We start from the raw sequence: 139,323 nt of genomic DNA on the forward strand, positions 1-139,323 counted from the left end.
CACATTAATGACAAACTTGAAACTTAATGACAAAATAAATAAAAAAACAACCAAATAATATAACACAACCAAAGAGTGAACTCAGTTTGTTTTTGTCTGTATGCATTTTACATAGGCTATAGCCTAATGGAGAGCACATAATGAAACATTCTTTCTGTAATTAAATTCATTCACTAATCAGAGAACACAGTGGCCAGACTGCACACAGTTTTCATGCTGCCCAAGATTTAACTAAGAGAAAAAAACTGTCTTGCCAACCAGGATCTTTCAGACTGAACCAAGCAAACCAACCACTGCTTTCGCCAATGGAAATGTGATGAATCACCAAAAAGCTTAAGAATCAGCCAGGCGGTGGCCAGACTTTGAGGAACCTTCAGTCATTCTTTTCTCCTCATCTACGGAAAGGAACTCCATATTTCTGCATGTGCTTAACCTTAGTGTAAAGACCACACTGGAAACAATCACAAAGACCATACTGGAACCAATTATACATTCAACAAGAACATATAGCAGTTAAGCACAAATGCGGGCATGCGGACCATCCAATTAATGTACTCCAACAATGAAAATTCCAGCGGGGGCAGAGAAGGCCAAATAAAGATTATCGAGCGACATCTTTTTATCTGAATTAAATATGAGAATGTTTAAAAACTGTACAATTGTGTACAGAGCTATTGACTGCCGTTCTGAAGCTCGGATGGCATTAGCACGTTGCTAAATCAATGTTGTGAAATAACTAGAAGTTTCCGGATGTCACAAGAAACAAACAGGCTGTTCTTCAGCTGTCTGTGGAATTTTATGAAGAATAAACAAGGCGCATTGGGGCTCTGGGTTTTAAAATAACACGTGGCTTGGATTTTTATCCGTCATGTCCTGTAATTTTCCTGTGTCAAATTAAAAACTGATGACCGAGTGCGATGCATTACATCATTAAATATAACTAATTATACTTGGATTGGCGCTGTTTGCTTCATTTGCTTGCATACACGCTCTAAGTTTTCTACCAGCCTCTGTTATTATGTTAAATTTGTGTTTGAGGGACCACTAGTGGTCAGAGATGAAACTAAATCTAACACTTTAGAATACAAGACCCAGTTTGTAGACCCTGTGCGTTTAAATCAAATTCATAAAAAAACATCAAATGAATATTCGCAGGTCGCAGGTTCGATTCCCGGCTAAGGACACTGCCGTTGTACCCTTGAGCAAGGTACTTAACCTGCATTGCTTCAGTATATATCCAGCTGTATAAATGGATACAATGTAAAATGCTATGTAAAAAAAAGTTGTGTAAGTCGCTCTGGATAAGAGCGTCTGCTAAATGCCTGTAATGTAATGTAATGTAATATGGGCAGGTTTTGACATAACATGCATTCCCATCATGAAACGTGCTTATGTAAATGAAATAAACACATATCAAAGACCAACTAGGTAAATAATCATTTTAAAACAAAGAATTATTGTGCTCAACATGCTCCTGTGGAAACAGCACATAATAAAAAATATTTTAAAATCATGGTAAATGTGCATTTATGAAGTGCATTTTCCAGCAACTACTGCACAAAGTGCAATGAATACCTCTCATTCACCCATTCACACACACACACACTCACAATGGTAAAAAGCAGACACACAAGGTGCCAACCAGCTTGTCGGGACCAATCGAGCCTTGGCACTTTGACATGCCCAGAAGGCTGGGGCAGACAACCGCTCCACAACAGCTAAAGTCACCCCTCATGCAGTATTTACAAAATAGCTACATGTCAACAAACAAACACCAAGAAGAGATGTTAAAAAAGTACAAACATTCAATCTTGTGTACCTGTTACCAGTATTGATCATATCTGACAGTGATAGATGTCAGTTTTACTCAGAAAGCTATTTACATTCTAGCGTGTGTCCCAGGTAAATCCACTCTGCCATGCAGGTGAAACATCTATCAAGCGTCTAGATTTATTATGAGACCAGACTTAGAGGATGGTCTGTGCAAAAAGAAAAAATATATATTTTGTTCCATTGCTGTAGTGGATTCTGAATTTTAGCTGTCAAAATCTATTTTGTGAAAAGCAGTTATGCAATTGTCACTTCTCCTAACATATCTGTAAAACTGTTTCTATGAGGGCTACAGCTACAGAGAAGGTGTTTTGGGGAAAATATTGTTAATTTTAAGCTTTTAATGACAGATACACAATATTCCTGTTAATTTTTTGTTAATTGAGGCGAACCCTTAATTAGCAAAAAAATAATTAATTGAACTAATTGAATGCCCAATCCCAACTTGTTGGAGAAGCAAACATTTACAGTATTTATTACACAGACAAATTGTGTATTAGCTTTATAATACACAAAACGCATCTTCAACAATAAACTGTTCACAAACTATTTATTTACTTAAAAAAATAGAGATATCAAAGAAAATGAACAGCTTAATCAAACCTACACTGCTGAAATAGTCTATCTGTTCCTGTATTTATATTTGTAGTGGTAGGTACTTCAGAATTTTTGTGCAGTCAGTTCAACCAAAAGAAACTGACTGAAGACATCGAATCTTTAAAAAAAAAAAATAATAATAATAATAATTATAATAATAATTATAATAATAGGAAGCATTTTATACGTTCTGCCAAAACTTTGCCCTGTAAATTACAACATGCCCTGACCAAAATAGGGCCTTCGGTGTACTTATAACTTCAGTCGTAGAAATATGCACTGTGGGACTTACAGTTTCAGCTACAAAAGACCCCCAGTGGAATATTAAATACAGTGTCCTTATAAAACTCCAACTCCCAGAATGCAATAGTTAAGTTTTATGCGCAGAATCGTATTAGGTGTGCCGACCTCAAGTAAAAAAAATCCAATACATTGAAATTGATTTTGTATCCATAACTATTTCAGCAGTGCATGAGTTTGAATTTGCATCTTGATAATACATAATACCAACCCAAAACCTGGAATCAAATTGAATTTACTAGAAGAACAAGTGCTCCGATCAATTGTTGTCAATGTTTTCCCGTAACCTGGACAGAAACTTAGCAAGCTAGCGCTGTATATTGCACCGGCTAACTAGCAACTAGCTAACCGTTCGGTAGTTAGCAATAGCTAGCGCTGCATGTTTCTGGTCGCTGTTTTTCATTTACAGTCGAGCGAGCGGTCAATGTGGAGGCCGGAGCTGAATCTTTCCTTAAGTGAAAGGTATGCGTTTACAAGTGTTTTCTTCGTAGCTGTCTTGCTTGTACACATGCTTCCAAGATATCGTTACTACCCAGCAAGATTAATCGGCTATATGGATCATGGCGTTAGTGTTTATCTTTTTGAACCTCGACACAAAATAATTGCGTCTAAAGTAAGCTAACGGAAGCCTCCAATCTGCTATTACCAGTTGGCTAACATGCTATGTGGCCTTAGCAAGCTAATGGGGGTATTGATCTTTAGGGGGAAAAAATATATAGCTAAATGTGTGACGGTTCACTGAAGATTTTCCATTAATTTGCAGCCAGTGAACTTCAAAGTGTAGGTGGATAGCTGCACTTAATGCTGTAGAATTGCAAAGGTACACTGGGACTTAGCCTATGTTAGCTTGCTAACGTTTAGTGTGCATATTCATTGACACTTTTGACAACCGCATACACCGTGTCCATATTCTGAGTGACTGTGACCTCGCAAGTCACCCTGTGTGTAGTAAAGTGTGTAAAGCTAAGTGACGTTAGCCAACAAGTCTGTTATATTTGTCCCTCGCTTTGGGGAGTTAAGTTGGTTAGCTAAATTAACTAGATTGTTTGGTCGCTACTATTATAGTTGTAACGTTATTTGAGGTTATTGTCTTGCGTCACCCACCCTTCGCAGCCAGCGATCTGGAAATGAAATACTTCTCCGAACGACCATAACCCGACTCTTAAATAACTGCATTTGCTTCAAAATGGGCTACAACATTGTAACACGCGAATATATCGAATTCAGTAACACTAGCTAAGTTAGTTGAGCAATTCGTCATCGATTTATAAGACAAGTTTTCTCGATTGTACTTAGCTACGTACGGTTCACTGCCATGTCAATGCTCCATGATCGTATTTACTCAGTAGATGACCAGTAAACGGGCGTCTGACGGTTGTTTTAACGTTAGATGTAGCAGGCAGCTATTTTAGATAACTTATTTTATTATACCCCCACGTGTCTGAGTTCAGTTTTAACACCTTCAACCTTGGCACAGTCTTGCTCGAGGTGTTCATAGGCTGTACTACACTACTGCTGAACTCCATTATACATATATGTCTACGGGTGTTTACACAGTGTGTGTGTGTGTATATATATATATATATATATGGGGGGGGGGGGAGGAAGAGAGATAAAATGAAATAAATCTTAGCTATCAAGCAGTATTTTAGAAGGCACAAATATATTGCAGAGCTAGCTAGCCTTACATTTTAAGGAGCCAGTGTAACCAATTGCCTGTACACTGGAGTAACTAAACAACAAGCACCCATTTATAAATGTCAAGTGTCAGAATGAGGTCTGTTTCCCGTGATGCGGTTCTGGCCGGATGATGTATCTACTTGAAATAGCGTGGGCTGTATAGAATACGGGTCCCGTGCCAGGAGTTATTTTTATAAGAGCAAAGGGAAGTTCTGTGCTTTGCTGTGGTGGTGTGGAAATCCTACCCAGGTCTAGCGCTCTTCCTTTCTAGGTTTGAACTGCAAAGCCGGTACGCCGGTTGATGTTGCGACGCTCATTTTGTATATGAATCGGCCGGTCGCTGCGTCCTTCTTGGTGCGTTTCCACTGCTCCCGCTTTGATGCCCATTTATGCTTTGATACTGTGAATTGCTATGCAAATGTAGGGCACGCGCGGAGCTGGGCTTTGGAACGTAACGCTCGTACTGCTTTTTAGGTTCTGTCAGCGACGGACATAGGAAGCGCGGCTGTGCCGCTCTCGTGCCAGGTCATCCAAGGTGAATGCAGCTGACTTGACTGGACTGAGGTCAGTGGTGATAAGTCTTTTTCCCATAATTGGCTTGATCTTGGCAGTACTTCATCTTCACTGCATTTTTAATGTAAGCTGCGAAATACTTTTGCATTAGCCTGCATTACAGTATATCAAGTGACAAGACTGGATGGGATCAATGTCCTGTTCTCATTCGTAAATATTATACCTGTTTGGGAGAATGTACTTTTTTCCCCCCTCACCCCTGTGGTTGACTGTCCTGGAGTGTCACAATGCTCCCCAATTCACAATGTCTTATATCATTCTCGTTGACTGTGAAAAATCTTTCCAATTGCAATCCAGCGACACTTTTAAAGTCTCTAAATGAACAGTGATGTCTCTTTGGTGGCCAGTATGAGGAATTTAAGGATGAAAAAACTGCTAAAGTCTGAATAAGACAGGCTTAACACCATAGTATTTGTTTTCTTTGGTTCTTTTATACAGAATATAACTATTATTGTTTGGCTCTCCAGAACTGGTGTGGAACGTGCTGGGTGCTGTTGCTGTTGTAATCATTGTGTTGGACAGCCGTTTGTTCAACCAGTTCAGATTTAGGATCTTTCTTTGAACTGTCGCTGCCTAGATTGAATTTCCATGCCTACCCTGACAGATCGCTATGGCGATTTATTTTTTTATTTTTAAAGGTCAGCCCCACTCCATAGCACAGTAGTGGCCTTCCGAAGCCCTAGCGTTTGCTGTGCGAGTCGTTTTCCCTGCTGCACTTTTCACTTAGCGCAAATTAACAAAAGAGATGGAAACCGTGGCTGCAGACTGGATCAATTGTGTATCAGGTCCCTGGCATGTTTGCTCCGTACACATAGAGGAGCAGGAGGTGGAGTGGGGTCTCTCTCCCCCACACATCTTTTCAGTCTCTCTCTCTCTCTCTCACACACACACACACACACACACACTCTTTCACACTCCTTCTCTTTTTTATATTCTTTCTGTTTCTCTCACACACACATACTCCTTTTCACACTCCTTCTGTTTCTCTTTCTCACACACGCATACATACACACACATACGTATACTCTGTTTTTCTCTCTGCACATGTAGCCTGCTGATATTGAAACAGGAGGTGGGGTGGTGCTTCTCACGCACACTCCTCTCTGTCTGTTTCTGTCTCACACACACACACATGCTCTCTCCTCCCTGTCTGTTTCTCTGTCTCACACACACACTCTCTCTCCTCTCTGTCTGTTTCTCTCTCTCACACACACACACTCTCTCTCCTCTCTGTCTGTTTCTCTCTCTCACACACATATATACACATTCTTTCTCTCTCTGTCTGTTTTACTCACACACACATACACACATGCTTTCTTTGTTTCTCTTTCTTTCGCATATACACACGCACATGCACAGATTAAAAAAAAACTTGATACACTTTAGATCAGTGACCTTCAAAGCTGTGTGTCAGACAGGTGTAGTGAGGACTTCATGCTGAGAGAGGTAGTGTGTGTCAGACAGGTGTAGTGAGGACTCCATGCTGAGACAGCTAGTGTGTGTCAGACAGGTGTAATGAGGACTGTGTGCTGAGACAGGTAGGGTGTGTCAGACAGGTGCAGTGAGGACTTCATACTGAGAGAGGTAGTGTGTGTCAGACAGGTGTAGTGAGGACTTCATGCTGAGAGAGGTAGTGTGTGTCAGACAGGTGTAGTGAGGACTCCATGCTGAGACAGCTAGTGTGTGTCAGACAGGTGTAATGAGGACTCTGTGCTGAGACAGGTAGTGTGTGTCAGACAGGTGCAGTGAGGACTTCATACTGAGACAGGTAGTGTGTGTCAGACAGGTACAGTGAGGACTTCAGTTCTGCTTCCTGCTGCTCATCTGATGAAATGTTCTCTGGTTTCCATGGTGCTGTGCCGTTATCTATAAGGCCAGAAATGACCTTGGATTGCCTTTGCTCTTGGTTTCATTAATCACAGTAATAATAATAATCATTAAATATGTACATATACACACAGGCATTGACAGATAAATAGCTCAATGAAAAACAAGTCACTCAGTGTTTCTCAGTGGAGTACAGAAGACTACAATGAACTGTCAATCGCCGACTCTCACGCAATCGACCTTTCTGTCCACGGCAAAACGCAATGGCTGCTTATCTTAAGTGAGCTTATGACAGCTCCTCCCGTTTTGGCGCCGGCCGTGCCGTAGTGGCGATTCGGCTGCTAAGGGACCAATCGTAGAGCCCCGAGCCGTGAGGCTTCACCCGTCTATTTTCAGAGTTCCCGGCGACATTACAAGCACGTTCCTTCCCTCAGCCAATCCGCTGAAGCCTCGTGTTTGAAATCAAACCGTGCGACAAATCGATTGGGCGAGGACGCAAAACTCTTTTCGTGATTGGAAGTTGCGCTCTTGTTGGCCCCACCCTACCCGGGAGAACGACACGAATCTGCCTTTTGGGAAACCGTAACGTATTTGGCCTGGGTCACCCTCGTGCCCTCTGGAGTTTCCAACGGAGCAGAGATAACGGGGTGGTGTCTCTTAAAATACCGCCTGCGTTGAGATAATGCGGAGCGTGAGAGAGCGCGGAGGGCTGGGCTGGGCCGGGCCGGGGTGGGGGGAGTCAGAGGTGACGCCGCGGCTCTTAATCCCCCCGTTCTTTCCGGAACGTTCTTTCTTCTCCAGGGTCGGGGGACGCACGGAGGGGTGCGGCATGCTGGCGGGCGGCCGGGCGCGCGCGGCGTGACTGACCGAGACCAGCGGCCGCGGCGGGAGGCGGGCGGCGGACGGCGGGAAGCGGGCAGAGGCGGCGGCGATGTCGCGGTGGACGGTGCACCTGGAGGGGGGGCCGCGGCGGGTCAACCACGCGGCCGTCGCCGTGGGACACCGGGTCTACTCCTTCGGGGGCTACTGCTCGGGCGAGGACTACGAGACCTTGCGGCAGATCGACGTCCACGTCTTCAACGCAGGTGAGGGGCCGCCGCTCGCTGGATTGGCTTTGACCCGGGGGTGTCGAGACTCCTGGCGGACCGCGGTGTTCCCGCTGGGTTTTGGCATTTTTCAGCACTTCTCTTAAATTTGTATGATGGTACATTTTGGGTAGAAATGTAGGAGAAAAGTATTTTTTTCTTAATTCTCCAGGAATTGTTTTGAAGATTGCCAGCATGCATGTTCTCCGCAGGGGCGCAGATCCATTTCAGTCCTCAAGTTCTTCTTTCCTGTGGCATCTTCTTTTCTTTTGTGTTCGTTTTGGTAGAGAGACACTTTTCCTAGAAAATTCTCTCAAATGTGCTTAATGTGTTTTCAGATTTTGCAATTCATTGATTGGCTGAATTGACTAGTTCAAATGCCTTGTTTCCAAGGCCTAAATTGGTAGCTGACTGAAAGGAACAAAGAAGTGTGCACCCAACCCCCCCCCCCCCCCCAAAAAAAAAACAAAAAAAAAACTGGAGTTTCTCCCCCCTCTACTTGTAGGTGTAGCAGCCATCTGTATGAAAATGAGTGCAGATGCCGAAGCAGGTTTTTTATGACTTCTGTGCAGAAATAACTGGTTTTACTTCTAAACCTGTTTTTGCATCTGCAACTTGTCGTGTGTGAACAAACTGAAACACACATTCATTCATCTCAGAAGTGTTTTTGAGTTTTTAAGTTATTTTTTTTCTGCATGAAGCGTGCTATCTTCCACAAAGCAACGGCCTGCTCTCTTGAGTAATGTCTTGCTTTGTGGGAGATTCAGTGTAGAACGAACTTAAAAGCTTAGAACTTAAGCTTCTTAAAAGACAACTGAGCCTGGTGGTGGTCGGCTGCGTTTTCCAGTAATGGGAAGAAACGGACAGGCTACTCGCGCAATTATGCGGTTGTCCTGGGATGTCCCTTACTTGTGAATGAACCGTTGTTATGTTTGCGGCCAAGCGGAGTTTACAAGGTCGTGGTGTGTAGACCGCTTGTGCAGTGACACGTCGCCTCGGACGTAACGCACTGTGAGTTTAACGTGACCCATTTAGCCGCTGACCTTCAGAGGTTTCGCAAGGCTAGCCGTAATTGCGAAATTCAGACTCTGACGTTGACTTTCTTCGGGCTCTCGATCTGTTCGGTTTCTCTGTTGGAAAGCGACGCGTTAACGGCTTCACTGTGGCTTCGCTGTTATAGCGCGTGACGTCCATTTAAATTATTTCCTCGCGTGCTACGCCGCACTTTTGGAGGAGACGGTGCCTCTGACGCCGTGTCAGGTTTTATAACGCGGTTGATGCGGACGTAGAAGTAATTTAGCTAATTATTTAACTAGCATTCTCAGGCGCCACACTTCCTTCTTGTAGGAGGTGAGTAACGCTCAGTCGTTCCGTTGCTTGTAACCGTAGCAACTCCATAATGACGAAGGCATCGGGTGTAGGCAGGGCATGGTACCGGTTATAAAGCTCCGCTATATTTCCTGAATTGAAATGGAATAGAAAGAGCACAAAGGAAAGATTTATGATTGGGGAAAGAGGGGTTTCTTTTGTTGCCATAGATACAGCATTGTTTTCTCCTGGACAACATTTAGTGGTGGAGGAAGTGCCACAGTGGCTAAGCAGTGGCGGTGTGAAGTAGTGAACCGTGGTATTCCCATGGTGTAGCCTACACCTGACCTGGTGTGGACATGGCTACGTGATGCCAGTTTTGTGAATCAGCGCATGTTTACTGAACGTCTAACATGTTGGAGAGTGATTTTGAGTGTGAGGCTTTATTGATGTTTCTCTGATGTTTGTGGGGGCGTGCATTAATTCAGCGCTGTGCCTCCGCTGTTAACTCCCGGGGGATACCCTGTAGAGTCTTCCGCGGTGTCTTCTCACGCGTACGAAGCTTGAAATTCAGAGTGAAACTTAGCACACATAGCGCTGTTTATACTGAAAAATAGCAGGGACAGAGGTGGTGTTGAATGGTGTATGTGTGTGTGCCCTGTACACACCCGTCCAGGGTGTATTCCCTCCTCTCGCCCCAATGCATGCTGGGATAGGCTCCCGGCTCCCTCGCGACCCTGACCAGGAATGAGCGAGTGGCACGATGGATGGATGGATGGATGGATGGATGGATGGATGGATGGAGAAGTGGATCTGACTCAACCCTGACCCTGCCACAGTACGTGCGCAGCGGTGTTCTGTATGTCCGGGCGCTAAGTCGCGGTCTTCCCGACCGCGGTGTCCCTCCTGTCCGTGGATGTCCGGTGGCTAATTCGCGGTCTTTCTTTCCCCCGACCGCAGTGTCGCTGTCCTGGATGAAGCTGCCCCCGGTCAGGACGAGCGGCCGGGAGCAGGCCCGGGAGGTGCCCTACATGCGCTACGGTCACACCGCGGTCCTGATGGACGACACCGTCTACATCTGGGGCGGGCGGAACGACACCGAGGGGGCCTGCAACGTGCTCTACGCGTTCGACATCGGTGAGTGAACGCCAAAACTGGACTTTTGACTCGGAGGTTGCAAGTTCAAATCCCAAGCTGGGCACCATACATAATATGCAGCTCTATAAATGGTGGGATAGTGGAAATTCAAGCGCTGTTTGTCAGTCTGGATAAAGGTGGGAAAATGTATACGTGTGTTTTCTCAGGCTAAACGCTTTGTTTTGTCCTTGGAGTAACCTTGACTGTGCTTTTTCCAAACAGTCTGCAGATTTAGCCTTAAAGTTTTTGGCTATTTAAGGAAGCACATTTTTCACCTTATTGACCGTCGCAACCCTTCTGAGCCACTAAATATTAAACACATTTGATTTTGTCGGAACGGTCAAGACGAAAAAAGGCTATCAGAAACTCAGTTGGAGCCGACCTAATACGATTTCACACATCTCACACGGGGGCACACACCCACTGAGGTGAGACGGGCAAGATTTTACTACTACTCCTAAGACTGTCAAATCGCTTAAAATATCGTCTAGTCTAAGACCAGCATGACTCAAGTTTTCAGTTCTTGCCGGTCTCTGGCTTGTGTAGATAAGATTTTACCCAGACACATTTGCAGTATTTAAAAAAAAAACAGCCCAGTTTGTCCTACTCTACCTTATCAAAGTTGTGATACATTACAAACATTACAAGTTCACATCCGCGGTTTCGCAACTAAGATCCGCGGTCCTGAGTACGTCATATCGGTACTGTTATTAAAGCTAATCATCCTAATAACTCTCGTACTCTTGCACGTACCCAGCCCTTGGTAAACAGCCCAGCCTTCAGGTAACTGTTAGGTCACTTATTGGCTGTTATTCATTATTGAAGAGGTATTTGGGCTGTTGAATTTCCGAAGAGGCGTGGTCACCACTGTGTACTGCATTTCTATAAAAATAAAATTAAAATGTTCTACTTTCAGTTGGAGCTGTGAGGATCCTGCCTGCTCACGTTCCTCATTTTAGTAATCGTGCGACATGGGGGGACTTTACCTGCTGTTTTTGTGGTTGAAGTTGTTTCCTCTTTCGGTACACTGACCCTGACCTGTTACGAGGTGACGGGGGAAGAGCTGCTTTTTGCAGATATGGCTCTGGGTGTTTTTGTGAAAGAGAATGTTTTACAGTACGTCAGTGGGACTGCCTGGTTAAATTAAGGCCATGTAAACGGAGGGAAATCTCAGTTCAGTTCAGCTTTATATGTGTAGCGCTTTTTTGCAGAGACTCAGTCACAAAGGCGCTTTACAGTATCGTTTCACCACGTGCAGATGCATTATTTCGAAGGCCTCTTTTGAGCAGCCTTGGTTTGCTGCTTGCTGATTGGCCAGAACGGTTTGCTGCTAGCCGATTGGTCAGAACAGTTTTCTGCTTGCCGATTGGTCAGAACGGTTTGCATGCTGAAGGAGGCTTGTCCTCCAGTCCTTAAAACCGTTCTCTGGCCCCACCCCTTGAAGGACTGCCTCATAGAGACCCTGTTGTATCTCCTCTCCGCTCTGCGTTGGCATTCTTCTCCGCTCACTGTCCTGTGCACGATGCCCCCCCCCCCAAACCCCCCAAGGCCATCTCAGGCCAGTCGTCCGTCAGACGTGCCCTGAATTCGAGAAGAAGGCAGTGGCCTGTTCAGCCCCCTTTGAAAAAACCCCTGCCCTGTCCTCCAGCCAATCAGGAGTGGGGAACGGGCTGCTTGATGCGTTAATTTTAACACGTTTGGCCATAAGATCCCTGTATGACCCCTGTGATACTCCACACCCCCCCCCCCCCCCCCCCCCCCCCCAAGCAGAGAACATGCCTTTCACTGGAAACCATGCGGACCAACTCACTGAGACATACCTGCATTTTCCTTAGCAGGTGCTCTTATCCAGGCCAAGATCCACAGCTTGCATTCCGACACCCTGTCCATTCACACAGCTGAATGTTTTCTGACGTGGTTCAGGTTGAGTACCGTCGCTCAGGGGTACAATGGCTGTGCCCCCTACCTGGATTTGAACCTGCAGACCCTTCTTTCGCAGCGGGTCCTCGTTAACACCCGTCCTCTTTGTCTCACCCCCAGGCACCCACAAGTGGTTCACGCCCGCCGTGTCCGGGATGGTCCCGGGTGCGAGGGACGGGCACTCGGCCTGCGTGCTGGGCAAGACCATGTACATCTTCGGGGGGTACGAACAGCTGGTGAGCACGTTTTCCAAGCCTTGTCGTTATTTAACCCTCCTGTGATGTGAACCTCGTTTCCTATTGGCTGCTGAACGAGAGGAATCCAAGCTCGTACATCCAACAGGTAACACAGGAGATAAAAACTGTGCGGGGAGGGAAAAACGAAAACTCTAAATCGGCGATTTATTACCCAGCATTACCCTGTATCTGCACCTCCGCTCTGTGTGTTTGTATTGGGCTGCAGACAGATCGCTCTGTATTTGTTACTCTGGGCCAAAGCCGGTGTGGATCCGGGCTCATATTATCACATTAGGGAACATTATAGCATTAGAGAACATCATGGCAGCAGTCGTCCGGAATGCCAGGGCAGTGGCCCTGGAGAAGAACACATCTCTGCCGAAACCATCCGCTCTCAGGCTGGGAGTTTTTACTGCGCACCCAGGCAGTCGTTATTAGCGTTGTTTATTTCCTCTGGCTAATATGTTCTTCCAGAGTGATAATCATACCATGCAAATGGCATGTGCGCTTATGCAAGTACATGTACGTAAGCGTCTGCTAGTATGTATAGCCAGCGAGAGGTTGGTTTCGCCCTGTTCCTGGAGGGTGCTGCTTTTGTGACTGCCTGTTTAACAGCCCCTGGGGAGATCAAGTGGCATTAAAGTGGATTGAATTGAACGTCTGTACGAGTGTTATAAAGTGCTTTGGCTGTAAAAGTAAACGTGTGTGTGTGCGTGTGTGTGTGTGTGCGCGTGCTTGTGTGTGTCTGTATGTGTGTTTGTGTGTATGTGTGAGCGTGTGTGCGTGTGTGTGGTATTTGCGTGGTGTGTGTGTGTGTGTGTGTGTGTGTGTGTGTGTGTGTGTGTGTGTGTGAGAGAGAGCATGTATGTGTGTGCATACATGTACGTGTGCGTGTGTGTGCGGTATGTGGTATGTGTAAGTGGTGTTTGTGTGTGAGCGTGTGTGTGTATGTGATATGTGTGCGCTGTAGCAGTGATAGTACAGCTTTTGTTTGCAGTCCTGTGTGCAGGATGCTAAATGGAAGGCCTGATGCTAAATTCAGGTGCATTAGTAAAGGGGTGAATAAGGCATTGGAGCGCCTCTGGCAAACGCAAAGCAGGTGAATAAGTGAAGGAGAAGACAGGCATTAGACGAGATCGACTGCTGCCTCCAGGGTTCCCGCCAATCTTGACATTTTCATCCTGGAAAGTAATGGACAAAGCAGGGAGAGCCATCATTTGTTCCGCTGTTCTCAGAAAGGTCAGGTGTATTCTGTGCAAATATGAAGAATGTGTATCTCTTTACACAGAGAGATAGAGATGTGTGCAGCAGGCTCCCCCCGCTCATGCAGGGGAGGTGGAGGTCCACAGGGTGTTCAATCACAGCCTGGCCACAGTGCTGGATGCTCTCTGGCCTGTGGGTCAACAAGAAGCCTAGATGGGCTGAATGGCCTGTTCTCCTCATTATGTATTCTTATGTTCTAGATTTGCTGAATGGCCTGTTCTCCACATTCTGTATTCTTATGTTCTCATGATCTAGATGGGCTGAATGGCCTGTTCTCCTCATTATGTATTCGTATGTTCTTATGTTGTGTATGGACTGAATGGCCTGTTCTCCTCATTGTGTATTCTGATGTTCTTATGTTCTAGAAGGGTTGAATGGCCTCTTCTCCTCATTGTGTATTCTGATGTTCTTATGTTCTAGAAGGGTTGAATGGCCTGTTCTCCTCATTGTGTATTCATATGTTCTTTATGTTCGGGGTGGACTGAATAACCTGTCGCTGTAATCTGTCACTGTGCATTCATTACGTTTACCTTTCTCCTCTGCTTCCAGGCCGACTGCTTCTCCAACGATATCCACAGGCTGGACACCACCACCATGGCCTGGTCTTTAGTCAACGCGCGGGTGAGCGGAGCCCGCCGGCCTTTCGCGGGCTTGACCCGCCGTTGCCGTGGCGACGTCACCCGGCTTAACGGGCTTCCTGCGGAGCCCCGCCTCAGAACCGTTCAAAAATAGAAGCGCTGAACTCCGCGCGAGCCGCTCTGCTCACCAGCCTCTCTGAGGAGAGCGCGGCTTCGGCTAAAATGGCGACACAGGGGCGGAAGAGGAGAGCGCGGTGGAAGTGGTTCATGGGTTATTAATAATTAGTCGCTGAAAGCAGGGAGAGGAGATGGTTAGAGGTGTTAACCCTTTAAAGAATTTTAACCCTGTGAGATCTCAAGTAGTATTTTGTCCACCCAGACTGTTCATGGTCTGGACGTTTTCAGGTCTGGTTACAGTACGTATTACAATCTGATAAGTATTTACTTACACGGGTGTTTTTTTTTTGTCCATGATACCTTTCTCTCAGGGCATTAGAGGACTGTATTCTAGCTGTTAAGGTCTATTATGTTATATGTGCTGCTAAGTTCTAGTGAGCTGTATAGATGCAGTCCAGGCTTCCAGCCAGATCCAGCTCCAGAATGTTTGCGTGGGATTCCGTCTTCTGGCCGATTCTCCTGTTTGTTTTGCTTTACAAACGGAGGCCAGCCCCACGCTGCCCCGTCCTTTCTCTGGGCGGTTCGCGCTGGAACAGTCCAGCCCCCTTTTTGCTCCAATGCCGTTTGTTTCAGTCTCTTGTTCGGTGGTTTTTCAGCGTCGACTGTTGCCGGGGTAACCTGGTTGCGTGGACAGGCCGGAGGGTTTTTTTTATGTTGTTTTTTCCTTTTGGCCAATCACATGATGCCTTTGTGCACGGTGCGTCTTTTCCCATTTAATGTCGAAATCAGGAAGATATTTTTATATATTTTAGCGGCCTGTTCACGGCGGTGGCGGTTGGTCGGTCCCAGGTTCCTAGGGGGTTCCCGGGTGGGGGGGTTCCCCCGCCAGGCCTCTGGGGGTTTTTAGTGTCAGACCTACTGTTTGCTCTCCAGCTGAGCGCTTGGGGACAATTAGGCCGAGCAGTTAGTCAAACACCCTTCTATTTCTGCAGCCTGAATAGCTGTGCTGGCTGCCAGGCCCTTTGTGACAGAACTGTGTGTTTGGGAGCACAGTTGCATTTATTTATATGAAGTTAAACCTCTGCTTCAGCTTCATTTGCTTGCTCTGTTCCTCTTATTGATTAATCCAGTACCTGCTCGTATTTGGGGTAATTAAATAACTGGTGAATCCAAGGGGACCTACAGGGCTGTCAAATCCCTTCTCGGGGTCTGCTGAGACCTTGTGCAGTTTGTTAAAACTAGCAGGAAATGGAAACTGCGTGTGTGTCCTCAGGCCTGGGTTTCCGAAATGCTTGTTCTTCAGTTTTCTTCTTCTCTACATCCTGCTCTTTGCAAAGACCGATTTTTTTGTTTCTGAAAAGATCCTGGGATTCCACCCCTTTCAAATCCTTTAATCGCTTTTTAATGATGCTCGATGCGTAGCCTAAATATCGATGGACGCCTCTGGAGTGCTTTTGAAAATTCACTTTGCGCTTGGGAAACTGAAAGCACTTTACTAAATGACTACAGCAGTTATTGATCTTTTTTTCCCTGTTTTAACATGACATTGTAAAAACAGTGAACTGTCTTTACTTTCTGTCTCTAACCACATTGCATTAATGTTTTATAGGCCAGAAAAAATCTGGGCCCTTTTTGATGGTTGCGGCTTGTAGCGTACATTTCTGCCACCGGGGGGCACTGTGTACACAGCTTATTCGTTTCTGTTCTTCTCATGAAGCAGATACAGTTTGACAGGGTGCTGTTCACTGAAGGCTTTAATGTGGATTTCTGTTTCATCTTACCAGCTGGATAATTTTTGACATGAGCTTTTGTGTATTTTCTGTCTTTCATATCATATTGAGCTTGATTGCGCAGGGAATAGTTTAGTATTACACATTTGAATGATTTCCACAGCAACACTTCCACAAGCGCTATGTTTTATTATTTGCAACACTGGGCCACGTTTGTCTCAAAGCTTATTGTGTCATTTTGTCTTCTAGAATTTAATTTTTTTTATTTAGAGGGTGGAGGGTGGAATTCTCTCAAAATATCCCCATCTACAAATTCTGAGCAGTCATTAAAATGGCTCTTAATTTGCTTGAAGGGTTGCCAGTCTGGGGAATAGTCTTCTGCTTTATGGCTCAAGCTGCTCTTTCGGTGAGCTCTGAAGCGACCCGTGCCCCTCGTCTCTCCAGGGTACCCCGGCTCGGTGGAGAGACTTCCACTCGGCCACCATCATCGGGACGAAGATGTTTGTTTTCGGAGGCAGGGCGGACCGGTTCGGGCCCTTCCACTCCAACAACGAGATCTACTGCAACAAGATCCAGGTGTTCGACACGCAGACCAACTCCTGGCTGGACTGCCCCTCCACTCAGATACTGCCTGAAGGCAGGAGGAGCCACTCTGCCTGTGAGTCTCTCTCTCTCTCTCTCTCTCTCTCACACACACACACACACACACACCTAAATGCGCACACACACACACACTGACATGCATACACACACACGCGCGCGCATATACACACACATGCGCGCCACACACACACACACACACCCACACACACACACGTACGTGCACACACACTCCCACACACACACACACACACACACGTACGTGCACACACACTCCCACACACACACACACACACACGTACGTGCACACACACACACACACACTCGCACACACACACGCACTCCCACACACACACACGCACTCCCACACACACACACACACTCTCTCTCTCTCTCTCACTTAGCGTAATGGTGGCGACGGGCCGCTGGCTCGCTCCGCTCTGAGATTTACGATCGGGGCTCCTGACGGTTTCGCCGCTGCGGGCCAGCGGTGCGTCCAGCAGGAAGCCCCAGGCAGGGAGGTTCCCTTCGCGGTTTCTCCCCTCCCTGCTAACGGCCTCGCCGTATTTAAAAAGGAAAACGGGAGAAAAAAAGGAGAATGGCTTTAAGGAGGTTCCAAGGGCTCGTCGGAGAGCCAGGTTTGGGGGAGGAGAGGCTGGGGTGTGACCCCCCCCTGCCCCCAGGAACAGGAGAGGTGTTTAACAGACCCATACGTCCCCCGCTGATACTCACACAAATGTCACCCTCGTTTTCAGTGACTGGGGGCTGGAAAACGTCTCTGACGACTTTGAGCGATTGCCTGAAATATTTCAGTAAGGGAAGTTTGGGGAGGCATCGGCATGGAAACGGCAATAAAGGCCAGCCGACCGCGCGTGGGGCCTCTGTATAGAGACCCGGGGTGTCGAGACCCCCCCCCCCCCCCCATCCCGCCCGTTTGGGGTAACAGCTCGTCAATGAAGTGCAAATAGGATAATCGCCTTAAATATTATAATATTTATTATAGCATTAGTTTTAATCTGACGTCTTTAGCACTATCGCTAAATGGGTTCCTGTCCTCCAGGGAAGGTTTATTATTGTGATTTCTAATGTGTTTGCCCCCCCCCTCTTATTCTGCCTTGTCCCCCCCCCCCCCCCCCCAGTTGCCTTTAACGGGGAGCTGTACATTTTTGGTGGCTACAACGCGCGCCTGGATCGCCACTACAACGACCTCTGGAAATTCAACCCCGGTAAGCAATCTACTAAAGAGAGATCACAATCAACATTGTCAGTATTAATTGTCTCCACCAGATGGCGCAACATGCTTTGCTTCTCTGTAGAACAGGGGTTCACAAACTGGGAGCCAAGGAGTCCCAGGAAGTCCTCAGTAAAATGGAAAAAAATTTTCTCTCTAGTAGGCTATTTTATTTTTACATTAGTATTCTATAATTTGACACTTTCAGATGGAACAACCCTGGTGACAAAAAGGTGTGATTGGTAATATGATCATTGTCATTTCTGCCACATGTATGTTGTACTGAATGCATGACTGAAGCTGGTCCATAGTATGAGGTGTGAAGTTTCAGACATACTCCCATGTACCAGTGTGTTAAATAGCATCAGCATTTTACCCTGTAGTTTGCGTCGGATGAAAATGTAGCCATTTTATTGAGACTAGGGTCCTGGAGCCAGAGTGAGCATATTAGAGGTCCTTCGGGAGTTAAGGGTTCTTAGGAACCTTAACTTTATACATCTGTGTGGAATGCAAACACACACACACACACACACACACAGGCAAACATACTCACACACTCACACATACTCATATATACACATACATGTATACGACATACCCCAGAATCTGTGAAAGACATTTTGAAAGTGGATTTACCGTCTAGGGACCCTCTGTGAATGACTGTATAGTATTTCTCTGTCCCGTCCTGTTTATGCTAAAAACCTGTGCAGCAGCAGTTCCTCCCAAACTGAAGCTTCCAGCTGATTTGACTTTTAAAGCGACGCCTACCTGAGGCTGTTATCAAATCACACCTATACTTCAAAGCCATATTATTACATTGTTATTCTTTCTGAAGTTTGTTTGGATCTAATTAAAACTTTTCTGGGGGAAAAAATGTAATCAGTGTTATCCATAGGGAAATGGTTTGATTTGATACAACAAGCATACACCAACTGAGTCTGGTCCATTTTTGAATCATATTAGATTGATCTTGTACCTTCTTCTAACTGGAATCTTTTTTTGCTGTTTTCGAGAAACGGAAAGTATATTTTACGTGCCAATTCATGATTCCAAGCGCAAAATGCATTTCTTTAAATGTGTTTAACCTGCACAATTTTTTTTAGTAAAAATATGAATTTAAGAAATAAACGTCAAGCTGTGTTGTGCAGATGGTGAGTTTTCAGGGGTGGTTGTGGAGCCCGTGGTCTGGTGTCGGTTCTGGTTTGCGATGGCGGCCGCCGCGGCTCGCGGTCGACAGCTCGCGGCCTCGTAGTGGACCGCGTAATTGGCGGTAAGGCCGTCTGCAGAACTTTTCAGTCCCAAAATGGCGGCCTCCTGTCCGGCTGGCTGAACGGGCCCGACTCGTCATCCCTCTGCGGATGAGCCTGACCCGGTTCCCCGGGAAACCATTCGCCCTGACGTCCTGCGACGGCTCCGTCTGCAGGGGCGAGCGAACGTCCCGTCCTGCTGCCGCTGTCCTGCTCCGAGAACCCGCCAGCAGCAGCCTACACTTTTTACTTCATAGATTTAAAAAGTATATATCTTTTTTTACCTGTATTTCACATTACAGTACAGCTATTTTGCAGATGCTCTTATCCAGAGCGACATAGAATTTACACTGCATCCATTTATACAGCTGGATATGTACTGAAGCAATGCAGGTTAAGCACCTTGCTCAAGGGTACGAGAGCAATGTCCTACCTGGGAAGACCAGATCCTTACTCATTATAATACACTGCCACTCCCTGAAAGCACAAGGCAAGCTTCTGTTTCTTGGTTTGCCACTGCAAGGCAGAGTAGGTGTTTTTATGCATAACCTCTACTCTTAGCAAGTTATCAGAGGTTTGGAGGTTTACGCAAACAGGTTCTGCTCAAGAGTTAAAATTAGAGTGAAGTAGTTTCGTTTCACCAGTAGGTGGCAGCAGCTGCAACACCCTTCTGTATCTCCGCTGCCCACCTCCCCCTTCTCTCAGCAGGGTTAGAAAATCGCTTGTTGTCATAGAAACGGATGATGCTGCGATGCCATCATTAATGAGCATTCTAGCATGGTGTGTCTGACCACTCCATATATGGATGGTCCGTTGGGCAGCTCACAAACATTGCCATATCAGAGCAAGGATTGAGATTCTGCCGTCGAAGTCCGGATTCTTTTAATAGTTAATACGTGAATGACCAAAGAAGTCAAATAAATCCCGTGTTATTCAGTTGACATTTTAAATTACATTTACATTTTTGTTTCATGGTGAAAACAACAGGGGCATTTTATTTCTCTTCTCAGGGCGGTTTGTTATTGGTCTTGGGGACCACGTTTCTTGCTTTGGTGACGTGACTCACATTTTTGCCGATTAGCAGGGCGTCTTCTTAGTGGGCTGTCACTTAGAAGTGAGCTTGAATTGAATCTCCATTAGTGAACGGGCACACCATGTGGTACTTTACACCAGAAGGGCATTTTATTTTTTTTGGGTGCTAATATATTTGCGAAAGGTAAGCATGTCGCGCTTTCTCTCTATGGTCTTTGCACTCCTCTTCTTTCAGATGCAAAGACCACTGAATTGGCTGAACTTGGAATAAACAGTTCAAGTCGGTACAAATAATGTGAAGCCTGTGTTTGAGATGGGCCTGTGCTTGTGCTTTTTGCTGCAGAGAGCTTCTCCTGGAAGAAGGTGGACCCCCGGGGGAAGGGCCCCTGCCCCCGCCGGAGGCAGTGCTGCTGCATGGTGGGAGACAAAATCATCCTGTTCGGAGGAACCAGGTATGCCTGCTCACTGCTTCACCTGCGGTGGGACTGTGTGGGCCCGCTGTGCGAGGCTGTAAAGCTTCCTGTCGTCCCGCCCCCGCCCCCGCCCCCACCCCCGCCCCCACCCCCGCCCCCGCCCCCGTCGGTTCCATCAGGGTCCCCTCCCCGGTTTCATCCGGGTGGATTCGGTTTGGTCCCAAAATTAGAGACTGAGCGGAGCCGTCCCTCCTGACGGGAGGGGTTTCCACTCGGCTGCTTTTCCTGGGTAAATGGAGCGCGTGATCAGCGTTTTCTCGACGCACGTGCAGCACCAGCGGTTCCCTGCAGGGCCCCTTGCAACATTACCCGTCATTCCAAACGGGGCGTCGGGCAGCATGAGAGAATGAGGTGAAATTTAGCCATCAAGCTCATTCCGGGGCAGGTGCTAACTGTCCACTGTCCCTTTCAAATAAACAAATAAATACGAGTGAGGAATTTTCGGATTCATCCGCCCGCCCGGCTTTGGGTCACATAAAAAAAGGAAAGTATTTTAGGCCAAATACCCAGTTCTGCAGTGTCTGTTCTGCCTGTGTTTAACTGACAAGAATTATTGAACCTGTATATTTCTGCCTATTTCAGTGTTTGAGAGGATGGGAATTAAAGAATAAAATAAGTTCACTCATGTTGTTACCTGAGTTGAGGGTCAGTTACGTAATAATTTTGCTAAGGATTGACGTTAATTTCGTTAATTGAAAAATCCTGGTAGAAATGCCATCATGGGTGTTTCTTTCAGTTCATGAATTGAATTGGAGTTCATTTCCTGGATTGATTGAGCGGAAATGGACTGGATGTATTACATCCAGACTCGCCGTAAAAACCGTTCTGTTCTGGGTGGAATTTTCGCTCTGTTCCGGGGTGGGTCTGGGCGGATCCGTAAGTGCGTTGTCATACAGAACAAAGTGTTCAAACCTTACAGGCCGTTAATCTGGCTCCTAACGGGAATCTTAAACGTCTGTTCTGCTTCCACAGCGGACGGGGGTTCGAGCGAACGCGTCTCCAAGGTTGAAAGTCTTCGGCTGTAATTACCGGGGATATAAATTCCTCTTGCTTCGCCGAGGACAGTTCTATTATGGCTATAAATAAAATAGGCAGGCGGTGCGCCGCGTGTATTCTTCTGAAAGACCCTGAACTGAATGGGTTTTATAGGGAAAAGAAAATGGAAAAGAAGAGCCTTTTCTCCAGTTTGGCCTCCTTTCAGTTCCAGAGCTTAAAAGCGCTGGTCGGTTGCTAAGGAAGTGAGGTCGTCTAACCAGAGTCTTCACCTCGGTAGGGCTGAGAAGGAAAGAACGAGCCATTGCTCAAAATGTCCACATATCCAAGCAGATTTCTCTGTAGCTGTGCTAAAAATGTCCACATATCCAAGCAGATTTCGCTGTAGCTGTGCTCAAAATGTCCACATATCCAAGCAGTTTTCGCTGTAGCTGTGCTCAAAATGTCCACATATCCAAGCACATATCAGTGTAACTGTGCTGAAATTGTGTATATCCAAATACATAGCACTGTAGCTTTGCTCTTAGTGTCTGTATTTCCAAGCAGATGTCACCGTAGCTGTGCTCAAAACGTCTTTGTGTATCTAAGCACATAGTACTGTAACTTTGCTCAAAGTGTCTGTTTATCCAAGCAGACGATCCCATTGCGAACAGGTTTTTGCCGGGCTGTGGCGGGTGTGCTTGCCTGTCTGTGTGAAGTGTCCAGTTGCTGCTCTAATGAGGACAGGAGGTGTACCAGCCTTGTGAGGACCTATCTCTCAGAGGGCCCAAAGGCTTGTGTGATTTTTCTTTTTTGACCGTTTTTAATTTTAATTTGGACGTGACCGTGCTCACCGCCACAGCTTTTCACGCCGCAGTCCGCTAGTTAGCCTCACACTGACACCGAGTCAGAAGGAGGACCCGATTGAGTAGCATGTGCGGGCAGGCCGCAGGAACCTGACCGACCAGAGGGGGCGCTAGTGAGCTATGTGACCTGGACGTAACCACTGACTCGAATCCCACCAATCCCGCTAATGCTGCCCCTGCCCCGCCCTGTGGGGCCTGTCAGTCACGGGTGGGGTAGGCCAGTGTGCGTTTGTAAATAAGAAACCCCAACTGACCTTTAACCTTGCCTCTAGACCATTAAACACCGCTATTCATGTCTGAACTCTCGCTTGTGGAGAATGCGAATAGCACATGATGACTTTCATTAAATTGGCTGCAACTGCCTGGATTTCTCAAGGCATCCGTGTTGTGCAGGCTAAATAAGCCATTTTCCTCGTTTTGGCTGCCTTTTGTGGTAGAGAAACTGTAATGTATTCAAATTGTGATTCAGATGTTGTTTTTCCCTAAAATTATAAATGATTCTATTGTTGGAGTTCATGAAAAATGTTTCTAGCCAAGCGAAAGGAAACGACAATTTGGGCAGGCCGACATCTAATGGTTGATGAAACTATTTATTTTTCTGCGAAATTAAATTCGAAAATGTTAAATTGGAACGCGGTCAAAGCTGTTCCGACTTTTAATGAAGTTTAGCGAAGTTTTGCGGAGCGTCCAGATGGGCGCGTGGAAAAACATTTGCTTTTTTTTTGTCGCTTGATGCTTCTTTTCTAACGCAGTCCAAAGAATGAAATTGACAAATGTCTGCAGTCTAATTAGTTTCTCTCTCCTGCGGGACACCTTGCTTTTGCAGCTCTTTTTATTTTCCCAGAGAACCTGCCAAGGACAGAGTTAGAGGTTCGTTCGGCCATTTTGTTTCCTGAGAGCGTAATTTTTCCGATTGATCAAAGACGGACACCATCAATATTTTCTCACGCTTTATGATATTTTCTTAAGGGGAGGAATTTGCTCGAGTGAACATCAATAGAAGTGCTTAGCACTGTGGGACCCACTGTGTTTAAAGGGGTCATCTTTAGAAGGAGGGCTCAGTAGGACTGTGGAATTCCTGGGGGGGGGGGGGGGGGGGGGAGTACTGTTAAGAGCATCTGGGCAATATAAACTATAGGATAATTATCATCTATAATCTCCTACAGTGTCAGCCGAAGTGTGCAAGAGCATGCCAGTCGTGCTGCTTCTACTGAAACACTGCATTTCAACAACAGTGTTAGAGGAAAAACAAGCTTTCAAAACTACTTGCGTATTGATTATATATACAATAATGAAATAAGGAATTATGTGCCAAATCGTGGATTGAACTTCATTCATTACAACGTTTTGAAATAATACAATCTGATTTTGGTTTTGTTAATAATAAACTGATCTATCCATTCTGCTGTGAAGCAATTTGGGCTGCTTGTTTCTTCATATTAAAGGGCATTTTACATATAAATTTTATTATTATTTATTTATTGTTTTAAAGCTATCGATAAATACAGGTGATTCTTCACCTTCTAAACAGTATAATTTACACCTGTAAAGCAGGCTACACCTCCACCATTTTGACTGGTTTATAGGTGCGTGTATTTGTGAGGTGTTGATTAGTTAATTGTTGCATGTGTTTGGGAGGTGTGTGTTTTTGGTGAGTTAATGCTTGCGTGTGTTTGGGAGGTGTGTGTTCTTGATGAATTAATACTTGAGTGCGTTTTGTAACAGGATATTATTAAGTGTGTTTCTGCGTGTCCTGGTGTGTGCGGGGGGGTGGTCTGATTGGCTGAGCGTTAACGGCCGGGCGTTCACGCTCACTTACCGGAGTGTCAACGAGCCTGCTGGGCAGGGGGGGACCCCAGATTTATCACCTCGGGGACACCCCCACCCCCACACTCGGCCCGAAACCCGATCTGCCTGTCCCGGCTCTGCAGAACTCATTTAGGGCTCCGCACCGCGGGGAGGGGGGGGGGCCCGTACGCGACGACCGCGACCGCGGTACGCACCCGCCACTCGGGAGCCGCCGCGAATCTCGCCGGAACCCGGCTTCTTTAAGAGGGAGGGGGCTGAGTCTGTAACGAGACTGGATTTATCTAACGGCTTCGCTGGGAGTAACCGTCCTGGGGTTGGTGTAGTTTAGAGTTACTGTAGTGAAACTGGTCTCTATTAAAGTGCCTGTAATGAGACTGGGCTTTTTAGTGGCTTCACTGAGAGTAACCGTCCTGGGATTGGTGTAGTTTGGAGTTATAGTAGTGAAACTGGTCTCTTTAAAGTGCCTGTAATGAGACTGGGCTTTTTAGTGGCTTCACTGAGAGTAACCGTCCTGGGATTGGTGTAGTTTAGAGTTACTGCAGTGAGTCTGGTCTCTTTGAAAGACCGAGAGTTTCTGTGTTTAGTGGCTTAGTTGAGATTGACCGTATCTGGACTGGCTTCATTTGACGTTGCTCTCTTTTGAGAGTGATTGAGGCTGTTTTCATTGAGAATGACCATATACTGAGATCGGTTTCATTTAGTTGTAGGCCTGTGCTGAGACAGGCCTCTTTGAAATTGACCGTACCGAGACAGGCATCATTTAGTGCGACCGGGCCTGGAAGCAGTCGTCACAGGAGCGACCGCACACTGCTCCTACAGTGTCTGCGTTCTGAAGGTTATCAGATGGAGATGTCACAGCGAGTCTCCCAGTGCTGAAGGTTAAAGGTTAGATAAGGTCAGGATTGGTACACTGGTGACCTTTCGAGTGACTTTCCAGACGCTCCACACAGGTGGGCGCACGCGCACACACACACACGCACACACACGCACTGAGACAGTCTAGACAGGACCTAAGTATAAACTCGGCTTTGTCACCTGCTCATATTCTCCACTTGCGTGAGCAGTCTGGCTGTTATTCTGCTTATTGGATTCAAATTGCATATAATGTAGTGTTTAGTCAGGTTACAGTGCTGTTACTGCATTGTGAGAGGGGAAGGAGCTGGTTGTAATGAACAAATTAAAGTGTGATATAACCATAATCAGACTAATATTATTATTAATAATGAAGTGTTTATTTGAAGGAGAAAGAGCCACTGCCAAGCCCTTCTGCAGAGATTAGAGAATGATATGAAGGAAGGATGAGGTCATGGGCAGCCTCTTGCATCGTCCTGCGCGAGCGCGTGTTTTCTGTGATGTCATCGCCGCGTGGCCGGCGGCCCCACGCGGCGACCAATGGGTGGGCGGCGGGGTCGCGGGGCCGGGTCGGGTACGGAGCGTTCTCCCGAGCGGCAGGAAGCGAGCCGGAACGCGGCAGATCGGCATGCTGGGAGCCGACAGCTGGCGTTTCGGCCGCTCCTAAAAAAAAAAAAAAAGAAAAAAGAAAAAAAAGAACCCCCCGGAAAATGGCGGTACTTGTGCCCATAAAGCGCCGTTTTTGGGACACGCAGGGGAGAGACGGGGGTGTTGGCAGTACCCACTGTCCTGGTAACCGCGGCGTTGTTGGAACGTCCCATCATCCTTTGCCCGACTTCTCTCCTCCCCCCCGTCCTCCTGAAGAGCAGACGAATGTGTGGCTAGATCACTCCCATTCATCAGTGCACAGACCCATCGACAGTCTCATCTACACACCCAAGAGCACTGCTGCTAGCAGGCTAATTTTATAATTGCACAGGGGCCAGCTGGTCAACCGAGAGCTGTGTACCCATTATACAGGTAAAACGGATACAATATTTGTTTTTCTTCATCTTCCTTTTAACAGCCTGTTTTGGGGGCAGGGGTCGCTAATTAGCAAGTAGCATAGGCGCCCAAACCACTGCATTTGACCCATGCTGTTGATTACAGGCGGAAATTAGTGTACTCTACAACATCCCCGTCAAATGAAGGCATAAAGGTCAGTTGGTAAATCGGCAGAGGGTATATGTAAATGAGTGGGCACGCTCTGACCTCCTCCGTACGGGATGCCGCGCGTTCCCTGCTGAATAAAACATGGGGGGTAATAACCTTTTTGGATTCTGCTTTTGGAAAAGCTGTTTGCGGAGCGGTTGGTCTTCCTGTGCGTTAAGCTGCAGTGACCTTTCCAGAAAAAGAGGGAGCGTCGTCCTCTCGGTCCGACGTTCCCTGCAGCTGGGTTTTACTGTAACCCCATCGCTATAGAAACGAGAAGCGAATCCGTGAAAGTGGCCGTGGAAACAAATCACAATGGGCAACTGTACAGTACATCTGTGTGTGTGTGTGTGTGCATGCGTGTGTGTGGAAACAAATCACAATTGGCAACTGTACAGTACATCGGTGTGTCTGTGTACGTGTGTGTGTGCCAGAAACAAACCACAATAGGCAACTATCTGTGTGCGTGCATGTGCATGATCGTGCATACATGCGCGCGCGCACGTGTGTGTGTGTGTGTGTCGCTGAGGAGACAAATAGAGGAGTAGCAAATGAAAGCTATCAGCTGTAGCTGTGCAAATAACAGCTGGCTAGTAGTAGTTAGCTTTATGTGGGCGTGTGTAAGAGGCCAGCTGTGATCAGTGTGGGAACATCATAACAAGCCGATATCACTAGACGCATTTAAATAAATTTGGTTTCTGAAAATGGGTACAGAAGGCTCCATATCATCATCAGCCATCTGCACACTTCCCAGCATTCTGAGTTTTCAGAGCGCTTGTGTAGAACGGTGCGCAATTCCATTTTCAGTGACCGTTTACAGTCTTAAAAGTGTCTCTACAGAAGTAGTACCCAGAAAATAGGGGGTCTATATCAGTTACTGTAAAGTTTAACCCTGTGAAGAGTGGGCTTTTTGTTTGGAAGGTTCTAGAACTCTTATTGCTTTCTGTCACCAGCGGTGATTGTTACATCAGCATTACATAAGCTTCAGTTAAGGACATTCTAATCACATATTTGTGACCTTACACCTTTAACCCTTTCACCAAAGGGTTAATGTACTGAAAGCATTTGTCTATTATTGATCTTCTTTTCATGTCCCTGTGGTTTTATTGGCTGTTTAACAATAGTGAGCACAGTGACAGGATGGCAGGGCAGTCAGCTGGTGTGTGGGTCATGTCCTGCTGGCTCTTTTTTTTTTTTTTGGAAGGTGCATGGTTTCTGAGGTTTTTTGGAGACCGTGAGCCCTACGAGCCCCGCGTTCCTGCTGCCAGGTGCTCAGGGTGCTGTCCGGGCTGTGAGTCACCGCACACCGGTGTTCAGGCGCGGGTAACCCTTTCCTCGCTGCCTCTCGGCCAATCACACGGCCCTTCGGCAGGAGGGAACCACTCGCTACGTGTCCGACACTGACGTTTTTGGACTTGTCGTTTTTCGAACGTTTGTGTGGCCGCTACTTGTTCTAATAGCCTGCAATATGGTTTTATTCTGATTATTTATTATGGTTTTAGCCGTTTCTCGTCACCCCCATCACAGGTCTTGTGCTGACTTGTGATGGGTGTGAGCTGTGACTGTTGAGGATTTTTATTCTTGATTGTTCGTGCTTAGCCCAGTTAATTTGCACTAGTGCTTTAGCAATGCTACATACACACTCACTGGTCTGAGAACGTTAGCCAGGGATGGCGCTATTGCTGGTATTAATCAGATGGATACACTTGCAGGTGTCCCACTCTGTAAATCTCTCTGTGAACAAGAGCATAATGTAAGTCAGTATAATGTGATATATTAAAGAGCGGTTTTAACATTTTTAGCAGCAGAAAAACCACTCACCGCGTCTCGGGGCCAGAGGGCATGGGCTCAGCCTGCTGTGAAAGCGTACCCTTGGTGACACAGTGTCGCAGGAGGTTGAGCTCTGTGCGTGGATTAGAGACGGCGTGGGCGTTTCCCCGTCTCTCTGATGGGCGGTGTTTTTTTGTGCTGGTGTATTTGCGGAGCGCTCGCCTCTGGGTGGGTGGGTGGGTCAGGACGGGGCGCTAAAGGTCAGGTCCGGGTCGGGAACTCAAAGCGAAGTGGCTTCACCCCGCGAGACGAGGACCCCCCGCTCTTAATTTGACGCATTGGCCTGCTGTTTTCTTTAGCGGCTAACTTAAGGGCTAAAGCGTTTAAGTGCGACTTAAGGGCATACCTGCCACAGTCCCCTACCACCGCCATTCACAATATTTACTTTATAGGAGCGGAGTTAAACAAAATGAAGTCCGTTCGGTAACAGTGTCTTAGTTTTTAGCTTTTCTTAATTTCATGGCTCTGTGCGTTAGATTTAGGCAGGTTTACTATTCTTGTTTTCCTGTAATTGTTCTCCACTATTTTCCTGGAGATCAACTTCCTTCCTTTTAATGTCCTTGAAGCTGTTAAGGAGCTTCATAATTGTTCCCACGTTTGCTTAAATAGGTTTTATTTGTTTTTGTTATTGTTATTTAAGTTTCTATTGTAATACTTTCTCTCCACTTTGCAAGTGATTTGTGGCAACCTAATTATAAACGGTACTACGCAGAATAAAGACTCATTAAGACCGATTGTTTGATGACACAACGTATTTATGAGGTCATGACCTCACTCTAGTTTAGTTACGGATTTCGCAGTCTGCTTGCATGATTTAAGCTTGTGTTGTGTTTTTGTTAACTGCACACCCTGCATTTTGTGTTCACTGAAATGTTACACTTTTACACAAAAACGGGAAGATCATAACACGTGCTTAATTCTGCGTGTTAAGCCTAAATTTGAACCTTGGGACCCCGATAGTATTTTAATGATTTAGCACCGTCCGGTTATTTGCTTATGTGGGATTTCACTGCGTTTCCCTTCCCTTCACCAAACACATTCATCAGAATCTGAATCCTAAGCCAGTCTAACTGGCTGCATCAGGAGCGGGAACTTCTATTGGCTTTTAAGAGCAGGGATTTAGACGCGTTTGGATTATGGAGTAGGAAACGCTCTGTCGAGGCTTCAGCCGCAATCCGATCTCGTCCTTATTTGCGTTGCCAAGCGGAGGACCGCACCTTTATTACGCCGCAGATCTCACCGCGCTCTTAGCCTAACCCAACAAAAACATCACCTTCCTAACCTCTCCTCCGCCTGTGCATCGCTCACGGTGGAAAAAGAGCACATCTGTCTCTCTCTCTCCGCCGAAATGTTTAGAAATTGATTTATCCAAATTCTCGGAACTTTCAGTGTTTCATTTGTGCTCACCGCGAGCGCGCGGTCCCCGAGAATCGGTCCGGTGGCGGTGCCGTAGCGTTAGGACGTAAGATGGCGGTAGTTGGTCGTTTGTGTTGTCGTGGAGGTAAGGGTTCTCCAGGTTGTGTGATTGACAGGTTCGGGCCTGCGGATGAGAGGTTGTGAGGCAGGCGTTTGTCACACGGACGGCGCGCACATGTGACCCTGCAGATAAGCAGTTTTCACACAGGAAGTTGTTGTTCGTGATGATTTCCTCTCAGTGCAGCACCTACAGGTCAACAGGAAGTGGGCAGATGAACAGGAAGTAGATAATAAAGAACAGATTCAGAGGAATTGAAACATTAAGTAAAGAAAATATCTGCCTGGCCATCAGGGGTGACCAGAGTAGGATTTTACGTATGTTTGTCGTTTTGAGTTTTACCGTTTGTTAAAAAATGTATCTCATAACATTTCAAGCGGCTTAGTATTACAACTCAGTATACGGACAGACCAGCAAGAGGACATCAAGCACTTTTTCAGGAATCTGTTGCATCTAGCGACTGTTACAATCGGCGAATCTGTCACAATCAGCAACATAAATGTAGAAACACTGTGGGACTCATTATTGCATACCAGAGCATGGGAGGTTGTGCATGTCGTTGTAGCATTAGCTCTTTGGTTAGCCGTGCTAACTGGGCCTCCTTTCAGCCGGTGTGTCTCGGTCACACCTGAGGGAACAATGCCCGTTTTCCCATACCCCTCCCGGTTTTAGCACTGTACTGTTCAGGCTCCGAGCGCGAGGGCCTGGGGGGGGGGAGGGGGGGGAGGGGGCGGGGCTAATGAGGCGGGAAAACGCCCTGCAATCGGAAGTCCCGATTAGACGCCCTCGGCCAGCGCGGGGCGTAAAACGGCAAGCACCGGGGCCCCCCCCCCCGGGGAGGTTTACGAGCCCCGACTGCGGCTCCTGCTTCTCACGGCGAACCCCTGCTGAGGCGCTAGACTCTCTCGCTCACTCGCTCGCCCTGATTTACCACGACCGAACGAACGCCTTGGACTGCGCGTACAACTACGGGCTTTCTTATCTTACTTATTTATTTATTTTAAAGGAATTTAAATTAATGTTCGTTACACTATATTTGCCTATATCTTTTAGATAGATCTTTTAGACTAACTTGCTTTGTTACTTAGAAGTTATTAGAAGTGCTTAGCACACCTGCAAAGAAAAAAAAGGGGGGGGGATGCCCTATAAGTGCTACATAAATAAAATAAATAAATAAAGTTGTTACCTCGGTGGGGGGCGAATTTGCGCGTCGTGATACTTTGCTGCTCGTATAACCCAACGGCCTGTCTGAAACCCTTCCCTGTTTCTCAGGGTGGGGGGGGGGCATTAATGTTCTGCTCAATTTCGTCCCCTTTTACTGTGATGCCTCTGTCAGCCCCCCTACCCCCCCCACCCACCCATTCCGGAGGTTCTCAGTCTCAGCCAGGATTTCCCACAGAAACCCCTGCAGAGATTAACAGTCATAATAATGAAATTGCTTGGCACTCTAAATTTTTCTCAGTGACATTATGGATATTTATCCATAAATAATTTTTTAAAAACTTTTTCTTTTTCAAAATGTGATTTACACCTCAGCATTCATTACAGAAATGGATTTTATTTCTTATTTATTGGATTCAGTGGATTCTTTTGAGAATATATTTGCTTCGGCACCTTGCGGTGTCTGGCAATAATCGCTATATTTGCCCGTGTGGTGTTGAGTGTTGATTGGTTTACAGTTCTTTCATTTGGCAGGTGCTTTTAACCAAAGTGACTTGCAAATAAATAAGTCTACTGAATTTGATCGGCTGCCCAAACGAATGATCGGGCCTTGGTATGATGTGTATGTGATAATATATGCCCATATATATATATATATGTGTGTGTGTGTATATATATGTATATATATTATCATGCCCATCAAGCGCACCACTAAAAATTGAACTGAACTCCCTCTCTGTGAAAAACAGAATTGAGTTTTGTTTCAGCATTTTCTGCAGTGGGGGGGTGATGACACCTTACAGCGTTTAATGAGTTCAGAGGGCGCGTTTGATTAACACTTGCCCCCCTGCCCCTGCCCCCCCCGCCCCCCCCGTCCCCAGCTCAGAACAAACAAACGGCCTGGTTTCTGTAATGGCTGGATGTGACCCTACAGGCCCGCAGTCCCCTGACAGTGGAACACACTGCCCAGGCTCCCAATCGGCCCAGGGTGCGAGCGTCCTCTCTAGGCCGGGGTGACCCCCTGGGGTGGAGTGGGGGTGTGTGTAATGAGTTCCCCAGCTGCCCCCCCCCCCCACCTCTCCGGGGACCCCCGTACTCGTGCTCCCAGCTCCGACAAGCGGCTTTAACCCCCCCCCTGGGTTTGTTTAGGAAAGATTAGCGACGTTAAGCCCCTTACAACATCCTGCGCGCATCCAGGAAGAAGAAAAACAACAACAAAAAAAACGGTTTAGGGTTCAGGGAGGGAGGACAGAGCTTCTCCAGCGCAGGTCTCCGGAGGGTTTCCCTGGAAAAACATCGGGCAGATGTTTGTAGGAGTAGTTTAGAGGGCGCTACAAGTGTGACAGAAGATTGAAGAGCAGATAATTCACTGTGGTCAGAACAGGCGTCGGTTTTGTTGGTTTGTTTTTTTTATTTTTTATTATCCGTCCAACACCGTGAAAGTTACCTTCTTTAGGTATTTAAGACATTAGGACTGAGGCTAAAACTTTGGTCTATTTTTTAGGTTTTTGTTTGGTCTATTTTTGTTTTGGTTCTATAAATCTCTGCTGTATAAATCTTTGACCCGTGGATATAGTGCTTTATAGTGATAGAGTGTTTTTAGCCAACGTGCAACGGAAAACTGAGGCACAGCATGTCTGCTTCATGTCACATTCATAGAGCCAACTCTCTTATCCAGAGCAACTTACAATGTGGGAGAACTTGGTGAAGAGTTGTATAGAGCCAGACCTGGCAAACAACATTCCCAGACCAGTGAGTATGTATGTTACATCACAAAGCCACTAATGCAAGTTACCTGTACCAACCTGTTGACCCCGGGATTGAAGCCACAAATACGTGCCAATAACATCCTTAACGAGCCATAAAAACAATTAAAATGCCCTTAATTAATTACATCAGGCGGGAGTACTCGAGGGAGGGAATTGGACAAGATGCCGTCTGAAGAGGCGGGGTTTCGGTCCGCGTCGGAAGATGGCCCTTAACCCTTCCCAGCATGCACCGCGGTCCTGCCCCGCAAAACAAAAAACAAGACCGCGAGCTGTCCGTGCGTAAAAACATCTGCTTGGTCTCCCGGACCGCGAGGCTTCTGAAGACGGCTTTGTAGTCATAACACGCAACGTACACCTGTCTGAACCCTCTACCTGCTGGAGCGGTCGTATAAAATGACCTTTTACGGGCGTGTTTTCTTGTGTTTTTATCGCTCTGATCTGGCGACGTTCACCTGCGGGGTGGGGGGGGGGGGCGGGCAACGGGTGAAAGTTAGCCGCGTTGCTAAATCCGGTAGGGTACGCTGACGCAGTCGCTTGTATTTGGATGCCGTGCGTTTTCCCTTTTAGCTCGATTAAATTAAGCAATGTAAATATGTGTAGCATACGTATTGAAGCATTCTGAATTAATTTGGCTCGCTCTGTGTACATAATGTGATTAGCAGTATGGCTGTGACCCTTTAGAACAAGGTTATATTTGATGGATTGTTTGATTGGTGGAGGGAGGCAGTTGCTTTGGAGTGTGGATACCTGGGCCTGTATTCACAAAGCATCTCTGAGTTGGAGGACTTATCTAGGTTCAGGTTCCCCCTGTCCGTGTCCTAACCTCACCCCATTGTGAGCTGATAGTTAAAGGTCTCCTTGATCAGGGCTTGTATTCACAAAGCACCCCTTAGGGTACTGACACTGATCCAGAATCAGTTTTACCCAGCCTAGCTTCCTCGTGCATCGTGTGCTTGGGCTGTGCACAGGAAGAGCCATTGGAATGATGTCAGTCTGAAGTAAAATGGCTGCATCATATGCTGACAATCAATTCATCCTCCTCCTCTTCATTTTCACACTGGATCCAGAATGCGGGTTGCATGTTTAAAAAGTCTGCCTCGGAGTGCTACCGCCCCTTAACAGCTGTAGCTTTGTAAATCAATTATGCAAATATTGCGTAGCGTATGTAAACGAGGAAGGCATCCGCTCGAGTGCAGCGGTTTCGTCGGCGAATAGTCCGCCAGCGCTAGGCGATGATGGAAGCAGATCGTTTGCATTCCCAGCGCGAGCTGCAATTACTCGCCGTTCTGCGCCTTGTCAGAGACCAGTGATCTCGGCGGCTCTGATTGGCCGAGAGGTGCCCGCCTCAAATTGGACTCGCCGTCTGCTGACGCAGATGTTCCGTTCGCTGGCCAGATATTCTGCTCCGTGTCATCAGCGTCAAAAGGTGCTGTCTCCACTGTCCTGAAGTTCAGCCCGCTATTAGTACTTATGAAGATGGAACTAGAAGACTGGACATCCGTAGCTAGCGCTAGCATAGCGGCGCAGACAGCGCCAAAGCCTCTTAGGTTCCTAGCTCAAGAAGAGCTACACCCTAACTCCATGCTGTTGTATTCTATTGATCCCTGAACCGTTGGGAGGTTTACCAAAAATATATACCATTTCTGTTGTCAAGATAGCTTTTTTTTAAGCCAGGATGGGAAATTTAGCTGACTTACAGGGGTCTGCTTCTGTGTGTGTGTGTGTGTGTGTGTGTGCGTGCATGCGTGCGTGTGTATGCATGTGCGTGCGTGCGTGCATGCGTGTGTATGTGTGCGTGCGTGTGTGCGCGCGCGTATGTGTGTGTGTGTGTGAGAGAGAGAGAGAGACGGAGGCGCAGGTAGAGCGCTTGTGTACGTTTTGGCAGAAACAGCATGGCGGCCGTGACTCACTCATCCTCTCGCTGAGCCGACGCTTCGGCCGCTGGGCTCTGATTGGCTGCTCCACTTGGGCAGAGATTGCGGTGACTTCATCGGTCCCGGAATAGAAGAGCGGGAGAGCGGCCTCTCCTCGGTCTGGACTGCGTACTGACGCCCAGCGGAACTGCGTACTGACGCCCAGCGCGCCTCCTGTTTCTCCCTCCTCTCTGCCTGATCACCAGTAGACCTCCTGTTTCTCTCTCCCCTCTGCCTGATCTCCAGTAGACCTCCTGTTTCTCCCTCCCCTCTGCCTGAACACCAGTGGGCCTCCTGTTTCTCCCTCCCCTCTGCCTGATCACCAGTGGGCCTCCTGTTTCTCCCTCCCCTCTGCCTGAACACCAGTGGGCCTCCTGTTTCTCTCTCCCCTCTGCCTGATCACCAGTGGGCCTCCTGTTTCTCCCTCCCCTCTGCCTGAACACCAGTGGGCCTCCTGTTTCTCCCTCCCCTCTGCCTGATCACCAGTGGGCCTCCTGTTTCTCTCTCCCCTCTGCCTGGTCACCAGTGGGCCTCCTGTTTCTCCCTCCCCTCTGCCTGATCTCCAGTAGACCTCCTGTTTCTCCCTCCCCTCTGCCTGATCTCCAGTAGACCTCCTGTTTCTCCCTCCCCTCTGCCTGATCTCCAGTAGACCTCCTGTTTCTCCCTCCCCTCTGCCTGAACACCAGTGGGCCTCCTGTTTCTCCCTCCCCTCTGCCTGAACACCAGTGGGCCTCCTGTTTCTCCCTCCCCTCTGCCTGATCACCAGTAGACCTCCTGTTTCTCCCTCCCCTCTGCCTGATCACCAGTGGGCCTCCTGTTTCTCCTTCCCCTCTGCCTGATCTCCAGTAGACCTCCTGTTTCTCCTTCCCCTCTGCCTGATCTCCAGTGGGCCTCCTGTTTCTCCCTCCCCTCTGCCTGATCACCAGTGGGCCTCCTGTTTCTCCCTCCTCTCTGCCTGATCACCATGTGATGGGATGTGACCTCATTCATCATGGAGAACAGAGAGAGACTCACCTTGTGTGTTCTTTTTTCCCTCCAGCCCGTGTCCAGAGCAGGGAATGGGAGATGAGTTCAATCTTATGGATCACTCTGACCTGTACATCTTAGATTTCTGTGAGTATATCTTTGATTTATTTGTGTATGTCTTTGATTTCTGTGAGTGTAACTTAGATTTCTGTGAGCATAGCTTTTATATATTAGACCATCTGATTTCTGTGAGTACGGCTTTGATTTATGTGAGTATATCTTTGATTTCTGTTGTTCAGCTTTGATTTCTGTGAGTATATTTTTGGTTTATGTGAGCAAATTTTTTTTTTTTTTTGAGGACGCTGGATTAAGTTCAGCTTTGCATATTCCCATTGGTATTAGAGTTCAGTTTTCTGAGTCCAAGTTTGAGGTAAACTGCTGCAGCATTTTAAAAAAAAGGAAACGAATGAAGCGTTTTCACACTGGCCGTCCAGTGGCCACGCCCCCGAGCGGAACACCCTGACAGCGCGCCCGCCCCCGCCGGCACGGGTACGGGGTGCGGTGAGTCACCAGCCGACGTCGCGTCCTGCCGGCGGGGGTTGGGGGTGCGGGGGGGTGCGGGGGGGTTGGGGTCTGGAAAGGCATTGGATCCCAGTGCCGCGGCGCGCCTAAAATAAACGGCTGCAAACGTGCGTGCTGGCGCGGGCCGGGCCCTCTCCCGCCAGCGGCCATGCCAGGCCCCCATATGCCCGCCGACCCCGTTCAACTCAGCTGTGCGTAACCAGGGCTACCGTCGCCACGGGATACGGGGGGGCGGAGGGAAGGCCGTGTCCCCAAACGCACGCTGAGGGAACGCGGGACTTTGGCCCCGTCACTGAAGAGTGTGTGTGGGAGTGTGTGTGTGTGTGTGTGTGTGTGTGTGAGTAACTGTATGTACATGTACATGTGCTTGTGTGTGTGGCTGTATACGTGTATGTGCCTCCGTGTTTGTGTGTGTATGCGAGTATCTGTGTGTGCTTAACTTGTATTGAATTTAGGAGAAACAATTATTTTATTGCTACCAGTAGCTTTTCTGACTGTTAAGCTCTTGTATTACGAATTGAGTAGCATACGGGTAGCATTATAAAATCAGTTGATGAGCTTTCATTTTTAGTCTCCTCTAAACTGGGGGGACAAAGGCCCTCAGGACCAGGTAGAACTCTGGATCTGGCGCCCGTGTGCGACGGCTTTGTTCTTGGCGGGATTTATCCGCGCAGATCATGAAATCGAGGGAACCTGCCGCAGCACCGCCGCTGACGCAGGAGAGCGGGATGTGATTTTTTGGAAACGGAGGCTCAAAGGCAAACCGGGCAGGTGTTTGTGCCTTGTGTCCCCCGCAGGCCCCGACCTGAAGACGTTATGCAAGCTGGCGGTAATTCAGTACCGACTGGAGCAGTCCGGCCTGCCCCATGACATCAGGTAACCGGCGACGACCGCCCCGCCGTACAGTTCGGAACAACAACAGAGCAGCCCTGCATACATTCACTACATTTACCATGAAATAGGCATCGGAAATGTGCTGTCTGTTTAAAATGGCAACCCTGTTTGGCTTCAGGTAACCTGCACTGCCCGCTCGATGTACAGTACAGAACAATAACAGAAAAACCCTGCATACGTTTACCATGAAATAGGCATCAGAAATGTGCTGTTTGTTTAAAGTGGCAACCCTGCTTGGCATCAGGTAACCTGCACAATATAATCAGCGTATAGCATATAGAACCAAAACAACATAAATGTATACTTAAGAAGTCATCAAAAATGTGCTGTCTTTTTTAAAGTGGCAACTCTGCTTGGGAACACAATCCACTCCGCATATAGTGCCAAAACAAACAAACGAAACAAATCCCTACATACATCTGTCCTTACGAAGTCATTAAAACGTGCCGTCTTCTTAAATTGGCAACCCCTGGGCCTGCCCTACGCGAATAAGAAAATAAATATATTTATTGTTCTCTTCTGTGTGGACGGCTTCGCCTGGCGTGGAAGATAAATGGCTTTGTTTTGTCCCGGGTGGCAGTTTGAAAGGGAAGCTGAAGCTATCACAAGCAGAGAGGTCGCGTGGCTAATTCAGCGATCTGGCCCTTGCCCAGAGAGGTTTTTAAGAGGGGGTCAGGGTTCTGGGGTGAAAGCGCTGTACCCAGCCTTGGGGGGGAGGGGGGTGGACCGTGCTGAGGGGTCCTGTCCACCACTCTGCTGACCAGAGAGAGGGAGAGAGGGCGTGAAACTGGAGTCACAGATAACAATCTGACCTTGTGACCTCTGACCTCTCCTCAGACCAGCACGAGACCCCGTCAGCAGCCCCACGGACTTCTGGGTATCAGGTTGCAGGGACACTCACGCGCACTCCCTGAGAGAGAAAGGGAAGGGGGGGGGGGGGGAGAGAGAGAATGAGAGAGAGAGAGAGAGGGAGATGTGTCATCCAGAAGAAAAACAGAAATGCTAATGGGGCAGTTATCCTAATTTTGACCGTCTCCATGATGTCCAGGGGACAGCCGGTTAAGAGCGGCGCTTGCCAGATTGTGTGCGAGCGCGGCGTGTCTCATTTGAGCTGATGAGAAATGACATTCGGCCATCAGCGGACGGTAATGAGCTGGAAGAGCACTAAAGTGTGTTCAGGCCCGTTTTAAAGTCTTTGGGAGCTCAGCGCACTGCAACGCATTCAGTACATAGGGTATCAGAGATATGTGTGTGTGTGTATTTGTGTGTGTGTGTGTGTGTTGGTCACGTGCTGAAAAGGTTAATGTCCTACTGTGTTCTTGGTTGATTAGTATCACCCTCTAATAATAAAATCTATATAAAATACATAGTGATGAGAACAGGCCATTCAGCCCATCTAGATCATAAGATCATAAGAATACAGAATGAGGAGAACAGGCCATTCAGCAAATCTAGAACATAAGAACATAAGAATACATAATGAGGAGAACAGGCCATTCAGCCCATCTAGAACACAGGAACATAGTGCTCTACTCTGTGACCTGACCAGCTGTTTCACACATTGACAACTCTGTGAGAATAAATGAAAATGAAAATAAGTACTTACTGATTACAGGTACATTTCACAAAGCAGTGAGAAATTTTACTTGAGATAATTTGCACCTGTTTTAATGTCAGAACACAACCTGGGAACTGTTTTGTGCTTCGCTGTTAATCCCGTTTAAGAATTCAGGAATCGGTCAAATCTGTCTTTTTTTCAGATTTTCAGTTCACACTGCTTTTTTTTTTTTTTTAAACGTTTTTCTGTAGGTGGGAGCTGACGGCCATGACCACCAACAGCAATATCAGCAGACCCATCTTCAGCTCTCACGGCTGAACCGAGCCCTCGCCAGAACCAGAACCGGAAACCGGAACCAGAACCAGAACCGAAATGTGACCGGGCTGCCAGCCGGGGCCACTTTTTTTTTCCTGTTCCCGTTTGAGGAACTTCAGCGCGCGTGACGGACATTGGAAGTGTTTTCGTCGTGGCTCGGGGGCGAACCCGTCTGCCGCGGCGGAGCGCGAGCCGGAGCCTTCGGCGGCCTCCTCCTCCTCTTCCTCCTCCCCGCGGACGCTGCGTGATCGCGACGACGCTACGGAAGCGGCGCTGGTCCCGGGATGGCATTCACGCCGTTGCGTTTGGCTTTAGTTGCCGGGGGAGACCGGCTTGAGTACTTTTTAAATCGCCGCAGAGGCGCCGCGCGGCATTTAGGAACGCGGGTGCTTCTCCCGACTCTCGGGTAAGAAGAACCGCGACAAGCTTTTGCGCTTTTTTTTTTTTTTTTCTCAACTTGCATCAACTAGCATAATCAGACACGCAATCCGCACACAAATAAAAGCAATCCCCCCCCCCCCAGAACGGGACAGGGGGAGATAATCAACGTTTTCTCCGTCTCAAACGAACAGAAGCGGGGGGCCTCCCTCGCCCCTTTGTGGACAGACCGGTTCTGCCGGCGGCAAGGGGGGGTGGGGGGGGGGGCGGGGGGGCGAGCTCCGTAAAGCGTCTTCCAGACCGATCGGCTCAGAAGCCGGGAGACTGCCGGCTCAGAAGACGCTTCTGATCCGCACCCAACTCGTTCACCATCACATTATCGCTTCCCTTCCGACCGCAGCCTGGTTTCCCCGCATCGGTCGCTGATCACAGTGCATTATGGGTGTTTGAGGGAGTGTTAACGCTGGCTGAGGTTTGGAGGAACACCATCTCTCTCTGTCTCTCACTCTCTCTCCTCTCTCATTCACTTTCTCACTTTCTCTCTCTCGGTGTGTCAGGTACACACTGTACTTTAGACTCTGTTGCCACATATGTACATGCCTGCTTTGCATGGATCTGCTACGGGTTGCCAGCTCAAATCCTGCACATTTTTCACTTATTGACATTTGGTGTGCCATTGCTGAGGTTTTTATGTTGGAATTTTACAGATTCTTTTTTTGGGACATTAAAGTCATTTCACCATTTGTCAGGGGTTCATAACACACAGAAAAAATGTGTTTTATCCTTATGTTCCTTTGCCTTTTTTTAATCTTTATTGCACAACCATCACACAGACAATTCCACTCGGTACTGTAGTATTGCAGTGAATTCATTACCCCCGTGTACCTTCCCATCAGGCCATGGTACCCTGCAGCACATATCAGACACCACAGAGGAAGACCACATAACCGTTTCTCCTGGGGCTGGTCTTCCTGCCAATCTTTCCTGAATCAACTCCTGCCAAATATACACAAGTCTGTATGAAATCAGGTCCTGGAATGGATTCACTTGATCGTGTAAGAGTCAGGTGACTGACTGGGCACGCAATCACAGTGAGGACCTGTGGCATAGTATTGTTTTCCTGTGCGTTTCAGTCGTGTGACCGCGGTTGGCGCTGGTTTGCTACACAGCCCCTCCCTGAGTCCTATAGTTGTCACGGGAACCATTCGTGTTCCAAGTTTACGTTCAAAGACTTGAAGTTGTATCCTCCCATAATGCTAATCGCCTCTATGTGTGAAGGCCGTAGATGGTCATTATAGTTTACATCATATCAGTTTTATATCAGTTACCTGGACCCTAAGAAGACACCAGGGCTGTATTCAAGATGAGAAAGACGTGACAGTACTGTCTTCAACGTCCGGTTGCAGAACGCTGTTGCTATGGCAGCCTATAGGGTGATTCTGCGTGGTGTGGACACGGATTATCAAAACACGTCACTCGGTGCTTCTGGCCACGCCCCCTTCCCGAAACGTCCACCAATCGGAAGCGAACACACCTCAAGGACCCAAGTTACAGAGCCAATGTAAGCCATTTGGGGGGTGGATTTAGCATTCAGCGTTCAAGGCAAACCTTAAGCTAAACGTTTTAGATCTTGAATGCGTCCCAGGTGAGGTCTTCACTTGGCATCTTCTCAGCACATCATGTACTTTTGGATGAATTGGTTGCAGCAGATTTGGCCCATTCTGTGGGTAATGAAAGCTTTGGATGAGCTAGCCTAGCGCAGACTGCTTTTCATGTTTTTTTTTAGTTTTTGAAGATTTTAGTTACATTTTTTTTTTTTGTCATGTGCCCACATTCAGTTCTGCTTTGGAGATTAGAAATCTATCTAGTTCTGTTCTTTCAAGTCACTCAGTTACGCTTATTTTTTCAGTGAACAATTCAAAAATACCCATTTAAGTACAATGATACATTTTAGATCAAATTAAACTGCACTAGACTGATTTTTATAACAAAATTTCAAACGTGGTTAGAGTTGCCTTTTAGTTCTTTTATATATAGATTGGGGGGTTTTCTCTAAAACCTTTTTGGTACACTTGGAGTTTATAAATAAGCATCGATAGCTACCTGATATGAACAGGAATATTCCAGCATTTTTTTATTTTTTTTTGTGACTCTTCTCATGGTGCAGTGAGGACGTTTGATTGGATAGGGAGGTACATTGTTCTTTGTATTATCCAAATTATTGGCTTCGTTGAAGTTTAAAGGAAAAACAAAAAAAATCTGATTGCATTTTTTGTGATACCCTTTACAAAATTTTTAATCTTGTTAAATTCTCAGCACTGACTTGGAGGTTTAATTTCAGTTTTTTCCCCCCAAGGAAAGGCCACAGTGCTTGGCGTTACAATAATGAGGCCTTTGATCTGCTGTGCTTTTCAAGTAATCAATAAGGTGTACAGTTTGATATTTATGAATAATTAGCAGTATTTTAGGATGAATTTACAGCTCTCCTATTTGTGAAGGAGGTGTACTGAAAATCTGGTTGATAACACTTTGTCTATAATCCATAAAGCCTGTATAACATTCTCATAACACCCATTATAAGCATTTATGAGTGCCTGTTGATGCTGAAGATCTGTCACATCTGTCCTAATGTATGCAGTTATATTTTTCAAAACATATTTTGAATGTAAAGTTCTCTGCCTACATTAATGACAGTGTCACAGCATGCACTTTCATGACTGGTTATGACGGGGGGTTATGTCACGTTTATGACAGTGTTATGAAGGCTTCACGGCGTATAGCTCCGGCAGTGTAACCCTCTGGTCCATGCCCAGTGAACCGAACATTCGAGAGCGGCGTTGTGGAACTGACAGATTTGCGTTGAGTGTGGAAAGAGCCCCGATTAATGATTACTCCTCCTGATCTTCTGCAGTAGACCTGATGGGACGCATTAAATTTATTCGGTGAAGGGAACCGTGAACGAGACGGCCGAGCGTTGCAGAGAGGGCGCGGTTCCCGTTAAGACTCCGTTCATGCAGGAGCGACCGGGGCGGCGCGTGGTTCTGCTCGTAATCCGGCGTGCGAATCTTCCCAGGCGGACTTGCGTGGGGCGATGGCGCCATTTTGCTTTTTTTTTTTTTTTTTTTTTTTGCAACGTGCGTTCAGTTTTAACGTGTGTTGATAGGTAGACTAGAAATGAAATATTGCCCAATGAGATCATTTGTATGTAAAATAATAATAACGTTCAGCAATATGTGTACGATGAGTGAGTGGTGCTGGAGAATGGCAGAGGCCCCGTTAAGACGAGCGTTTACGTGACGTTTAAAAAGGGCTCCTGCTGTGTCGCTCGGCTCTCTTCGGCTGTGACATCATTGCACAAAGATTCAGGGGCGCGACGGTCGCTTTACGTCTATGGTATAGAAGAAAAAAAAGAAGAGAATTAATAAAAATGAAGGTTTATCTGCCAAGGCTAATCCACTTTTATTGTGCAGTATGGTCTTTAATTGTACAAATAATAAAATGGATGAAATTGAATTCAAACAGCCCTGTCTCTTTCTTTCAAATGTATTTTATTATTGTTTATACAAATAAGTGGCCTGTTACAATATGCATTATGTTAGATTATTACATTTAGTGTAATTAATTTGAATCATGCATTAGATAACAGAACATAATATTAACACAGTAATTGTGTACTCATTCATGGACTTGTGCATTATGTTCCAAAACCCGACTGAAAAAAATAACTGGGTTTAAATGAAAGTAAATAAGCCACCAAACCAAGGCAACCAGAGGTGAGTACGGTGCTCAGATGCATAAAAAAAGATGCCTAATGTGTTGTAAAAGAAGAGAGGGAGGAAAAGGGAAGAATACGTGTTTTGAGTCTCCTGGAGGGCCACTGTACCTGCTGGTTTTTAATGTGTTAAGTGCTTATGTCCTTAATTTAAGTACTGATTGGCTTAAACTGGTTCCCAGCCCTGTTCCTGAAGATCTGCCACCCTTTAGGTTTTCACTCCTACCATACAAAAGTACAACTCATTCATTAGGCAGATTAATTGGGGATAATTAAATTAAGCATAAACTGTTATGAAAATCAGAAATAGCCCATCTTTCCAAGAACGAAGTTCCGTACATCTGTCGTGGAGGCTTCCAAACCTAGACTTGATGTAACCATCTGTTGATCATCTAAATGTGTCATACAAACGCAGTCAAGCATCCCTGTGGATAACCTAACAAAATGATTTTAAAGGTAAGCCTAAAAAACAACCATTGTGCTAATTGGAACAGTTCCCAGTCGCATTTCCCCTGCTATCAATTCAATAGCTTTTAATTAGTCTGTCCGCTCCTGCTTCATGATGTCCTCGTGACGGGTCGCTGACGCTCCCTTGGCTCAGCAGTTTGCTCTCGTCTCTCACCAGGACGGTCCCGCGAAGGTGGCGTTATCGTCAGCGTTGAGTGCAACGGCGACTGGGAACGGGCACTTAGTCCCGCCCCGAGGGTCGTACACAGGAAGCTGGTCCCAGTGCTGGTCCGTCTGCCCTCCGCACAGGAGGTCAGCTTAAGCGTTAACGTCTGGGAGACGCTCGGCAAAAAAAACCCAATAAATTGCTTTCCAATTTCCCTTTTGGGTTTAAAACCGCCAGATCTTGAAAGCTAATACGCGGGCTTACTCGCCTAATACGATCTGTGAGACAAGAGTTGCACAGGTCAAAGGAAAGTAATTAGCCTCTCTTTTGCGATTTTTTTTTTTTTCGTAGATCGCACTGTCGGTTGTCCTCGTGCAATTTTAGCTGCTTTGAAAGCAAAGCTCTATTGGGAGAAGCAGAGGATGCGTGGTGAGAGCTTGAAGGCTTTCTTGAATAGTGCCTATTGAGCATTACTTTCTGTCAAATTACCTTGGTGGAAAGCCTTGGAAATTTGCAGCTAGTTTGGTAAAAACGCACTGACAGCCCGCTGAAAAGCGCTCATTATCTAATACTTTTCCTGTTTACAGTTGAATGCTTTTCCCGTTTTAGACTGATGTTCGGCGTTTATTTCGGAGCTTAACCAATGTGCATTTGGTATGGCCTACGTCTTGCAAAATGACTGAAAAACACCCATAACTATTTTTTGACAGTCCTCTGACATTTAAATCTAACTTTGAACGAATAAAACTGCAAAACTTCACCAAATACATATCCACCCAGATGCACCCATATCGTGTAATAGGCTACTTATTGAAATGTATTTTTGGGAGCCCAAAATGTATACAGATGGAAGGGGAAGACGGCTTTTTAAAAAATCGGCGTCCTTTTCAGGGGACATGCACTCAGCACATGCACAACAGTCCAAAAGTCGAGTTGTGACAATCCTTTTTTGACTTGTTACCAGCTAACAAGATCAAAGTTAACCATGCAATGGGAGACATGAGCACTTGCTGGTTAAAAAGCAAACAGCAATGGGCAGGTGATGTTCTCCTCTATACACCTGAAGCTCAGGGGTTACCTTTTTTGAATGCCACATTCTGCTCTCAGTTACTCAGGTAGACCCATTAGGCTGATTTATTGGCATTTAATCTTGTGATCATTTGGTCCTGCATCCCAATATAATACATTATACTGTGGTCTGAACAGAGGGGTCTGGTAGGTGTGTAGGGTCTGATGATCATTTGAAGATATTACGGGGCAGTCCCTTTTAGGTGCCCGGTTAGCACCAAGGTTTTGAACCCCTCCCTCCCTGGGTGATGATATGACCGGTCATCCTTCACTCTGCTAGCCTACCAGCCAGAGTCCACGGGCACCATTTAGAGTTGATACTAGACCACGGGGCCCCATCCACACACTTGAACTGGGTCTTAATGGGAGGAGCCGGGAGACCCCAGACCCCCACTTTATACTGCACCCCCGGTCTCTGACAAGCCTTCCTCTGCCTGTGAGAGTGCTGACAGTCCTCGGGGTCCCGTTAGTGCAGATGGCCTAACCTGACCATGGCATCCCACCGACGCCAGACGACTCTTCAGGCAAACTTGACTGTGAGAGCTCAACCCCCCACACCCCCCCCCCCCCACCCCACCCCCACCCCAACCCCCATGGGACACGCACTGACAGCACTCGCTATAAGACAGACCGATGACAGCCTTACTCTGGTACCTCCTCTGGCGCCCCGTTTCGCCAGGCTGGTGAGGGTTAGGTCAGTGACGCTGAGCAAGCAAGACCTCCTGACCGCGAGGCTCACGGACAGAGGAAACTGGGCCGTTCCTGTTCTGAAACAAGCAGAAGCTGTACACTGACGATAATCGCTGAATTACGAATTCCGAATTGCAGCTCAAAGAATTGCAGCTTGGCAACCTCAATCAGGTTGCCGCTTCAGCGATGGCCACATGTCCTTCTATTACAAAATAACTCTCTTTGGGTTACGTAGGCTGTACACAGTCTGATGATTGGCAGACTCACGGTAGATTTAACACTGTCTAGCACACACATCTTTTTTATTGCGCAGAATGAGCATCTGAGATGAAAGATGGATTTACAGAGAAAAACGGTGATGTAATTTCAATTTAAGTTTGAGGTGGTGAGGTGAGTATAGGTGTTATAATTAAAAAAAAAAAAAAAACTACTGCAATCCAACTTTTCGCAAAGTTAAACTAAGAATGAACTAGCCAGCTGAATAAGTAAACAAGATACTGCATAGTACTGTTATTTCAGGCATGAATATAACTAATTTAACTAGTCTATACTCTCTCACAATTAATGTCGACGTTGAGCATCTGCACGGACAATTCAAGTGACTTCTAATTTGATATATCTGCGATCACCATGATTATCATCAATAATTTACCACTACCATACATATTTATTTTATAATAAGCACGCAGTGAGAAATTAATGAGATCGTAGCATATTTACCTTTCTGTTTACTCATAATGAATTTATTAGTTTAATTCGGGAATCTCGAGAAAAGCTCATTAATCAAACAAGGAGTATAAATAAAATAACACGATTAAAAATACATGAGCTGCGTCACAAAAAAAGCTAAACAGACTGTATTGATAAATAATGCATGATAAATTTCAGATGTACGCGTTATTCACGAAGATGGTTGTTTACTTGTTTGTATTCGTTTAAGCCAAGAGGGACTGGCCAGTCACCGCAGCCGGTGCCGTTGCTGATTACCAGACGTCACTTTTTTTGTAAGTGATGCCAGTCCCCCTCCCCGCTGGGGTAGACTGCGCGCTTATTTTTAGAGTACCGTAACTAAAAATATCCCATCGCTTGTCATTGCGTCACAACAAGCAACATTGATGTCCCCCCCCCCCTTTCCCCTCCTCTCTCGCTCAGTTTTTAAACAAAGATATCAGGTTGTACTCTAGCTCAACTATAAAAGGAGGTACAAAACGCCGACAGGATACAGATGACCACCCTAAGGTAAGGAGAAACGGATTCATCCCGAACTGGTGCAGAGCTGTCACAGGGATTTTTCTTCTTTAGGCTGCCAATCGTTTTAAATCCCTTTACTTAAAAAACTAAAAAATTTTCCTGACAGCAATCATATTTAGGCTAAATATATTTAATTTCTTCAGCACGCGATTAGCGTACTTGGGTCGTTTTATTACATGTCTTCAAACAAATGGACAGCACTACTGAAGAAGACGACTTTTTTTGACGATTCACTTTTTTTGCACCGCTTCGTCTTTTTTTAGCGTTACAGCTGAAGGAAAATGACGGTATGCTGCGACTCCAGTCCAATGAGCGGCAAACGTGGAAACACTCCCTCTTCATCTCCGAGCGGCACTGACGTGAGCGTCAATCGGAGAAAAGTTTCGTGCAAGAGATTCAGGTCTGTTCCTCTCCTGCGCCGGACGGAGTTACCCCGATTACTTAAAGAATTATTAGACCTCCCTCTGTCGGTCATCGCGTTTACCGTCCTTTAAATTACGTAAGGGCAAAATGCATTGCTACATAGTGTCTCTATTAGGCTTGCACAGCATATCCTGCATATGAGTGGTTAAAATTACAAATGCGAATATTTATTGATGATACTATATTGCATGTTGTTTTAAAGCCTTAGCGATTCTGTGTAATTTTAATATTTTCGAACTCGGTTAAAAAACTGAGGGCTACCTTGATATAGGCCTACAGTACCTGTAGTATCTGATAACTAATGTGGACATTTTCTATTGGTGATTTTTTTGCATGTTAAAGATGAAAAGCTTGAGTTATTCTGGGACATTTTGTAAATATTTTCTAATTCATTTAAGAGTCAGTGAATGCCTCATAGCCCTCCATATAATGTTTAAAAATGTGATTTCGGGTCTCTGTGTGTTTGCTGTGTGAGGCAAACAAACTGATATCTTTCTGAGGAGGCAAAGCATACTTTTTTGCAGTGAACCCTGTTTTAATTGTGGTCAAGCAGTAAATGGATGGGAGATGAGTGGGGAGAGAGAAAGAGAGTGAGTGAGAGACAGAGAGAGGGAGGGAGAGAGCGAGCTGCTCAGCCAAGCAGAATCTTTCCTTGCTAGGACCTAACTGGGCAGAGAGGCCCTTTGGTAGCGTCGAGTGACGCAGACGGCCGAGCTCTCTGGACGTCGTCTTTATAAGGTGCTGAGAGCGCGCTCGGCCAGCCTCCTCTGCACGCCCACACGCTGCGCCGCCTATAAAAGTGTGGAGGACTCCTCTCAGGCCCCGGCGACCACAGACCGCTGTGATGTGATGCTCCTCTCTCCTCTCTCTCTCGCTCTCTCTCTCTCTCTCTCTGTGGAACTCTCTCCTATGTGAGCGGCTTTGGCGGAAGTTTGGTTCCTCCAAGGTCTCTTTCACAGAGCAATCGGCCTTTTTGATGTCATTCCAGCCAAAAACAAAAGCAAGAAAAACCCCACAAAAATACTGTTTTGAGGGGGGGAAAAGAGAGGGAAGAAGAAGACAATATCGGTGAATGAGGCAGCCAATCGTAGAGGCCTATTTGCAGTGGTCTTGTGACATGGGAACAGGAAGTGATGCGCTATAGTGGCAGATGAGGGAGACAGCCGTAGCGTAGGCGATTTGGGGGCGGTGCTTCCTGACGCCTCTGTCATGGTCTTGCGCAGGTCGACCAAGGGGGCGTCGAAGGCCCGGAGGGACCACATCAACGCCGAAATCAGGAGCATGCGCCGCCTGCTGCCCATTTCCCCGGAGGACCAGGAGCGCCTCTCCTACCTGCACTCCATGTCGGCCATCTGCACCTACGTCAGGAAGTCCCTCTTCTTCCAAGGTGAAGAGACCATCTATGTCCGCTGCTCTAGCAGTAGATTACCTGCTGGGATCTTGGTTGTTGGGGCCAGACACTGTCTTTGTAGATCTCAAGTGTAGCAGCATTGCATGGTGAGTTCTTGGGTGTTTACAAACACACACACACACACACAGTCATTGTGACTCTGATTCCCAGGTCGATCACTGCCGTTGTACCCTTCAGGTGCAAGGTACTTAACCTGCATTACTTCAGTATATATCCAGCTGTATAAATGGATGCAATGTAAATCCGATGTAAAAGGTTGTGTAAGTCGCTCTGGATGAGAGCGTCTGCTAAATCCCTGCAATGTAATGTAATGCTAATCCAGCGTGTTCCTTGTCTCAATCAGAGCTTAGGCCCAAGGAAGAAGAGAGTTCCTGTATCCTGTATGAAGAGTTCCTGCAGGCCCTGCCCGGCTTCATCGTGGCCATGACCAGAGAGGGAAAGCTCATATACGTGTCTGAGAATGTGACGGAGTACCTGGGCTTCTCAATGGTTCGTTTATATCCCACGTGGACGTGCATATTTAAATCACACTGTGCACACCGTGTGTCGTAAAAACTTTCTGTTTTGAGCCGGTGTGTTAAAAGTTGAGATTGGATGCAGTGCTGGATGCAGTATTTATCATTGTCCATAAATTACAGCCTAACATGGGCAGAGTTGTCTTCAAATATATTGTCTTATAAAATATTTCATTTTTAATATATATTATACCTAAGAATTATAAATCAAGTAGTCTTTCTGAACATTATGTATATTATAAATCAAGTAGCCCTTCTGGGCATACACATAATGTAATATGAAAGTTTTGCTGCATCTTTTGTTTACACGCACATACTTTGACATGCATTAGGTCTTTTTAAAATTTATATCGCCATGAAATTTTACATTTAGAGGCATCATGAATAACAGGTCTGGTTGTTTTTTCCCTATCTCTCCAGGTGGATCTACTTCAAGGGGACAGTTTCTATTCCATGGTGGAGAGGAAGGAGTTGAACATAGTGAAATCGCACCTGGAAGATCACTGCACTGATGTCATGGGTAGGAACTCAAATAAAGCTTTTAACCCCTTTATGGTGTGAGATCACAAATATGTGATTAGAATGTTCTTCGCTGAACATTCTAATGCTGATGTCACCATCACTACTGGTGATTGAAAGCAGTGGAGTTTTAGAACACTGACTTAGAATTGTGGGAAGAAAAAAAAACATTCCAAAAAAACCTACTCTTCAAAGGGTTAAAGAACACTACCTCAGCCCTGAAGAGACTCAGATTAAGTATACACTGACAGCAGTTATTGGTCTTAAATCTGGGGCGCTGTCAGGTCAACAGTTTTTCTGTGCTGGTGCTTGTTCGCTCTCTTTGTGTTTCCCTGTCTTCCAAATGGAAGACTAATGAATTGACAGGTGTGAAGTTGTATGGTCAGGTAATTTGTTTTTAGATATTTTTTTTGTCACAAGGAACCCTTTATTGTTGCAAATCTAGTGGCACTGAAAAGAAAGTAGAAAATATTTTAGCAGATGCAAAAGAAGGATTTCTTAACTCTTTCTTAACTGTCCTAGTACGGGCCTCCATATACCTGTTTCTCAAGGTGTTTGGTCTTTAGTCATTGCTACATTGCAGAGTCACATCAGTGATGTATTCTTCTTTTCATTCTTCCAGAAAAAGCCTTTGTTTGTCGGATGCACACCTCCAAGTCGCTTCGGGTCCGACAAGGCGGGAGCTGCACTATGCTGGTCAGGGGCCGCTTCCAGTCCGTCCCACAATCCTCTGCGGCGTGCCCCGACCTCGACCGAGCCTTCGTCGCGCTCTGCACCCCGACCGTGAATAGGCTGAAAGACGACGACCTCCACAAGCTCCCGCAAAGTTTCCGGACCGTCCACCGGCCCGACATGACTTTTATGCACGCGTGTGAGAGGTACGTCAAGCGATTTTAACAATTTAAGAATTGTTAGAAGGCAGCCATTTGCTCCAAATTTGAAGCATTTTTCCATATGCACTTTTTTCTCTTCTCCCAGTGTGCCATTTTATCTTGGCTACTCATCGGAGGACATCATTGGACGATCCTGGTACAACCTCCTGCACCCAGAGGACCTAGTTTTAGGTGTAGAGGCGCACAAGATTTTGCGTAAGTGTTGAAATGAACCATGAGCAAGCCTCCAACAAGACATTTTTCTGAGAAAAATTCCGATTTTATTTCTGACCCAAGCATGCCTTTGCACATATTCTTCAAATGAGTCCGTCACCAAGCACGGAGTCGATTCAGTTTAAATTCAGTCATTTCAAGAAATAAATTATAATTGAACGCATTAACTGAAAAATTCTTGTTGAATTATTATGGCCATTTTTGTCAATTCTTGAAATAATTAGCATCCTGAGTTGACTGAACTGAACTGAAACTGAATTGATCCCTACTCTGTCAATCACACATAAAACTGAGTTCTGATTGAAAGCTTGCAAATCTTAATATAATCCAGGTTTTTTAGTTTAAGAGTTAAGCTCTTCCAAAGTGTTGAGAGAGGTTTTCTCTTTGCTTCACAGTGCAGTTAAATGATGGTACACCAGTAGAGATGATCCTGAGGCTACAGTGCACAGATTGGTCTTGGAAACGGCTGTACGTTCGAGCTGCAAAGGATACTGGGAAACAGACTGTGACCTGCACCAATCATATCATCAGGTACCAGCCTGGACCTTTACAACCAAAATCTGTTTTACCACCTATTAGAACACCACTGACATAATCATAATCAAGAGCAGAGTTGTAGATATCTCTATCTATGGCTCTGATCAGGAGTAACTGACAATAGTGCTGATGTCACAATGGGATCTTTGACAGACATTCTTTCCGACCCTTTTTGCAGTGAAACAGAGGCGGAGTTTCTGGTGCAGAAAATCTACACCGACATCCACGGACCTTCGAGATGCACCCATCTTCGGAAATCCTCCCAGAGACCTGCACTGCCTCACATCTGCCTGTGTCAGAATAATGGTGCCGTCACGGGGCTGAAGAGACAGAGATTACCCAGCAGTCCGAGTGAACAGCCCCCCAAAAAAACCAGCAGGTTCATGGACCCTGAGGTATCCGGCACAGTTCCAACCAACCAGGCCTGTGAAGAGGGCAGTTCCCTGGCAGACCACTGGGGGGCGATGTCCCCAACCTCCTCACATAGCCCTGCTCCCTCCCATTCGCCCACCATTCAAGAAGAGGAAGCAGAATCAGACTTCCTGCTCGAAATCTATGACCCCGAGGAGCTGCTGTCGCTCCAGGAGGGACTTCCTTCCTACCTCTCCTTCCAGGACTCCCGCTGTGGGCCGTCTGGCCCCCTCTCCGCCTCCGAATCTCTCCAGCCTATCGTAGGCCACGGCTTCCCCCTGAGCGACATCAACGAGGCGTCGACCCGGTCTCCAGAGCCCTGCCCCTCCCCCTCCCTTTCATACGATTTCCCAAGCTGCCCTGCGGACGCGCGATTGGTCCCCGACTGCCTGCCGACGCCCGTCGCCTACGAGGGGCTGTCGGACTGCACCTTCCACCCGGAAGCCCTTGTCCAGCCCACAAACGACTCAGCGAGCGCCGGCTCTTTCTTCGCCCCCCTGCCCGACCCTGCCCCGCCGGTGACCTCTGACCTCTCCCCCTCCCCCACCTCAGGCGTCAGCAGCGGTAGCGTGTTCCCGTACAGCCAGGAGGAGCAGGAGGAGATCAGCATCCTCGCTTGGCAGATCTCCTCAATGGCCAGCAGCTTCGACACGTACCGCTTCGCGGACCACGAGGCCCGAACCCTGGGGAACGGGTACGAGAGGGCCTCCCCTGACCGCAGCGGCTGCGGCAGCGTCTCCGACCCACCCGCCCAGGTGACCAGCGCCGCAGGCCGAATGTTCAGCTGGTCCCAGCCGACACCGCGCCCAGTCAAACCAGAGCTGGTCCTGGACGAGGGCGTCATCGACTGCATCCTGAAGGATCTGGGCAGGGTTCCTGGGGTAGACTCGCTGTCCTGCTCCGGACCCGTCTCCAGTTCTGGCCCGGTGGCCACCATTGGGCCCAGGAGTGGCCAGCAGGCCCTAGGTGCCGCCGCTACGATTCACTCAGACGTACTATCCTTCGCTGCCCTAGTGGAGGACCTATCCCATGAGCAGCCACTAGGCGGTGCCACTGCACTGGACACACACATCCTGACAACAGGACCCCAAGAGAACATCGAGTTGAATCAACTCAACCACTTCATACACAGGGACCACCAGCAAGGTAAATTTACTGTCAGGTATACTCAGGTGTGACTCCATGAGGCACATGGTGTGCAGACACATGTACACACACACAAACACGTGCACACACACGTGCACGTGCGCACACACACACACACGCGCACAATAAAGGTTTCAGAGCCTGACATGAAGTTTCTCCTATCTTTCCTGATGGACGTATGGCAGAATCCTTGTAATGAAATGAGTCTGTGACTTACTGTATTTTAATCTCTGTATGGCATATTGTCATAACAACCTGGGGCTTGTTTGCTGGATAAAAAGAAAAACAGATCAAGGACACTGCGTATAAAGCACAAAAGACTACTCGAGAAGGCACTGCTTTCTCACAAGGGCAAGAAGATAAATTAGGAATGTTGACTGGTTTGTTTTCCAGTTTTAATTGTGGTTTATCAAACTTAATGTTTGGTTAAACCAAACATGTTGGGGTAGCTGAATTTATAGAAGCATTTAGATCTTAATATTTTCATATAATTATATTCTTGTTCACTGTACTGTATTTTTGCTATTGTTGTACTACTGTGTGCTTCTCTACAAGCAAATTAGTACTTACACTGCAAGCTTTAGGTGTCATTGTAAAATAAGGGGTTGAACCACTGCCAAGAAATGGCACAGAGCTCTCAATGTGTGTGGCTTCACTGAATATTGAAAAGGTCACCAATCAAGGGGTTTGAATCTAAGACAGCATTCTCTAAACGTTGTGTTCTCGGTACCATCATGACTACAAGACCGGAAATGTCTGACAATTTACCGTTAGATATGAATTGCGGCAACCGTTACAACTTTACTACCTCTGAAATTTCTTGTTCAGTCTTTGGAACTGAGAGGTGCTGTTTTCCTAAATTTAGAGTGAGAGAATTGTTTATTTATTAGGACAAAGTCATATAACTGGAAATATTGAAACACTGGGATTTATGTGCCTTCCTGAAAATATTATTCGAATATACGTAATTCGCCTTGTACTAGATGTCAATGTAACAATCCAAATACCCTGTTTTGAAATGCACAGATAATGTGTTGTATACAGATAGTTTTTTTTCCTCTGGGAATTGACCAATCATATTTGGCAGATGAGATGAGCCTAAAAAAGAGCACTAAACGGAAAATGAAACAATGTTAATTTGTCGAGCTCAATAAAACACGTTTATTCGCACATTGACGGTTGCATCTAAATGAGACTGCCAGGCGAACGCAAGCACCCACCGTTTGGCATGAAGGCAATTGTGCTGGTTGCTCAGATACAGACTATAGGTATATTACAACTATGTTAATAAATGTGGATGGAAAATGTATTAATCTTAATCTGTTTGCCCTAAGGCTGTGATGCTAGTTCTGTACCATAAAATAATATTTTGGTCTTCATTACTCAATGCATTTTGAAAGTGAATGTCTTGCTTGGTTAAATGTAATATGCATAAAATATGGAGTCGTTTTCTTTTTCTTTTTATATTTTTCTACTGCAAAAGTAGGCTTAATAAACCTTTATGCGGAATAAATAAAAGCCCTTTGCCCTTGTTTATTGCATGACACAAACCTTACAACACATAACGCAGTTATTTTGTGTATTTCATTTTATTTTTTACAAATTGATTATTAACTAATTATGTGAATTTCGACATTTTCACCATACTGTCTTTTCAGAGCTTGACAGATGATTGAGTTCCCTTTACAAGTATCGCCCCCTGTTGTTCGGTTAAAATTATGTCGACGTCATCACTGTGAGACACGCAAACAGTGGTTTAGCTACTTTGCTGTAACTAGTAACAAACATGGACCCACGTGGATAGACACTGAAGAGTTATTCTTGGTTTTTTTTAAAAAAGATTATAGTGTAAGTATCATTATATTTAATTAAAATGTCATGTCAAAAGCAATGCGGAATATGCACCACTAATAACGTACAGGAGGCATGTGTTCCGAAAACGTAGCTAGCTAATCAAGTAGGGGTAGTTCATGTTGAGAAATTATCTAACGGCCTGAAAACCAGACACATAATTTTTGATTCATACCGTAAAATCAGCGCGATCATAAAGGGATCCTGGTTCAGTATGAGCACTTGATGTACGTTTGTGAAGCTATACTGGTAGGTCTACGTTTGCTAGCTGTCGGTTAGTATGGTAAGGAACTAGAAAGTAAGTAGCTAACGTTAGCTAGCTATTTTCAGAGACCGTATTATATGCTAATTCACATTGTTGTATTTGCGGAATTCGTATACGCTTCTTTATTATTGTGGCTACCTGGGTAACAAAGTAATGTGCAACTAACTAAAACTCATTGCATTTACTTTAGCGATAGCCAGCACATGACGACTACGTAGCTAGTTAATGTAGCTAACTGCCCAGCAATTCGGTGCTGCTTATGTTAATCGAAGTCTAAACTAGACGACATCACTCTACATTTTCAGATGGCCAGCAAGAAAAAACAGGCGGTTCCAAAACTCAAAAGCACCGAAAAATCTCCGGTTGGGAAGCGTAAGAAGCCGGAGGTGGTAGACCCGGTGAGCAGCGACGGAGAAGACTCGGAGCTAGAGAGAAACTTTGCGATTTTTAGCAAACAGGGCTCGTCGAACAGCGCCGAGCGAGAGCAGGAATCCGATTTTGAAGAAGATGAGGGCGACCGCAGTTCAGATGATGGCAGCGAGCCGGCCGAACAGGCGAGAGGTCCGGAGTCCGTCGGCATCCAAGGAGATGTTGAGAGCAGCGATGGAGAAGCTGAGTCAGACGGCGATTCTGAAGACGATGAGGATGACACTTCTGAAGACGACGAGGATGACACTTCTGAAGAAGAAAGGACGCAATCCGAGGTCAGAAATGATGGAAAAATAAAAACTGAGGAGGAGGACATCAAAAGTGGTAAGTTACAATTTTGCTACTCTGGAGAAATTGTGTAAGTATTGTGAGTTGTTTATTTTAGCTGCCAACGGGAATGTAGATATTTGTTTGTCAGATAAACATTTTTAATTTGTGCGCTAGGTTTAGTCTTATTTGAGCCCAAAGCCATTAATGAATATTTTAGAATTTTTTCTTGGACCAGCTTCTGTAATGTTGCAAATGGCTGTTCATCCCTGTTTTCTTATATATAAGATTCTAATTGTTTGCTGTACTGCCATCACTATCTAGAACTTTCAACGATGTCTTTCGAGGACATCATGAAACTGCAGAATAAAGTCGGTATGAAGGTTTACAATGAAGTGGCCTACGGGACCAAAAACAAACAGGTGCATGAGAAAAAGAAACGCCTGAACAAGAACAGGTAATCCCCGACCCCCCCCCCCCCCCCTCACCCACCCAACTATCAGCTGCAAAGATCTCACCGGTTATCAGAGCCCATGGATTTTTTTTTAACCTCTTGACTCCAGTAATGTCTTGTCTGATGTCTTGTGTTTCTCTTGTCAGGAAAAGTGATCATGTTATATTTTAAATGAAGGCAAAGCTAAACAGGGTATGAAATTCACACCTGCTACCAGCCAAATGCTGGTGAACTTTTTTGTTTTTGTTGTGGCTGGTTTTCTACCTTAGCAGCCACTTTGGCAGGTAACCAACCAGGCTGTGTCATATTGTGAAAGGTGATAAGGCTGATGAAATGTTGAAAAAAATGGCTGGTCAAAAAAACTCTTTAAAAAAAAAAAAAAAAAAAAAAAAAAAAAAAAAAAAAAAAACAACACTCTGGCCAGAGGTTGAAAAAGTTAATTTCATACCCTGAAGTCAAACCTGTGCAGTCTTCTCTGATGCTTTCCCTTAACCGTACATTCAGACTGCATTTGTTTTTCTTTTGTAGGCCTATGGAGATATCCGCTAAGAGACCAGCTCCTTTTCTAAGACAAGTGGTGCCTGTCAAAAAACCGGTAAGTGTGGAAGATGGAGGCTTTATTAGCATCGCCGAGAGCGAACAGATGGGTTACAATCGATCCTAGAGACCCTCCGCTGAAGCACTGCCGTTATTGTATTTTTAAAGAATAAATGCTTTTGGCGCCCTAGCCAGGAATGTGCAGGTGCATTTTAATCAGTAAAAAAAAAAGGCCTCTGACAGAGTAGTAAGGACATTGGATCGGAACAAGCTTTAGTGTAAGGATCTTATGATTAGCCCCATACATCACTCGGACACGTCAAGCTGAGTTCAAACACAGTTCACAAACAGTTTGCTGCCCCTTTCTGCTAAGGATGTTAGCGCCCACACAAGCGGCACTTTATAACTATTTTCAGTGGGCAGCGTTGCACTGCTTCATGCTTCCAAATGAATGCACAATTGCTTTTTTTTTTTTGTTTCAACCTGCGGAATATAGAAGCTGCGTCAAAACCTACCTGTATTACTCGACGGGTGAGTGCGTAACTGACGTTTCGCTGGCTTCACGGCAGTAACCTTGCTCTCATACTGTCGGCGAGACCGTTTCCGTGGAGTTGCGCGGAAGTGCCACCCGTTGAAAATCGTTGGAAAAATACAACCCAGCACCCTTGTGATGCGTGCAAATGTGAACATGCGTTTACGCTAGAAATTGCCCCGTGTTGCTTTAAACGCATGACTGCCAGACAGGTGGCTGTGTATTGTCCAGCACGCTGCGTAATTCTGGGAAAATGCCACACGGGATGACCTATCCGTGTACAACTAGACGATAAGAACGGATGACGGCAAGGCTGATATTTTCCCTTGAAATATCACACGGCATGACGTCAGTATGTAAAACAAAGGCCCATTTCTGAGGGGCTAGCTTATTGTTCGTTTGCAAGGTAAAGCAACCGACTGTCACGCCAGACTGAGTAATCATTATCAGTCTCTGTTCCCCCCCTTTCTCCAAATGTCCTGTTCCACCCTTGATATTTACTGAATTTCCTAATTCAGCGGTTGATTGATCATTTGGAAGGCCTTCCCTGATTGAGAATGTGTTTAGCTCTGTAGCCGTGGGCTAATGGTCCCATAGCTTCATGATGAACGATGATTCATTTCACTTAGGTGAATGTTTTGTTTCTTCACTTTGTGTTTTGTGAAGTCAGCTTGTTTGTCTTTGCCGCGATGCCAGAGGTCACTTGTCAGTATTTTCATCATGGGACCTCTTGATGAAATAAGCAGTTTGGAGCTGTGAAGCCTCGGTTGATTGGGTGTATTTCAGTTTGGCCTGTGAAAAAGGAGACTAGAAGCGGTTATTCTGGCTGCTACAGCAAGCGAACTCACTGTAATTAGGCTCAATCCTCTTCTCTTAAACCCTAAGCTTTTTTTGTTGTTAACTTTCCAGACAAGGCAATCTGGCACAATCTTTGGTGTGAGTGCATGCTGTCTTCTCTGAAACTGCTTTTTTGAAACCCAATTTAGTTTTTTTTTTCTCCCCCCCAGTTTTGTGCCTGTCTGTTTTAAAGTGTTTCTCTTTTAGCAGAAGTGCTGACGGTGCAGAATTGATTAAATGTATGATGTGCAGCGTTTGTAGAATTTTATGTTCCATCTTTTAATGAACATTCTGGAATGATTTTGCAGGTTCTGAGGGACCCTCGTTTTGATGACCTGTCTGGGGAATATAAGCCAGAGATCTTTGAAAAGACCTACAGCTTTATTCACGATATAAAGCAGAAAGAAAAAGAGGTATGCATTCCGTATGAAACATATGATGCGTTTGTTTATATATAGCTAGTTATGATATGAGAAGTTCTTTACCTGTCAAATAAATTTTCACCTTGAATGTAAATCGTAATAATAATAATAAGCTCTATTAATAATAGCGTCTGTCATACAAGGAAACAGTCCGCTCACCTTGAGTAAAAAAGACGATGTGTGAAAAAAAAAAACGCAGGTAAAGAAATAAAAAAGGAATAAGTGGATTCTTATTGCAAATTCTGTAATGTGTTCTTATCTGTGTGGTCTTCTTGTTTTATTCCCGTTTAATCTTTTCAGAATACCCTGTACTTTGTCGGTATAAGACCACCGCAAAGGCGATAGACATATTTAATAAAATATTCAATAATTATAAAATATTCAATATTTAATCATATTTAATAAAGTGCCCTGAATGCAGTCAGTGTTTAAAATGTCCTGAATGTGGGTATCTCCCGTCTGTGCTGTAGATGGTTCAGAAGAAGCTTCGGAAAGTCAAAGGAACCAAGAGGAGGGAACAGCTGGAGCAGCTACTGAAGAGGATGGTGAGTTGACCCACGCCTAGCCTAACTTGATGGGTTTGTAACCTCACCGTGCCACACCCCCATCCCCACGGCCGGAGCGGTATTGTGCCCACCACGCTCAGGTGTGGAGCGCGTCTCTCCCCAGGTGAACCAGGAGGAGGCGCACCAGCGGCAGCAGCAGCAGCGGGAGAAACAGCTGGAGCTGAAGAGGAAGCAGAGGGAGCTGGTGGGGGAGGGACACAGGCCCTACTTCCTCAAGAAGTGTAAGTTTCACCTCGGGAGGGGGGGGAGAAGAGGGCCCCCCCCGCCCTCGGCACGTTCCCCCCCTCCTCCCCCCGGCCCAATCCACACCCCACCCCCCCTTCCTCCGCCCGGCCCAATCAACACCCCCCCCCCCCCCCTTCCTCCCCCCGGCTCGATCCACACCCCTGCTCTTATGAACCTCATCCTTCTCCTGTTCAGAATAGCGTGAAGTTTCATTTATTATTCAGATTCCGCCGAACGCGTGCGTTTATTTGTTTGATTAAGCGAAAAGGTGCGTCGCTCGCTCATCTGAACGCTTCGCTCAATTATTAAAAACGAAACTCGTCGCCCGTCCTCCGCTGCAGCGGAGAGCCCGACCCTGGCCTCGATCTGACAAATGATCCGAAACGCCACGTCTTTAAGGATCCAGTGAAAACATATGTTTTTGCAAAGCGGGCGTCTTGCCTTTCATCTAATCTACACGCGGTGTTTATTTTAGCGTTTATTAAAGTGCCACTCTGACTCTGGTTGTTTATGTAAAAAATTTAAATGTCGCATTTCCCCCCGCACGGGCAGCGTAGCTTGCTAATGTGCTCATAGTGAAGGCGCTCGGCTGACTGACAGTGACTGGCAAAGCCTGTAATTCTGCCAGTGAGGTATATTTACCAGGGACCTGCCAGAGCCTCAATGCTTCCATAGCCTGGGTTTTCAACAGGGGGTCCAGGGACCCGTGGGGGTCCTCAAAGGCTCCGTTGAGGGTCCCCAGCTGGCTTGTAAAAGAATTGCAGATAGAAACTGCATTTTCTTTGCAGCGTCTGCCAGGAATGTGTCAAGCATCAGCAGAGGTTCAAGTTCACAGAAAATGGAAATAATGGTTGTGCATCACACTTCTGAGACATAAAAAATGTAAAATTCACAGGCAGAACGGTATTTAAAAAAAGGTGCCAAATTCAAATGCTTAGCAATGCATGAGGCAGGCAGTTGTTAAAAGTGATTAGGTTGAATATAAAGCTCATCACACAGGTTTAAAAAAAAAAAAAAAAGCGTGTGGCTTTTGCCTGGATGTTCTGTTTGTTTGAACTCTTGACATCATGGATGGGGGGGGGGGGGTCAAAGGGGGTCAGAACGGGGTCAGAGGTCAGTGTTGTGTACAATTCTTGTTTGCGTCCTAAACTTAACACAAGATTTGTATTTTTTTTTCCCCTCTTTAATTGTCTTCCTCCTCCCAGCGGACCAGCGCAAGCTGGAGCTGGCGGAGAAGTACCGGGACCTGAAGCGGAGCGGGAAGCTGGAGAGCTTCCTGAGCAAGAAGAGGAAGCGCAACGCCACCAAGGACCGGCGGAAGCTGCCCCCCAAGCCCGCCGCGGCGATGTGACGCGCCCCCCCCCCCCGCCGGGAGGTTCCGGAACGACCGGCGGGTTCCGCCGCCTTCGTCATCGTCGCGACTCTTCGTCTGAGCCTCGGCCCGGTCGTCCGCGTGGAGCTTGGCGAGCCGCGTGCGGTTTGGCCACTGGCTTTGCCGATTTTTTAAGCTGTCAGCCACGGCCAGAACCGCCGCGGTCCGGGTTTCGAAACCAGTCCGTGGGCCTCAGCCTTGAAAACGAACTGTATTCAATCATAAAGTACATGTGTGTTTATCTAGAAGCGCGTGTCATACCGTTTTCTTGTATCTGTGTGAATTATCTTTGTGTAAGGAAACCGGGAAACATATTTAATTTGAGTTTCGACGTGCCGTTTGTTTAAGTGTGCATCACAATGCCCTGTTCTTTTAAGTGTTCTTCCAGTGGGGGCAGCTGGATTGATTTTGACATGAATTAGCGAGCTTTCAGATAGTGAATTATCACGCCTGCATTTTGGAGTTTTTTGTTTCGTTTTGTTTTGTTTTTTTTTTTGGTAGTTGTGCGCCATTCATTTTTCATGACGTTAATTTGAATTCAAACTGCCGCACCGCTGAGGAGTCTGATTGCTTCTGTGTAATAAAATGACCCTCCAGTCGCGCAGGGGCCGGGTGGAGATGATGGGGAAATGATTTCTTTTAAAGCTCTGCCAAATTCGGAGAAGGCGGAGGCCGAGGTGCCAGACGGCTCGGACCCGCGCCGCGAAAACCTCTGCCCGCTCGGCCAGAGCGCCGCGAGCGCCAGCTGTTTGTATTTTAGCACGCCGCGGCGCGGCGGGCATCGCTGATTTTCCCATAATTCCCCCGACGAGAGCACCAGGGAGCGGTAGTAAACCTCGCAAGTGATGAGAACAAAAGCTTATCCTCTTAAAACAGGTGCTCTGAGACCTAACCACGGGACAGGGAGGTGACAGGCGGCGGGGAGGGAAAGCTTAGCTCTGGCCGTCCGACGTTAAGGCCTTTAACCGCGGAAATAAGCTGATTGGCAGAAGGCTGACGCCGTTTTTTGGAACAATCACCGCCGGCAATCAACGTGTCAGGGAAAGCCACTTCACACCGAACGCTAGTTTAGTGGGGATTGAATAATGAAAAATAAAAAAACTGCCAGCCTGTGGGATTTAAAAAAAAAAAAATAAATAAATCTAGAGTATACAGCCTTAAATGAAGTTGCCTCTAGCAGGCTGGCACAGTTGGAGGTGTTAAGTGGTTTATGGTCGCAGTTTGGATGTCTTTGAAGAGGAATTGCGGGCGAGTGCTTGGGCGTAGCAATTTGCAACACATCAGTGGCAATTCTATTATACATGCTATAGAAGGAGCCTATACTGTGCATGTATGTATATACTGTATATATATATATATATATATATATACACAAACACATTGTATATGCGTCATGTATATAATTTCACCTTGTTGATAGCTTTGCATTGCTCAAGTGTACAATTGCCTTGGAGAAATACTAAAAAGCAAAAGATATATATCCTGAGATCAGCAATTGCAGACATTTTTTGTAGACCGTCAACAAAATGGTAATTGCTGATTCATTGTTTTTTAAATTTTTTAAGCACACACATTTTTCAAAAATTACACCGATGGCCTTGCCAGCAATTGAAAATAAAAAGGGGAAGCTGTGTTTACAGCTTTAACCACCAGATGGAGCAGGTAACTAAAGCCCAGGGAAGAAAGTGTCTCATCGATACCTGAACCGATATAGCCTGTAGTTGAGCACAAACGCTACGAGCTGAGTATCTGTAGTGCTTTTCATGTGCCTATTTAGTTTAATAATACACATTTTACAAAGGGTGCCTTGATGGATCTTTCTTTGACTGGGCCTGACTTCAAGGGTACTCACCCAACACCCCCCCCCCCCCCCCCCCCCCAATCTTTGTTACCTGGGAGGCATGTTTGATCATATGGCTGTTCATTTAGTGTGTACATTTCAAGGTCTTGAATAAAACTGAATCATTTCCCCATCCTATATTTGTTTTAAAAGAAGAACGACCACTTTCTGCATTAGTTTACTTAATTCTGAGCATGGGTGGCGCACTGATTGGATGATAATGATCACATGAGAAAACAAGGGTGACCATTGGACGGAGTGCCTGCCACCTCTGTTGAGACAATTCAATAGTCTTCCAGCTGCACACCAAGATTCAGTTTTTTAATTGGCTGTTAGAATATCTGACAAGTCAATTGTAGTTCAGCTGCTACTTTAGGGTGACTGAAGGCCTCATCATGGGCGCCAGATCTCTCTCAGATTTAGCATGATTGGTGGTGTCATAATTGGCCTGGTTATTATGGGTGCTTTATCATATTTATAAGCGAGGTAATTCTGCTGTTGTGCTGGAGTTATGGAAGATTTTGTTCCGCTTTTTTAACAGAATCTATAAAAATCTAATTGCGGTTTTGGTGGTAGTTTACCGTTTTATCATTTTAAAATGTCTTAAATTTAGCATTTATTGTATTTATTATTTATATGTAACATTGTTAAAAGTGTAATTGTTGAAGCAATTGTTCTGATTCTCTCCCCCCCCCCCCCCCCCCCCCCCCCAAATGATTCACAATTAAAAGTTTATTCATTACTGAACAGTTGAATTATAGAGAAGTTCTGCCAAAATTATATAAGGGTGTTGATGTCATGTCTAGACAATTATGAGCCTTACTTGTGAAGATGTGTCCTACGTTTAGATGGATGAGGGAAATGAACAGAGTTATTCATGAAGAAAGAGAATTGAAAACATGGTTTCGGGCAAATAAAGGTTTGAATCCAAATAGCTGGTACCTTAAATTATGAAAAAGTTTGTCTAGACAACGGCGTAGATCAATTGAGTCGTCCTTAATGTCCTTGTAAACAAACGCAAGTGCCTTCTTTTTTTCTTCTGAAACGTTCTGGCGAGTTGAGCGATGTGCAAAGACGTGAGATTAAAAACGCAAGGTGACTTGCGCAGCGCTCGAGGCAGCCGAAGTTGGAACTGGCCGTATGGTGTTTGTGAAGAGGGAGTTTGCATGCGGAAATTTAAGGATAAAATGTTGATCGGATCACGTCCAGTGAATGCAAAATGTGGTAAATACTATGTAAATGAGTGCAAAAAAAATGTAGAAAACACGTTGAAACACTTTATAGAGATGACAGTGGCTGTCACATTGAGTGAGGTCGGATGTAGAACATGATTTTTGAATTAGTTCTACTTCTCACATTACTCAGTTCCACACTTACTGGTCGTCATAGTTCATAGATGTGTGAAAAAAAAGCATTTTCATAGCTGACTCTGAGGCTGCATCAAATGTCACCAAACGCATTGTCACCAAATTTTGCGAGTCACTTCCATCCCACAGACCATGTTTGATGAATTTCTGCTGTAATTTTTTTTTACTGATTTATAAAATAAGACTGTAATCAAACAATGTTTGAAAATGTTGTATAAAAAGTACCTCCAAACATCCATTCATATAAACTAGGCTTACTGAATGGCAAGAGGCATATGACTATTTGGTAACTAGGCCAACACAATGGTTAGAGCTGTATTTTTAAGTTAAGATAGGTGCAGGTGAAACCAATAGGCTAGGCCTACTTTAGAATGCATAATTCATCTGACACGTGTTTGACGATACGCCGTTGGAGGTGACACTGTTATGAACGAAATCTTTCTGTTGGAACAGCTGTGAATGGAGTCACAGTACATGTCCTAAAAGAGATAAGCCTACAGGTTATGGTGGCAATGCAAATCGGTGGCAAAAATCTATCATGCGGGAAAGAGAAGCAAACCGATAGCAGCTTCAATGCTCATTGTGTCCAAAAATAGCACCGGTGTCGGTCTTATCACCAGAACCGAGCACCTGCATACACTACATGGTTTAATTTGCGTCGGATACGTGCTGGCTGCGTGACATTTCATTTTTTTTCAAGGAAGAAGTGGAATTCTCAGTCGACCGGAACTGCTCGCGTTTTAATCACTCAATACCAGGACGCTGCGCTTCAGGGCCCATGCAGGCTGCCACGCGAAGGATTCCTCAGGTATTCAGACATAAAGATAGTTTTCATATAGTTGGATTACTTTTAGGAACGTTGTGACACAAGGTAATTCTCAGAAGTGTTGAGGTCCAAGTAAAAAAAAAAAAACGTCTTACTCATGCCTAATATCCCAATAGGCTATTTGAAAACGAAAAAGAGCTTTGGTAATTCCCTGTTTCCACTTAGCCTATGTAGCCTAGTCTATAAACGCTGTTGTTATTATAAAAACGAGAAGGCATGGCTTTTGAAAGTGTAGTTGGTTAATCTAGTCTATTATCATGCGTTTAATGGAGTCGTATTGTTCCCCACCTAAAACTATTTGAGATGCCTTGACACAAGTGCATTAATTAGCCTAATACCGGAGTCGAGATTTCCTGTATTGGCCCTAATGGACGTTTGGACGATGCCGCAGCAGTAAAATCAGTGCTTCCCCTAAGTGTTGGATTGGGACTTTCTGCTTCCAGAGGGTAGTAAACGTGCGTCGGCGCGCTCATATCGCACATAATTGAATAAACCCTCCCCGTAGGTGGCCGGAGCTGGAGGGGAAGCTTAAAATCTAGTGGATTACCGGAAACATTTAAAAGCGGAAATCCTTTATTAGCATTTGAAGCCTCTGGTATTTTTTAAAAATCTTGTTTTATTTAATGTCTTAATTCTAACCCGGTCTTCTTTAACAAATGCCTGCCGTAACTCTGTCTGTGTCATTGATGGAAACTCCTCTCAGATGCCCTGATTTTGCTGAAATTACGGTTAAGGTTCGTCTTGCTCTGCCCATCTTGGCAACGTTAGTAGACACTCAGATCCGTTCCTGTTCGCCGGTTTGGGGGCAGCCATCTGCACTGTGGAGAAACGCTGGGTTCAGTTGGACACGTAGAAATAGTTTAAAAAGTGATAAAACAGGAACGACTGAAAACAAATGAACGGTTTTAATGATAAGGAACTGAGCGTGCTTTGATTTTTTTCCCCCAATTGATTTTTGCAAATCCCTCCTTTCCCAGGTTACTTTGTGCCTCTCCATTGTAGAGCGTTCTAGGATAAGAGACGACCAGTTTAATTAAATCTGGCACCCACTCCAAGACTTCAGAGGAGCCCAGCTTTAAGCTGAGTCAAACACTTTGATATTACAGTATTTCATATTTTCTGCCATATAATTCCGCTTTTATGTTTCCCGTCTTCCTTCTGAATGAAAGCACTTGAAATATGGATATTCGTTTATGCATAAAAGGAGGACTTTGTTTTCTTGTTTATCTCTCAGTCTGGAGCGATGTTTTCACTCTGAAGCAAGTGCAACTTCTGTCATTTGTAGCTCCTTAGGCTGGTGTTTCCCCAAACGCTGATATTGTGAGAGTTTGAGGTTGGCTTGTGTGGTGACACCAGGTGAAAAAAAATATAACTTTGCGGGCTTGGCCTACATATATTTTTCAACTGACATTCACGCCAATCATTTTAAACCCTGGCCAGCCGAGGCGGCAGACACTGCTGTAGTTAGGGTACATGCAGTTCTTTTGACATATGTTCAGTTAACGTTTGAATTCTGACCTTGAGGATACAAGTCAGGCTACAGCTGTGAGTGGGTCACAGCTGTAGTACACAGAGCTGTACAAAGTAGCATATCCTCCTAACATTAACATTGGTACAGTCCATAACTCCCTCTGTTGATACAAAGGAACATAGTCAGTTGTACCGTCGACACGTAACCGTCGACATTTTCTATTGCTTTTCGCCGAGTCGATAAAGCTCCTCTTTCCTTTTGAAGTCTCCCGGTCCCTTTCTGTGTCTGACCCACGTAAGAGTATAACAGCAGTGAATGTATTGGCTCTGAAAGAAGTCAGTGAGTTCGGGAACTTGGACAGATGAGAGAGCGCGCGGCTAAGGCTGGGCTTTTTAATTTATTCTGCTGTCAGTTGAGCGAGGGCTTCTGCCTCAGGATAGAGGACATTAACCTTGAAGGTGCGGGCTACGCGTCTGAACTCCTTTGACTTAGATGGGGAGGAAGTTGGTGTTTTTCAGCCTGAATGATTGTCTCCCTCCCAACCGAAAAGGGGACTTCACTGCACTGCACTATCGACCCAAGCCTTCTCACCATGGTGGGGTGTGGAGATCCATTCGTTTCAGACAGTCGCATATTCTGAATATACGGAAGTGGGATATCCCCCCAACATCTTTTCGACATATCACAACAGTTATATCTGTATTCTTTAATAATGCAATGCTGTGAGATTTTCATCATTATATTTCCCCATGCAATAAAATTTACAATGCATTCTAGTAAATTTAATTCTCCAGAATCTTTAAACAGGTAAACAGAATGCTTGTGGAGTGCTCAGGCCAAACAGAACCTAAATAGTTTATTTTCTAAATAAAAAAAAATGTATAGTTCCACATAAATAAATACTTACCGATGGTTTGGACGTGTTTGCAAACCAGGGGTGTAATTGCTTGTAGAGAAACCTGCACACAGATAATTTAAGTGGCTTGTTTTTTTTCTCCATGAGGCTGAAGTGTTAAGGATGGTGTGCTTCGGGCAGAATGCTCATTTCAGTCAGGACAGCTCACGTATTTAGATTAAATATTTTAATGAAAATGCAAGTAAATTTTTTTTGTTTGGTGCTTAATGGATCTGGTTTGTGCACTATGCTGTCTAAGAGGGAGCACAATACATCTCCTCCCCTACTAAACAGGAGGAATAGCAGAAACCCCCCAGTACCAAGTAGCAGATCCAAACAACAGGTGGTAGCTTGGATGGTGGAGGGTGAGCACAAATCTGTGTAGTAGCAAGCAAAGCATGCGAAGCAGCGCTGGCAATAAGCATCACTGGAGAGGTCTGGCTGTTGGTTTAAAAAGGCCCTCCATTATTAGTGTGTGCATGTGATTGGATGGGTATGAGAAAATGTGTTGTGTGTACTGTATGTGATTGGTTGATAATGGAATCACGTGGGTGCATGATCGCTGAGGTCGACCATTGGTTGGCTGCAGCAAGAGTTTCCTGAACAAACTCTCTCTGTGCATTCCATATGCGTCACTCTTGTGTGCTCCACGGGATCTCACGGTGTGAACAGCTACTGCAGGAAGTTCTGGAGATATCAGAACCTGTCAGCTAGACCCGTTTCATATGTCCATGTTGTAGGACTATTACACCCGTACAGTCGCTTCTTCCCTCCATTGCGTGCTTACAGTAATGTGCTTATAGCTATGCGTATTAATTGCATACGTAAGGCGTTGCTCTTTTGACTTCAGGTGTTTGGTTCTTGGGCATTTTGATTTACAAACGCATCTTTGCTCTGTAGTGTAAGTTTTCAGAATTAGCGAGGGGGATGTAGCGCGGCCAACGTAAAGAAGAACGTTAAAATGCAGAAACGCTGGCCAGTGTTCTCGATGGAACGTGCGAAATATTCTCACCTGCTCTGAGAACACCAAACATTTTTCTTGAAATGCTTCATTAGATGCATCGTGAAATGCTGAGGAACATTTGGAAAAACGCCTGCTGATGCTACCGGGAGCTACGGGATCACGTGTAGCCGGTTTGATGATGTCGTGTGGTTTCAGCGTGTCGATCTCCAACCAAAGAGGCGTGACTTCTGTTTGCTGCAAGGGCGCCCCTGTCGCCGAAGATGGCGGGGTTTGCAGGAAGGATTCTGTTCAGGACAGGAAGCTCGTTGCCTTACCGGCCTTTGAAAGCAGCCCCAGTGATTTGTTATTGTACGGCGAAAAAAGGATCTGAACGCTTGATGTTTGTCTTGTTTCTCTGCTGTGCTCCCCGTTGATTTCCACCGTTGCAAGATGAAAGCGCGTCACCTGAAAGCGTTTTTAGAACATGCACGCGCGTAGCTTCAGAAAATCCGGGCTTTTGTGCTGGAGAATGAAGTGAGTTTTAGCTTTTAACCAGTGCTTTTCTCTCTCTTGTGATCCGGCGGCAGCCCCGTTTAGCTTCGTAATTAAACTTTCGACAGGTTTCTGAAGGAATTGTAAGAGTACAAGTTGCCAGAAGACAAACAAGGTCAGTGTAGCGTTTAAGCAACTTTCCTCTCAATACCAAGGGAAGAAAAGAGAGAACAATGAGGAACAGGGAGGGGAAAAAAAAAACAAGCTACGCTTCAAGAAATGTCATCTCTTTTTAGCAGACGCTCTTACCCAGAGCAACATACACCGGGTATATTTTTCACACACAATCTATTATAACAACACAATATTATATATACAAGTAATTCAGGTTAAGTACTTTACTCAATGGCAACCCCCCCCCCCCCCCCCCCCTGCAATCCTAGATGGGAATCAAACCCTCTTGATTTGAGTTGGAAGCCCATTATACTACACTCTTACCCTAAATGTTGTAATAGCACATTGTGTCAAATGCTGTTCGCTACTCTTAACCTAACAGTCAAAATTGCACTCACTTCAATTCTACCCCTGTGGCCTAATAGCCATGCCAACAATTGACTGGATGAAGACAGACAGGAATAGGCATATAAATACATGTTATTGATTGAGGGCCGAGTCTGGAAACATCACTGTTGCTCTGTGTCAGATGCTCTTTCATCGTGGGCTGGTCCGAATGAATGCAGACTGTAAACATGCAGTAGCTATCTAGGAACACTTGGTTTCCCATTCTGATGTGGTTAGCATTCCGTAGCTGTCCTTAAGCTTTTACAGTGCTGCCAACCCTCCATCTCATGAGTTTCTTTTGCTCTCTACGGATTCTGAATGTGCCCAATGGGATGAGAGATTGAGGTGCCGTCTACCTGGCAACGGGTGGAGCATCAGTGAGCTGCCAATCACTGACTGGCTTGAACCAACAGAAATGGTTTTGGTCTCCACAGCAGAACGCAGTGATTGGTTGAAATCAGTAACCGGTTGAATATGGGAACTGTGCCAATGTTTTGTTTCATGAAGACTATTTGCCCATCACAACTATCTTGTGTTGCGCATAACTTCCACCTGTCACTCTTCCTCATAGCGATAACACGGTTGCCAGACAGGAACAGCGACACCGATCAAATCCCTTCAATATCCCGCGTTTCATTTTTTTTATTTTTTTTTAAACCTGGTTTGTCAGATCAGAAAAAAATCTCGTTTTTTTTTTTTTTTTTTGACAGAGCAATACCTGAAAACATCTCTCAAAAATCCATTTGAACCTATTTTGTTTTTTTTTTTTCCATCAGAAAGGGTAACAAATTGAAAAACTGACGGGGGCCGGCTCTTTGTTGTTTCGATTTAAAAGCCCTTTCTAGGGGGCCAAACTGATAAGCGTTGCTGGGACAGTACAGCCGTAGGGGGCTCCTCCTTTTCAATTATGCATTACCGCCAAACGAGTTTTCATGACTGTTATTTCCCACCCCCACCCCCCCCCCACCCCCCGTTTGTTCTCTGGGATTGCATTTGATCAGGGCTCGGGGCCAGACGTTTCATAAAGGCAGAAATTTGATCTTCTGCTTCATCCTTGGCTTTAAACTTTTCCCTGCTGCCGTTTTGTAAAATCTTTGCCTTTGGCCTAACGTTGCGCAAACACGGCAAACGCGATTTCTGAGGCAAGAAATGGCAAAGTAATATACTAAAATAAAGGTTTTCAGCCCGTACGTACAGTACGCAAGAAATGATATACAGCTTGACAACACACAGCTGCCAGGTCTTTCCCACCCTGAATGTGTTTGCCCTACCAGTGAACAGCGCATGCTAATGGTTTAGCCTACTTCCTTGGGGTCTGACCGTAATTGATCGAGTTTTCTGTAGTAGCGCGTGACTGAACAATTTTGCAGTATTTAAAAAAAAAAAAAAAAAAAATGTATTGCTTGACAGAACAGGGAGTTTTATAAGGTGCGATGTCAGTGGCATTTGCAGATAGTGCCTATTACATCTCGGGAGCCATTTGAATGCCAGAACAGTTAGTAATTTCCCATCACCTTTGATAACCACCTTGCAGAGATCGGCGACGGGTGGGGGTGGGGGGGGGGGGGGGGTGGCTCTTGCGAAAGGAGTTTATCGGGGAAATGGGAGCGGGAGTTTGAGTGCATCAGACGCGGTGCCGCAGTTCAAAGCTTCGGAATATATTGAGGTCATTTATGCTTTCGTAATTTGGGTCATTCTGCATTACTGCACTCCGAATTACGATCCTCACAAAACACACGCTTTTTTCCTGAAGTGTTTGATTTATGTGCGAAGCTTAAACCCGTGAATTGATGATTTTTATCCTCTGGTGATCACAAAAGAGATGTTGGTTGTTTTTTGATGGGCATTTCTGCTGTGTTGCCCTGCTATGTTATTTGATTTTTTTCCGGAGAAGTGCCCCTCGCTATTATGGCCAGAGGAAAGGGGTGTGCAGCGATGACTTCCTTCGATAGTTTGGGGCTGTCAGCGTTCACTTCATGTGAAATCAGACTCATCTTTGTGTTCTGTCTGTCTGTCCATGTCGTGTCGTGTTGTTATGTCATGTCCAGCAGACTGAAAGTCTTTCCTTTGAGTGGTTCAGAAGGAATAGCAGATGCTGTTAACAGATGTGATTGTTGGTGGTGTAGTAAGGTTGTAGTAAGGGTGGTGTAAGGGTGCAGTGAGGATGGAGTGAGGGTGCAGTATGGGTGGAGTAAGGGGGCAGAAAGGGTGGTGTAAGGGTGTAGTATGGGTGGAGTGAGGGCGCAGTAAGAGTGTAGTATGGGTGGAGTAAGGGTGTAGTATGGGCGGAGTAAGGGTGCAGTATGGGTGGTGTAAGGGTGATGTAAGAGTGTAGTATAGGTGGAGTAAGGGTGCAGTATGGGTGGTGTAAGCATGGAGTAAAAGTTCAGTAAGGGTGCAGTGGATTATTTCATATCTTCTGCCCACTGTGTCTCTCTCTCCAAATATTTACTCAAGATCTGAGAGCAGGGACCTCAGAGAGACCTCTCTTTGCTCAGATTCAAACGGGGATGTTCAGAGTCATAAATCCCTCTCCAACCGGAGGCCTGGCCTGAAAAGCAATGAGCCATATTATTCATTAATGAATCCGTCTAGTCACTACTGAGCAGGCCTCGCTGCTAATTGGATGGAATGGATGTCCATTCCTGTGATCAGTGAGGGAGGGTTAGACATTTGAGCCACCCTATTGGTTAAAAGAAGAAGAAATAGAAAGGTCCTATAAGGAGTGTGTTTGAGATGGGAATTAGCCAAGGGCCACTGTATTGAGCGCTGTTATGGCTCCTTACATGTCACTCATTGATTCTGGACACACCCCCTGACACACCCACAAAATGGGAGCAGACAAACCATTTAAACTGAGTTATAGTGCTCAAGGTGACACTGCAAAGGCTGTGTGAATCTTGCTGAGAATTCTAATCGGGGGGGGGGGGGGGGGGGGGGGGGGGGGGCTTCTTGTTGGATGACTCCAGGGTGTGTCACCTTTTAAGTTGTGGTGAGACATACTGGGTGCCCAGTAGATCCAGTGACCCCCCCCCCCCCCCCCCCCCCCCAGAATGGCGATTGAAATCTCTGCTTCTTTGCTCTGGCACCGGTCTAATTTTGTTCTCGTTTAAAATTTGGAGCATGCATGCAGAAATCACTGCTGCAGTTAGGAGCTGATTAAACGCCTTGCTTAAAATAGAGCCGCTGATTGGAAATTACTCCCTAATTGTACACCTGTGGTGACATTTTATCATTCAGTTTCCTAGAGCTTTCATCCGAAAGGAGATGATTGATGATAGGGGATTATATAAACGCAGCTTTTCCCTTTACACATCTTTTACTAATGCTTATGAGCTTGCCAGTGCAGTTTTCTCTTGAGAACACATTGTTCCTTTGGAATTTACTTCCAGGAGTTAAGATCTCATTAACAGCTCAACAGAAGACAGAGCGTTTTTTTTAAAAGCGTGTAACAGCTTTCCACAGAATAATACCTGTTTCATGATGAAAGCAGTCTGCCAAACCAATTTGAGTCCGACCCTTGTCTTTGCAAAGAAAAACTAAAGTGTAGAGCTTTCCTTGAAAGTGAAGTATCAGAAACTTTTTTTTCCTCAAGAGAAATATAGACAAGCAGGTCAGTATGTTGCTAAACTCGATTACTCAATATTTCATGCGTCATTGCAATAGCCTTTTGCTCTTTGAGGGTTTTCAGGTGGATTTTTATTATTTATTGACTGATTATTGATTTATTTTTATCTATTTTTTATTCTTGATGTCTCCATTCAAGAGTGTACACGCTGTGGATGTACTGTGTACACACTGGACGTACTGTGTAGACTGTGGAAGTACTGTGCACACTGGATGCATTATCTAAATTGTAGACATACTATGTACAGTATGGAAGTACTGTGCACATTGTAGATGTACTGTGTCCTCTGTGGACATACTGTGGACATGCAGGACTGGTCAGGCTGAAGGCATTGTGCAAATCTCAGCTTCCCTGGCTTGTATGGTGAAAGTGTAATCTGGGGGCTTTCTTAAAATGGAGGTCATAGATCTTCTGCCCCATGTCAGGTTTGGCAAGAGGAGAAGAGGAGGAGTGTCATGACATCAGGGGCGATTGGAGGGGAGGTGTGTGTGTGGGGGGGGGGGGGGGTGGAGGTACAGAGTCTGCCCAGTTAGCCGGAACATGGGTGCAGGAAATCACGTCCATCGCAGCAGAGGCGGCCTCAGTAAACAGTGAGTTCTGCCCGCCTCTGGAGATGCTGCAGATGTGCTCACCATGCTCAGCTCCCACGCAGGTCTGGAGCCAGCAGCACTCTTAAATCAGCCCATGAAATCCCCCCCAGCCCCCCAGCTCTGCTTCAGCTTTGAGCCTGAGAACAGGCTGAGAATGCCACAGGGACATGCTGCCCCGAAGGACCTTTTACCTTGAACGATGCAACATCATCTTGAGCGTTAGCCTGCTAGCAATGTCCAGCGCTCCGATTCTGCAAACCACAAAGCACACCTGCTGTGTGACCCAGATATATTTTATTAAAAAAAACATTTTCCCTCTTGAGTATGGGCTCATCTCCCTCTCTGATTTTAAGCAGGCCCCTAAGAACATACGACCAACGCAATGATGGAACCAGGCCACACTCCCATTAACACATTTACCTAGGTACTGGAGTGAGTCCAGCACTGCTTCAAACAGGGACTCGAACAGCCCCAGGTTCCCTGCCTACTCTCTACTGAATTACCTGGAAAGCTTTTTCACAGATTCACAGCTATGTAATGAAATACTTCCTGATAATAAAGTGGGATTTATAGACCATGACTCTATTCTAATGTTTTGACAGCCACTTAATGCTTCTATACATTACATTTTATTTTGAATGTATTATTTTATTTGTTGGAACAAGCAAATATGTTGAGAACTGCAATAGCCTGTTCCCGGTAAGCCATCCCTAATGAAAAATTCCAGCTAAAACCAGCCTAAACTGGTCAAGCTGGTTTAAGCTGTGTTTTCGACACTTAGCTGGTCGACCAGCTGTTCACTAGCTTGACCAGCCTATGTATTCAGCTAGTCAGTTTGACCAGTTTCACCACAAGCTTATTCTACCCACTTAACAAGCTTTGACCAGCTAGAGATCAGAATAACCAGCACGAATTGTCGAAGACACGGCTTAAACAGGCTTAGAATCCCAACTAGTCTTGGCTGGAATTTTCAGCAGGGATGCTGTAACAGCTGTAAATACTTCCAGGTCATGCAAAGGACTGTGGGTAATAGGTGAGGGCAGGAGCACTTTTACAGTATCGAAGCACCACTCAGAAATCAATTTCGGGGAATGCCTTTCTTGTATTTTATCCTCTGATTCCATTAGTTTCATAATGAAAGGCCCGCATGTCAGGCATACTCACTCACCATTTTCAAAAGTTTAATAAATGTTACTTGCCAACAATACAATCAGTCACACTTCAGTTGCAATCTGTCCCAATCTGTCATTTCCTGCAGTTACCATGAAAATAACATGAGGCACGGTCTTTCTTTTTGAGAAATTGAAGCGAAATGTGTTAAGTGAAGTTGCAAATGGGAGCAATAAGTACAGATCTGAATGACATGGTTGTGTGTGTGTGTGTGTGTGTTTGAGAGGGGGAGGGTTGGCCGAGTGCCAAGCGTGAGGAGAATTCAAAATGGAGAACTAGTCAGCCATTTAAGCAGTGGCTCAGTTCACTAACCCCCACTAACGCCATCTAGCCTCAGGACAGCCCCATTTCAATCAAACTAATTAGCATAAACCAAACTATTACACAACGAAAATTACATAAATAACAGTTATGCGTTTCTGTTTATATTTATTTACAGCATTTCTAGTAGTAGTCTCTTTTTAGAGTCGTCTTTGTACATTACTGTGAGCAGTGACCAATGAGACGAGGAAGATTTATTGGAATGTCATGGACAGGGTGGCCTTGCGCCCGTCGGCCAATCGGCAGCCTCCCCCACACCGCTGATTTGCATAGCGTTTGCATGTTGGGCTCGATGGTGACTCATACCTCAGATGAAGTAGATAGGTGCCCATGGGAGTTGTATACGCCCACATGCTGCTTGTGAAAGAAAAGTGTTCTTTTCTCGCCGATAGAAAGGCTTGACCCGCGCACCCCAGAAATGCATTCTGGATGATGTGCACATATAAAATATTTTTTAAAAGCTGAAATAATAATACATTTAAAAAATCAGTAAGAACAAACCCCCTCCTAATGTGAGAGAGACAGCTGGTTACTTTGAATATCAGAGCCCATAGCTTATTTGCAATGTGATTAGGTTATTTAAAGACGGATAACAGAGCTAATGTTTAAGTTGTACTGCGAGGTTCTGTCTGGAACACCATCATCATTAGCTTACCTTATAATTGCATGCTGGAGTATAAGCAACCTATGGCTAATTGGATCTTGAAATATACTCGATCACGTCCAGATAATATTTCTTAAAATGGGCAGTATTTGAGCCTGGTCCTTGGAGAAAAACAGGCCGTGCATAATTCGCGACGCTGTGCCGCGTGGGTAATGAATCCTTAAGGATGAGCCGCCCATTGGCTGAATACACCCGTGCATCAGGGTAACAACCCGAATCCGGTTAAAGGCACAGCCCCCATTCACCCACCCGCTGTGGTGAGTGGATCGACTTCATCCCCAATTTACTCTGCGTTATTTCAGTATTTTCTTTTTTAAAAGAAAGTGCCTTCAGGAATTCATCACGTACGCCCAATGCCCAAGGTCTGCTATGGTCTGTAATTGCCATAATTTCGCACGGGAGAAGTCAAATAAAGAAGATCTATAGCAGCTCTTAAATAAAATCTGACGTATTGTTTGGTTACCCCAAATTCGGACAATTTAATAATTCAGGTTTGGCCTTATGGATTATGAATGCACAGGGGAGGTGAATATTCCGTATTAGGGATACCTGCAGGAAGATCTGGTTTCATATTGTTATTTTTGCAGACTGTTATATTCCAGCATGTGTAATAAAACAAAACTAAAAAAAAGAAATAGATAGCACCCTGAATACACTTAGAAATAATGATCCTTGTCTCTTAATATCTGACTGTACATTCAGTGTGAATACAGTAACCACAAAACATTTTGAAATTTAAATAGCTTTATTATCTACGGTAGAACATAATAACCCATGATGTGCAGACATACAGCTCTATACCCAAGGTGGAGTGGATATATCAGGCTACATTATTAATGCATTGAAATATAACAGCACACCTTACATGAGCCCTCTGCTTGCAGTTTTACAATATCCAGACTTTATCAGAAGCTGACCCGAAACACATTTGAAGTTATGTATCATAGAAAAGGTATTGCATTTCAATGTGGCAGTTCGCTGGAGAATTCATTTCGACCATTGTCTGGCCACTGGATGTAAATTGGACTGGATTTGCGAACAGGTAGTAATGCAACACTTTCACTTTTTCTCAAGTCAAACTTTCTGTGCTTGCGAAAATAGTTTTGCTGACCTGTCTTCACCCATGGGACTGCAAAAAAAAGATATTCCATTACACTGAGGCCTTTGTAGTACACAAGAGCGGCTCTCTCTTTTTGACCAATAGGACTGGTGCTGCTCTTATTGAGTGGTCTGTCAGTCTCTCTGACAAAATATCTGCACAAAGTTTTATCAGCATTTATTATACGAGCACCGCCTACAGAGGGGGTTCACGTGGCCGAATTCCACTAACAACGTAACATGAAGTATTTTCCTTCTTAATTTATTCATTGATTACAACGACATTTATTCATGTAAAATCAACATTTAAAATTTTTTTTTTTTAAAACCCTGAAACAGGATTGCTACATTTCTTTTCCCAGGGGTCCAAGAAAGTGACATTTATGGATGGAAAGAAAAACAACAGTACAGTAAATTAGTCCCAGCTGAGTTGCTTTTTCATAGCGATAACTACAACATTATTATCCAAAAGGGATTTACAAAAAAGAAAGGATTTCGAAAGAGATGCAGGTGAGCCGTGTTGTAGGAATGTATTGTTCACAGATTTTATCATTTTCTTTATGGTTGTTCTTGTACCAGTGCTGAATGGAGAATTATGCAGCCTATTTATTGCGAATAAATGTCGTCCATACTTAGAAAAATCCATATGCCTGCATGTTCATTTTCTTAATGTAATCAGTTTCCCCAGTTTATGCAAAGCAAAAAAATAATAATAATATTAGAGATGCATGAACTGCTTCAACCAGCCAGCAGCTGAGATTGTTAAAGGGGTTGAGAGAATGATGAGAGAGCCCTTTCTTAATTTCGGCAGAGTTTGTAAATCAAATCCGGTCGGCACATATCCGTATCCTCACATAACCGGGGGCATAACCATAAATGCAACGCCTGTGACTTTTTGCAGATACGATCAATATTTCATTCGGATTTGGAGTGTAGACAAACTAGCCTGAAAGTTAATTGTTTTGGGGGGGCTGCTGGTATTACTTTTATGGCCAGTGTCCAAATTTTAGGCTACATCTTGATATTGGCGTGGCATGCAAGAAAGCAGAAGTGTTGCTGAGCAGTATATGCTTGAGGGGGGGTGGGGGGTGGGGGGGGAGGGGTGCAGGGGGAATGGGGGGGGGGATAAAAGCTAATTCTATATTTCTCCATGTTACCCTATAGCAGTGGTGTGCCAGAGAGGACCAATAGTATGTAGGTTTTCATTCCAACCAATCGCTACACCTGCTGACTTCATTAATACACCTTCACCCAGAGAGGAGGGAACTAGTTAGTGAAGTCAGCAGGTGTAGTGACTGCTTGGAATGAAAGCTTGCATACTGTCTGCCCTCCATGACACATGATTGGACACCATTTCATCCCAGGAAAATAAAAATGAATGAAAATGAATGAAGGAGTCTCAAAGTAACCGAGGAAGAGTGCTAGGAAAGGAAGTGAGGTCATTTTCTGCATCTTTTCAGATAGCCAACCAATCAGATCTATCCAATAATAGTCTCTGTGGAGTTCTGAAAAAATCAGGAGATTCACTCGAACACTCATGACCCTCGAATAGGGCCTGGAGTGAGAGTCAATTTTTCCCTGAGGTGGAGACTGCAGAATGATTAAGTTCACTGTCTTAACTCTGCTACCTGATCAATATAGGCAAGTAATTGCCTACACTTTTTACATCAAGGTGCTTATCCCTAAGAGCTTTGGGGCTCCTGCAAAATTGGACCTGCAGGGTTACAAATAACTGTCTGAGAGGCGAATCACTGGCACTCACAGCTTGATCAGGGAGGGATAAATCGGGCACTGATTTCAAAGACGCACGTTGGCTAAGGAGTCTACGCGAGGACGAGACAAATCGGCTCAAACAGTTACAGTAATCATGCTTTCAAAATGGATGGTGCCGTTCAAGGTGCTCACGCACTGAAAACACAGGTGTGATATAACGTTCCCGAGCCGCTGTGGAGTGCAAGTCGGGGTGACCCAAATCCAGCCTTGGGGCCAGTAGTGCTGCCGCTTCCTCATGGTTAATTGGTTGATTAATGCTCGCTGATTGTCCAGAGGATTAACTTGCCTGGCGACCCCGGTTTGAATCAGTCCTGATTAGTGGGGAAGAAATGAAAGCCAGCAGCACTACTGACTGGTCTGGAGCGCCAGATTTGAGTATCCCCGGTGTAAGCAGTGTGCTCGTTTAAAAACCCCTTAAAACCCACTTAAAACCCAGGGCTTTTTGTGGGAATCCTCCCCCTGTCTTAAACAAACCCCGTTATCTCCAAAACTATGTATAGTACAGGCATGGCTCGGAGCTTGAAATAAAGAGCACATTTGTACCAAAATGACCTAATCCCTTGATCCTATGGGAGTCTCTGCAGAGCCCCAACAAACATACTGGACATATTTATTGTGGAAAAACAACAAAGAAATCCAAAAATTGTTTTGCGATTTCTGTATTCTGTAGTGATTACATGTACTTCTAATTCTGGATGAAACCAGATTTATTTTTTTCAATTCCGCTTGGTCGGTTCGATCCCCGGCCTTGGGTATGTCAAAGTGTCCTTGAGCAAGACACCTCACTCCGATTTCTCCCGATGAGCTGGTTGGCACCTGGCATGACTGCCTGCTTCGGTTGTGTGTAAATGGGTGAATGAGAGGCATTCATTACAAAAATGCGCCATATAAATGCAGTGCATTTATCAGGTCCAATCGTACCTCAGGTTATCTACAACGCTAGGAAAAATGGTGGCCCAAGTGTCCCCAAAACCTCTCCAAATGGCACCAAAGCTCTCCAAATTGAAACACAGCCACCTCACTTAAGACACAACATTTTCTCTCCCTTCAGGGTTAATCTTTGCTGCCAGGAATAATGTTTGCTGACGTTTGAGCTTTTTATTTATTAGCGAGTTATCTGGCCTCTGGATTTGAGGAACTCTGCCAATGGGAAAGTTTCAGGGCATAACCGGTATTCAGTGTTATAGCTCTTCAATGAGGCGTGTGTCACAGATGCACTTGACATCCACACCTATATGAACCCTGTACACACTGTAGGATTGATTTTTCTTTTTCCAGCTGGCTCTGGGGGCTAGTAGGCCCTGGTTTAAGCACGCTGTAAAAGGGGGCTGGTGGTGGTGGTGGTGGTGGGGGGGGGGGGATGCTACAACCTTCCTCCCCAAAGTTGTATCTGTGATATTACTTTGTTTATTCACTTACAGTGCTGTTGTTTATTTACACGATGGGGGCAGTTACCGAATCGATTCAAAGCGAAGGCCTCGCTTAAAGACAAGGCGGGAAAATCGGCTCCCCGTTCCCCGTTCCTCGTTTCCTTTGCCTCCGTCATTAGGTTTGGTTACCTAGCAGCCGCCCGCACTAACAGTTAAATCACCGTCCACCTTATAAAACAGCTCATAAAAGCGTAATGCGCTCCCTTCAACAACGTATTTGATTTACACGCAACAGAGCACCGGCAGGGCCTCCGAATTGATCTCGCTTCCGATCCGCCGAAGGATCTCTCCCACGCGTGGCCGTAACAATGACGACGCCCGCGTCTCTGCCAGCGTTCTTTCGTCTGAATAAAATAAATACAAATGGCAGCCGTTTAATTGTTATGGGTCCTAACATCATTGTTATTCAAGTACCAATCTTGGCTGCGACTTCGGTTACTGGCTGCGACCGACCTCGTAATTCAGCTGCAGCAGCATTGACCTTTTCAAAGGAAAGTTGCTTCTGATTGTCATCAACTTCAGAGCCAGGGAACTCGGGCGGGAGGGAGAAAGAAAGAAAAAAAAGAAAAGAAAAAAAAAGTGAGCTAAGCTTTGCAAGACGTGGGTAAATTATTGAGATTAGGCACGCGCTCGACAGCGACAAATTTGAGATTTTTAAGGGAATTTTTAAGAATCAAGATAGCACTTAGCGCAGGTCAAGAATTGATGACTGAATTATGCTAATGCTAATGTTTGGAGCGAGTGCTAGGAGCAGCTCTCAAGACTGATAATTATATTTTTCATACTAAAGGGCTGGGTGTGAATTTAAGATGGCAATAAGACGTTACTGAAGAGACTAGACAAAAGCCACGTAGGGCTCAGAAATCCGTTGCAAAGGATCAAATGCGTTGCTGAAAATTTTTTGCGAGGAAATTGCGCTCCATGTATTCCAGGCATTGATGCAGGTCTAGTTTTTGCATACTAATTATAAAAATTTACGCCCCAGGAATGACGTGGGGTTTTGTAAACGGGGTTATTTGGCATTCTGTGTGATTCAATAAGAGCAGCTCAGAGCTTTCTAAAAAGCACAGTGGCCTATTTAATGCCGTATAATACCACCAAGCTGCTTTGGCATTGACCAGGGGAAACGTCTAATTACTGCAATGCAGAGGCTCCCGCAGCCAATCAAAAGGCGCTGAAGAGAGCGGAATTTCCACACCGGACTTGCGCTCTTCTGAGTTGGCTGCGAGCAAAACCGTTCAGCGGGAAACTCGGGTGCCGCGTCATTATCGCGCAGCTCTAAGGAGATGAAAGAACTCCGGGAGACAAGCAGCCAAAGGTCACATGACCTCCCACAGCTAGAGAGAAACTCGCTCCATACAATCTTTTCTTGCATCGGGAACGGTCCAATCAACAGCGACTTCAGCGTTTTGGCATCTCTCTCCGCGAAGAGCTCTCCAAATGTTCTCTGCACCACGTCTCAGTGGAGATAGAGAGGATATTTCCTCAGTTTTGAAACTGTACACAGCGAGATCTCCCTCGTTACTGTACTTTTGACGGAGTTTGTACTGTTCCAGTGGGAGTCACACATTCTCCACTGGAGCGAAATACGTGCTAGCAGAGTTGATTTAGCGCAGGGCATTTTGCTTTGAAAGCGTGAAGCGACAGATTGCGCTTTTTTTTTTTTTTGCCTCCTGTCATGTTCTTGGCATAACAGATTGAATGCTTATCTCTTAGGTCCTGCCTGCAATAACAGAAGTGTTTCTAGTAATGGGAAATTAATGTTTTATATCTATGCGGGTTACGCATGATGCAAAGGGTGCCATCTTGTTCGACCCGTGGTCATTTCGAGAAAGCAGCTGGTCCTACAGGCTGGCAGAATTTTGTCGAATCCCTGCCTGAGCAGAATATCACAGATTAATTACTGCTAACCATCATGCGGTCACATTTATTAGTTACCAGGCAACAGATGCAATCAGTCCTGGGCCAGATACGCATCTGAAATATTTGTAACTCTCTAGACGGTGGCAGAAACAGATCTTTGAGAATTTTGCCAATCGTGTTACTAACCTGAATGTACGAACATACGAAGGAATAGTCTTGTGAATATTAGTGAAAATAAAGTTTCCTTTATAATTTTCTGTAATCTGCAAGGGCTTTATTGGTGTCAATAGGGGTTAAAAGCTGGACTTGTTTTTGGCTTAATTGCCATTTATTATTGTTGCTGGAGCCCTGGGTTAACCGGGGAATATACCAAATCAAATTCTGGCAAATCATTTAATGAACATGAGGACAGTGTTCATTCTGATCTACAATTATAATTCATAGAACAAATGATTTGAAAATGCCTCCACGGGGCTTGTATCGATTATCTCCTAACATTGGAACTGGAATTATGTGCCACAACAAAGGCTACATAACACTGCCGTAAGCATGACATAACACCTGTCATGACCAGCCTATTACAGCCTAAGTCAAATGTCATAACTGTGTTATAATGCATATCGTTCAAGTAAACCGTTTCCAAATTATTTTCTTCTTCGTGCATGTCCTTAAACTTGGTAAAAGTGGCGTAAAAGTTCAGACACTTTCCGAAAGGAGTTTAGTGCGGCTCTATAGCCCTTGGATTAACATGCGAAATTACTTGCTGCGGCGAAGTGTGTGAAAAGATTAATCAAGGCCTAAATTAAATAACATTGTATGCCTTGTTGCAGCGGCCTCGACAGGGCACAGGCTGTTTCAGGTCACGGCCACTCAAGTAATTAACCGCAGATAGCTGTAAAAGAGAAACGGTGTCTGCGTGTTGATTTCACAATCGTTATTGTGCAATTTAAAATGGAGCTCGGTGTACATTGAACAAAAAAGAAAGAAAATGAGGGAACTAATCTTAATTAATTTATTTGTCAGGGACAGTTCGGCGTAAATGTCATCATTTGCGGTATTGTCTAAGATTTAGCCATGTCTAATTTTTATATACAGTCCCATCAATGCAAAATTGAGAGCTTACTCAAAGGGCAGGATTACAATAAACACAAAAGCGTAATTAATAAAGTAGTTCATTAGTTCAATTCAATAATTCATGCACACACACACACACGCACACACACACATCCCAGTGCCCTGAATTTTGAAAAATAAAAAATAAAAAAACCCCAAAGAAATATGACCTTTCAAAAAAACGCTCATTACCATCTCTCCCAGTCCTCGTAATGTTAACATGTACCCAGGGTTACTGATGAACAGTTTCACCTAAAATGCACGTCTAAACAGCTGAAAGGCTTATTATCCAAGCCATGCGTTTGCCCTGCTAATTTCCCATGTAGCTATAGAGCAAGTATATAAAGGCAATCTGGGTGTTTTTAAGCAAATTAGGCAAAATGAACAGGCCCTCCCAAGCATCTTTGGCCCCACTGTTGCACTCTGGTTCCCAAACAGGGGCCTCAATTCACCAGTCAAAGGCAGAGATATTCCCATAGAGCGGCTGTTTCCACGCGGCTGAACGCGCTTCGCGGGGCTGTCTGTCCCCACAGGGGTCCTGCCGGCTGCCTCTCCGCAGAAGCTCTCTCAGACCGCCGAGAAAGGAAAGATTAAAATGGCGTCGCGCTCTCGCGGCGCGGACGACGACCTCCGTCTGGGGAGCTGTAGGGCAGATGGCCGATTCTCTGTGGTAATCACAAGGCTGTTGCTCGCCCTCTGAAACACTGTGGTTTGAATTATCTTCCCTTCCCCGGCCCCCCCCAATCCCCCTCACCCCCCCCTCCCCACGGTCAACCCCCCTGGGTCACCACACGCGCGAACTTCCGCTCCGGGGGTCGAGTTCCGGCGGGCGGTCACTCTGGGCCCTTCCTTCCCCCGTTTCATTTATTTGGCGCGGGAGCAGTTTTTTTATTGTTATTAACAGCTTCTTGTGCGCCGTTGCGAGCCGCCCGAAATGATGCCGGGAGCCGAAAGATCTGGGAGAGGGAGAAATAAAGAGGGAATTTATGTGCTGTGTTTTGCCCTCGGTATCTCTCGCTCTCTCTCTCTCTCTCCATCTCTCTCTCACTCTCTCTCCCTCCCTCTCTTCTCTCCCTCTCTCTCTCCCCCTCTTTCTCTCTTTCTCCATCTCTCTCTCACTCACTCTCTCTCCCTCTCTCTCCTTCCCTCTCTTCTCTCCCTCTCTCTCTCCCCCTCTCTCTCTTGCTCTCTCTATTCCCCTCTTTCTCTCTTTCTCCATCTCTGTCTCGACCTTTCTCTCTTCCTCTCTCTCTTTTCCCCTTCCCTCTCTCTCTGTTTCCCCCTCTCTCTTCATCTCCCATCATCTCCTGCGAGTGCATCCTGCGGCAAGACCAGCGCTCACGGTTAAGAGGAGCGCTTTTTCATTTATAGATAAGGGCGATCCGATCACCCCGCTCGACCCCCCCCGACACCCCACACCCCCACACCCCCCCACGCCGCGCACAGCGTCGTTAGAGGAAAGCGCGGCGGCGGCCCGCGTTCTCCCAATTTCCCACAATGCCGCGGGAGCGCGCTCGTAGCAGCGGGTAATTACCCGCCGGCGGGGTTAAAAGTGCCCATTAATCACTTAATTACGCTTAATTGCTGGGCCGAGTGCCGCCATATATCCCGCTATCCTGTAGGTCAGGCGTGTTCGTCTGCAGCGCCGCGCTTGTAACGCCGGTTGAATGGATGCGTTCTCTACCCCACGGAGAGGCGACTCTCGCGCGCTCGCACGCGGCCGACCAGTTACGGTCGCCCGGAGGCCATTCACGGTCGGTTATTCGGATTGTGTGCGGCTGTAAAAAAAAAATAAAAAAATAAAAAAACCCCAATCTTCAGTTGTCATATTGAGACTGTATTTTTCATTTTTAACTGCGTGTCCACTATCGAAGTTACTACTCCGCAGACATTTAGCAGACGCTCTTATCCAGAGAGACCTACCCATGTTTAACATTTTTACACAGTATCTGTTTATACAGCTGGATATATAGCAATGCGGGTTAAGTACCTTTGCTCAAGGGTCCAATGGCAATGTCCTACCTGGGAATCTAACGTTTGGTTACAAGCCCTGTTCCATAACCATTATACTGCACTGCCACCGAGTTATCATTGCTGTAGATTGTGGTTATCATTTTGTAGAATACAGCTTACACTTCTTACTTAATTAAAAAAAAACAAAGATACAGCAATGTGTATTCTCTGGCTTTTCATTTGACCCCTTGGCTAATTTATGCCTTTCCCAAAGGTTTCCCTTTTCCGCATTTCTCTTGAAGTGGTCTCAACTGCGATTTTAATTTGAATAAAATCTTAGCCCACGCATTTGTGTGAAATTAGTTAAATTACACAGTAAATAGACTCATGGATCAGCGAAGATGTGAATTTTTTCCCTTTCAAACTCGATGTCAGTGAGTTCATTTCAGTGACTAACATTATCTAAAATGATTTATGTGGTGAGTTTTTGTGTATAAAACACTACGTAAAATGAAAAAGCTATATGAGCAGCTCTGGTGGATAGGGTCTGCTGAATGACCGTAATGTAACGCAGTGACTTAACTTTGCAGAAAATCAACGCTTGCATGTTATTGCAAGTCAGAGTTAAAGACGCTTTTTTTGACTGAATCCAGCCCAGAGTCGCCTTTGGTGAAATGGAACTCCACAGGAGAAACCGAAAAGTAACCCTGAAATGAGCTTTCTCGGAGAAAGCGGGCTTCCCGTCGCGTCGGGATATGAAATCAAGCTGGGGTCACAGGGCCCGGTCCCGTTTGAAGTCCGTTTGAGCCAAAGAGCTTCCCGTCTCGGTCAGAGCGCCTTCGCCTCGAGCTTCACCGGGATTAACTGCCATCAAACACCGTCTCTGAGCGTCAGGCTGATGCATTCTGGGCCAGCCCATCGGCGACGTGCGCTGTGTAAACGGCGTAATCTTTACCGTCTTATCAAACACATCAAGGAGCGAAGTGTAGCGCGATTATTTAGGGGCCTGGACGTGCAGCTCCACGGGGGGGGGGGGGTTTGATACCCACCTGGGAGCTGTGCCCTTGAGCAAAGGTACTCAACCTGACCTGAAAATGATCCAGCAGTGTAAGTGGATTGTATATAAAAATATAATCGGTGTAAGTCGCTCTGGATAAGTGTGTCTGTTAAATATATTTGTTCTTCATTGGTGGATGGCATCTCATTGGCTGAAGCATCCTTAATAAAAATGCACTTGAAAAGTATTTTTGAGCTCAGCCTCACATTATTAGCTTATTAAAAACCATTTGTTACAGTGGCAGGGTGAAGATGTGCATTTTCATTTTCTTTCTCACCAAAACCAAAAACCTGTGGGATAAAAAAAAATATGAGGGAGGAACCTGACTGCACAGCCACGTAGAAGTGGGGCCTCATTTAAGCAGCGCACCGGGTCTGTGTCGAAAGGACACGATCACTGGCCGAAATAGCCAATTTCGGTAATGCGGTGTCATTAACCCGTTAATATTCGCTGCATCCATCTCAATTTCATAAAAATGTCAGCGAGCAGCCATTTGTCTGGACCCGCACGCAATCAACCAATTTTTTTTCCATTTCCCCCAAAAGCACTCGCGTGTAATTTTAGCAAAAAGTCATCTAGATTAAAGCATTGAGATCACACAGAAAGGAAAGGTTAATGGCGTCAGCCGTGCGCCCTCTGCTTTATTCCCATCATGCCTTGCAAACGCAATACTTTCCCTGTCCAGACACCCCACATCGCCCCCCCCCCCCCCCCCCCGCCCTGTCCTGTCCTGCACTGCACTCTCTGTGAATGACACTGTGAAGAGCGGTGACCTTTTACTGTTGGAGAAATATTGTTTGCATTGGGGCGGCCTGTCTGTGGAGTGTTTATGCTCTGATACGGCGGGCCAGCGTGTGTGACTGAGCTCTTCCCCCCCTGTCTGGGTCCTTCAGCAGGCAAAGCCGGGAGCAGCAGACTTCATATTATACACACAGGCCGGCCCCTTTAAAATTCCACCACTGCAGAGTGCTTCAGAGATGCATCTCTCTCTCTCTCTCTCTCTCTCTCTCTCTCTTTCCTACTTTCAGCTACACACACACACACACACATATGCACACACTCTCTCACTCTCTTGCGCACACACACACACTCTCTCTCTCTCCCACTCTCACCTGCACATACACACACACATACTCTCTCTCTCTCTCTTTCATACTTTCAGCTACACACACACACACACACACACACATATGCACACACACTCTCTCACTCCCACTCTCACCTGCACACACACACACACGCGCACACACTCACTCTCTTTTTCTCTCCTGCTCTCTCTCACAAACACACATACACACACACACTATCACATGCTTGCTCACCAACTCTCTTTTTTGAATATTTTATTTGTGTGACAAGAGAACTTGGATTGCTTAAGCAGAAAGTACTTAGATGTCCAGATGACTAGGATGACCTTAAAGACACTCCTTTTCCACACCATGCCCACAGAAATGCGCTCACAAACACACTTTGTTTATCATCCGTCCTCTTATGTATTCCTTTATTTGCGTATTAAGAAAAGAGAACTTACTGAAGCAGTGAGTGCGTAGATGACAAGATGACATGAGCAGCAGTCTCTACCCACAGGCACACACACACACACACACACACACATACTCAATCTCTCTCACTCCCTCTCTCACATCTGTTTCCTTGGAGCAAAGTCAAATCTTACCATGCAAATTTGATTTCAGATAACCCACCCACACAATGCTGTCTCTTCTTCTGTTTTGTTGATTTGTCAGGTATTAGAATTTTTTTTAAATGTGGGGGGAAAATTTTAATAAAAGAAGATTCCCTTTATGTGAAAACTGTGTCCTGCATTTTAACTCATCACTACTTCTGTGTTTTCAGAAATCCTTTCCGTTACCAGTACCCATCATCTGCAATGCCTGAAAATCATTGGATGTTTCATAATCAGTTTTTACAGCATGAGGCTCAGAATAAAATAAGAATAATAAACGAAACAAACTTTAGCCGCATTTGTATTTACCCCTGTACTACGAAACACTGGCAGGTCTCAGCTGTCAGCCATAGTAAAACTTAATGGGAGATGTAGTTTTTACTGTAGACTTCTACTCTGCGATTTCAAATTAGGAACCTTTTATGGTCCTCCTTAGGATTAATGGTGTCCTTTATAGTGGCTTTTCATCCATGGCGGAAATCTGATTTGAGCCACTCATAACACACACAATCAATGCCGATCTGGACTAAATTTGTCGGAGTAGAATACTGATGAACTAATCAATAGCGCTGTGGGATACAAACACCCCTCAGTTCTAGGCTTGGCTGCCTTTTGATGCTGTGTGTAAGCTAGACATTAGGGAAATGCTACTCCAAAATTCTAATACAGTGGCTGGGAATGTACTGTACCAACATTTGTCCATAGCATTCAACAGCAATTAAAAGCAAGATTTTTTTTATTTTTGTCTTCAGAAACAGTTTGGTGAGCTGAGCAATCAGTAAAAACTAACAAACTGAGGCAAACTGAGTTTGAGAAGAAAAACTGGAAGGATTTTACAAAGTCAAGGACACATTTTGACTGAATAAAAGCCAGTATTGTCCAACAGTGTGATTATTTTTTTCCCAAATCACTGTCAGTATATCTTATAAAAGAATGTTATTCTTTCTTAAAAAGCTTTATTCTTACATAATTCTTTTAAAATTGACTGGCAAACCCCGGAATATCACAACCAATAGCGTGTCTCTTATTTCTTTTATTCTTTTGACCAAATTCCTTTCACACATGTATTTTCTTGTTCACGATGAGTTTGCAGGTAGCCTAAATTCAAACTGGTTATTTCTTGACAGATGGTTATGAGCAGTAATTAACAATATTGTGCACATGTGCACACAGCTATACTTTCTGATTGTGAAAGTCAGGCATCTGAACCTTCAGGCAGGTCAATCAATCAGTGATTGGTTGATTGGCAGAATGTCCCGTTTAAGACCTCTAGCAGGACCAGATTGTTATACCACTGCAGTCTTTCTCTATAAACTGTTCATAAGTTCATAGAAAATATTCACGTCAGTTGCACTTCCCTCCTGTCCCCTCTGTTGCCGTGGTTTATGAGATGTAACAAGCCTGAACCTGATTGGTTCACAAACGTGGACACGCTGTTCCAGCTATTCCTGCCCAAAAAAAGCAACTTTATTATGCCGTTGCATCTGGTTACGTCTCAAGTTATGTTCATTGAAACTTTAATGTTGTAGATCCTGGGCTTATTAAGCATATTTTGAGCATTATATAGCTCCAGAATGTGCCAAAATTAAAATTGATTTTGAGCTACGCACCATACTCAGGATACAGCTATGCTCCTATCTTATTGGCACAGTCACTGCTAATTTATGAGGCATCTCATGAGATGATAGATTCAGGAAATGGGGAGGTCTTGTATAATGCCCCTGCCATTTTGATAAGCGATACAGTTTTCTTCCACGATACAAGATCCTATATCATTTTTTAATGACACTTGTTATTGTGTGTGTAATAAAAGAACCATAAATAATAAAAGAAGGTTTATTTTTAAAATTATATTACAAAGCTTAGCCTCATATTTTTTTAAAATAAACTTTATTGGTTGCAGAACTAAAATATTAGATAGTACACTGAATAAGAAGTATAATTGCAGCTTCATAATTGCTTTTTTCTTTCATAAACAATGAAAACAACCAGGACTTGGTAGTGTCCTCAGACTTTTGGTTCCCACTGTATGTCTAAGGAGAAATATGTAGTTGGACATAAGCATTTTTTCATGTGTTATAATGATAAAGGTTATCATTTACATCCTTTTATTTACTTCCCATTAAAAGAATCAAAACTCCAGCCATGTCTGCACAATGGTGCTTGAAAGGGAAGTACTGAATATTTTCCAGACGACTCGTCTAGACTTTATAAGAAAAGCTTCTGTTTCTGCTGAAATGAATCTTCCTAATAAGAGCCCATTGAAATTCAGACTAAGAACACCGGCTCCAAGGGTGCTATTTAGGAAGCATAGTGGGCACACAGAAATAATGCCCCCCCCCCCCCCCCCCAACATTCCTCTACCAGGCGGAATTAAAAGCAGATATGCTGGTGTCATGGAAACCGTACTGCAAGATAAAGACAGAAATCTGGAAGATCACAGCCTACACTTCACCTGAAAACTGCCAAATTACACTTTGTGTATTCATGTGGGTAAGGCGTGAAAAATTAATTTGAAAAATGTATCCAAAACTTCTCTGTGCCTGTGTGTGTGTGGGTGAGTTAATGTGTGTGGGCATGTGTGCATGTGTGTGTGTGCGCTTGCATGTGTGTATGTGTATGTACATGTCCATATGTGTGTATGCATATGTCTGTGTGTCCAGTGTGTGTATGTGAGAGAGTGTGTGTGTGTGAGAGAGAGAGAGAGAAAGATAGTGTGTGTGTGAGAGAGAAAGTGTGTGTTAGAGAGAAAGAGAGAGAGAGAGAGAGTGTGTGTGTGTGTGTGTGTGTGTGTGTGTGTGTTGGTTAATATCATTAGGTATTATGGGAAAAAAGTGACTGAAGCAGCACATATTTAACGGCTTCCTCCTCCAAGAGGAGGGTCCGGGGGGCGCAGATTGGCCTACTTCATTTCCTCACAGTCACCAACGGGTCGCTCCTTAATTCTTTTGGGTGCGCTGGATGTTGGAACTCCCGCAGCTCCCCTCAGAGAGCTGAACTGTGCTCGCGCTGAGTGACTGTTGCCGCACTGGGGGCTGATTGATGGCTACCTGTTCGAAAAAAGGAGCCACAAGAGCATCAGATCGGTGTTCGTGGTTCACAGTTACTAGGGCCACATACGGTGGGGCCCCTGGTATCTCATTTGCCTCACTTTCTCGCCCACCCCTCTTTCTCTCTCTCTCTTTCTGTCCCTCTCTCTCCCTCTGATTCTCTCTCTCTCGCTCTCTCTGCGCGCCTAACAGAGTGCATCGAAGCGATGTTCCTGGTTCACGATAGCCAGGGCCACACACTCTATTAAAGTTAAAGTTCAGTTGGCTTGTTAATTAGCGAATAGTTCCATTAAGACCCTTTTTTTTGTCCCAGGGCATTTAACAGGACAGGGCTCATGCTTTTTATACCCTGCGCATTGGGAATGGGCCTGGTTCTGCTGCTGCCCCGGGTGGAGTAATTGAGGTGAAGTGCCACGCTCAGGAGGAGCGTATTGCAAAAGATGTTCTGGCGCTAGGCCTGCCTTCCAAAGCTGAGGCTGGAGACACATTCTCAACACCCACGGTAATTAAGAAATGAAAAGGCTACACTGCTAATACGTCCAGTGTTAATTCAACACTAACAGTGTTAAGTCAACTCTAAACAGGTAACATTTGGTCCCCAGCGGTCCTCAATTAACACTGTTGGGGTTGAATTAACACTGGCCATTTTACTGTGTAGTTCCGGGATTTTCCTTTTATTGAGATGAATTATAATTCATATTTTATAATTTGCATGCAGGTGAATATGCCATCATTGGGCTACTCAACAGATTATGTGTGATAGCTTGGAGCTTGAGTTAATTTGTGCAAAGTGTTTCTCATGCAGACCTGGGGACTCATGCCTATTTTAAAGATACACTGCCTTGTTGGTTGAGGGCAGTACTGGTACATGCTTGCATGATGTACCCCATAACTGTACAGAACTGAGAGTTGGAGTCTTTTCAGTGTTTCCTGCACAAATACCACAAAGACCTGAGACTCTCACGCCTTAAAAACCTTCTCGTACCTCTTGTGAACGCACAGACTCCACGTACGCAGCTGCAAGACAGAACCGCAAACCTGGGCTGTTTATTTATTGCGCGCAGCGCACGCGGTATGTGCTCGGACGTCTGGGTGTAAATTGGAGGCTGCCGGAGGAAAGCATATCTAATATGAACCATCTCCTTTTTTATAGAGCTTTCCGTTGCGGCGAAATGGATCCGGGAGCAGGGCGGCCATTTGTTCATTTGCGCCACCAGCGGCAGAGCAGAAATGTCCATAAATATCCATCCAGGCTGTTGTGGATAGAAATTTGCTGGAGGAACAGCCAAAGGCAAGGGGAGAAACGGTGAAAATTGGCCAGAGATGAAGATTAATCTTTGGGACTGAGGGAATGGAAATTCTGGCTGCTGTCTCGCGTGTCTAGACGCATGCGGATGTGAATAGATGATGGCTCTGTTTTCGTAAATGGGGCCCATAACAGTCTTATTTACATGCTGCTATGCAAGAACGGGGAAGAAAGCCCAGTGACACGGTTCAGATTGGAATTACGCTCCCTAAATTTGTTTTCTACACAGAGACCGAAAGACGGAAGCCATTTGGACGAGATATGTGGCTTTTGTTTGGAAGTGCGCCAGCTTTGCTGTGTGGATCTGTTGTGCATATGTGTGTGTGTGTGTGTGTGTGCGCGTGTGCGTGTCTTGTGTGTGTGCATGCAAAAATGGGAATGTGTGTGTGCATAATTTGAGTATATGTGTCTGTGCATTTATCAGTATGTGCATGTACAGTACTGTGTGATCAGAGGTCACGCTTTTGTTTATTCAATCAGTCAAATCAGCCATTCAGTGTAATAAATATATATATATTTTTTTTTTTTTCTTCCAGCATCAGATAATAACGCAGGAAACATATTTAACAGAAAATTTCCGAAAAAGCCTCCACCACTGCATATAATATAAATATATCTGGATTTTAAAAGTTTTTGCAACATACAGAGAAAATGGCACTCCTAACAATTGTGCAAGAACTGGCTGAAACTATCACCATCACAAAAACAGTACTTAAAGATTTTATCCTTGAGAGATTGAGAGAAAAAAAACATCAAGATGCACTCATGCTTCAAATCTGAAGAATCCACAGGTGTTTCTGTCAATCCTTCCACTGTGAGAAGACAATGCGTATGGGTTTGAAAGGATGTGTAGCTGTCAAAAAAGCCACTACTGTGAAAAGAGAATAAACAAAAGAGAAGAAAATTTGCACTAGTACATCAAAACCGGACACCTGGAATGCTGACTAAGGTTTATGGACCAATGAGTCTAAATTTTTGTGCTTTCTGGAAGTAAGAGAAGGCGTTGTGTATGCCGCCAAAGCAATAAGACTCGGAGAACCATGCTTACAACCATCAGCCAAGCATGATGGAGGATCAGTGCAAGTTCGCGGTTGTAAAACAACATCTCGAGTTGGCAATTTGGTCTTGAATGAAGGCCTCCAGAATGCTGATTAATGCGAACAAATCTTTAGTTACAATGCAATACCCTCTAGACAACATTTGATTGTGAGCAAATTCATTCTACAGCAAGATAATGCCCCCCCCCCCCCCAAGCACACTGCTGAGAAGATCAAGCTGCTGGTATTCTCAGAACAATAGACTGGCCACCCCAGAGTCCAGACCTCAACATCACCGAATGCGGGATCGCTTGGATAGACAGAAGCAGAAAATGCAACCGACTTCTAAGACTGAACTTTGCAGGTGTTTACAAGAAGCATGGAAAAATATCCCTGCAAGATCTCTTTGAAAAACTCGAAGCAGGCTCTCTCAAAAATAATGGGAGCGGTGAGAAAAGCAAAGGGTGGACACACTACAGGAAAAATGCCTTTTTTGTGTGCATTGCATAGAAAATGCACTAAAAAGCAGGTCTGGATTTGGCCCTGTGTACTGAAATATTTGACATTGTACGTAGTTCTGGAGGAATTTTGTGTTAAATATACATTCGCTGCATTATTTTCTGACATTGAAAAATACATAACTTGCCCTTAATGGCTGTTTACACTGGAAAAGTACATAAAGGAAAGGTTGGACTCTGACTTTTGCACAATACTGTACAAGTGAGTGTAGAATTGTAGCCGGCTTTGTGTCTAACAAGGCTTTGTGTCAAACAAAATCGTTCTTTTTTTAACCCCCCCCCCCCAAATTTAAACATTGCCTTTAGAAGAGGCTACTCCATTATACAGTTGCGTCTCCCAAATGCTAATGCAATTATATTAATTCAGTGTTTTTGCTGTCGTTCTCTCCCTTCAGCAGAAGGACCTGCGTGCATTAATCACCACCCTTTTTAGATAAAAATCAAAATTCAAGAGATTGAATTTTTGTTGTTTGGAGCTCAGGCAAACATTTTATCTGTGTCTCGCTCCTCTCCCCCTCTCTCCTCTGTCGCTTATAGCCACAGATTCATTCTTAATGCTCTTGAGAGGGACAACAACATTTCCCAGCATCCCAAGGGTGGATTTTAATCAAGAAATTAGCGCCTTACAAAAGCTCCTTGATTTGTAAATGCATGAAACCCCCATGGAAGATTCAGCTGGAGTGCAAAAAAGAAAAACAGAAAGAAAAAACAGACGTCTACTTATTTGCTTGAGTTTCTGAAATTGCAGAAATATTCATGAAAGACAGAGTGTATGGGGTGGAGAACCTAAAATGGGGTGTGGGAATACATGATGTGGGTTCGAGAATGAGTCTGAAGTCAAACTAGGCTATGCTAGTATGTGTTTTTGATGGGTCCCTGAAAGGTACTAAACTTCTAATTTGGGTCCCAATATTTAAAAAATTAAGAACCAGTGATTTAGGGTATCCAGTGAATGGAATCGGGCATTGGAAGAGTTTGGCTCCTAGAGAAGTGGTGTGGTAGAATGCTTCTAGGTTTTTCCATCCTGCTTTATTCTGGTCCAAATGTGGAAAGAATCAGTTGGAGCTGCGGTCACCTCTCGAACCTCGTGCCCACACACCGTTTTGTTTCAGTGCACTTCCCTGATCATGTCATTTAAACTCACAGTAATAAGCACCACAGTCTAGAATTAAGTCATGACTGCACCAGGCCAGTGACTATGGGCTGTGTTTAATTGGGAGATTTGACTAAGGTTTTTAAAGTCATGAAATGATTTCACAAATTGAACTACGATAGATATTTCAGGTTGAGTTAAGTCAGTAGATCAAGGGGGAGTAACAGTTGAAATTAAGGATACGAAAAATAAATAATGAAAAAGGTGTATACTGTTAAGGCAATGTGTTGTCAGTGAATCAAATGCAACAAAACCCAAAATAAAAAATTACACATTTTCAGAAACAAAGAATGTGATTTATTGAATAAATAAATGTCATGAAACTTCACAATTCTTTGTTTCGTGCAACTCTCATGACAAATTTACTTCCCTGCCTTGGTTGAGACATTATTTAAAGCTGATTGGGAAACCTCAAATGATTTTCTCATTGCTTCTGAGATGGAATGCTAAATGTCTCCATCAATACCGGAATGTGTCCTTTGGCAGTTGTTGAGTGAACTGAAGCAGGAAAAATGAAGGAGAGAAACACTGAGGCGAGACATTTGTTTTCCCTGTGAGAGGTGGAAAATATGGAGTTATTACCTCGGCTGAGTTTCACGTCGTAATGAACTAAGGAACGACGGTGTGAACAAAAAAGCCGCACGGCACATTTTTTTAGTTCTAGACGAAGAACTCATCTCAAATTCAAAACTATTACCATTTTAAATTTGACACTTGTGAGAGACAAGAAATGTCATGATTAGTCTGCCTGAAATAAAGAGTGCGTTCAGAATGTCTTCAGTGTAAGAAAAAACAATAACGTTTTGCTCGACAATACCGTTTCACTAAATTGCAATGACTGATCGTTTCTTCGAGCAGTTTTTGAAAGACAGTCATTGTGGTTACGAGGTCTGGCGTGTTTTGAAATGCGTTCAATGGAAAAATCAACTTCTTCCAAAACAACTTTCTTTTTTATTTTCTCCCAAATTAGAAGGCCAAATTGTGCTTGTAGGCCTGTACCATGACAGAAACACCCTGAGTTAGTTGGAAAGGAATAAGCAAGCACTCTCTCTCATTGAACCCACCAGTGTGTTCCCAGGGGTCTTCAACACGACCCCCGGAGATCCACAGGGTCAGCTGGGTTTCACTCTCACTCTGCATTTAATTAGCTAATTAACTAATTAATGAATTCAAGCAGTTCTCACCTTACCTGGTATCCTGGGTCTGAACTGGTCACGCCTAGAGGTTTTCGAGAAGCATACGTTCAGACAATAGACCAGTGGTAACCAACCCTGTTCCTGGAGATCTGCCTTCCTGTAGGTTTTTATTCAAACCGTAACAAAGCACGCCTCCTTCAAAAGCTAGAGGTCTTGTTGAGTTGCTTATTAGTGGTTTTCTCCCAAAGACATGCAGGTTAGGCTAAGCGGAGACACTAAATTGTCCGTAGGTATGAGTGTGTGAGTGGATGGTGTGTGGGCCCTATGATGGTTTGGAGATCTGTCCAGGGTGTATTCCTGCCTCTCGCCCATTGCATGCTGGGATAGGCTCCCCCGTGACCCTGACCAGGAGTAAGCAGGTTAGATAATGGATGGTCGAATGGAATGGGCAAATGGCCATTCCAGACCTGTGTCCTCCGTCCAATCAGGGGGGGCCGTACGCTTACTTACTGTACACGTATGCTCGTCTTCCGATGGGCTCTTGACCGTGTGCCTCCACTTCCTGTCGGCCTGTCTGCGGCCGGTGTGCCCTGCGGACGCTGTCGCTGTTGTTTGTAATTGGACGCCCTCCGAACGTGACGCACGGCAGACCTCGCCGAACGGCTGCTGCGACCCGTTACTATAGCGACGGAACTCCCCAAAGTCGATGGCCTGCTCGGAGGGCCGCCCCTCACCGGCGGTAAACAGCGAGCGCTTTGGCGCATAATTTCGCCCGAAATCCCGCCGCGGGCTCGGGGCGCGGGCTCGGACGTCCGTCTTCTGAATTGAATTACGGTTTGGCGAGTTCCCCTGGCGTTGTTTTTTTTTTTTTTGGGCCCGCTCTGACGGGCAAGGGGGGGTGTAGGCGCTGACAGAAGGGGGGGTTTGGGCGCCCGCTCCGCGCCGCCGATGCCCAATCCGCATCATCCGGGCGCAGGGAATTTAGACGTGCGTCCTCTTAATTTGACAGGTTATTTATTAGAGGAAGCGTGACTTCGCCCCCGTCGCACCGCTCCGCTGCGTTCCGTGCTCAGCGTCCCCTCGGCTGCTCAGCTGACAATCACAACGCGTGATTAACACCGGCCCCGTGTTCAGAGATAATGGTCAGAGACAAAGATTTCTGCCTTTAACTGTTCCCAGTGCAATCGAGGACACATACATATGTGTGCGTGTGTGTATGTGCTTGTGTTATTTTGTCTGTGTGTGTGTGTTTGTGTTTGCTTCTGCGTGTGTGTTTCCTGTTGTTTGTTTCACATGTTCAGATTCCAAAACTTCCGAAGTTTTAAATGTTTTCTGGAATGTTGCCTTCACTGTGGTTGCTATAGAAACAGAAACCAAGAATTTATCCATGTAAACCGCTTGTAAGAATAGGTGAACATGGATCAGTTCTGCAGGCCGGTGAAAAGTTTGCGTCTACCCTGAAGAAGCAGGTGGTCAGTCTAATATTTGCAGTGATATAACAAGATCATCCACGCCATCTTTCAACAATGTCCCAAAGGCAGGATTGTTCTAAGATAAACATTTAAATTGTTTCATTCCATTGTTTTGTCCAACAAATTCCATTACAACGATGTAGCTTTTCTTGTTATGCATAGAATATATGGATGATATAAAATGTTTCATGGAATATCAACAGTGTCATAACCTTCATTCGCCAATAATAATATGAAATAAAACAAAATCTAATAAAACAAACATAAACAATGTCAGTCATATTGTTAGTTATAGAAGAGGAATTACCCTTAAAGAAATGGAATTAACTGTAATATCTTGTAAATGTAGGTGTTCTATGGAAAGGATAATGATAAATATACACAGCGAGTACCTTAAATGACCTTCGGGATCACGAAAAAAAGTAAAATCATTTCTCCTGTCTGACGGACGGATGGATTTGCTTCCACGTGTTGCGGGAGAGATTGGAGGGAGGGGCGTGTGATTGACAAGCGGTGGTAGAGGAAGCGCTTTGAGGAGACGGACCTGACGGCGGTGCCAGCCTGGGACCGGGCAGTGAAATGAAGTGGCGTGGGGTTTCTGCCAGGGCTTCGGCCGGGGCACGTCAGGGATCCGCCCACACAGACTGGCGACCGCGCCCGCACCTGCGACCTCACCTGTCCCTCAGGACAGCTCCGGCGGTTATGTGTTCTGCGCCGTTTACGCGATCCAGCGGCGTTTCGCAATTTCACAGCAGGGAGGAGGGAGAATGCGCTAACGACGCTAAGCTAACGCGCCGTCGTGGATTTGGAGGAAAAAGTCCCAGAGCCAATGTCCAAACTGGCATCGTGGCATCTAAATAAAATAAAACAAACCTCCTCGCTAAATCGGGGGGGGGCAGGGCGAAGGGGCGGAGGCGGGGGGGTGGGGTTTGGGCAGTAACACCATTTTTGTTGTTTGGCTCCATACTCCACCACATTGAATTTGAGATGAAACAAAGAGTACAAGGTTAGAGCACAGTATTAAAGTACAGACTGTCAGCTTTAATCTAATGGTATTTACATCCATATTTGGGTGATCTGGATATGAATAACTATGTATAACCCTTTTTATACATAGTCCCCCACCCCCCCCCCCCCTCAAAAAAAAAAAAAAAAAAAAAAGGTAATAAGACAATGGGCTGCTCCACTGTTTCTTTTTCTGTGTGTTGTTGCATCAATAGCTCCTGCACAAGAAAGATAACAAAAGGTCTGGAGTTCTTTCTAAGTGTGGCATTTGCATTTGTGTTTTGCTGTTGTCTGTCAACATGAGGATCAAAGAAGTGTCAGTTCCAGTAAAGCAGGTCACCCGGAGGCTGAAAAATCAGAATGAATCAGACATACCCAAAACATTGAGTGTCAAAATCAACCGTGTGATAAATTGTTAAGAAGCAAGAATGCACTGGCTTGCTCAGCAACAGCAAACAACCTGGCAGACCACAGAAGACCACTGCCGTGGATGACTGAAGAATAATTTCAATTGTGAATAAGAATTCCTTTTCAACTGCCGAACAGATCAAGCACACACTCCAGGATGTAGGCACAGATGTGTCATCCACTGCCATAAATAGAAGAGTACACCGGCATGACCTCAGTGGGTTCACTGTAAAATACAAGCGGGTAAGCCTCATCAACAGAATGACCAGATTAGAGTTTGCCCCCCCGCCTCCGCCCCCTCTCCAATCAGAGAAGTCTAGTACTGGGTCTGATACCGTCTCCGGGGGAATACAAAACCGTGGCAATCCACGAACAAGCACGCGCTAAAACGCCGAAAATACAAATCAAATATGCAAAGCGGTCGAATCGTTTTCGCGTCTGAAAAAACGTCTTCGGTCAAGGGCTGCGATTCCCAGCGGGAAACGTTTCAATACAAGCCGCGTTCCGAGAACATTAGAACAGGTAGGTATTAACATCGTCGGCACCGAGATTTAACAGCCTGTCGTGACCTCACATTCTGTACAGAGATGACTCCCTGGAGGCGTAGCATTGGCCTGTGCCTCTAAACCGTTCGATACAAAAGCAAATAAAAATGAATTGGAGGTCAAAGTAGGCCCAAGCGTATTCCAGCATATAAATCTTGTTTTTCTGTGCCTTCACCACATTACAATAGTGTAAAACCATTCATTTAACAGACATCCAGTACGGCTATGAATAGCTGTACAAAATGAGCATTGTACCTTATCGGACCTGGGTTTTGTAGTTGTTCCAATGACTCTTGGTATGCACTTATTGTATGTCGCTTTGGAGCGTCTGCCAAATAAATGTAATGGTATACTGTATATATGAATTTTAATGGAATGACATTGATGACAGAATACTTGGTTATATCCTTGGTGATTTTTTTCCTCAGCTTATCTCTGATTCTTTAATCTCTCTCTCACTTATGGATATGTGACTGTGCAATCTGAAAAGCCTATAGTGGAATGTCTCTGGACACCGAAGAACAAACCTTATGTGACGAGTGAAGGCGAATAAGTGCTGAAGGTTGCGATGGTCCGTGAAAGACCGCTTTGTCCGACCGTCTTTGAATAAGTTCATCCTCTTCTGACAGTACGTTCATCCTTCAGTTGCTGCTGGGGGGGGGGGGGGTGGGGGGGGTGTCGGGGGATTGATGTCTCTGGCAATAGATCTTATTACCTGTCAGATGCTTTTCAGATGCTGTGCTGTGTGCGTGTGTGTGTGTGTGTGTGTGTCTGGGAGAACATCCGTCTGCGGTCGAAAATCCTAAATGAGCCGCTCGAGAGCTAAAGCAGATGTAACAGCCAGAGATGACCTCAGTTATTAATGTTGGGGGGCGGGGAGCGGGGGGGGGGGGTGTGGACGGTCTGTCATAAAATGGTGCCATAAAGTATCAGAGCTGCCAACGCTTACAGGACTGCGAAAGAGCTGCAGACTGCTTGCGGATTCACAGGTGTTGATGATAACAGTGTGTTACAGACAGCTGGTCCTATTCCATACTGAATATGGCTTGAAACTAGAAAGTGATTGAGGCATGCATTCGTGTGACTTGTGTTTTTACCTCAGTATTGGGTGTAATGTTTTCAGACTTATATTTCTGTAAATGTGGAGTACCGACGACTACTCCAAGTCCTCCACTTCTAGTAGTCAATTCCTTCAAAACTGAAAAGTAAGTTAAGAAAAACCCTTTGAACCTGTTTTACCACAGAGCAGGTGTAAATATTGGACAAAATGTGAGAGCCTTGTGTCTCCCCATCCGCCACCGTTTTGGCTTGCTGATATGTCACCTGCGCTGTTTCCTTATTAATTGTGCAAGGCGTTGCCATGACGAATGTGCTGTCCATCACCGCTGCGAGATTAGCTGAGGGGCGAAATCTGTCCCAGACCGAGCATCATGGGAATAATTGTCATTTCTCGCGCCCGAAGGTGGATTCACGCTGAGATTTTATTCTTATCCCCCCCCCCCCCAAACCCCCCACCCCAACACGCCCCCCCCCCCCACCCCCGACAGGCTGTGAAAAGCGTTTGACACCTGGAACTCATCATTTTGCATCAAACCTGTAAACTTATTTCCCCCCTCCAAAAAAGCGCTGAGTGAGTGCTTCAGGAGATCTCGGGCCATTTGTCACCGATTGACGGAGTATTCATTTCATTCGCAGAGTGGCATTCATAAAACTCGGTAGTTATTTTCAGGGGGGGGTGAAAAAAAAAGAATGTCCTTCACAGTGAAAACTGAAGTATTGTTCAGCTCACATTTATGTCTGGCTGTGTCATTTTCGTCTGAGCGCATTCCTTTATTTAAATTGACAATTTTTTTGGAGTCAGACTGTGTAGGTGCCTATGAGCCCAGAACCTTGAACTGGACAGAGGAGGATGGCCCTCCCCCAGCTGAGTCTAGTCCCCTGGAGGGTGTCTGCATGTTAAATCCACGCCCCCGTCCTCTAGACTTGCGTCTCCGGGGGTTTTAGGCTGGAGTCTGCTGTTTACGGTTTTGTGGCAAATGTTATATGAAATCCATCCATCCAATATCTGTACCCGCTTATCCTGGTCAGGGTCGCTGGAGGTGCTGGAGCCTATCCCAGCGTGCATTGGGCGAGAGGCAGGAACACACCCTGGGCAGGCCGCCAATCTATCGCAGGGCACACACACCATTAACTCACACACTCGTGCCTACGGGCAATTTAGAGTCTCCAATTATCCTACCTGCATGTCTTGGGACTGTGGGAGGAAACCGGAGTACCCGGAGGAAACCCACGCGGACACAGGGGAAACATGCTGTTACATGAAATGCACCGCATAAATATAATCGCTCAGATTTATATGTGAAGAAGGGTTCCTGTTAACCAGGAACCTCAGCAATTCAACATCTCACTGTAGTGCAGGGGAGGGCTGGGTGGTTCGTATCTGTTTCTTGATTTCAGGCCGAATTCTGCTCGTGATTATTTTAATTGGCCCAACACATTTCTCGATAAGTTCATGAGTGACAGCTGAAGACTGTTCCTGGGTCCCTACATGACACACATTATCGTGGTCTAATCTATGGTTAAACTGTATTCAGCCAATTAGCCAATTCGACTTGTGTAATTTTGTGACAAAGAAATCCGGCATACACACTGACCCTGCAGAAATGGACTCGATCTCCCCTGCCGTAAGGATTGCAGCTTTTAAAATTGAATCATGTTTTGATGTTAACAATGGTAGCCCGCTGTGCTGAAGTAGCACAGAAGGAGTCAAAATGTAGATTTTATGCACTCTGAGAAATAATGGTCCAGTGGAGGACCATTTATGCACTTTAGGGAACAAATTGACCAAATGTACCCTGAAGGTACAATAATATTCTATTTGGGTACTATTACAAGCAAAAAAAAAAAAAAAAGGTACAAATGAATTATATGCTGCTGGCTAAGGGTACAATTCTATATAATGAATTATATGTTGCTGGCTAAGGGTACAATTCTGTATACCTACAGGACACCACCGCAGGGAACAGTGTTTGTGTCTTGATAGACACCTTTCCTTACCTTTTTTTCTGAGAGCGTGTGGATGAACATTTTATCTTTTTTTTCCGGTTCCAGTTTCGTGCGCTGCCTCCTTTCAATGAAAGCTGCTGCCAGGATAATGGCTTCAAATGGGGCTGACATCGATTCAATGGAGAAGCAGTCTTGACGGTTAGCAGGATTTGGCTACAGTGTAGGTAAGCCCTAATTGATTGCTGTAAGCAACACAATATAATGCTAAGTAAGTAAGTGGTACTTATTAGAATGATATAAACAGAACATTTCAACATTTAAAAATCAACCCACAGAAAAAAACTTAAAATTAAAGGCCCAAAAACAGAAATAATACCAATATAGGGTAAAAAACAAAAAACAAAATGAGAAATCTGAACTCTTCTTTAGTTTCCCTACCAGATGCTAGTTAAATAAAGCCGGTGCAGTTACATTTATTGTGGGAAAAAATAAACCACTAAAGTATAAACCGATATATAAGCACTCGCATAAAGGAGCCAAAAATGTCTCCAAATTATCCAAAGCATCATCTCTTGGTCCTAATTTTTTTTTTCTCTCTCTGCACAAACCTGCTCTGTTTGGTTGAAGATGAGCTATACGTGGCAATGAAACGGGGAAAAAAATACCTTGGTTTGTATCTGGTCTCTTTGTCTTGTCTCCCAGTCCTAACCCCTGGCTGACAGCTTGCTAAATGAGTGTGTTTAAAATTCGCACACTTCAATTCGCACCGGATTAGTATTCTTCTGATGACATTCGGGGTCACTGAAAAACAGTTGGTCGGTTTTTCAGGCACTGAATTATTACAACGTGGAAATTACCCACAAGGCTGCTTTGCCTCTAACCGAAATTACCCATCATGCTTTGGTAATTACCACGTTGCCAGACACCTTCCGTCGATGCTAATCCGATTCGAATATTACTTTTCGTTTTCAAAAATGCAGAATTGCGGACTAAAATAATGAACTGTCAATCATTTCATATTTAAAGCCGCCTGTGAGAATCAGACAGCTCTTTAATTGCCTTTCTAGTCATCTCCGTAGGCTAGAATCACACTTTAGGTTTATCCTAACCTGGACGCCATGATCTCTGTCAGGTTTTAATTATGCCAGACTGTTCAGACACCTTCAGGTGCACCGATGAGACTGCCAAGTTTCTTACTACCTGAAGTCTCGCCATGGAGATTTCTTGACTCGCAATGAGCCAACGTTTTGGATTAGACCCAGTCAGGTGCGATTTCCACCACCCCCCTCCACCCCCAGTTTTATGTCAATAGAAGTTTGAGAAACCGTGTCGTAAAATGTTGAGAAACAAATCCCGCGCTTTTAATTACCGGTCCTCCGTCAGTGTCCTTCCCCATCTTTGGAATTCTGACTGGCGGGAATGTTCCGGAGTGTTAACCCGCCACTTATTGCCCTCGGCACTAATAAAACCAGGCAATGTAACATTGTACAACATAACAAAATACATCATAATATTTAGGGGAAGGGGGGCGGGGCGCTTTAATGTTTTCCCAAAGTTGGAGGGGGACATGTTCCCCCTATCCTCCCAGGATCTACGTCCATGGTGATGAGAGAGACAAAAATATTGAGGGGAATGTCGTAAATATCATCGGTAAATCTGTCCCGAATATGTTCTCTACAGTGAAAAGTGTAAAGAGAATCTCTCACAGAGAAAATCGCCTTCAACAAAAAAAAAAAAAACTATTATCCCACACCAACGTTTTGATAAAAATAAACCCTTTGCTATGGATCTGAAATACACTCCCCCCCACTCAACCCCACCCACCCCGCACCCCCAACCCCCCACATTGCTGAAATACACACAGGCAGGCAGGTATTCATTGCGTTGATTGTAGCTATCGTTGAACGACGGCCGCTAGCTGATTGTCGTCTCTGTGTGAAGCATTGCATCGCTACAAAGACCACTCTGCTGCTCGACTTGACTGAAGTGATCCTTTAGCACTGAAGCCCTGATCACGCCTTATTAGCAGCTAGGTGCGAAATTGCCCTGCATTCAGGCGAAGAGCTGGGAAGTTTAAGGCGAAGAGCTGGGCTGGAGGCCACTAGCCTCTGCAGGCTTTGTCTGGTTTCCTTTCAGCCAGGAGCCACATAAGGCCCTGGAAACGAAGTTTGTGATCTCCTTAGCATGCGTGTGCGACTTAAATAAATCAGTTTATTTCTGACACCAGCAGACACCACTGCCTGATGGGCCTGAAGACGGACAGTGAACGCAGACAGCTTCTCCGGGTCGCGAAAAGTTTCTTAAAACCTTATTTTTTAAAATAGTGTTTGTTTTTCTTAGGTATCTATATGCATCTTGAATGAATTTATTTGCTAGCTGTCCAAGAAGAGGCTGCACCTTCTAATCTGAACTGAGAGAAAGATTTATGTTGATTGCCTTATGCAATGCATAAGCTAGCATATCATTCACAGTTCAAGTTCACAGATTTGCTTGATAGCATATCACAGCATATCAGAACTCATAAACATGAGAGTCAGAATTTCACTGATGCAGTAATAACATCTCGGCTGGGACTGATTTCTCTGAGACATAGTGCTCCAAATTTGGAGAAGTCAAAACAGACGGCCTGGATAAGATGAAAGACATTCTGAAAAAGTGTTTTTTTTTCACCGTATTTTTAGTACAGCTGACATTGGTTGACAGTGAGGTTGAGTTACCTTTTAAAGGGCCTTAAAGTGAGTCTTCTGAATCTCTTTATTCGGCTTTTGATCGCCTGGCGTTTGACAAATACGCTCTTTTTTTTTTAAGCTTTAGCCATGACTGTATGTTTGAGCTTTAAGAGATTCTGAGAGCCCACGTTCACTGAAAGGGCAGCATATCAGTGTAAAGTACATTTGGAGAGCTGAATTTGCATGCAGCGCAGAGAAAATGTGAAACAAAATCTATTTATACAGAGAGCAATTTGGTAGACTCCAATGTTACTAATGCAGATATCCTTCACACACACACACACACACACACACACACACACACACATAAACACACAAAAAGAATGAATTTACTTGTTCCGGGCAGATTAAGCCCCAGCTGATTAAGAGCTGCCTTTTCAATTCCGTGGGGGAAAAGGTTACCCAGAATGCCCTTGGAATGGAATTTTCCGGAACCCAGCGGAACTCTTATCTGTGGCTGAGAAGCAGGGGGGGAGAGACCCGAGATAATTTGAGTTCCCTCAGCAGTTAAACGCTATCCTCTCTCTCTCTATCTCTGAAGGGTTTTTTTGGCTTTTCTGCGGCAGCACGAGACGGGCAAATTGCAGCGGAGTAATTACCCTTCTGATTACGCCGCTCCGTGTTCCTGACGACCCCCCCCCCGAACCCGCAGCCGCTGGCCCTCCCGATCCGTCGCGGACCTCACCCAACCTTCCGCTTTTTCTCTTTCGCCCCTAGACCGGGGCATCAATCAGGCCTTCTTGTGCTGAAGTGACAACCACAGCATTCTTTAAAAAAAAAAAAAAAAAAAAAAAAAGGAAATAAATAAATAAATAAATAAATAAAAAGGTCTCTCATTTTATGTGAGTGGCGAGCCGGGTTAATTTAGTGAAACTGAGGCGTCGGCCAGCGGCGGTGGTCTTTGCTTTAGCTCCGTAAGCAGAGGCCGTACATCACCTTCCGTCCTCGCAGTAAATAGATCGGCTTGCATATAAAAGCTGGCAGTTACATAAAAAGCTTCAGGGGAGGCGAGGGACATGGGGCCGTAAAGAAGGCTGGGAAATAGAAAACGCTTTACTGTTCTGCAACCGGGCGAGGGAGGGGGGAGGGCGGATGCGTAGGGTGTGTGTCGGGGGGGGGGGGCGGTGGTTTTACACAATGTCCCATGTGTAACCTTACGATGACACACTACGGAGAGCCAGACTGTTCTGTCCAACACCAGAAAGGCTTTTTTAAAAAATGTTCCCGAGTCAGTAAGGTTTGAGTTCAAGGGGACAATGGGCCAGTTAAGACCAAGTCCATGTCTTGAAGTCCATAAGATCACAAATACGTGGTTAGAATGTTCTTAACCGAGCATTCTAATGCTGATGTAATGATCGCTACTGGTAACTGAAAGCAGTGGAGTTCTAGAACTGACTTCCAAAAAAATATATATATATTCTAATAAAACTGTTCTTCAAAGGGTTAAGGGTGAGAGTGCTGCTCCCCTCTCCCTCTCAGGCAACCAATGGGGTTGAAAGCATCCCTATTCTTGCCGCCATCTTGTTTTCTCTGTGTCTGCCCTCCCCACCCCTCTCCCTCCATCGGGCTGAATTGCAGTGATAGCTGGGCTCAGAGATCTGCAGGCCGTTGTCTTCTTGTAAACAGCTGATGAATGTGGCTGTTTGTCCCGGTGCGCTGGCGGTACAGTCACTTTTTCCGGTCGAGTCGTTATCCTTTCCTCCGGCTGAAAACATCTGATTTACTTCAACTCCCCGGCCCCTCCCCTTCCAGCCTCTCAACCCCCTCAACCCCCCTTCCCCCCCCCCCCCATCCTGATCCACCTGCCACCCCCCCCCACCACCCGACCCCCACCCCCCACTCCAATCTACTCACTCATGAAATGAAAAACGATTGCTGCTTGATTTTTTCCCCTCGCCGGCCTTGGCCCTGGGGAGTGACGGCGTGTCAGAGCCTCGCTAAAACCCGGTCCGACGTCGTTCTGGCGGAAATCGTTCGCAGCGCGTGATCCCGTCTAACGAACATCAGCCCTCCACGTGCGGGACTGCTCCACAAACCCGATTCTCCCGTCGTCGTGTTCGATCCGTCGGAAAACGGATCCGCCCGAGGCGGCGGCGGCGGCGGCGGCAGCGGCGGCGTCGGCGTCGTGTTAGCAAATGGACCCGAGCGTCAATTTCATCCTCATCATCATCGTCAGCTGAGCTCACAAACGAGGCGAGGGCACGCCTGTGTTTCGGAGTCTGACAGCTCGGTTATGCCTTTTATTATCCATTTTACGACGCTGTTTTTATGTGGTTTTATTACATGACATTACATTACATTAAATTGCTGGCATTTAGCGGAGATACTTTTCCTTTTACATAGTATCCATTTGTACGGGTTAAGTACCTTGCTCAAGGGTACGGTGGCGGTGTTCTTCCCGGGAATCAATGAGATAATACAGGATTGGTATGCTACGCAGGTACGGTGCGAGCGTATGGACATAAAATACATGAGATTTGTTTGATGGATGAATGAAGGAAAGAAAAACATGATAGAGTACCTCTTCGGTGTGAAAGGAGCTGGACTTACTGTGTCTAGGGTTTTAATGAGGATCTTTTGTTTTCTCATTGTCTCATTCTTTTGCCCTGTAGCTGGCTGTGCCAGCGGGATGTGCGTATACTGCCTTCTCTTCTGGTTGGGAATCAAACCTGCAACCTCTCATTTACGAGTCTTAATTCGCCACCCCGTCACGCTGTTCTGCCTCCCTTGTTAGTGCTGGCGGTTGGAGGCGTATGCGCACTGCATTGATGCAGCGTTGCGAGAGGCACAGTTCTGACCACCGCCGGTCCGCCAGGGGGCGGCTGGGTCTGCCGCTGATGAGCCGCGTGTGTGCCACCTCTGTGCCGCTGGTGGGCCGCTGGTGTGCCAGCAGGGTTAGGGTTAGGCTTATAATTGGCTGGGAGCCTTGGGGAGTAATCCTGTGGGTGTTAGGAGTAATTACTCATCAGAGCTGAATCAGGAATCTGAACAGAGATATTTTGTCTGGGAAATACGACAATGTGACGAGAATACAGTGAGTATATAAATCCCTTTCAACGTGAATCATTCAATCAATCAATCAATCAATCAATCAGTCAAATTCTATTGACAGTATTTTAGTATTTTACACAGGATTTGGAACAGTACGCTTCGGAGGTTGCCCTGGCCTAAACACACTGAGAACAAGCTAGGGGCAATAGTGGCAAGGAAAAACTCCCCGGATGACATGTAGGAAGACATTTTGGGAGGATCCAGACTCAACAGGCAGAGCCCATCCTTATGGTCTGGGCTCATGGAGGCAAACATGGCCATTTTATTTTTATGATTTTTTGGCTTCAGCTTCAACTGTGAGATAAAGCTAAATAAATCTCCAATAGCCTAAAGTGCAGCACTATATGTTGCAAAGATAATTAATTAAAGGCGAAGAGTGGACTGGATCCTGTCCAGTTTGTCATCAGAATTATTTTTCAAGTTTAGTTCGGTTTCAAGTCTTGGAGTCTTTCTATCTATCAATGCTTGCCAACACCCAGCCTCCCCCTTACTCCTATGATTGGCAGTTCTGTGATATATATTTTTAAATTCAAGTAAAATTAGTTTGCCAATACTAAGAAAAAAAAAGGCGGTTAAAAGCACAGTTCTCTGAGATTGTCAGGAATGCCCTGCGGTGTTATCCGCGAAGACACACCTCATGTACGTCGCCCACGTGCAGCCACGGCAACGAGCCATCGGCTGTTTTATGTACCCATTCAATATTTATTTTATCGGAGGCAGAAGGAACCCACAAAGCAAATCCTTACGGCGCACGGAGCGGGGAATCAGTCTGGTTCCACGCACGGAGACGCAGGGCTCGGTATCTGTGCGAGATGCGATAAGCTGGCTTATTAAAATGGAAGTGGGTATCGGCATAATTACAGTCCTTTATGGCAAATCACCATAATGATCTGTCTGTGAAGCGACAAGAGGGATTCTTCTGAGAAAACAAAACCCTAGAAAATGTTTGATTTGGACATACATGCAAAATCCAGCTGTAGGTGTAGAAGATCCAGACAGAAAAGAGTGTCTGTTTCAGAAATGTTTGCGTTCAATTATTATTGTATTTTTTTGTTTTAAATGTACACACTTTCTTGCAAACGTTACATTCAGCACAGGATTTCCTGGCTGTCCTTCGCAATACCTATTTAGCAAGATAAAAGTGTACAGGCCCTTCTGCTGAGAAGCACAGCTAAGGTAATGCAGTAATGTGCTGCTTCTAAGAGCTTCTAAATCTAATGTAATGTAATGCAAGGGCTGCGTCTGAGGTGAACGCGCTCCTTAGACCGTTTGCTAAATGCAGTGTAACCTAACAGGGGTACGGCTAAAAGAGCATAATTAGCGTGGTTGTTTGATGCAGAAAAAAGAGCTTGAACACTGATTGGAGATTAAAGGTTGGACACACAGACACCGTGAAACACGTTTAAAAAAGTGCGCATATTTCTTTTGGGAAATTTTTTTTAAATAATATGTGAAACTAGCAGTTTTCTGGGTAGTTGATAATTAGTCTTCTCAGAGCCACTTGGTGCTTCAGTGGTTTGTCCAACGCTTTCTCTTGGAGGTTCAGCTTTAGTAATGCTTAAATTTTTTTTTTCCGGAAGCATTTGAGATTAATTTCTCTTTGGATTAGACAACAGTAACCCCACTAAGCATTTAATGTATTATTTTTTTTGGCATAGAGCAGCGAAATGAGTTCCCTGTAATGAGTAGCCTGCTTGATATGAAGCAGTGCGTTTCTCCCGTTCCATAATGCATTCGCTGGGCCTGTCTTCCACAAGCCCGCTCTCAGGCTGGGGAATCTGATCAGAGGCAGACCCTGCAGGCGGCCTTGGGGAGTCTCTGAAGCTGTTGGTGCCACTGCTGCTTTTTCTATGTAGTAACCAGTCTTAACCAACATACGCAATTTCGTCCGTCGCATGAAGAACGACCGTTAATCATCAAATTAATTTTAATGACCTTTTTTTAAAAATCAGTTTATTTATTATTAGAGATTCCTTAGACACCATTGGTTTGGATTTGTAAATGCAGTTTTTTTTTTTTTTTTTGCTTTGTTTTTTTATTATTTTTAGAAAGGGTCATCTCGTATCATGCAAGCGAAGATCTTTGCTAATTGTGTTGTGTCGGTTGCCTTCAAAGCAGCACAACTGATTAAACTGGAGCCATTCTGTAACGTTCCCCTCGCAGTGAGCTTTAACCATGTTAGCAAAGACCTCAGTTCTGTACAAGATCTGTGAATGCATTTATCGAAATCTTGCCCTGAGTATTTGCAGTAAATTTCCTCTTTCGGTTTAAAAAGCATTTTGATAAACACAAATGATAAATAATATTTAAACTTGGAAGGTATGTAATGAAAAATGCATCTACAGTTCTACAGTAGTTTGGCTACAGCGATGCGCGTACGAATAGGTTTTTAAGGTAGCTCATATAAAGGCATGGGTCCAGGAGCGATGCTGTACTATAGACTATCTGCTCTCGATTAATTAATTACCCCAGTCATTGAATTGATGTGAGACTACTGGTCAATTCACAGAATATAGCTATGACTTGGATGCACAAGCCCCGCCCACCCTCTCCTCCAATCACATGCCATTTTACCCATCACTAACCTCCTAATGATTAGGCTTGATGTAATAAATGTGGTGCCAAACATGGCAAATGCTTGCAGATGATAAGCAGTCTTTCCTGAAACCAAGCTTGACTATTAGTAGTGATAATTTACATCTTTTGAAATGTGAACTCTGGCCGTCTGGCAGTTCCTCTGTTTTGTCGGTTTTTGAAAGCCAGCAATAGCAATAGTACACCTGCTGCCACTGACTGACCCAGCGTTGTTTTTTTTTTTTTTTTATGGTGTTTAATTTTTATCTTATTTCCATACACTAAGATTAGATACTCCTACCATTTACTTGTTTTTTTTGTATTTTAAATGAGCTTATTCTCAAGGTGGAATTTGAATGACCTGACAGCATTTAAAAAAATGTATTTTGTCTCTGGTGCATTCACCATATAATGAATGGAAAAAAAGTCTTGTGTGATAACTGTCACTTCAGAGCTGGCAACATGGAACTCAAAGTCAATTTAATAAATGTGAAATAGAGTGAACCTGCTTCTAAATTTAATTTTGAGTCTATCTTTGTTTTTTATTGATGTGTATTTGTTTTGATGGCTCTATCTTTGAAAACTGCCCTAAGAATTTCAATTTAAAGTCTAATATCCAAATTATATTGATAGGTACATTGATAAATAAATGTATATTGCAAACAATGCGTGAACTATATTAATAAATAATAATTAATATCTTAATAATTTTATATGGCTATTTTCCTCTATAAGCAAAATCCTTTGCCCTGGAGTTCTGAAGGAATCTTTTTTTTTGCTCACTGATGCCAGATTTGGTGATTTTTCTCGCTCTGTCAACACCATGCTCAAATCCTTTATGGCCAACAGAACCCTGCCAGCAAGTCTTATTCTCTTCACGAAGTCTGCCTTTGGAAGCTACCCACCTCTCTTCCAGACAGCTCTCTTACCTGGTATCCACGGCGATAGGACCAGGAGTAGAGATGTTGCCATGGAAGCAGGCAAGAACATGCCTGAATGACATAAATATAGTGCGAAGATCCGCAAAAGGTTGAAATGTCAGGTATTGTTGTGCGGTTTTGGGATCGCACCTGCAGAGGGACGGAGGGAGAAGCCGATGCACCATATTCAAAATGAAACAGGCTCTATTTACAAAACAGAATGCCAAAGGCTGCAAAGTAGTTCATGGGATATTGATAAATGGTAATACCTTGTGGCAGTGGCATTTACCTGGACAGTGCAAATGCCAGCGACGCTTTGTCACGGAAGCGATTATCCTTCCTGGCTATTGACTGGTTGAAAGCGTTTGCAACGTCTTGTTTCGAGCTCGGCTCGACTATGATTTGATCCGCGAAACTTGCACCGCAAAGGCCAATAGGTCAAGGCATTTGAGCAAATCGTAGCCCTTTCTGTTCATAACTCCATTATGTAGACAGTAATATGACAGTAATGAGGAACAGAATTTAATCATACTGGGGGAAAAAACGGTCTGGTTTCTATCAGAGATTTTTGGCAAAATATTGCAGACTTTTTAGAGTGAATTTAGCATTCGAGACAAACTGTAGAAAAACACCACATCTGAAAAGCAGCCATGATTATATGACAGAGCAACATCACACCTTTAAACTGAAGTTATAAATATACTATATTACCTTTCAATGTTCGTTTTTGTGTTTGTACATCTTGTTGAGAATTATATCCTGATTTTATGATAGTTTTCCATTTGCTACTTGAAAACGGGTTGAAAACGTTCTAAATGTGCAGTAAAAAAAAAGAGTTTATTATTATTGTATTATTGAAGAAAAAATGGTTGCCATGAGAATACTGCTGTGATGTATTTTTAATCACAGTGTCAGACGAAGAGAACAAAATATGAGCACCTGCCTGAACTATCGCTGCAGCATTAAAAAAGCATTATATCCGTGCACGGAGGTTACAAGCGCTCCATAAAAACCTGCTTTTTGTTTTCCAAACCCGAATCCCAGTGTCTGTCTTCTGTGATTTAGTAAAATGAACGTGCAGATCAGTTCTAGATATCTGGCTGTAATCTAGCTGGGAGTTCTCCACCTGCAGCCCGATAAGGGGGCGGGGGGGGGGGGGGCTCTCCGGCTGTTTTTTACCCAGGTGAAGGGCACACGGTGACGGAGCGTTCACCTGTGACCGCGCCTCGGCCACCACGGTCATCGTGGGGGAAAGCGGAGCCGTTTCCTCGTGACCTCGCGGGGTTTGAACGCTCCAGAGCTCGTCTGAAACCGACCGTCGGGCGGCTTCCCGTTAGGGCTGGGCGATGTGGACGAAATCAAATATCACGATATTTTTTTGACCAAATACCTCGATATCGATATTGTGATGATACTGCAGGGATGACTGTTGGTACTTTCACAAAATTACACAATGAGATTTTTTGATAAATAATCATTAGTAATGCCTATGTAAAGGCAAATAATAAAACAGCTAGAACAGTCAGGTAAGTTCAGAAAATTACATCACTTTAGTGTAATGCTGACTTTAAAACCAGGAAAAGACAACACTTATGTCTTATCACGATATTACGATATACAAAATCCCAGACGATATGTAGTCTCATATCACAATATCGATATATTGCCCAGCACTAGCTGGCATTTCACGCAGGAACTCTAGCCATGCAAAACGAAGATGCGTCGAGGTTTCATATCCCAGGCCTGTCCCAGAAATCTTCTCTGGTGCCGTGGCGCATGCTTAGCATGCTAGATGATGAGCACAAAAGCCTGGATTTCATTCATGTCTACAGCGTGGAACCTGTCATGTCCTAGACACATTATGAATGCGTTAAAGGCACAATGAAACGTGCTCAGAAATTCTCTGTGCTGCCAGGCAATATTCAGACGAATAGTTTTTTGCCAAAATCTGATTGATCATTGTATCAGCTTCTCTGTCAAACGCATCATCGGTAAAGAAATCATTTCCAACAAAAGGCTCTGTGGAGACGGATGACAGTGAAATGTTCATTGTTCACTTGCAATGTTATGAACTGAGCCAGTCCAACTGACGGTGCAACAATAGTGTTTTATTAGGTTGACAAAAGAAAGGGTATAACTAGGGCCAACGGTTTGTTCTCTTTGTTTCCAGAAACCTGTCCTTGTTTTCTCAAAATTGTATTTCAGTAGGTCACGATAACCTCTATGTCGAGCCCCATATCCAGCGATTATCCCATTCAATGTCCTCCTCAATCTGTAGGAAAGGGAAAGGTTACCGGTTCTGTAACGTTTCTCTCAAAGTACGATCGATTGATGGAAAAAAAGTGACTTCATGGCAAGCAGTCTATGGTTCATTTTTTTTCCAGAGTGTTTATCGCACAGGACATAACACACAAACAGATGTGAAAACAGGTCTGGGGAGGTTTTTCGCACCATGGCTTGGGTGTTTTTTGTTCCCATCGGGGGATTTTTGGCCTCACTGCTTGCTTATTGGGGATTCTGGTCTGGTTATTGTTCAGTTCTCCTTCCGTTGCTCGGTGAAGCATCATTGCGACGGTTCTCTGTAAAAAGCTCTGTACAGATAAAATTCATTTGATTTGATTTGAAAACTGTGTGGCACACAAAACATGAACGACAAAAAAAGTTGAACTGCAGTCAAACCTTCCTCTTTTGTTCGCAACAGAGGGCTTTTCTTTTGCGAGGAGCGTTTCCCGTCCAATTTTTATGAAATGCGTAATTATATTTAAGTTATAATATGCAATGATCGAACAGGCTGGACAAACACGTTCCTCTTATTTTAAAATGTTTCTGAATGCTTATCCGCTCATTACCATACCCAGACTGGGGATAAAATAACTTCCTTTATTGTGTTTATTCTATTATACGGCAGATGGGTCTAATTTGTTGTTCACCGGCAGTGAGAACCAGTATTAAGCACAGATGCTCCTAATGGAACATCATTATTTCTGAAATACCAGCAGGGGGGAATTTAATTGAATGGGTAATTTAGGATTTGGGGTGAAATCTCAAACACAGAGTGAATTCACGAGGGGAGAGGCAGAGGGAGAGTGGTGTGGGATAGGGAGGGAGAGATAGAGGGATGATCCATTTGCAAAAAGTCGAAGCAACTACTGAAGGTTAGTCATGGACAATGTGGTTTTATTTCAAGACTACATTACCCCAGTAATTTTGTTTCACATCCTTGTTAGTTCAAGTTCCTGAATAACCTGGTTTATTTTCAAATCGTCCTGATTGGACACTTGCCTTGTGATTCCAGCCCATTCCTACGCAGTAGTATCACAATAACTACAATGACCATAATCCATTGCATCTACAGGCATGCAGGTAATGTGACAGTTCGGAAACACATAGAACCCAGTACTCACAGGAAGTACTGTATATGTTCTGTGTGACTGTACCCAACAACACATATATACCACAAGAACACTTCTAACAGGAAGTTGTTACTCGGGGTGATGTCATATCCACCTCGAAATTGGTCTAATGAGTTTATCAGTGTGACTACTTAACTTGCTAACATGTCTCATGAGGAACACTGAAATCACGTAATGTTTGATGGCAATGACTGGCTGGCCGCCTGCCAAAGATAAAAATTCTCTACTTCCAGAGCCAATAGTGTATGATAAGGGAAATAAATTATAAAGTCAACAAATAACAAAACTGAGATATACACGCCTGAAATTCATACGCGTGATAATTGATCATTTATTCAAGCGATTTGCTGAAATATGCCTGTCACACGCCAGCATGACACCCCTGGGAGGGAGATGCGACGGCTCTGGGAGTGCGCCGTTGGTAGCCGCATGGAGGGCGAGAGAGTGCACGCACACCACACAAAATCAAATAAACAAACGTCTTCACCCTTCCCCCTCACGAGTTTCGAGCGAAAACAAATGAAACAACAAACTAAAATAACAAAAACAAAAGAAAGCAAAACAGAGTGGGAGCCTTTCGGTCGTTCATAGCTCGGCCGCTTTTCAGCTGACCAGCTCCTCCAGCTTTTCAGCAGTGGGCTAACTTTCTTGTCGTGCTGGGACAAACGAAAACTGGAACGAAACGAAAATCAAAAGTCTCTCGGTGTGTGCGCTCCTGGTCTCGGCCCCAAACAGCGGCGAGGAACACACCTTTAAGCACCTTGGACGATTACTGTAGTTAACGCAAATCCAGGTGTGTCTGCACCTCTCCACCAGCCCATGCAGCCGAGACCAATCCGCTTCTTCGGCGGACCGAACGCCACAATGCCGTCGCAACATTGGAGCCTTTTAAAATAGATTGAAAGTTTTTTAAAAGTTAGAGTTTAACATTTCAATAAACAAGACCAGGTTAAAACCTAGTATGTGGCTGGACCTAACACACGTGATCCGGCCGACCAATGGTGTACCTTCATCACTCAGTCACTGACATTCGCATTTGTAGGGCTGGCTCCGCTGTTGCGGTCCAGCCAAAAAATAATATTTCATGGTACGTTAATATTTCTTAAAGAAAAACTCAAAAATCACTAAACGCTTTGCATTACTATGCAGTCTTCCTGTCTGCCCGTGTTGCCTCTTTCCCTATAAGGATTTCCCACAGCATACCGTAACTAATTTGCTTAAGCAGAAGAGTGTTTGCAGACCAGAAGAGCAGAATTTGTCATCGTTAGATGTTATTAAACGACATTGGAGCGTATGCCGGCCTTTAGCCTGCGGCACCATAAATAGTTCCCTCGTTTCGGATTCCGCACTTATTTCAGCGTATTTATATTTATTGTCGTTTCTTACAGTCACCGCGCTCAGGGCTGCCAACCGCGTTTGCTCGGGTGACGGTTTAGTTTCCGTTCGTTGCCAGCAGACCGGCGGGACGTCTGCAGATGGAGGAACGTATTCGCTGAGCGGCGAAACCGTCCTCGTGTGTTAGCACCCGTTGACTTGTTTTTGACGACGCGAGTTGTTGAGTCTTTGTAGGTCATTTCTTTGGACGTCTCTACGGAGTGTAACAGCCAAAGATGAAAACGAACTGCCCCTGAATGACCAATCACAGAGCAGGATGCATTGGATTAGGCTCTCTTCTATGAACTGTAAAAAAAATAAATACAAGGATCCAAGGATTTCTTTAAAATTGATAAGATACTGAAGTAAAATATCAAAGGTGCCAAACAGATTCGCAAATGGGACCACATGTGGTGTGGCAGTTTTTATTTTATTTTATTTTTTCATTCTTGCCTTGCTACTCAAAAAGAGCAAACAGAGTGAACACCAGGCCTGAACCCCCAAATGAAAGAGACTGGGTTTGAGTTGATATAAATTCATATAAATTTCATGGCACAGAGTTTGACCCCCCTCCCCCCCGCACAGAATGCAAATACACGTGAAATATGAGTCACTGCACTTGATTTCCAGGTGCTGGGTGGAATTGAACTTGAAGGACGCTCCCGAGTGCAAACTCGTGTGCTCACGCAAGTCAGAAATCAGCATGAAAGTCGAAACCATCCTTCGTTGAGATACAGTTCGCTCTCTCTCTCTCTCTCTCTCTCTCTCTCTCTCTCTCATGCTCATTTTTAAAACAGATGCTCCAGACGTGCGACAGACGTATAAATCCCAGCGGGAGATTGAAATCCCGTCCAGCGGTGGGGACCTGCGTGTAGCACGCGGAAAACAAACTGCGTGTCATCGGCCGAGCGGCATTATGGGAAACCGCACGAGCGCAAAATTGACTTTGAGCAATAGGGACTTCTCTGTCTCCCCGTGGTTTTCTCCCAAACGGTCCCTATAATTCAACACATCCGGGACACTGATAATCTACTGGCCCTCTTCTGATTGATGGGATCTCTGAGCACTCTATAATATTGGAGCAGGGGAGATTTATCCACCATTTATATTAGGATTTCCTCAACTGATTTGTTGGGGTGGTGTGGGTGTGGGGGGGCGTGGGGTGGGTGGGCAGGTGGTTTAATAAAAGATTGTCTGACCTTCACGGCTGTAGCCCAGGTCACATGTGTTGGGTGGGTTGTCGGGGGGGGGTGGGTCGAGGGGTGGCAGAATTTGGGAAATTGAAAAATCCCACTTGAAATGGAAGCTGATGGAGAATGGCTTCAGCTGAAGAATGACCTGTGAAGAGCACAGTCTGGAGCGGCCAAAAATCCCGGGTGGTGGGGGGGGGGTCAGGTGGAGGAGGGGGGGGGGGGGGGGGGGAGGGGGCGAATCGGTGGGCTCACGCAATCGCCCCACCGGTGTTTGGCTTCGAAGATCATTGGCCGTCGGGTGGGGAATTTCGCGCCGGGCCGCATCCTGTTATCCCCGTAATGTACCGGTGAGGAACGTCCTGTCGGCCACTGTGATTGATTGTCCCATTTGGGTCGGGACGGAGCCGGGATCCGGGGTCATCCGCGGAGAGCGCCGCGATACTTGCGGATATATCGGCTTTCGCATTTTTCATTCAGTGAAATGATTGTCTTCCTAAATAAAAGATGCATCTGATTTCTTATTAAAAGCATGACCGCAACCTAATGTTGGAGAGAGAGAGAGAGAGAGAGGGGGAGAGAGAGAGAGAGAGAGAGAGGGGGCGGGGAGAGAGAGGGGGGGGATTGGCTGGTTGGTTGGGATTTCTCATCTCATATATACGTATATGCACGGAGTATATACAGTAAAAGCACTGGTGCCGAGCATGATGGGAATTGAAAAAGGTGAAGCGTTCAGCAAAACGTTGAATGCTCCAGGGCTGAAGTTATTTTTCGGCTACGTGACGGACAGGTCTTTGGTCCTGACCAGGTTGGGCTCTGTCGGGTGGAGTCTAAATAAGAACTTTGACCCCCCCCCCCCCTGCAGGCACCTCACCCCGTGACATCAAAGCCATGCAGATACACACTACAGATCACACAACGCAGTTTCGTGCATGTCAAACGCGCACGTTTTTCTGTTTCCCCCGGTAACGAAGCTGAGCATTCGCAGGGAGGGAGAGTCCCGAGCTTCATCCGCAGCGCGAGTAAACACTCATTAAAAATACATCTGAAATAAGTACGCAGATCCAAACCTGCATCACGGGTCATTTCAAACTCTGACTGCGTGTCACTAAATGTTTATTTCTGAGTTTATTTCAGAACATTCTCCATAAAGGAGAATTCAGGTTCAGAAAGATGAAAACCCAACTGAAAATTGCCTGTTTTTTTTTTTTACACGTCAGATAAGATCAACGTACAAAAATAATTTCATGTTATAATTATTGGTCAGTCATTCGTATTTAATGTGCACCTGTGAAAAGCAAGCTCTAACCAGAGCATAGTGTGCGCTATGGTGCAGATAAGAAAAATGAAAAATGGAGGCATAATTCATAAGTGAACCTTGAAATGAAGAATTGTGTATTAGTACAGGAAGTGTTATTGTACACAAAAACAAAAACGTCCTTCCCTTCATCCTACCCAGTTCCTCCTTCCCAGCATTTATATTAAGGCCAATTAAACGAATAAGTTTGAATATGTTTTACCTAGTTAGTAATGTTATTTATTCAGAACATAACTGCGTTCTTGAGCTTAAGCTAACATGCTTGCATGTTTCACATAGTAACAGCCTTCAATAAGGTTAATATCTGAGGGTGAAGATGGAATTAATTAATTGGCATTGCATTCAACAGCCAAAAATAAATACATTCACTAATAAAAAAAGGTTTCACTCCTACATCTCTGTGGGTGGATGGGAAGATAGTCATTGCATTAATGTTCAGAACACCTATATACTGTTGGCTATATCAGTAAAATGCACCATTCAACAGGCTGAGCTGCATTATCATTATTATTATTATTATTATTATTATTATAGGCCCATTGCAACTGTGAGCCTTGCGTGCGTTTGTTTTAAAATAGGCCCCGTAAAAAGTTCTGAAGGAAAATTGGGAAAGTCTTGCGTCCCATTTACTTCTCTAATCTCATACTCGTACTGACGTTACTTCTGAAATGCGGTGCACTCTCTTGTGAAAAAAGCACCCATTTTTCTTCACTGAGTTTTGCTATGTTTGGCAAAGCGACGGAAAGCCTTGTGCTTATAGAAAGCAGACGGGCCCGAGCGTATTCGCTTCAAAGGGAAACAATATAAAAGTCCCATTTTTCTGCTGACATTAAAACATGACAAAGCTGATGTGGTATGTCAGACACAACTGCCCGTCAATTTTAAATCTGTTTTTTAGTAGGGGCACGTCATCTCATCTGTTCCCAAAGAGGCTGAGAACTCCATTTATTTTCCCTGTCAACAGGCAACTGCTGGATTTTCCGGTAGATTGCTTTTTCTCTAGAACTTTCCACGACGTGATGCGGAACTCAGTCCAGATGGGCATACGAGCCCTTGTTCAAAAGCTGTAATTAGCGATGAATTTATGCAAAGCTACATTAAAAAAAAAAATGCTTTGTGACAATGCAGAAATGAGCTAGCGGGGTATTGCGCCATCTTGGCTAATAAACAAAACAAAGACCTTCCTCTGTCTCCGCTCTGACAATTTTTTTTATTTATTTATTTTTTTTTAAAGACAAAATATTTTCCCTGTCAGCATCATCCAGCGCGGTCTCAAGGTCTCCCAGAATTGAATTTCCTTCTGACAGAAGCAGTTACTGTGACATGAGCCCCGCCAGATGAGATGTTAGCAGGAACGCTCACAGGGGCTCACAGGGGCTCACAGGAGCTCACGGGAGCTGCAGCAGGATAGATGTTGGCGGGAGTTTCTCACAGGAGCTCACTGAAGCCCCAGCAGGTTAGATGTTAGCGGGGGTGCTCACTGAAGCCCCAGCAGGTTAGATGTTAGCGGGAGTGCTCACAGGAGCTGTAGCAGGTTAGATGTTAGCGAGAGTGCTCACAGGAGCTGCAGCAGGTTAGATGTTAGCGGGACTGCTCACAGGAGCTGTAGCAGGTTAGATGTTAGCGAGAGTGCTCACAGGAGCTGCAGCAGGTTAGATGTTAGCGGGACTGCTCACAGGAGCTGCAGCAGGATAGATGTTAGCGGGAGTGCTCACAGGAGCTGCAGCAGGATAGATGTTAGCGAGAGTGCTCACAGGAGCTGCAGCAGGATAGATGTTAGCAGGAGTGCTCACAGGAGCTGCAGCAGGTTAGATGTTAGCGGGAGTGCTCACAGGAGCTGCAGCAGGTTAGATGTTAGTAGGAGTGCTCACAGGAGCTGCAGCAGGTTAGATGTTAGCGAGAGTGCTCACAGGAGCTGCAGCAGGTTGGATGTTAGCGGGAGTGCTCACAGGAGCTGCAGCAGGTTGGATGTTAGTAGGAGTGCTCACAGGAGCTGCAGCAGGTTAGATGTTAGCGAGAGTGCTCACAGGAGCTGCAGCAGGTTAGATGTTAGCGAGAGTGCTCACAGGAGCTGCAGCAGGTTGGATGTTAGTGGGAGTGCTCACAGGAGCTGCAGCAGGTTAGATGATAGCAGGAGTGCTCACAGGAGCTGCAGCAGGTTAGATGTTAGCGGGAGTGCTCACAGGAGCTGCAGCAGGATAGATGTTAGCAGGAGTGCTCACAGGAGCTGCAGCAGGATAGATGTTAGCGGGAGTGCTCACAGGAGCTGCAGCAGGATAGATGTTAGCGGGAGTGCTCACAGGAGCTGCAGCAGGATAGATGTTAGTGGGGTTGCTCACTGAAGCCCCAGCAGGTTAGCGGGTGTTAGCGAGAGTGCTCACAGGAGCTGCAGCAGGATAGATGTTAGCGGGAGTGCTCACAGGAGCTGCAGCAGGATAGATGTTAGCGGGGTTGCTCACTGAAGCCCCAGCAGGTTAGCGGGTGTTAGCGAGAGTGCTCACACAGGCTCACAGGGGCTGCAGCAGCAAAAAAAAAAAAAAAAGAATTTCATAACATTAAATCCGTAACATCATTTTGAGAGTTCAGGCACTTTAAATGGGAAAATCAGCTCCACTTTTAGACTGCTGAGTTAGATTAGAGAGGTGTTAAAGCAGAAAAGAGGATCTTTCATTTTATTTTGAGGCAAAAATTTAGTTTTTTGGGTTTAAAAAAAAATGACGGCGCAGAAAGTACTGTAGTCATTTTGACTGGAGCTGACTACTTCATGCCTAGTTTGAGTTTTATTTTTCTCCACAGACAGTATTATATTTTCATCTGGATTTCCACGGCCACTGCCAGACTGTATCTGCACTGCACTCCAAGCAAGGCTATTTATCTTTTATTTTAGCAGTCGGCCCAGATCTTGGTTTGAAAAATCTGCAAAAGATGAAAGGCTCCCCCTTGCAGGCTTTCATACAGTGAGAATATTTTAGGACACTCCTCCCCCATCCGACTTTAGGTACGCACCTAAACAGCAGTGCTCCTACCTCCGGAACTGAACAGTGAATGAATGAGAAAGAATTGCATATTTTTCCATACAATGCCATCTCAGCATGCAGCTCTCTCTCTCTCTTCTAAAGAGACTTTTCGGTTATTAATTATTCAGGTGTTCTGTGTGCGTTAATAAATTTTCTTCGCCAAACTAAGTGGAAAATTAGGAAGGCTCATATAGTTTTAATAAATGAAGTTATGGATTTTGTATGAGAGCTTGGAGAGTAGAGAGAGCAGGGACCAGATATACCATTATGTCATTAATTATTCTGATTAATCCCGTTTTAATGCACATTAGTGTACTTTATTGCTATACTTACTTTTAATGGTGGCTCATGTTAAAAGGTGTACATTGAGAATCATTTCATGCCGATTTCGTCACATCTGATTTAAAAGCAAAGCCGTTTGGAGGCAAAGGCCGCATATACTATCAGTTTTAAACGTATAGGCTGGTTACCTGAGAATTGCATAATTCAAGCTCAGTTCCAGCTCTGCCTGCTGAACGTTCTATATGCCTGTGTCAACCAATGAGATGTCACTGCTCAGCTCATGGGAAGTGACATCACAATTGGCCTTAGGCTCTGGGATGCCGGAGCCACAAGAAAGCAGAGGGCTCATGCACGTTGTTCGCTGTTGCGACTGTGTTGCTATTCCAGGTTCAAGGAGGGATTTGTGCGAGCTTTTCAAATTCACTAAAGGGATGTGAAAGATCAAAGCGAACTACAAAAGGCTTTTTATTTTTTTCCTGTGAGCAAAGCAAGCAAACACGGTGGGAAATCAGTGGAAGGTTACTGAAGCGTTTTTAAAAAACCGAGGTGTGAGTGTGTGGCAGGTCAGCTTCAGGGTGTAGAGGCCTGATGATTCAAAGTCTGTAGGCTGGAGGTAAACGACGAAGCCACGCGAGCTGAATGGTCTGTTCTCATCATTATGCGCACTCACGCTCTTACTTTCTTAAGTCACAGCTGTCGCTCCCTTGAGCGAGAGTTTAGTCGGAATTGTTTCAGGAGAGATAATGCGGCTTGCTTCGGTATCAGTCTCACTGTGTGCCAAATCCCATTAAAAATGCAAGAGTGCATGTTTGGGTCAGGACAGGAATTCTTTACCAACTCAATGCCTCGTTTTGATATTAATTCATATTTCAAAAATTGATCCGTTTGATGAATATTTGATGTTTTGGGCAGAAGGAGACAGAGGGATGTGTGCCTCTCCACCCATTTTAATTTGTGAAATGTTCAAAAATATTTTTGTTTTATTCAATGGATTGTTTCATCATTTCACGTTTTTTAAGCCATGTTCTTGAGTACATACATTCACATGTTCTGTAAACAGTATATCCTAACAGCTTCATGTCATGCATGCAAAGTTAGTATATATTTTGCTGCAGTAGCTGTTGGAAGATGATTATTATTATTATTATTGTTGTTATTGCTGTTGTTGCTTTCTTCAATGGCTTACATAACCGTGTTAAATCAGATGCAGTGCAGTACATTAACAGCTAACATCTAACATTAACATCTTTGAATAAAATATAAAATAAAAAGGGCAAGACTACTTTTCCATATATATATATATATATATTTAATGTTATGATTATGATGAAATTGATTAAAAATTTTGTGTGCGGCATAACATCTTTAGGACTTCAGGGTGAACTGTTTGTTAAATCATCTCTGACAGAATTAAAAGGGTTCTGACGGAGTCTGAGGAACCTCGTACTCAAGAGTAAAACCTGCTCAGCGCTGATTTAGCACTGACCATTCCACCGTGTCATTTCCAGCGGCCGTAATCTTGCACGGAAGCAAAATTATTTAAAGCGTGATTAATCACGGCAGTCGTTAAAGCCGTTTTTTGACGGTTATTTTCGATGGATTTCGCCTCCGTTCATGGCCACTAGCTGCGCATTCTCATAATCTTTGTGTTGATGCCAATTTGGCTATGATGACAATAGCTCTATACGAAGGAAAGGCTTGTGCTATTGATTGCGTCTTGCGGTATGTGACAAGCCAGTATTGATACGCACAGTGATGGAAGCCATTTGTTTGTTTATTGAATTATTCCTTAATTAATTCCATTGATGTGTCGTTTTTTTGTTTTTTATTTGACCCCAGAATGATGCTAAATAAATGTAATGTAATGTGATGATATAGATGGCGGTGTACAGAAATTGCACGTTTTTGATCTGTTTAAAATACTCACTGGTGGATTGGGTGCTCGAAGATTTGTTTACTGGGGTGTGATAAGAGCGGAGAGAAGAGTGCATGCTCACCTTCAGCCTTCTCAAATCGATTGGGGGGGGGGGGGGGTGGTGGGGGGGGCGGATTGGTTGCCATGAGCATCAGAGCACTAGCCTGACTGGCCAGGAAAAGGAGGGAAAGCATTGTTTTAAAAAAAGGAAGGAACATACATTTCTTTTCTCTAAAAACACAATGGGACAGAAAGATTTGCAAGCCCAACCCCATTTGACCCGTTGCTAAGAGACGGGCTGTCCCGAGAGGGGCGGAGAGCGGGCTCGTGCAGCGGCGGCGTTTTGTCTCTGTCAGCCCCTCCCGGGGCGGGAGCCGTAGCCCGAGGTCACGCGTCCCGGAGAGGAACGGGACCCACGGCGTCCTCAGCCAGCAGTCAACGGCCTCGTTTCCCCCCTCCGCCGGGACGGGCGGGGTCGCCCCCGCCGCGCGCCAGGCGCCCCCGAGACGCGGCGTAATGGGGCGATCCGTCTTCCCCGGGCGTCGCTGCCCGCCCCGGGGACGGAGACGGGGCTCTGGCTCCGTCTACGGCGACGAGCTCCCCGCTGTCCCGAGTCAGCGAAAATCAGAGCGAGAGCTTAAACTGCTCTTATCTGCAAGAAAAGGGGAACTTTTACCCCACGATAAACTCATCGTCTGCTTTCTCCTGTGTAATGTTGCCTGTGCCTTTTCTGTGGAGTATCATGTTTGGTTTTTGTGAGTCCATAGATTTCATGATGTTACATTACATTTACAGATCAGTAGAAGATGCGATGGTACGAAACAAGGTTTGATCCGTCCCGGGTTTTCATTCCGACTTCAGCTTGCCTGCAATTACCTAATCAGCCCCCGTGGTCTAGTAGACTTGACATGTTTGATGAAGTTATAAGCAATAGCTGCTTGTGTATCCTTGGGGAAAACATTTTGTGTCGGTCTGAAACAGGAGTGCCAACATTTCCGTGGCATAAAAATAAAATGTTTTATTCGTAAGCGTGCCCTGTAGATTATCGGTGTGAGTTGGGCCCAGTTTGGGGCTGTGATACTCTTCATTGAAGCTGCTCCCAGGATATCGATGCCATCCCTACAATGAGAGAGAGAGAGTCCCCTAGGAGCCGGGAGTCAACAGAGATCGATCTTGTTTTTGTTAAAAAATAAACGGTGTCTGTGATCCGATCGAGCAGATCGACTGTTCACGCTTTCCTGCCCCCCTCCCCGCCCTCCACTCAGCCTGGGGCAAAAGGTGTTCTGCTTCTTCTGAATGCTTTTTCTGGGTGCACCTCCCACCCCTTTCGCTCAGCCTGGCGCTTCTCTGTCCGCTGATTTCATAGAAATGATTCATTTGGGGATCTTCATTATTCTTAAGACATAGAGCATGACATGATCAGCCAACCTGCAGGTGTAAGGATTGATCCATGAGAGCAGCAACAGCCACAGCCTCAACCTTATCCACTTTGACCTAAAGAGCAAAGCTAATCATGCAAAGATATTTTAAAATGAAGTGCTTCTGTTAGAAACAGGAAGTGGAACAGGGACTGCAGCCAATGCAGTGAGGCAGGGATAAAGATTTATTCCTCAGCGAGGAGTCGACGATTTCTCTTATGCGATCCAGCCGACTGCGCTCTCTTTAAAAAATGGTTCTTTGGCTCGTTTCCATGGGGGATCCTCCATGGGAGAACCTCCTTTCAGTTCTTTATGGAGCCCTTGGTGGAAGGCGTGAAAAGTGTGAAAGCTCCCATTTTGCCCAACACAGAACCCTTAAACTAGACATGGTTCCTCTATGGAGACACATAGGAACCGTTCCGCCTGAGAGCGAACGCTCCCTCACCCTGGGTGATACTTGAGCCAGTTGTGGGTTACCCTGCAGGGCTACATGCAAAAGTCGGCACTGGCCATATTCAGTACATATGCATTTATAATTCCTCTTTGCCTGCTACAAGAGGGGCCTTTTTGAACATTCCTGGTAAACCCATATTTTTACCACATTGAAAACAGTTGTTCGCGTGTATTCACCTCTTTTGATGACTTTGTGGTTAAAGCCTGTTACAAGTCAGTCAAAAGGGTGGCACACAGCAGGATTTTGACAGAGCATTCCGTACGAAGAATTAATTTTGGCGGAACGGCACTTCAGCGCTCATTGACGGCTGAATACAACACCGTTTTCAGTATTCCTATTGAAGCATTATCGGCCTTGGCTTTTATGCGGTTCCAGCTTCCGAGACGACCGATCTTGTTCGGGTGTTTGCACGCAAGAATAACTGCATTCCTCAAGGACACTGTTCGACCAATCAGAGGCCAGTAATGGCTGGAGACCTCAGAGCTTCAGGAGGTCTGATTTGAGAGAGCGGGAGGAGTAGGTTATCCCTCTTACCCTGGTGCTCATTTTAAATTAATAAAGCCTAAATTAATTCAAAAGCCTTTCACTTCTATTCAGCCTGTTTCTGAAGCAGGCCAAATCCTCCAGGACGGGCACCAAATTGCATCTTGAAAGAGAATAGAGAATGTGAAATGGCTACCTCGAAAATGTATCAAAATGGCCTTTTCACTTTATGAATGGTACTGTATGAACCATATGGAAAAAGAGGAGGGCAACCCAACATACATATGACATACAAATGTATGACATACAGTATTTCAAATACATGTGCATGTATTAGAATATAATATACATGTAACAGACATGTAATTCATGTCTTTGGAAGGATACTCACCACAGACTCTTCGAGGTATTATTATGTGATCGGAGATTTTTAGAACGCTCTTGGGAGAAGCCGCTGCTCTATCAGGTATGCGATGTAAATCTTCCGGACGTGCGAAAACGTTTGAAGGCTTGTACAGAAAAAAAAAACGACTTCTCCTGACTGTTTTCTCTTCCTTCAGAGTCGTCTGAGGACGGGGGCTGATTGGATTCCGGCTCGGCTTCGCTCAGGTTGGCTTTGAAAGTAGCTAATTCTGGAGCGGCGATCTCGGGTACCCCGAACAGCCAATCGGTTGCTTCTGCATTGGATGCGTTAGACGTCTGTGATTTGAAGGAGTCGTGTAAGACCTGCTTGAGTACTGCTTGAGGTGCTCAGCTCCAAGGAAATTACGTCACTTCTGCTGTGAGTTGCACAACATCCACCTCTGGAAATTTCCATAGGGTCCAAGAACCTTCCATTTAAAAAAAAAAACCCATATATTTATGTGCACAGTCACAGTATTCCATGTTTGTTTATCCATATTTGTGATGGCAGTTTTCCAGCTGCTTATATTGAGTTCTGTTGCCCATGAGAAGTACTCTCCCCAGCTGTGCAATGGCCTGAGCTGTCTGTAAAATTACAGTGTGTCTAGACAGCTGTCGCAACTGCTAAATTAATCATATTTTAAGGCCCGGGCAACAACGCCATAGCAAGTAAAGATTTTTCCTCACAGTGAAACAATAAAAAAACGAATATATGCGCCATTCAACACAAATCAGTCAACAGTTCTTTTCTTTCTTTATTTTGCTGAGGAATGCGCTAAAATCATCGCTTTTTTACGAATAGTTTTTCCATTTTCCGTTTGTTCATTAATAAGGCAGCGCTGTTAACAGGGAGATAAAAAAATGATTGCCTTGTGATTGGACCCCCTGAGATAATGAACCTCGGGCACTTGACAGCCCGATCAGACATCAGGCCCTTAATGGACGCAGCGGGGAACCGTCGCGGGGCGCTCTGTAACCATGGCGCCGAAAACTCTCGCTCGCGTAGGGGAAACGCGGCGAAGGGCTCGGCATTAAAGACCCCCGTCTGATCGCTTCCTTTGCATTCGGTGGAGTGCGCTCCCCTCCGCAGTCAGGACAGCCGAAACCTTGCCCGTTCTTCCGAAGACTCACGTCTCCAGCACGGCTCCCATGACCCTCTAGCTACGTCTCTTTCTTTCTTGTCGGATTTCCTTTTGCGATAATGCTGTTATAGGCCCAGCTGTGTAAAGATAAGTCAGCCGTCAAAAGTGGTATTTGCCTTTGTTTACAGTACAAACTGTTTGGGGAAACAGTGATGTCACACTCGTGTATGAACTCTACTTTCGTTAGCCCCTCTAGATAAGAGCATCGGCTAAGTGACTATAATGTAAATGTAATGCATTTAAAGTGTTCATTAAAACCCCAAGATAATGATGCGTACAGCACTTCCCTTTGTCCCCATTCAGGAAAATAATAAAATATCCTTTTAATGCACGGCATGTCATTTCTGAACGTGAGCGCTGGACGTATGACTGTGTGTTTGTGCTGGCACTGCAAGATCAAGTCTAATGTGCAGCCCACAAAATGAACCCACTCCTGATTGGTTGAAATGTAAATGGCTATGCTGATTATGTGAGCAACATTGTCTCCCAGAAGACCAATACAAAATCTTCCTGCAGTAGGTTGTGTAAGAACTTAAATAATAATAATAATAATAATACTTATTATTATTATTATTATAAATATTTCATATGATTGTCAATTTTGTTTGGAGATATACAGAAGTATTGTAAAATGTTATTAGCAACTGAGTTGTTAAAGTATTTCAGAGAAAGCTGATCTGTGTGTTAAAGTATTTTGGATAGCTCTGACCTATGTCTTCATCTGAGGCACTGTTTTTTGTTTTGGCCTCCTCAACTGTTATGCATATCCCAGAATTCTCTGCTCTCTTGTCCTGCTCCGTAGTACTCTTGTTGAAACATTTTTTTTAGAGAGAGCCAGAAAGGTAAAGCCAGCCGTTTCCAGTAGAATGGCCTTTTGGCTGGTTCACAGATTGACTCATTCGGGTCACCTGACTCATCCGACCTATCACCGAAGCTCGGCCTCTACTGAGATCTGAATCTGTATTCATCGGGCATCTTTGAGTCGGAGAGCTGATCTACCATCATGTTTACCGCCCATTCGTAGGCTAACCATGTCCATTTTGAGCCTAGACCAGGGCCTGCATTGGTAAAAGGACTCTTAAAACATACTATGTGTGGAAAAACATCACTTGATGTGGAATTTTTTTAAACAAACCTCCATGTTTAGTTAAGGACAACACATTTTGTGTTACTTTCAACACAGCCTGTGTTGAAAAAGTCTCCCTTTGTAACACATAAATTGGATATTTGCGCCACAGAAGTAGTAACTTTGACACAAAATGTGTTGAAAGTAACACAAATGTAGTAGCACAAAAAGTGTGCTGGACAACAACACGTTCTTTTGGACCATGAATATACTGAGTTTGGAATCTGTAGTCATGAAGCATCGTGGAGTAGGAGTGCTGATCTAGGTTTCCTCCGTACATATATATGTTAACTTTCTCCACTATAAGGTCAAAGGTATACTGATCCTAGATCAGCATTTGTACTCAGTGATGCGTTATGAATATCCAGTTCCAGTTGATGGAGATTGCTCCCCCCCCCCCCCCCCCCTATTGGAAGAAATCTGATTCCTTCCCAGGGTCACCTCTGGCCTTCAAGCAGAAAGACACAGAGGGGTGGGTTTTAATTTCACCTTCCTCTTACCCATTTTTGCTGAGTGGATTGTTCTCTTTCGGGGATGGGGAGGGAGGGGGCTCAATTATAGTTAGAATTACTCACTGTTACTGGGGATTAATGCTTAGTTGCAGCTGTTGTGGAGAGCTTGGGGGAGGGTTGTCGCTGGATTGAATGTTAATGAGAGATGAACGTATCTCCTAATGGTCAACACACCGGTCACTGTTGGGTCCAGAGATGCTGAATTAATGAATTAATAACTAGAGTAAAATGTATTTTCTCTCTGGTTTTAATCCGGCAAACTGCTTCAAGATTATATTTGAAAATATAGTTTTTAAATAAGAAAATTAAATGAAGCGCAAGAAACAATGTCAGTGACAACTCATCCAAGAAGTCACAAAAGATCTCAGAAGAACATCCAAAGCACTGCAGACCTCTGTAGGTCAGTGCTCGTGACTCCACAATTAAAGAGAGAGGCAGGGAAAAAATAGGATTCATAGGAGAGTAGCAAGGCGGAAACCATTGCTAACCAAGAGAAACATAAATGCTTGTCCTATGGCTGATATTATAGTTTGTCTGATGATCTTAAACCATTCAGTGCAAAAAATATGATATAATTGAGGAAATCAGGAAGTGGGAAAATACTTTGCACTATAAAATGACAGATGTTCAAATTATTTTAATTTTCAGATACCGCAGTATTTTTTTTCTAAAATGTTTTTCTGCAAAATATATTCCAGATAGTTTTACTTTTTTTTGTTTATTTCATTTCTGTGAGGTATTGTGTCTGAATCTTTGGATAATTTTTTATTTATTTTTTATTTTTTAACTTTTTAGATTTAAATTATTTTCTGCTAAAATGTGATTATTGCTGTGGAAATGCACTGTTCCTCAGCTGTCAGAAGCCAGCGGTTTGTAGCTTTTGTTTGTTACTCTCTTCCTGAATTTTTTTTTCATCTTTCACCTCTTTTTCTATCAGTTCCCTCTTTCAAAGTCTTACGTTTCTTCCTTTGTCCTGTCTGCCGCTTGAAGAAAACAACTGCTTTCTTTCTTTGAAGAGCAGTGAGAGACACAACGCGATGACAATAAGGCGCGTTCTGCATTATCCACAGCCCCAGCTGCAGCTAAAGTGCTCTCAAAAACACGTTTTTACGCGGGACGGAAGGCAATTTCCGTGGCTCGGATTTCTGTGGAATGAGCTGGAATGCGTGAACAACAGGGCGAGAGCCTGTTCAATGCCTTCGATCCAACGCGTGTCAGTTTTGTCAACATGTCTGACCTTGAATGCTTGCCGGTTTGATTTTTTTCTTTCTTCTTTGTTTCATGTATAAAAAAAACCCAGAAGGAACTGTTACCTTTTTTTTTAATTCATAGTGACTGTGCAGCGACAAATGGAGTCCTACTGGAACCCCAATAATAGTATTTTTATAATAATTCTTTATAATAATGGATTTTAAAAATGCATCCTTGCAGCTCTGACAGTTTCGCTACATGTATATTTTTAAAACGTTCCATTCAGCTTTGAAGAAAAATGCCATTAAATATGGAAAGTTTATTTATGCTGGATCAGACACCTCAGAGAAACCAGGTTTAATTATAATTCATCTGCACTCATCAGGTTTAATTAAACAGAAATTAAATATGTTGCAACATATGGTAATTTTGTGGACTTTTTGGAAATTATAATGATGTAAATATTTCACAGAAATGTATTTAATACAAAATATATTGCGATACCGAAAGTGGTCATAATTTGCATATTTTCCCAGTTTGCAATATATTATATTATTGCAATATATTAAAGTATATTGATGGTGCCCATGGAATCGTTGATTTTAATGAATGATTCACTACTTTACTGTTGTTTGTTAGCTATATAAGAGCCTGAATTAGAGCATTTATTCACTAAAGCCCCAATGGAAGATAAACGTACAGGCTCTACTGGGCATATTTTTTGGTTGAATTACAGGATGTTCCAGCTAGAATGAGCAAGTTGGCAGCCCTATAGCCAACTCTGGATTTGAGCCCTAATAGAGGTCTCTTTTTCAACTGAAGACTTTAATTCCATGGCTGAAACCTCATCTCCACCATTACCTGTTACTTTATAAACAACTGTTTTTTTTTTTTACTATTGTACACAGCCGTTAATCAGCACACACAAAACCAATACATCGTGTGAATTTATCGCAGTTATGCTAGTTAGTATTTGACCCCCACCATCAATAGAGCAGGGGAACAGATTTGCGTTTGCCTGTTTTGGGTATTTGTTGATAAACTGTAAGTTCTGTGTTCCAGTTGTACAGGTATTCGCTCTCTGTGTGCATGGTTTTATAGAAAAAACATCTTATAAAAGCTCCACTTTACTGAATCATTTGCCTTATTCTGTCTGCATGGCTTTTCACAATGGCTCCTACATCCAGTCCATTTAACAAATGTACTTCAATAATTAAAAAAAAAACTTTTCCAGTGATGCAATGCCTAAAATATTCTTGTACAGTGAGTTTTAAATTCAGCTTTTCTTTGGTGGTTTTAAGAGACATTTGGGAGCCTCCTTTCAAGAAACCTTCTAATTTCAGTGTTTCTATTTCTATGAAAGTCTTTTAAAAAAGATAAAGAGTCTCTTTGCCTGAAAGGCAGAGTGACCTCTTCACGAGATGGCTGAATTCCTCCATTTGCATTGAATCACCACCATGACACACGCTGGCTTGGCCCTGAGAGAGATTTTTTTAAAAAAGAATTCTTTCAACTTGCAAATGAATTTTTTTTTTTTTTTTTTTTGCAAAGTACTGAGAAGCTGCATCAAACCCGCAGCCGCCTGTATGACAGAAGCAGAGACGAGGAAGTGCCAGACGCGGGAGGATTTATTCCCCCTTTTATACCCTCTTCCCCCATAAGAAATGAGGAAGTGAGTAAGGAAGGAGAGAGAGAGAGAGCAGGGGATTATTCTGAGATTTTTCTCATCCTCCTCCCCCCACACACCGATGGTGTGTGACTGCGTGTGCGGTTTGTCCGAACACAAGAGGAGTCCCCAGACCCTCGTTCGTGTGCCTGTATCTCACACGCAAAGACAAATGTTGGATTTAAATAAACATTTAACACACACACACACACACACACACAAACCCACGCTGGCATTTTTAGGATGATGCATCAAAATATCTGTTTGTTTGATAAAATTAACGCGTACAAAAAGTCACTGACATGCAGATATGTCCCTAAAACTCAGACTCAGACTATCTGTTGTGCCTAATGATAGAGTTGGTTTAACACTGTTAGGAGCTGATTAACACTAGGGATTTTGCTGTGTGTGAGTGGCATCAGCTCAATGAGAAACAATATCTCTCCCACCTCCTCCGTTCCTCCTTTTCTCTCCATCTCTTCTTCCTTCTGTTTAACAAATTAATGGGTTTATTTGGAGGTTTCACGTCCTCTCTGGTCTGTGTGTGTGTGTGTGTGCGTGTGTGTATATGCATGTGTGTGTGGTGTGTGGTGTGTGTATGCGTATGTGTGTGTGGTGTATGTGTGTGTATGCGTGTATGTGTATGTAAGTGGTGTGTGGTGTATGTATGTAGGTGTGTGTGTGTGTGGTGTGTGTTTGCGTATGTGTGTGTGGTGTACGTGTGTACGCACGTGTGTGTGTGTGTGTCTGTGTGGTGTGTGAGTGTATGTGTGTGAGGTGTGTGTGTGTGCACGCGCGTGTGTGTGTCTGTCTGGTGTGTGTCTGTGTGTGCGCGTGTGTGTGTGTCTGTGTGGTGTGTGTGTGTGTGTGTGTGTGTGCGTGTGTGTATGTGTGTTTGTATGCTTGTGTGTGTGTATGTGTATGTGTGTGTGTGTGTGTGTGTGTAGGTGTGTGTGTGTGTGTGTGTGTGTATGTGTATGTGTGTGTAAGTGTGTGTGTGTGCCTGTGTGGTGTGTATGTGCGTGTGTGCGTACTTGTGTGCGCGCGTGTGTGTGTGTATACGCGCCCTGCTGTGATTTGTATGGAGATTGAAACGAGCAGGGCCGGCCGCCCGCGGACAGAGTCGCCTGATTTACGGGCGCGGCTAAATCACCCCGACAGCCAGCGGCGGGCTGGCGGGCGGCGGAGGGGACGGGACGCCAGCGCAGATCCATCACCGGCGGGAAGCCCGAGCCGCGCCTGTCCATCACGCCCACGGCCCGCCCACCACAGCCGCTTAGAGCCAAAGGGTGTCTGGCAGGCCGCGAGCCTGAACTCCCTACTCCCGCCGCCACGGTAACCAACTGCCAATTGAACATGAGTACAGGTTAGCAGGCTCGGGAAAAGAAATGCCTTTCATTTCCTTTTCTGGTTGTACATTACCTCACCATCGACAAAATCATCTGACTCCTCTAACTGCCAATGCCTGTATGGGAAGTACTATATTATTATTATTATTATTATTATTATTATTATTATTACAGTAATACAGAGCAGTATGATAGGGGCTTTTGTCATTGGTTAGCCAAATGGTGCCTTTTTGACTCTAGTACCTGCAGTAGGCTGCCGGCATGTGTACATCCCATAAAGCCTGTGAAACTGCACCTGTATGAGCCTGTAAGCTATGTTGTGCAGCCATGTAAGTCCACAGCATAACACATGAATGATGCATATTGGCAGGTGCACATATGGTCCACAGGTTGTGTGTGGTACTTCGGCTAATACACTCGGTTTACAGCTTTAGGGCTGAGGGTTCGAATTGACGAATAGGCCACTGCTTTGGCACCCGATGTCTTCAGTTTCCACCCTGAATTGGAATGTCCAGTTATCCGCAACCTTGCGCGTGAACCCCACTGCTGAACTGGGGGAGTCTAGACATCCACAGTTCCCCTCCGAAACACACGGTGTCGCTAGCTGCTTCTTTACACGCTGCAGCCCACGGCCGAGCTCTCGCAGAGTGGAATCGTTGGAAGACCTTTCATATGTGGCTTTGTCATGAGCTCCACTGATTGACCAGCGCGGATCGCCAGGGAGCGATGAAACGCGGACCCCTTAGCGACTGAACTCTCCCTTGCCCTGGGTTCCAAAATCACGCATGGCCTGTGGAGCTACCAGACACTGTTGGCCCCAGCGTGGTCTGGATTCGAACTGAGGCTCATCCATGAACTGCCAAATGAGCCACCCCAGCAGCCCACTGCTCCACGTTAGCCACAGCTAACCTGGAACACCATCGCATGGTGCATCACCTCGACCTTCCTGTCTTGCCACGTAGACGTTTTCAGCATATTTAACGCAAATGCGTCCACTAACAGCAGGCGTGCCGTACCAACGTGTTGGTTGTGTTGAAAACAACCGGCATCGTATGCGCACGCAAGATAACAAACAGCATTTTCAAAGCTGCGAATTGTTCAGCTGGTGTTCATTCTACGGATAGAGCGTAGCTGAACTGAACTCTGGGGTGGGGGTGGGCGTGGCGGTGGGGACGGGGGGGGGATCTAGTCTTTTAAAGCCCGTTCCTGGAGCGCTGTCGCATATAGGAAGCACATGTCCTTACTGTACGGAGTTCTTTATGAGCTGTTTTTCACCTTCCCGTTCGGTGCGATCCTCTTTGAACCCCCCAAGTTTTTAAACTCAGCGTGGTGCTACGCGTATCAGGCGCAGGGAGCTGCCTAAATGAGTGCCTTGGGGAACCGTAGCAACCCCCGACTGCCAAAGAAGAGACGTGCCGCACGGAACTTCTCTCCGGCTGTCGTTCATTCTCCAAACCACCGCAGAGAGCGCGACTCAACCTCTTACACGCGCCGCTGCGAGAGAGCTTCCTCACGCCATACTAGAGAACTGTGGGATTAGTGAAAGACATTGCGGTAGTATTTGGACCTCCACTGGTGTAATTTAACGAGAAAGGGGTGCACGTTTGATTTGACCTGTATTCTGATTCATTTACAAAAAACATATCTTCCCCTGCTTATCATAGTGTAGCATCATTCACAAAGTTCATTGATTACTAACCATGTTTCCTAGTAACATATGCTTGGTGAGCAACGAATAATAAATACTCTATGTGAAGTATAAAGGCTTAAAACCCACGGGCTAAAAATACATTTGAAAGCAAAATCACAGATGATATTCTGTGTATATTAGAATTGACATTGACAGAGAGATAATTTGGAATTGCACGTGTGTGCACATATCAAGTTAATAAAAAGCATCACACACAATCTTAACTCTATATATATATATATATATATATATATATATATATATATGAAGGGCATGTTTTTTATTGGCTCTGTTGCTATAGAAACTTACATGAAGAAGTGAGATTGGGTGGAGGGCTCATGCTGTGAGCATTGTTCCAGAAATGATACCATATAGATAGTGTAAATAGAGGATAGGGGAACCAATACATATTTCTATTTATTTATTATTTTAAAATATTTCTAAATTTTAAAAAAATGTGACCATAAAAAAACACATAGACAAACACGAGACAAGAACGAACGCAAACATCACCAGAAGGCAGTTCTAAGTACAAAATGTTTTATAACATCTTGATATTTAAATTGCATAATCTTGGTTTCCAGTCACAGGAATGTTAGCTTCAGAAGTAAACATTCAGGCAAAGGTACAGTGCAAATTTGACTGGGCGTATTTCCATGTAAATATCTCTGCGATAAACAACAAATAACAGCAAAAAACGGAGATCATAATTGAGTACGTCATTTCATTACCCAAAAGCGAAATTAATTGTCATATGGAATGAGGGCACATAATTTGTAAACCTGTTAATGAAGATTGCTGTTCACTGTTCCCGCTGGTTTCCAAGGCAATCAATCCCTTGCATCTGACCCTGCAATTAATTCCCAGAAGATTCTAATGACGGACGAACCCTTGCTGAGAATCGCTACAAACAATGATTTACCGTTGAACGTCGAGATATTTGAAAGTTTTTTTCCCTTGTGTGCCAGCCACCAAGCCCAGAGCTTCTCTGCTCAGCTGTAAGAAGGGATTTGCCAGAGTGTAAGGAGACAAAGGAGAAACTGTTCTGCAGCACTGAGGGATGGAGGAGTGATCTCTGTCAGAGAACAATACTCCATGACAAAGCAGCCAAGGCAGGTGCCCATCCATCCATCCATCCATCCATCCGTTTTCTACAGCCGCTCATTCCTGGTCAGGGTCGCTGAAGGAGGTGCTGGAGCCTATCCCAGCATGCATTGGGTGAGATACAGGAATATGCCCCGGATGGTTTGCAGGGCACACACACAAATTGCTCACACACTCATACCTGGAAGCAAATTAGACTCTCCAACTGACCTAACCTGCATGTCTCTGGGCTGTGTGAGGCTCACATGGACACAGGGAGAACATGCAAACTCCACACAGAAAGGCCCTGGCCGGTGCCTTCTTGCTGTTGGGAAAAAGTGCTACTCTCTGCACCACCCACAAGGCACAGCCACAAGCATCTGTTTCCACTCAAAAAAAAAAAAAAATCATTTAGGTGAGAAAAAACTTCCACTTCCACTGTGTTTGAGCTTCTGTTGCTTTGTTTCAGTCGTATTCAGAATAATTACGGAAAACAAACTCCCAAGGGTTGCCTTTCCGAAGAAACCAAGATTATGCCTGTAATCAAAAGGGTTCAAGAATAGTAACCAATTTATTTTGGGTATGTAATTTTCAGGCTTGTGTTAAAAATGGGGGTGCTACTTAAGGGGTTATACAAACTAATGTTTTTATTTATTTATGTGTGTATCTGTTTATCAATCAATATTGGTAACTAGTGTTGAATGCATTTCCGTGTTTATTTACAATATGTTGCAGCTGCAGAACACTGAATTGAAGACATTTAACGTTCAATATAGTGCAGCATGCGTTTTCTATGTTGAAGCAACTTTGCAGTACATTTAGGTCTGAGGTAGGCACATGAGTTCTGTAATTATGATTAATTTGCAGATAGTGATGGCTGTTTGTGTTGTAGTTGTTTTTATACCAGAAAGGCTATCAGAACCCCAATCACAGATGTTATTCTTAGTCTTGGAAAAAAAACAGTGTTCAGTTCAAGATAGGCATACCTTCAAATGGTAAAGTACAATTTTATGTCCCAGTGCAGAGTAGAGGGCATAGCTTAAGTAATATATTTGAGAAAAATTTGAGGCAGACGGAAATATATACACTGGCGGTCTTGGTAAAGTAAAATCCAATCATTATCCAGTGTCCACTACAAGAGATGTGAAACTACAGAACTGAAAAGGGCTGGAGTCCCGCTCATACATTACTTCTAGACCAATCAAGGGTCAAAGATTTCCCGAAACAGCCAATGAGGATGCGCAGTCACCTTTTTGCCATTGTCTCCGCCCAAATATTCCACTCAAGCATTTCTTTTGCATTCAGATCTACTTTAAATGCACAGTGCCCCTGCAGAAGGAGGCAACATCTACTTTTTGTCAACATCTACTTTTTTAAATTCTCCGTTCTGCTTGACAGCTCTTCGTCGTTCTGGCTGGCTTAATGCATTTTCTGGCACCTGGAAGTGTGTAGACGGCCAAAATTCTGGTGAAAACCTGAAAGCTGTCGGCGAGTTAAATGAATATTTAAAACTTGTGTACACTTTGTGCTCGTTAATCTCTCAAGAACGACATGCCCTATTCCATGCAGTGGGACAGCAACATGAAAGTGAGAGACCGGGTCACAACCTAACCACTTTTAAGTTTTTGCTCATTTTAAAATATATACACATACTGTATTAGAGACAATATTGGGCACCCACAAACAAGATGGGTGCAGACAGGTACGGCCACAGCTGTGGTTCATTGCAATCGCACCAGCTGCGGCCTATTACCTAATCGTGGACTCTATAAGAGACCTAGCTTCCAGGCCTAGAAGAGGAGATGTTTTGGGGACAATCTGGGAGCTGGGCTATGCACAGTGTGGTGGGTTGGTGCAAATTTGTTTGGTTTTTGTTGATCTTTTTTGCTTGTGAGCCATTTTGTAGCCAGATTGGCCTTTCTTGATATATTTCCGTTGCGTTAGTGTTTGGAACTAATAATAGGTAGTAAGACAAACACCTTTTTTTGTGCTTTGTATGCACACGCACACACACACACACACACTTTGTCATAGTGCTGTCCTATAAAACACAGGTAGCTAGCCATTTATTTGTAAGGATTAATTAAGTGCGAAACAGAAGCTATTTCAGGTTTAATTCTGTCAGCAGAATACCACGGGAAATTAGTTCAAGGTAAATTAAACGCTGAGATTAGGATGTGGGTTTTTTTTGTCCCCGCACAGAGGGTTGGTAAAGCATGGGACGGCACCGCTTTCCACAGATTTGCAGCCGAGCAGAGACCCCTGGGGCTGCTCGAAATCGGGCTTGAAATCCTGGAGAAGGTTATGTGCCACAAAAACACCTTCATTTGTAACAATGGATGATTCATTTCTTCCATTCATTTGCTTTATATTACATATATATATGGACCCTTATCCACATTGGTTTACAAGAGTTTTTTTTTACATGGCATTTAAACCACTCAGGGGTGTATTGCTACTGGTCCCAGAGAGAGGCCTAGGGGGACTGGGGGGTCGGTGTTGTTAATGATTCCCTTTCTCGTGCACCTGTGAAACCTATCCTGTCCTGTCCCTTATCGACAAGTTCAGGTTGGGCAATTCTGGTCTTGGAGGGGCGATTGTGTATGCAGGTTTTTGTTTCCCTTTCTCGTGCACCTGTGAAACCTATCCTGTCCTGTCCCTTATCGACAAGTTCAGGTTGGGCAATTCTGGTCTTGGAGGGGCGATTGTGTATGCAGGTTTTTGTTTCCACCAATTAATTGCCTAAATGAACTAATTGGCCGTATACACAAACACTGGTTCCCTCATAGATTTGATCAGTGAGGTTTTTCATACAGGGACACAAGAACATTCTACGACTGTTATTCACACACTTATCAAGAAATGTAGCTGAAATATCAGATGGCATAAATGCTAGAGCTAGTTAAGAAATTAAGGCCAGAAGTTTGAAAACCAACAACAGATATGGCCCTCGTTGCCCAACTCTACACCAGCTCTTGTTTTATTAAAGTACGGTGTCCAAAAACGGATCATTTGCACCACAGAAACCTGCCCTTTTAAATTTTGCGTTGCTCCATTCCAACCGGGGAGATTTAATTCAAACTCGTTAAATCTCCCGTCGGTTAAAGACCCAGCGCGAGGCTGCCACCTACCAATC

General features: G+C 44.9%; 3 protein-coding genes and 1 long non-coding RNA gene across 8 annotated transcripts; all 4 read left to right on the forward strand.

The window, feature by feature from the left end:
- Positions 1 to 2,813: 2,813 nt before the first annotated feature.
- klhdc3 (kelch domain containing 3) lies at positions 2,814 to 42,807 on the forward strand. Of its 3 annotated transcripts, XM_035403851.1 has the most exons (12): positions 2,814 to 3,189; positions 4,882 to 4,971; positions 7,609 to 7,892; positions 10,161 to 10,337; positions 12,378 to 12,493; positions 14,306 to 14,377; positions 16,626 to 16,839; positions 17,921 to 18,007; positions 20,635 to 20,743; positions 35,641 to 35,714; positions 36,947 to 37,025; positions 38,853 to 42,807. In XM_035403851.1, exons 3-12 carry the CDS (start codon positions 7,739 to 7,741, stop codon positions 38,917 to 38,919), a joined length of 1,149 nt encoding a protein of 382 aa, XP_035259742.1. In that variant the 5' UTR covers positions 2,814 to 3,189; positions 4,882 to 4,971; positions 7,609 to 7,738; the 3' UTR covers positions 38,920 to 42,807. The 3 variants fall into 3 exon arrangements, with proteins under 3 accessions (XP_035259742.1, XP_035259743.1, XP_035259744.1); XM_035403852.1 differs by lacking the exon at positions 4,882 to 4,971; XM_035403853.1 differs by lacking the exons at positions 2,814 to 3,189; positions 4,882 to 4,971; positions 7,609 to 7,892 and adding an exon at positions 9,935 to 10,038.
- Positions 42,808 to 46,590: 3,783 nt separating this feature from the next.
- LOC118220166 (neuronal PAS domain-containing protein 4-like) lies at positions 46,591 to 54,290 on the forward strand. 2 transcript variants are annotated; one of them, XM_035403849.1, is made up of 9 exons: positions 46,591 to 46,676; positions 46,952 to 47,088; positions 48,335 to 48,498; positions 48,866 to 49,011; positions 49,458 to 49,557; positions 50,179 to 50,434; positions 50,535 to 50,644; positions 51,058 to 51,193; positions 51,378 to 54,290. In XM_035403849.1, exons 2-9 carry the CDS (start codon positions 46,970 to 46,972, stop codon positions 52,786 to 52,788), a joined length of 2,442 nt encoding a protein of 813 aa, XP_035259740.1. In that variant the 5' UTR covers positions 46,591 to 46,676; positions 46,952 to 46,969; the 3' UTR covers positions 52,789 to 54,290. The 2 variants fall into 2 exon arrangements, with proteins under 2 accessions (XP_035259740.1, XP_035259741.1); XM_035403850.1 differs by lacking the exons at positions 46,591 to 46,676; positions 46,952 to 47,088 and having other exon boundaries at positions 48,390 to 48,608.
- Positions 54,291 to 54,488: 198 nt separating this feature from the next.
- On the forward strand, positions 54,489 to 62,317 carry rrp36 (ribosomal RNA processing 36). Of its 2 annotated transcripts, none has more exons than XM_035403856.1 (8): positions 54,489 to 54,604; positions 55,178 to 55,625; positions 55,893 to 56,025; positions 56,551 to 56,617; positions 58,237 to 58,341; positions 58,821 to 58,895; positions 59,020 to 59,137; positions 60,347 to 62,317. In XM_035403856.1, the coding sequence occupies exons 2-8, from the start codon at positions 55,178 to 55,180 to the stop codon at positions 60,490 to 60,492; spliced, it is 1,092 nt and encodes a 363-aa protein (XP_035259747.1). In that variant the 5' UTR covers positions 54,489 to 54,604; the 3' UTR covers positions 60,493 to 62,317. The 2 variants fall into 2 exon arrangements, with proteins under 2 accessions (XP_035259747.1, XP_035259745.1); XM_035403854.1 differs by lacking the exon at positions 54,489 to 54,604 and adding an exon at positions 54,711 to 54,856.
- A 741-nt stretch (positions 62,318 to 63,058) lies between these two features.
- On the forward strand, positions 63,059 to 105,348 carry LOC118220105. The gene is made up of 3 exons (XR_004763918.1): positions 63,059 to 64,528; positions 101,994 to 102,112; positions 105,159 to 105,348. It is a non-coding gene; the product is annotated as an uncharacterized LOC118220105 (long non-coding RNA).
- The last annotated feature ends 33,975 nt before the right edge of the window (positions 105,349 to 139,323 follow it).

Source organism: Anguilla anguilla, chromosome 2 (assembly GCF_013347855.1).
Source record: "Anguilla anguilla isolate fAngAng1 chromosome 2, fAngAng1.pri, whole genome shotgun sequence".
NCBI lineage: Eukaryota > Metazoa > Chordata > Actinopteri > Anguilliformes > Anguillidae > Anguilla > Anguilla anguilla.

What these genes read in the sequence shown, in the direction of transcription:
- klhdc3 (XM_035403851.1), top strand. Translation starts at nt 7,739, where the DNA reads ATGTCGCGGTGGACGGTGCACCTGGAGGGGGGGCCGCGGCGGGTCAAC. An exon ending in GCTCTACGCGTTCGACATCG is followed by an intron (nt 10,338 to 12,377) that starts GTGAGTGAACGC and finishes TCTCACCCCCAG; the next exon opens with GCACCCACAAGTGGTTCACG. An exon ending in GGCCTGCCCCATGACATCAG is followed by an intron (nt 37,026 to 38,852) that starts GTAACCGGCGAC and finishes GTTTTTCTGTAG; the next exon opens with GTGGGAGCTGACGGCCATGA.
- rrp36 (XM_035403854.1), top strand. Translation starts at nt 54,833, where the DNA reads ATGTACGTTTGTGAAGCTATACTG. An exon ending in AAACGCCTGAACAAGAACAG is followed by an intron (nt 56,026 to 56,550) that starts GTAATCCCCGAC and finishes TTTCTTTTGTAG; the next exon opens with GCCTATGGAGATATCCGCTA. An exon ending in TAAAGCAGAAAGAAAAAGAG is followed by an intron (nt 58,342 to 58,820) that starts GTATGCATTCCG and finishes TCTGTGCTGTAG; the next exon opens with ATGGTTCAGAAGAAGCTTCG.
- LOC118220166 (XM_035403849.1), top strand. Translation starts at nt 46,970, where the DNA reads ATGACGGTATGCTGCGACTCCAGTCCAATGAGCGGCAAACGTGGAAAC. An exon ending in TTTATGCACGCGTGTGAGAG is followed by an intron (nt 50,435 to 50,534) that starts GTACGTCAAGCG and finishes CTCTTCTCCCAG; the next exon opens with TGTGCCATTTTATCTTGGCT. An exon ending in TGCACCAATCATATCATCAG is followed by an intron (nt 51,194 to 51,377) that starts GTACCAGCCTGG and finishes CCCTTTTTGCAG; the next exon opens with TGAAACAGAGGCGGAGTTTC.